The sequence below is a fragment of the Lepidochelys kempii genome, chromosome 8 (assembly GCF_965140285.1).
Source record: "Lepidochelys kempii isolate rLepKem1 chromosome 8, rLepKem1.hap1, whole genome shotgun sequence".
NCBI lineage: Eukaryota > Metazoa > Chordata > Testudines > Cheloniidae > Lepidochelys > Lepidochelys kempii.
Window position 1 is genome coordinate 88,139,817 of NC_136387.1, and position 144,179 is coordinate 88,283,995.

At 43.6% G+C, this 144,179-nt stretch overlaps 2 protein-coding genes and 1 long non-coding RNA gene across 18 annotated transcripts; 2 read left to right on the forward strand and 1 right to left on the reverse strand.

The window, feature by feature from the left end:
• Positions 1-11,035: 11,035 nt before the first annotated feature.
• On the forward strand, positions 11,036-74,265 carry GNG12 (G protein subunit gamma 12). Of its 14 annotated transcripts, XM_073357390.2 has the most exons (7): positions 11,036-11,208; positions 17,235-17,362; positions 35,035-35,093; positions 38,181-38,309; positions 39,124-39,207; positions 71,861-71,978; positions 73,154-74,265. In XM_073357390.2, exons 6-7 carry the CDS (start codon positions 71,883-71,885, stop codon positions 73,277-73,279), a joined length of 222 nt encoding a protein of 73 aa, XP_073213491.1. In that variant the 5' UTR covers positions 11,036-11,208; positions 17,235-17,362; positions 35,035-35,093; positions 38,181-38,309; positions 39,124-39,207; positions 71,861-71,882; the 3' UTR covers positions 73,280-74,265. The 14 variants fall into 14 exon arrangements, with proteins under 14 accessions (XP_073213491.1, XP_073213495.1, XP_073213483.1 ...); XM_073357382.2 differs by lacking the exon at positions 39,124-39,207 and having other exon boundaries at positions 11,039-11,262; XM_073357381.2 differs by lacking the exon at positions 39,124-39,207 and having other exon boundaries at positions 11,039-11,208.
• An 11,063-nt stretch (positions 74,266-85,328) lies between these two features.
• Positions 85,329-92,085, reverse strand: GADD45A (growth arrest and DNA damage inducible alpha). 3 transcript variants are annotated; one of them, XM_073357400.2, is made up of 4 exons: positions 91,936-92,085; positions 91,491-91,592; positions 89,338-89,557; positions 85,329-87,920 (listed from the first exon to the last, which is right to left on the reverse strand). In XM_073357400.2, exons 2-4 carry the CDS (start codon positions 91,589-91,591, stop codon positions 87,807-87,809), a joined length of 435 nt encoding a protein of 144 aa, XP_073213501.1. In that variant the 5' UTR covers position 91,592; positions 91,936-92,085; the 3' UTR covers positions 85,329-87,806. The 3 variants fall into 3 exon arrangements, with proteins under 3 accessions (XP_073213501.1, XP_073213499.1, XP_073213500.1); XM_073357398.2 differs by lacking the exon at positions 91,936-92,085 and adding an exon at positions 91,765-91,917; XM_073357399.2 differs by lacking the exon at positions 91,936-92,085 and adding an exon at positions 91,769-91,868.
• Positions 92,086-92,109: 24 nt separating this feature from the next.
• Positions 92,110-93,857, forward strand: LOC140916184 (uncharacterized). Its single transcript, XR_012160449.1, has 2 exons — positions 92,110-92,359; positions 93,670-93,857. It is a non-coding gene; the product is annotated as an uncharacterized LOC140916184 (long non-coding RNA).
• Positions 93,858-144,179: the final 50,322 nt, after the last annotated feature.

The window sequence follows — 144,179 nt, forward strand, 5'->3', positions numbered from 1 at the left end:
CAGAATAGTCACTAGTCTGGTGGTTAGGCACTCATCCGTGGGACCTACGTGTGAATCCCCAATCTGGAGCATGGACTTTACTCCCCTTCCAGGTGAGTGCCCTAACCACCAGCTTTTGGGCAGGGCACCACCATTTCTTTGTGAATCTAGCCTTTCACTTCCAAATTTCCTTTTGCTTTTATTTATTTATTTTTCAAGTTAAAGATGCCCAAAGCTGAAACAAAGAATCTTATATTGAGTAGAATGAAACACCTTGTTTGACCTGATTACAAAATAACCTTTTCAGACATAAAGTAACTTTTCAGTTGCTGGAATATTCTCCTACACCCACCCCCCAAAAAATTATTTTCAGGTTGACCCAAAATGATTTTTTTTATTTCTTTGGAATTGACAGAGAACTAAAAAAAAAAAAATAATAATAATAAAAATCAACTCTTAGCATCATATTAGAATTGTGTGATCTTTGTATTTCTATTTTTCAGGCTGAGAATACACTTATTAAATAAAAACATAAGAATGGCCATACTGGGTCAGACCAAAGCATCTAGCCCAGTATCCTGTCTTCCAATTCCAGGTTCCCTAGAGGGAATGAACAGAACAGGTAATCATCAAGTGATCCATTCCCTGTCACTCATTCCCAGCTTCTGGCAAACAGAAGGCTAGGGACACCATCCCTGCCCATCCTGGCTAATAGCCATTGATGGACCTTTCCTCCATGAATTCATCTAGTTCTTTTTTGAACCCTGTTATAGTCTGGGTCTTCACGACATCCTCTGGCAAAGAGTTCCACAGATTGACAGTGCTTTCTGTGTAGAAATACTTCCTTTTGTTTGTTTTAAACCTGCTGCCTATTAATTTCATTTGGTGATCCCTAAGTTCTTGTGTTATGAGGAGTAAATAATGCTTCCTTATTTACTTTCTCCACACCAGTCATGATTTTATTAGGGTGACCAAATAGCAAGGGTGAAAAATGGGGACGGGGATGAGGGGTAATAGGCATCTATATAAGACAAAGCCCCAAATATTGGGACTGTCCCTATAAAATTGGGACATTTGGTCACCCTAGATTTTATAGACCTCAATCATATCCCCCTATAGTAGTCTCTTTCCCAAGCTGAAAAGTCCCAGTCTTATTAATCTCTCCTTGTATGGAAGCAGTTCCGTACCCCTAATAATTTTTGTTGCCCTTTTCTGGACCTTTTCCAATTTCAATATATTTTTTTGAGATCAGGCAACCACATCTGCATGTAGTATTCAAGATGTGGGCATACCATGGATTTATATAGAGGCAATATAATATTTTCTGTCTTATCTATCCCTTTCTTTATGATTCCCAACATTCTGTTCGCTTTTTTGACTGCCGCTGCACACTGAGTTGATGTTTTCAGAGAATTATCCACAATGACTCCAAGATCTTTCTTGAGTGGTAACAGCTAATTTAGACCCCATCATTTTATAAGTATAGTTGGGATTATATTTTGATGAGGTTTTGATATTTGCACAAGTGGTAAATAGAAAGAATCACTCAGAGATAAAATTGATGCTATTACAGTACTTTTTAGGAGTTAATGCTAAAGCCTTAGTCTTTATTAATATTACAGTGGTGCCCAAAGACCATGATTAGGATCCTATTGAGCTATGTACTGTACAAACAGTTAGTTGCTGTCTTAGTCTTCTTTTCAAACATCTGCTTTTGATTTCGTTTTACCTTTCCAAAAACCATTAACTACCTATTTAGATCTTTTGTCAGACCAAATGCCTGTGATTCACAAGGTACAGCACAGACCTGGAATTCTACTCTCCCCTTCTTTCTCATGCACAGTGGAACTGTACAATGTCTTCTGTACCCAAAGTCCTCTAGATTTGAGGATTTGGCCCCAACTTGCATCTGGCATGTTTTTAGAATGTAAATATGTTTTCAGTCTCAGAATAAAAATGCATTATTATTTAAATAGCACAATTTAGTTTTGATTAAAAAAATTCAAGACTGCCATTTTCTGGAAATTGTATTTATTAGCTTTGAAAAACATTCAGGGAAGACAAAAAGACATTCACAGTCTACCAATAAAAACTATTAACCACAGTCTAAACCGGACATAAGTAAAACAATTGATCAGTTTCATTATTTTTACATGAACATGAAGACATGACGAAACTACATTTTACCTTTCACGTTTCCCATAAAAACTTCCATGGCAACATTTATAATGCAAGGATACGAAATGGAAACATTTTATGCAGAATGTAAAATAGGAGTGTAATTTGGCTTACATATAACCACAAATGTAGAGAGACTCTATGATATCCCTGAAGGAGAGAAACAGACCTACACAGTACAGAATCACACTCTAAGCAAAGGTTTGTCTGCTTATGGACAGAATAACAGATTTAATGTAAGATCTTGTACTGAGACTCCCTCATATTCGGGCTTATGTATTTGTATTACATAATAAAGCCATAATCTGCCCCCAATGTGCTAGGTGCTGTAAAAACACATTGTAAGAATTTACAGTGTAAAAAGATGAGTAAGGATGGGTGAAAGGAAAGATTAATATCCCCATTTTGCAGATAGAGAGCTGAGGTACAGAGATGAAGTGACCACCCTCCTCTCTCAACCTTTTGCAATGGGATTGCTAACAAATGTAATTACCAGTGTTCATGTTTGCAGGATTAGGGGCTGTGTGCTGACCCTGAACTGACTGAGTATGTGACATCCTGACCCACTCGTGTCAACAGCAAAATTCCCATTGGCCTCACCGTCACTTTATTTTCAGATATTCTCTTCAAATTATATTATGTTGAGAGACTTAGTGATGCAGAATGCATGTCCTAATAAATCAGTCCATAAATATAAATGGATAATTGGGTATCTGTTTTGTACACTAGAGGGCAATGCTCCTTTCAACCCAAGTGACTAGTTGCTTGAGCAGTTTTTGTGGGAAATTTGGGGGGGTGGGTGAGAATTCTTCAGAATGTTTTTCAGATTTTTGATGGAACTCCTCAGCTAAAAACAAGTGTGTCAATGTTTGAAAACTATTTTTTGGCTTAAAAAAAAGTTCAGTTTGTATAAAACCAAACCCTGAAAAATGTTACTGAAAATATTTCACTTTCTGTTTTTTCATTAAAATCTGAGAATTCTGACCCAAATGAAAATTTGTATTGAAATTTTCATGGAAGTTGAAAAGCTATTTTTTGTTTGTTTTTTGTTTTTGATGAAAAAACTTCAACCAGCTCCACTAGATACCCAGTCAGGCTCTGATTTCACAATACTTGAAATCTGCTTAATTTTAAGCATGGGGAATCATCCCTCAGAAGGCAGGACTAATGTTATGGCCATTTAAATGTGACTCAAGCTATTAATGCAAAGAGACAATCAAATCTTTACATTCCTCCCCACTGCCCTCTTTCCATAGTTTATAATAATCACTTAAAATTGAAACTATTTCCACGCACACATCTATCTTTCTCTCCTCCCCTTCCTGTCCCTCCTCCCCCCGCATCTTGGTACTTTCCATATGATAAACATTGCCTCCTGTATTTTAAAGGAGTAAAAAGTAATATGGCTGGCATTTAGCAATAACTACTTTTAACTGTTCAAAAGATCCTTGTTTGTACATTTGCTAAACTAACCTCCCATTGGTGGAACAAGACCTTAAAGATATGGGGAATGAAATGCACTGATGTTGGTCAAGCTGTGGGTGCTCACAACCTGTGAAAGTTAGGCCAACAGTATCTGGCATTAACCTTCCAAGGGCCCTGTCTAGACTAGGCAAACAGGCTGGGGGTAGAGGGCCCAAAAGCTAAAACCTAAGTAGAGAGGGGCCTGAAAGGGATTGTCTGGAGCATAGAATAGCAGCACTCAAAACATCTTAAAGTGGCAACTAGGGTTGCCAATTTTGGTTGGATGTATTCCTGGAGATTTTGTCACATGACATAATCTTTAATTAAAGATGAATCTTTAATTCCTGGAGACTCCAGGCCAATCGTGGAGGGTTGGCAACCCTAACCTAGACTTAATTGGTATCACAAAGATGAACTAGAAGAGGCATCAGAGTACTAGGCCTAAGAACCCCCATAAGGTAAGTTTACCCTAGTACCCCACTATGAGACTGCTCAGTAGGGGGTTGAGTTAGAAATTACAGGGTTTGTCTTTACTTGTTATTGGCTGAGACACTACCAAGCGTACTGGTATCCTGTCTTTTCTGCTAGCCCTAGCAAATCCTTTCATTTGGGGGGTGTGTAGGAGTGCTCATTGGGAATCCACCAGCTTCCAGAGCCCTAGGGTCTAGTAGTTGAAATGTCAAAAGAGAGACTTTGCACATATGTGGTTACATGCTAAGGTCTACTCTAGGGCTCCACCCAATGGATGGCTGGAGTGTCCATCACAGAATAAATAGAATGCCACCCTTATAAAATGGCAATGTCACCGCGGGGCTAGAGAAAGGGACTGGTAGGCAAGAGATCTGGTTTCTACTCACAGCTGTCACAGATCTCCAGTGTGACCTTGGGCAAGAAACCTCATTGCTCTGGGCCTCAGTGTACCCATCTACAAAATGGGGATAATATTCACATTTCTAAAGTGCTTTGATTTTCTTGGATAAAAATCTCTAAGTGCCTGGTATTAGTATTATCAAATATGGTTGCTTACCTAGACTTTTTCTCAATGACTTATAACATTTTTATGTGAGCTTGGTGCTTGTGAAAGTGATAGGTTGGCAGCCCTACAGAATGAAGTTCTCTGTCCCTGGAAGAATCTCAGCATGGGCCATATGAACTATGTAGTGTGCTTCAACTTGGGCTTGGTGGAATCATCCTAAGGGTAATAAAAGGTCAGTCTCCATGTCCAGCCAATTTTTGTCCTCTCTAAAGAGACTGTTAACAAGCTTCCAGCTGTAGTGACACCTCATTACTAGAAAATGGACTGGACTGAAACAAGCAACATCCACTACTGACTTCAAGTTAAATCCTGCTTGCCTTACTTATGTGAGTAGTCCCACAGGCCTCAAGGCAAGCAGAATCTGTGCCCTGATTTGTTTAAACAATGAACTAGTGAAAATGATTTTCCCAAAGCATTACTGTAGGTCAGTGGTTTTCAAACTGTGGGTTGGGACCCCAAAGTGGGTCGCAACTCTATTTTAATGGGGTCGCCAGGGCTGGCATTAGACTTGCTGGGGCTCAGGGCTGAAGCCAAGGTATGAGCCCTGCCACCCAGGGCTAAAGCCCTCAAGCTTTGGCACCCCACCATGGTGGCAGGGGTTGGGCTTTGGTTTTGGCCACCCTGCCCTAGATGGTGGGGGTCAGGCTTCATCCCCCTTTCCGGGGTTGTGTAGTCATTTTTGTTGTCAGAAGGGGGTCACGACGCAATGAAGTTTAAGAAACCCTGCTATAGACAATCTTATGAATGGCCAGTAAAACACTTTCTTTTATAGAACTCAAGTGTTCTGGCGTATAAATTAGTAAACTATAACATATAATAGAGATGGCAATAAATAAAATGTAGAAACCTAACCAGCAAACCTACTATAACTATTCCCTGATGGATGAATCAACATAAGTTATAAAGAGCTGACTATGCTGAGAAGAGTTATAATTCAGCTGAATTAGTGTCATGGAGATGTCAAATGTAATTGCGGGAGGTTGGGGGGGGGGACCGGAAGGTGGTGGTGGTTGTTTTTTTTAATTTTAATTATTTAAAGAATATGTCCTGGACACTGAATTAGAAATGAATGTGATGGCAGAGTAACCAAAAGAAAACAGCAGTAACTATAACTAGTAACTTGGGCTGATATTTTTTTTATCCAATTAAGTCTACATTGTATTCGTACTGTACATTTTGTCTTATAGAATGCAACTGCCTACTGAATTGCTTCAATATTTGCTGTCAGTGTATCTAAAAGCACAAGTTAAGACAGTGCAGACCAAACTTGACAAATATTTGACACATAGACAATAAAGCCTTGTCTCCACTAGGGTTTTGATTTTGATCTTTGTTTTTAAATCTCCCATTGGTGCAGTTTTCAGGGTGGAGGTAACAGTAGGAGTGTTAGTGTTGAAAGCACAGGCAATTTTACCATCATGACATACAGATCTGCTCTGAGCAGGGTTAGATGGCATGATAGTAAAAATGCTTGTGTTCTCTCTATGCTGGCAATATTATCCACGGAGCTGCACTAGTGGTAGTGCAATGGTGAGAGATTTCCTGAGAAATGCTTATGTAGACATGGCATTAAGGGCTTGATCCTGCAAATCCTTCATGCATAGAACTCCCTGCGGCTTTAACTGGAGTTCTGGGCAAAGAGCCCACAGGACCGGGCTCTAAGCAGGAAATTGCCACAATTACCTGGTGACAGCTGTTAAACTGATATTACTGATAACTGATCTTGGTCAAGAGGCTCAGAAGAAAAGATCACCTCAGGCCAAGATTCAGCATTCAGGTTTGAGGTAGTCTCCTAATCTAAGGGCTTGTCTACACAGGCAATTTACAGCGCTGCAACTTTCTCGCTATGGGGTGTGAAAAAACACCCCCCTGAGCACAGCAAGTTTCAGTGCTGTAAAGCGCCAGTGTAGACAGTGCTCCAGTGCTGGGAGCTACGCCCCTCGTGGAGGTGGGCTTTCTTTAGAGTGCTGGAAGAGCTCTCTCCCAGTGCTGCATCGCAACCACACAAGCCACGTTAAAGCATGGCAGCGCTTTAGTGTTGCCAATGTAGACTAGCCCTAACTCTCCAAATCATCAATTTTCAGTGTCGGCTGAGTCATTCCATCAAAGGCCGTCACTGCACTTTGACACTTGATCCTATGTTGTTTCAAAACAAATATTCCCAAGAGTGATTTTTCATGAAGACAGTGCCGTCTGGTGGCCAGATGTGTTTATTCCTGATAGCCCTAATCCAGAGAGAAATCTGGGGCCTCTGGGATTCTATTCTTTTCAGAACAGAATAATATTGGAGTGCCTTCCAGGAGTGCAACATGTCTAGCATCTGCTACATGTGGTTCATTCTCTCCCTCTCAAATTCTCCCCGGAAGGAGAATTGTGGGTTTTGTTTTGATAGGGCTTTCTTTTGTTTTGTTTTTTTAATGTACACAGTGCTGTGTGTTTGTTAGACAAGGCAAGTCAATGAAGCTTGCCTTGCATTTGGAGCTGAAAGTGGTGAAGTTTATGATGGTCCTTACTTCCTGTGGGAGTTGACTCCACAGTTGTGGACCAGTCCCCAAGAAAACTGTCCCTCGCACAGTTGAGCTTTTAGGTGCTAACTCCGTGGGTGCTGCGAGGCTGGAGCTCCCATGGGGAAAAATTAGTGGGTGCTCTACACCCACCAGCAGCCAAGCTCCCCCCACCCCCACCCCCTCCTCCTTCCCTGAGCACACCGTGTCCCCGCTCTTCCCCCTTCCAGTGCTTCCCACCTGCTGCCTAACAGCTGTTTGGCAGCGCTTAGGACTTTCCAGGAGGGAGGGGGAGGAGGCAGTAAAGAGATGAGGTGGGGACTTGGGGGAAGGGGGTGGAATTGGGGCAGGGTGAGGGCGGGGCCAGGGGTGGGGCCGGAGGGGTGGGGGTCAAGCACCCACGGGGCAGAAGGGAAGTTGGCACCTACCTTATGATAGAAATTTCGATTGTGCCTGAAAAGTGGAGTTGTCAGCCACAGTCTTCATCCCAGAGCTTTAGGCAATCTTTTAGTTATATTGGGCCTAGGCATTCAGCACCTTGAAGATAAAGCCCAAGATCTTGAATTTGATTCACTGTTCTATGGGAAGTGTGGAAAGGAGAGGATTTGATGTAGTGGCTGAGGAAACATGCTGCAGCATTCTAGCTGGAGTTTCCTAAGAGCTGATGACTTCATGCCCAAATGCACTGCACTGCTTGTGACACACAGGCCCACTTGTGGTTCACTACTTCATGTTAGCAACTCTTGTCAGGCCTGACATTCTCATTACAGCTCACGCACTGGTGTCATGATATTTAGTTAAAAGGTGACATGTAATATAATATGTCTATCTAATGAAATCTAATAACACACTGGCCCTTAATGTCACTGTAAAATGTTTGTAACACCTCCGTAGGTGAAATCATGGATACTCTCTGATGATATGTCCAGGAGACTATAAATAGACAAAGGTGACAAACAGGTTTCTTCTATATAAAGGGGAAAGAAAGTATGGTGGCAGATACCCTGTCTAGGAAAGAGGGTTCTGACCTACTGCCTCAAAGTCAGTGGATGGCTCCCAGGCTGGGAGCTACAGTGGCAAAGCATTGTGGGACACTCAGGGTTACAGGGTAAAAAGTAACACAACTTCTCACTGGTCTGGATTTCACCCCGAATTCTGTGATACTGCTGTAGTCCAGACTGGACATGACAAAAGTATGTATAACCAAGGTCAGGATGAGATGGTGTCTCCTACCTAGCTGAAAATGATAGCATCTATGAGTAATGCTTTCTATTACATGAGAGCTTAGCATCAGTGAGGAATCCAAGAACACTCCTAAATTACAAACTGAACTGACAAATTGTAGGGTGTGTACCTTCAACTTAAGTGTACTGCACCATCGCTGCAAACTCCTCAAAGTGCTTTCTTCTGCCCACCACAACTGAAGAGACTATTGATGGATTCATTCTCAGGCAGGTTAGGGACACATTCTGCATTAATTTCATATTAGCCTTTTGGCTAAAATATCTGTTTCACAACTGATATGTTCTCTAGTGGCAGAATCTGTCCTGCACATGATGTTGTTTAGTAACTACAGGAGCCATTTGAGAAGCTTTTTCTCCTTCACAGCTTGTCTGCTCTTTCATCTTACCCATACTGCCAAATTCCTCTCAGTGAAGCTGCATGGGTGCAAATCAGGGCAGAATTTGGCCTATTATGCTGAATTTGTGACATCACAATACATTCTGTATGTGGCAATTTCAACTTTAACATTAGGGATGGTGACATCCCTGCAGGATCTAGCAAAAGGCTTAGTTAGGCTATGAGAGAGAAAAGCCCTCTTTTAAAACATAAATATCTTTACTAATAGCAAAGTGTAAACAGGAAAATCAAACTATACATGTTTGGGTGTTCTTTCAAACTTTTTTTCAATTTTGATATAGTATTAAGGAAGGTCCACCTTTAAATACAAAGTTGAATGTGATGTGTTATAACATGTGCCTGCTTCTGGCTTGCAAGTGATAACTTTTTGTAAAACTTTAATCAGACGCTCTACTTTGCTTCTGGAAACAAATGTATTTTTGAGTAACTCATAGCATCAAAGTAGCTAATCACAAGTAAAAGCAAGTTTTACCAGTTTGGGCATAGACAAGTCCTTGCACATTTCAGGCCTAATCTTTAAGGTGCTGAGCACTTCCTGTAGGGTGCTGAATTCCATCAACTTTCCTTTAAATTAGTGGGAGTCAGGAAAGCTGAGCGTCTCCTCAGAATTAGGACCCTCAGGGCAGAGACAAAGCTTAATTTGGGCTGTGGTTAGTGATTTGGTCGAAAGCTAAATTAAAAGCAGCAACTGGATATTTTCCCTTCTGTATTGCTCAACCCTAAATTTGTTTGAACATATGGGGAAAAATAATCCTTGTTCTAACTTCTTTGAAAACAATTGAGTTACAGCTCCACTTAATTTGGCTCATTGAGTGACAGAATTTAGGAAAAGTGCGCGCGCTCTTGCTCTCTCTCTGACACACACACACTGGTGGGCAGTGTGACACCCTGGCACCAGGGTGGTGTGATGGCATGGAGGGGGGTAGAGTGACACCCTGGCATAGGGGTGGAGTGGGGGGTGTGTGGAGTGACACTTTGACCACAGCATTCATATCAACAATGTTCAAGGCACAAAGACCTCCAGGAAGTTGTCATTTAGCAGTCCTCAGCAATGTGTGTCATGGTTTGGGGCTGCCCACATTGACATAGTGGACTGTCTCTGAAATGTTGCTGAAATTCCGCTGCAGCACAAATTCCATGTCCAGTATGAAACTGGCTCAGAAGGCTCCATTGCCTTAGTGGTAAATCAAATCTGGGTTGACGTTGAGTGGGGTCTCAGAAAAGATAATTGTCATTTTCTCTATGGACCACGAAGCTCGCCACTCGTCCTCTATTGGAAATCCCTTGTCCGGTAAACTTATCCACAATGGGCAACATCAGGGCAGATGACCATTTGGTTGATTAAACAAGTCTTTATTTAACAGTAGATGTGGCATATCATGCAATTTTGTCACGAGCTTTGCTATGCTTTCCTCTTTGTGAACATTGGGTGGAGCAATATTGCAGAGACCTGGTGACCATGGTAGAGGAGTCATGCCCCTGGCACTGGGGCAGTGTGAGGGTATGGGGGGGTGGGATGAGTGCTGGCAGTGGGGTGGTATGATGGCGTTGGGTGGGATGCTTTTATGCCTTGGCATTGGGGCAGTGTGAGAGCATGGTGGTGGGGGTGGTATGACCCCCTGGCACTGGGGCAGGTGCGGGGTGTTGTGGGAGCGGTGGGATGCCCTGGCACAAGAGTGGTCTGAGGGCGTGGGGAAGTGGCATGAATCCTGGCACTGAGGCAGTGTGAGGGTGCAGGGGGGGTGGTGGGAGGGCATAGTGGAGGGTGGTGGGATGCCCTGGCATTGGGGTGGTGTGAGAGCATGTTGTGGGTGGGAGTGGAGTGATGCTACAGCACTGGGGCAGTATGGGGGTGTGATGGGGGGCAGTGTGAGGGTGCAGTGTGACACCCTGTCAGGGGGGCAGTGTGGGTATGCCCTGGCAGGGGGGTACAAGACTATGGGGGGGTGGGGAAGGGATGACGCCATGGGGCGAGCCCTGACACTGAGGCGATGTGAAGGAGTGGGGGAAGAAGGAGCAGGGGAAGGGGCCGTGTGAGGCCGGGGGGTATGACGCCGTGGTGGGTGGGGGATTCCCTGGCACGGGGGCGGTGTGAGGCCGGGGGTGCGCTATGATGGGAAGCGATGGGATCCCTGGTACTGGGGCGGCGTGAGGCGGGGGGGCAGCGCAGCAGGCAGAGCCCCGCCCGCTTGGGCGAGGGGCACAGAGAGGGCGTCTCCCCGCCTGCCTCGGGCGCCGCCGGCAAACCCTGGGTCCTGTGGCGGGCGGGAGAGCTCCGGGCCCGGCCAGCCCCGCCGCCTCCCCCGCCCGGGGCCAGGCGGAGCCAGCCGCGGGAGGAGGAGCGGGTGAGAGGTCGGCCAGCTCCGGTCGCCCACAGAGGCTGAGTCCCGGGCGGAGAGGGCGGCGGTGAGTGCGGCGGCCCAGCAGGGGGTGGCAGGGAAAGGGCTTGGCTCGGCTCGGGTAAGCCCCGCAGGCGCTGGGGGGAAATCGCGGCTGGCGGCGACCCGCAGAGCAGTGGCCAGCGCCGTGCCCGTGCGGCCGCTCTCAGCGCCGGCCCTCCCCGGCGTATCTGGCTCGGCGGGTGAGGTGACTCCTGAGACCCCACCCCCCCGGCATGCCTGGCTCTGCGGGTGTGGTGCCCGAGACCCCCCCCCCCAGTTCCCCCCACCGCCCCGGCATGCCTGGCTCTGCGGGTGTGGTGCCCGAGACCCCCCCCCCAGTTCCCCCCACCGCCCCGGCATGCCTGGCTCTGCGGGTGTGGTCCCCGAGACCCCCCCCCCCCAGTTCTCCCCACCGCCCCGGCATGCCTGGCTCTGCGGGTGTGGTCCCCGAGACCCCCCCCCCAGTTCTCCCCACCGCCCCGGCATGCCTGGCTCTGCGGGTGTGGTGCCCGAGACCCCCCCCCAGTTCCCCCCACCGCCCCGGCATGCCTGGCTCTGCGGGTGTGGTGCCCGAGACCTCCCCCACCCCCCTGGCATGCCTGGCTCTGCGGGTGTGGTGCCCGAGACCCCCCCCAGTTCCCCCCACCGCCCCGGCATGCCTGGCTCTGCGGGTGTGGTGCCCGAGACCTCCCCCACCCCCCTGGCATGCCTGGCTCTGCGGGTGTGGTGCCCGAGACCCCCCCCCAGTTCCCCCCACCGCCCCGGCATGCCTGGCTCTGCGGGTGTGGTGCCCGAGACCCCCCCCCCAGTTCCCTCCACCCCCCTGGCATGCCTGGCTCTGCGGGTGTGGTGCCCGAGGACCCCCCCCCAGTTCCCCCCACCGCCCCGGCATGCCTGGCTCTGCGGGTGTGGTGCCCGAGACCCCCCCCCCCCAGTTCCCTCCACCCCCCTGGCATGCCTGGCTCTGCGGGTGTGGTGCCCGAGGACCCCCCCCCCCAGTTCCCCCCACCGCCCCGGCATGCCTGGCTCTGCGGGTGTGGTGCCCGAGGACCCCCCCCCCCCAGTTCCCCCCACCGCCCCGGCATGCCTGGCTCTGCGGGTGTGGTGCCCGAGACCCCCCCGGCATGCCTGGCTCTGCAGGTGTGGTGCCCGAAACACCCCCCCCCCCCCCGGCATGCCTGGCTCTGCAGGTGTGGTGCCCGAAACACCCCCCCCCCCCGGCATGCCTGGCTCTGCGGGTGTGGTGCCCGAGACCCCCATCTCCCTCCCTGCCCCGCCCCTGCTGAGGCTGGCCCTGGAGGAAGGTGCCTCCTGAAACACCCCCGTCCTCCCCCACGCCTGCGCGCCGTGGCGTGGCTGGCGGTGGGAGAGTGAGGGGTGATATTCACATGCTCCTCCAGTGTGGTTAGCACACAGGGCAAATGGTTATTGAACTTCTCTCCCTGCATGGAGAGTGTGCCTGCTTATATGAGTGCCAGAGTTGGAAGTGATGGCAGGGTATTGGGAGTGACTTATTACAGGAACTTCCCAGCAGGTGTGGAAATAGCGCCTACCCTGGCTGGCTAGCCTAGTTTTCCACTTGCTGCTGTCCCTTCAGCCACTTCCTTAGAGTTGAATCAACCCCCACGCAAACACCTTCTGCCCCATCTTTGTGATACTGCTAAATTTATGGGGTAATAGTCCTTGATACTGTTACAGGCAGGAAAAGGAAATACCTTGGTCCTGGATGGGAACAATTATGACAGAACTTAAAACCTATGGTAGAACACATGGTCTGGGGATTGTCTGGTGATAGTTGTCACTTTATTACTTCATATTTACTATATTTCCCCCCAAAACTAGTGGCAAAACTAGTCTTAAGGAAAATGTGGTAACAGAAAGAAAGAAGGGAGTTAATTAAGGTGTCCTGTCATGTTTAGTGTTTGTCTGTTTGCCATGTTTGGCTTGTTTGCTGCTGGGAAGAAATATGCAACTTGTTGAAAATTCCATCTGGATCTAAACTCTGTTATCTATCTTCTCATCCTTATTACCTGTTTATCCTCTATTCCCCAAGCTGCTTTTGGGGACAGAATATTTACATTCACTAGTGTAATGACAGTTGTTTCAGAGGCTGGTATACTGTCTACAGATAATCTTTTAGCTGATGTCAAAAAGTGTATTTGTTTTAAGAAAGAGTTTGGCTCTGCTTTTAAAGTGTATTAAACCTTCAAAATATTGCACATCCTCTTATGCTTGTGTGTAGCAATCTCTGGTGTTTCAGCTGCAGAAGTGAATGGATAAATCAGATAATGACCAATCTAAATCAGCAAACATTTTAGTTAGCAAGTTTGTGCTTTTTTTAACTTCCCCAAATTTCAATTTTGCATTAAAGCCAACATATATTTAGACTGATTTTATTTAATTTCAGTTAGTTACATATTCCTACTAAAAACCCCACTCATTTATTAAAAAATACACTGAGTATGTAGCTATAAAAGTTCTGCTTAAACAAAAACATATTTGGAATAAGTATCTTGTCCATCCATTGTGAATACTGATTAATTTTTATTCAGTATGTCTTTATAGTGTATGTTAGTGATCTGAGCATGAGGCTGGAGTCAGAAATTGCTGTGCTCTAATCCTAGCATTGACGCTGATTTGCTGTATGGCCATGGACAAATCACTTACAGCTGTGTCTCATTTTCCACATCTGTAAAGTGGGAATCACAAAATTCCACAAAGGAAAGTTGTGTTGATTAAGGCCCCAGTCCTGCAACTATTTGTGTGGGCAGACAAGAACTTCATTGGGGCACTGTGCTGGTCTAGTAGTCTGTCTTCATGCGACAAGTTGCAGATTAGGTCTAATTAGTGCATTTAGGTAGAAACATGTTATATTATTAATCAAAATGTGCCTCACCAACACTTGTGACTTGTCTTATATATAAATTGACGTTAGTCATTCTTAAACTGCAATATCTTATGCCAGGCTAATATTCACGATGTTTTTAATGAGAGAAAGTCTTTAAGATCCATTTAAATGATGTTTTTATTGTATTTTTTAGCATTATGTATAAAATAATATTTAAAGTGATTTGTCACATTTTCCCCAATATTGCAATTAATTTAGAGCTAATCATAATAGGTTATTAGTTTGTATTTATGTTAATTGTAGATTAGCTTGAAAATAAAACTCCATGAGTAAGTGACCAGTACTGTATAGTAGTAGTATTGTCTGCTGGTCCAACACAAACTAAATGAGGTTAAAGGATTAGTATACAGTTAATGACTACTAAATCTCCTATTTCATCTCGCCATTGTATATTTTAGAGTAATTTGGGAGCTTTTTAGTCAAGTGCTAAATGTCAGAATACATTTCATGAATTGCTTTCCCTTAGAAATTTAGTGCAATAAAGCAATCTTATCTGCATAATTATAAAGCTAATCAAGTTACATACATTTAGTAATGAAACACTTTGAAATTGTTCTGAGACTTCTAACTTCATCTCTTTTTTGGATATATTGCTGTCTCAGAAGTATACACACTTTAATTCTATTTTTAATCTTTTAGCACAGATACTGAGTTATAATAAACATACATTTTCAGCTACTTGTTTCATTTTAAATAATATGTATAATTCAAATATGTAATTATGTAGTAACTAATTCTGTGGCTACTAAAGGTCTGAATTCTTGGGCCCTGATCCTGCAAAAGCTCAGGACCTTGGAGCCTAACTCATAAACAATGTGTCTATGGCTCTAAGAGTACAACCTGTGGAATATCTTAAATGCTGGCTTCACAGCAGGCTTACGTGTTCTTGGGATATTGGGTCTGTCTTGGAAGATATTGAACATCATAAGTTTTACAGAAGGTAGTAGCTCAGTTGCTGTACAGACAAAGCTCCCCAGCTCCTGATTCTTGGTCTGTTGGTTAGGCCCTGCAGCAGAAGCAAACCAATAGGAATTATTCCAGCAGCCTGGTTCTAATGAACTGACCTACCCTATCCCATAATACAAGAACAAAGACAGACTAAATGAAATTGACAAATTTTAAAATGAATAAAACGTCCTTTTTATGCAATATAAAATTAACTTGTGAAACTGGCTGCCACAGAAATAAGTAACTTGGCAAGATTCATAAAAGGATTGAAGCCATCTAGAAATGAAATTAGCATCTGCATTTATAAAATAAAGGATAAAAATGACAAGGGCTATCAACCCTCTTGCTTTGGTGCAAGGACCAATGGCCTGCACCTGCTTAAATTGAAATCCGTAATAAAATTTATTAACTTCAGTGAGAGCAAGGAGCAGGATCTTTTCTCAAATCCTGAGTTGGGCTGAGGACTTGCAATTCCCAGTGGTACCAAACCGGCAGATTGTTTGGCATCTCTCTGGATTCAGTCCAGTTTTATCACTGCTGGACTCGGGCAGCTTTTTTCCCTCAATGTGGTGATATTGCTCCTGCCGACAACACCCTGTTCAACTTGTCACAGCAAAACTTTTGTCTTTTTTGGGGATGGGGGGTGGGGGTGTTTGTGTTTTAACTTTCTGAAAGACACAAGTTTTGTTGCTCAGTTACCAGTGTAGACATAGCCTTAGTAACATTACATCAATAGGTGATGATACTGTGTCCATGGGACAGAAAACCACATATTGCTGCATGTTCCTGGCAGGAAAAATCAGTTTAAAAAGGGGGCTGTGGAGGGCTGCTGCTAGTCAGAACACAATTGTGCTACTTTGGTAGTGTATACTAGTATCAGATATATGCGTAGGTCAAGAATTTTGTCCCTGCTATTTAGATGTCAGCTAGGCTTGTTCTGTTTATACCATCTTTCTTTCCATCCCTTTTCCATATTTTTTTTAAAACTTGCAGTACAAACATTTCAGTTTGACATGATTTAGTTTCAGGTTTAGTCATAAACTTGTTCTAGGCATTATTTTTTCACTCTGCTTCATGTACAACCGTTCTATCATACAACATCTCGTAAAAGTTGACAGTTAAAGTGAAGGGTGAGATCCTTGGATGTTTGGAGAATGTAAAACTGAATTTTATCTTGGTGGGTAATGTATATAGAAAACCCATTCTTTCATATGGGCTAGTATTTAAACGTTGACTTTACAGCTGCAGAGACTGGTATTTTCAGTTCCCTGCCCAATCGTCGTCTTGCATTTTGTGACCCACCCTTGTTAAACAGGGAATTGTAACACGTTAAATGAAGTCCTGCTGGATCTTGCATTCTTAATAGATAGTTATCTGTGAATGCTCATGCAGGTAGGTGTTCTTAGGAAAACACAGTGTCTGGAACAACTTTTCTCACTTGCATGGGTGGAGATTGGGCAGTTTGTATTGAGGCTCAAAGGCAACTGTAAATTTCATTTAACTATTTGAGATTAAATACTCACATGTAAGGCAAAATAACAAAGGTGAGTTATACTATTCCTAGTGTTGATATAGGATACAAACAATAAACCTTAATTAGCCTTTCATTGCTAGAAACTGTAGGGAGGTGCGGGGGGAGCCACAATTATTATGGTTCTAAAGGGATTGATTTCCTCCGAGCCAGATTCTGATACCTTCACTCCTGCTGAGTAGCACCTTGCTCTGCAAGTAGTCTGATTGAATTGAATGGGACTGCTTGCAGAGTAAATTACTACTCAACATGAGTGAGGGTGTTCAAATCAGGTGTGAATGAGGAAATGTTAAACATACTGTAGGTCTTGGCTAAGTGGCAGCTTAGGGGATGTGGAGTCGTAACTGTCTGCAAGTATTTGAAGTATGTCAATACCAAGGAGGGAAAAGAATTGTTGATTATGATTCAAGGGGCTATAATTAGGAAAAATTGGGTAACAGTAAAAAGGGAAATTGTAGGCTGAATATCAGGTGGAATTTTATGACCATGAGACTTGTTGCTATGTAGAATAGTCATCCAGCGGAAGTGGTAGAAACCCTGCTTTTACAATTAAATTGAACAAAACCAGAAGAAAATGTATTGTACAATGCATAAGTGTTCCCATGGGGAAGTATAAAAGTTATATAATCTAGTCTTACTCAATGACTCTTTCTGTTTGATCCAGGTTGGCATTCATCTTTGTGCTTTAATAAAATGGCTGGAGCTAATTGCTTATAAATGAACACTATTCCACCATCCTCCATCAATTACGTCAATTACATATTCATCTGAGAAGCCAGAACTGCTTTTCTGGTAGGGTATCTTATATTATGAGTATTTTTTGTGTGTGGTTAAGGCCCAGAACGGTACACCTCAATGTATCTCCATTTCCTTTCCTGCAAATGAGACCTCCCTAACTCAAAGGAGCGTAGTGCGGCTTGGTTTGCTGATATTCATAGTGCATTGAGGTTCCTGAGTGGAAGTCTCTCTGAAAGTGTAAAGTATCTTCTCTATTTCTTCCTGGAGGTAATTTTCTTTCCTTTTTTTAAAGTAACACTGTCAATATCTATAGACTTAAAGATGTAGCAATTTAAAAACATTCACTCCAATCAGAACCTCCTGATGTCTTACATATAATTGTATTTCTTTTAAAAAGTTTAAAAATTCTTTGGGTCTACAGCAACTAACAGAGCCCCAATGTTGTGCCCAGTGTTCCCTGCATGAAAAAATAGAAGGCTTATGTTATCTTTCATCAAAAGATCTCAACGTGCACTAAATTTGTGAGGTGTATACGTTTTATTTTGTCCAATTTGAAGGTGGAGAAGCTGAGAGGTGGAGAAGTTTGGATTTGACCACAAGGTCACCCAGTGAGTCAGTTGCAAAGCCAAGGTTAGAATCCAAAATTACTCTGTTCTTTGCCAAAATAGGCGATGCTCCCTTCCTACACAGCACGCCACTACTACATATGTAGATTTAAAGGGTTGGATCATTTAAAAATGGTGGTTGGCCTGCAACATCTAGATAAATAGTAGGTGGGAGGTGAGCAATGGTGCAGGGATTGGTTTCCAAAGTACTGTGTATCGTAGCTAATAGCTGAGTCAGGGGGAGAACGTGACTTGGTGGATAGTTGGTAGGCACTGGTGTGAACAAGTTAAATGGAGGCACTATTACTTGACACTTAGTGTTTACAGGATCTTATCCTAAGGTGGAACAAACTATCATTTATTTATTTCCCGTTCATGACATCTTGCTTTGCAATCCTAGGCAGGAGACCATCAATCGAATTAGATGTTAGAAATTTTCTCTTTTTTCTTTTTTGCCAAATGCCTATTTGTTTTTAAATTGTTTGTACATAGCAGACAGGAATTCAGTCATTTTAATCAATTGTAAATTTTTTTATTTATAAATTAAATGCTCTGTAGGAAGCCTCCAGAAAAGTTTTCTGTAAACTGCCTATCCCTAATAGGATATGTTTAGATTTCTGTTCTGTGTAGTTACGTTTTCATGCTTAAATTTTCTTAACAGTTGGTTGAATATACAGTTACATGCTATTTGAACTGTCTGTGTTTATGAATTTAAATCCTTAAAACTGGCTCATTGCTTTAAGTCATTAATCATTTCAATAAGTAATTAAGCTTTTCAGGAAGAAAATTTCCATTCTTTTTTTTTTTTTTTTAAGTCAAGTTTACATAAACAGGAATTCACAATTTGTTAGACTTCAGTGTCTCAGTGGAATAAATGAAATTCTGTTGTAGAGCAGTCCATATCAGTTCATAGATGGAAATGTTGACCATATTATTTCATCTGGAATGTATAGTAAGTCTAGAAAAGATACGGCAATTCATCTGTGGCTGCCATAGTTCATTTCTGCTTTGAGTTTACTAAAACACAACAGAAATAATGGTGCAATCCTGCAACCTTTACTCAAGTTAATAAGCCTTACATGAGCAGTCCCGTTGGCCTCACTTGGCCTACTCTCTTATGTAAATGGTGCAGAAGAGTAAATAATTTGTGTTGCATTGCAGCTGCTTTGTTCTCCTTTTTCTCTTAAGAAAAGGGAAGACTATAGAGGGATCTGCCCAAAGTGGCATATACCGTGTTAATAGCATAAGCCTGCTGAGCTGGATTTATCTACCTAAAAGAAAAAAATGACTGAGATAATGGACTATTGAGTTTACAGAGGCATAGTTAAAATAGATTGATGTGGCAGTAGTTTAGCATAAATTGGAAAACTTTGGATGCAGAATTTTTCAAGAATCTTTGACTTGTCTTTCACAAAATAACTCTGCTTTCATATTTAAAGTATTGCACTTGTATAAACTAGCAAAAATACTTAAATGGGTTTTAGTAAGTATGTAATTTTAAAACATAAATATTAGGGCTGTGAAGCGATTGCAATGAAAAAGATTAAGTGTGCGATGTTAATGGAATGCCATTTATTTAAATATTTTTGGGTGTTTTCTACTTTTTTAAATATATTGATTTCAGTTACAACACAAAAAGAAAAGGAGTACTTGTGGCACCTTAGAGACTAACCAGTTTATTTGAGCATAAGCTTTCATGAGCTATAGTCTCTAAGGTGCCACAAGTACTCCTTTTCTTTTTGCGAATACAGACTAACACGGCTGTTACTCTGAAACCTGTCAGTTACAACACAGAATACAAGTGTATAGTGCTCACTTTATATATTTTTTATTACAAATATTTGCACTGTAAAAAATAAAAGATAGTATTTTCAATTCACCTCATATCTTTTGTTGATCATTTTTACAGTGCAAATACTGCACTGAATTTTATGAAATCAGTAAAGGAACAAATGATATAAAGGAAGGCTAATGCTGAAGACACAATGTGCTTTATTCATTTATTTTGACAATTATAGTTATTTATAATACTTTAGGGCAGTGGTTCTCAAACTAGGGCCACCATTTGTTCAGGGAAAGCCCCTGGTGGGCTGGGCCGGTTTGTTTACCTGCCGCGTCTGCAGGTTCAGCTCATTGCGGCTCCCACTGGCCGCGGTTCGCCGCTCCAGGCCCATGGGGACTGCAGGGAGCGGCGAGGGCCAAGGGATGTGCTGGCTGCCCTTCCTGCAGCCCCCATTGCCCTGGAGAGGCGAACCACGGCCAGTGGGAGCTGCGATCGGCTGAACCTGCGGACGCGGCAGGTAAACAGCCCAGCCTGCCAGGGGCTTTCCCTGAACAAGCAGCGGCCCTAGTTTGAGAACCACTGCTTTAGGGTACATCTACACAGAAAAATAAATAAAACACTGCAGCAAGTCTCAGAGCCCTAGCATAAATATCTACACTGCTATTTTTAGCCCTGTGACCCTGAGTCAGTTGATGTGAACTCTGAGGGGTAGTTCTGACTGCAGCTAGACACCTGCGGCTGGCCTGTGCCAGCTGGCTCATGCTTGTGAGGCTCGGGCTCAGGGGCTGTTTAATTAAGTCCTAGAGCCCAGCCTGAACATCTACACCACAATTCAAGAGCCCCTGAGCCTGAGCCTGAATGTCTACACCACAACTAAACAGCTTGTTAGCCTGAGTCCCATGAGCCGAAGCAGCTGGCCTGGGCCAGCTGCGGGTTTTTAATTGCAGTGTGGACCTATCCTGAGACTTGGCGCTACAGATATTTTTGCAGCGTAGACATACCTCTAGCATGCCATTTTTAAATGGTAGTGCAGGATAGTCTTAAAGAGAATAAAGATTTAGCAAAATAAGAATTCACTTAACCTCTTTATTATAGGGCTTGAAAATTTAACCTTCAGGCCAGTACACATTAGGTAAGTCTAGCCAGGGTGAAAAATACTTACGCTGCTATACACCCTGGAACTAATACATCAGTCAACTCTCTATTTAAAATATTAAAAAAGAAAACACTTGCTCTGTCCCTCTTGCTTTTGTTATGCCTGCTTTCCTTTCCTGTCTTGATGGCACTTTTTTTTTTCTTTAAGTTGGCCTCTTCCTTAAAACTGCCAACAAGGTTGACATGAGCTTGTCTTCGCTAGAAAATTTGGCTGTACCAGGATACAATGTACAACTGATTTTGCTGTCAGTGTAGATGAGGACAAGTAGTGTTTAACACCTGACTCACAATCAAGAGACAATTTTAAGCATTGTTTGCCCCCATCATGAATGAATGCAAAGTTAAGTTTACCATTGCAGTGTTGCCTGCTCTACTGACTTTATCTGAGTCTTGTGATATTTAGTGTTTTTCTTAAAGCTACAGCTGCTTCAACTAAGGGTATGTCTACACTGGCAGAGTTACATCGCTGGCAGTTACAGCGCTGCTCAGGGAGCGCTGAAGGGGAACCGCTCTTGTGTGTTCACACTGTCAGCTGCCTGCGCAATAGCGTGTTCACACTTGCGGCACTTGTAGTGGTATTTGGAGCAGTGTACTTTGGGCAGCTATCCCACAGAGCATCTCTTCCTCTTCTGCCGCTAAAAGTTGTGGGAAGGCGGAGGGTGTCGCGGGGCATCCTGGGCCCTGTCCCAGTGCCTGTGATGCATTGCTTTGCATCCCAGCAATCCCTGTGCTTCCGTCCACATTTGGCACCATCCTTCAACGGTTTGTGTATTGCGCGCTCTGCCTCTTTGGTCTGCAGGAATGGATCCCAATAATGCTGCTCGCTCTCACTAACACATCATGAGTGGCAGTGGAATTATTCCTTAAACTTCAAAGGTAAGAGGAGTTCAACATTGATCTCTCCACATGTAGTAGCTATGACACGAGATTGCTTGTGGCATTCATGGAGGAGCTGATCACAGTGGAACGCCGCTTTTGGGCTCTGGAAACAAGCACTGAGTGGTGGGATCACATCGTGATGCACGTCTGTGATGACGAGCAGTGGCTGCAGAACTTTCAGATGAGGAAAGCCACATTCCTGGGACTGTGTGATGAGCAAAATTTAGCAGAACACCTAACAGCATGAGGACTAAACTGAGGGGTGGGGGGCTATTGTCCAGGGACAAAGCTCAGGTGAGCAGCCAAGGGTAGTTGGACTCATACCAAGATGTTCTCCCTGAGTCCTCTGAACAGAGTCCTGTTTTGTAGCTTCTGACTAGCAGGTGTTGAATAAATTGATTCGAAACCCTTCCCTATGTGCAAACCTGGCTGCTGAAAAAAGAGAAGATGCTTATATTCCTATTTTCCTCCCTTCCACTTACTCCAGAAGTTCCTGGGTACAACATGGGTGGAGGGAAATAAAGAGAAATCTCTTCTTCCTCTCTGACTCCATTTTTAAGTCCTCCTTGCCAGTGAGTAGATCCAGTGTCTGTCTCTGCTATTGCTCATAGCCTTCTTAAGAAGCAGCAGCATGAAATTCACTGCTCTGGGTGAAGGAGTCTTTTGTTCCCATTTTCCTTTCCTCCTTCTAAGTTTTTGTTTTTGTTTTAAACCAGTGCCCCCTCCATTTATTTGCATTGAGACCCTGGAGTCTGGTGTCTCTTGTTATGGGAAGGTGGTTTCTGCCATTAGGATGATCCAGTTGGCTGTCAGTCTGGGCATGAGGCATGTCATTCTGATGCCAAGTTAATGTGGTTTAAAATAACCCCGATCAGCCCTTTAAACCTGATTCTGAAGTACCATATTGATGGGATGTGTGGCAGCAATTTGACTAATATAGACATGCAAGTAACAGAACAAGATAAATACTGGATTATATGATGTTTGCCACCACTTACAGTATTAAATGTCTGTGTGGTGAGCCAGGTCACCTGAGGGTATCTTGCCCATGTACCACTAAATCTGGGGACACGGTAAGACTGTGGGGCCCAAAAATAGAAGGGAGGAGGCTGGGACATTACAGGGCCAACAGAAGTCCATGCCTGCCCTCTGGGATCTGCATTGCCTCATTGCCCTAGAAGTTGCCCTAGATGATGTGCTGTTCAGGGGTCAGCCCCCTGTTGTGACCTGATAGTTTTTACTTGATTGGAAACAAGTCCTAGACACTGGAGTGCCTTTTTGTGAAGCAAACAGCTACAAATTCTGGAGAAGTGGATCCGTCTGGGACAGTTTTTAAAATGGCTAAGCTTTTGGGAGGTCCCTGAGTTGCTGGCTGTGACAGCTGATGGAGCCATGCAGGCTCCTGGGAACAGGTTTGTGCAGTGTCAGGTAGAAGCTCCATGCCTGGGGTTCCCAGTGGTGCCCTGCTTCCCCCAAGTGTGGTGAGTCCACTGGCTTCAGATCCTGCATTCCATGGTAGTGATACTGAGTCTCAGCCTCAGGCTGCTCCACTCCCTGCTCCTCTGAGGATGGATCTGATTGATGTGCCCACTACTTCTCCTATGCCTGGTTCCCTTTTGAACAATGGGGATGCTATTGCAGAAGCCTGATATTCTTCTGTGTTCGTGGAGTCCAAAGGAGATGAAGAAGATGATGATGTCTCTGACTTCTTGCTGGTCCCTGATGTCCTCACAAGTCAGCTGGACAGGAAGGGTGGTACAGCATGCAGGAGGTGAATTACTTTTGAGATGACACTAAAGGCAAAAGGGGAATTGAAGTTGAGGCCTGTTTCCCTGATCTGCAGTGCTTTGTTCATTTGGCCTCTCTTGTTTTGAGGGATACCTTATTTGATAGCAGGAAACGTTTCCATTTCAAGAAGTTGGTAGGCAAAGTCAGAAAGCATGCTGGGGACTGTTCAGGGCCTTAAAGCTCCCCTATGGCTCATGTATCTCTAGGTCGTCCCACTCTGACTTGTTTCCCTCTGTGCTCTATCTTTATCCTTCTAACTTCTGTGGTGCTGCTCAGCCCTGGCTCTCTGAAATATTAATGGGTACCAGGGTGGTTGTTGAAGGGCACAAGTTCTTGAGCTTCTCTGATAAAACCTGGACAGTCTTTTTTGCAAGAGATTTGTTTGGATCCTGTTGACCAGGAAGCTGTCTGAATGAAGAGGAAGGGGAAGCTTGTATGAGCCATGTCAGTGCTAGGATGATGTCAGTGCTAGGGTGGCTGTACTTTTCTCCCAGAGAGCAGCTTTCCTTTGTGAAAGAGATTATGTAAAGTCAGATCCTCCAGATGGAGGTGTGTATTGGTGCTGTGTTGGTTAGTTTTTTACTGTCTGTGGCCCTACTCTTGGGTAGGACCACGTTTCCTTTTTGCAGATACCCAGTTCCTGCTTGGCTCTGGTCCTGGATGCTATTATTGTCTGCAGGGGCGGGGATGATGACTTCATTTGTACTGTATATTGTTTTAGACAGGAGCCGTCTGGAGCCACACCCTTCGCTGGCCAAGGAGCTGTATTGTCTCTTGTAGAACTTTGGGTTAGTGGATGACTGGAGGTTCTCTCACACCACGCTAAGGCAGTATTTTGGCTCAAAGGCCACCCCAACCAAATCTCTGGGGCTAGACTGGATTGCTTTTATGCTGTAAAGTCCAGTATGATTGTTTGTTCAGTTCTGCTTGTCTCCCACTCACTTGGCTGATCATCATTGTCTCTGTCAGTGTTTCTCTGCCCTGTCCTGCCTATGCTTCCCGCTGGTGTTTTTATCACCAACTTGTTTCAGAACCTGAATTTCACCCAGGCGTTAACTGTTTTTTTGGGAACATTGGCAGCAGCAGAAGTCCTTAAGACAGTGGCAGAACATGAGAGGTCCAAATTCAATTGTTTTGCCAATGCTACACTCAGGCTGCTGTGAGGGCCTTGCGTCATGGTGAGTGCCCTGGGATGGGACACTGTGGATCTTCGTGACAGCCTTGAGGCTTTCATTTTTTATGAATTGACACTAGGAGTTCATGGGAGAGGTCCGAAACAAGCCATTGTTTCTCTTGGAAGTACAGCAAGACTTCTTGGCAGAGTGAAAAGGACCAGTCATCAACTACATAACTGAGTGGCACAGGGCACATTTTCTTCCTTTTCTGTTTACCATTTCTGAAAATATATTAAAGAAGACCAGGGAGAAAACCCCTAACCAATCAAAAGGACCAAAATTTGAGCCTTCAGAGCACTTCCTGGAGGAGAACATTTCAGGGAGCTCTGGTTTGGGCCTATTGCCCTCATTTCTTTGGTTTGGAGAGGAAGACTGTGGACTGTCAGCAGATTCACTGTCTCCAGCTGCCCAGGCATATCTGACATCTGATTCTGTGGAAGTCCAGAAAGTATCTGTGTCTTTCTGTGGTGCTTTGTACTCACTTGAGTCCTGTGACATGTTGGCAATGGTGGAGCTGTACCACAGGTTGCCCTGTCTCGCTAGTGAGGAACAACAATGTCTGGAGCCCTTCTGTCCTTGCAGGAGCTCTGTTGTGGTCCAGCAGCTCTCTACAGGCAGAGCCTCGGGAAAAGAAAAGCTGTCGTCTAAATTTTATAAATATTTCTAGGATCTTATTGGTCCTGATATTTTCCTGGGTGGTTTCTGGAGTGCTGCCTGGGGATGGAGCTGTCCCTCAGTTATCACAGGGCAATAATTACCCTGCTGCCCAAGAAATGGGACCTTTATGATGTGTGGAACTGGAGACCTATTTTTCTTCTCTGTCCCAATTACAAGATCCTATTCTATCCTATTTGGATGCAGTGTTTCATTTTTTTCCTCAATTGTTCCCATTTGATTAGTCTCTTTGGGTTTGTGTGATAGCTTTTCAATGGTTGGGAACTGCTTTTCTCCAGACTTGAGTTTATTCTGGGAGTGCAATACCCAGCCTGGGTTTTTTTACTGTGTGGTGGTGTTACTGTATCAGGTCAAACTGGTCATTCTGAACTTTCCCAAGGACAAAGTGACAGGGATAAAGGGATGTGATGTACTGGAGTTGTTCTGCATGCTGATCGTTGCCTGCCTCTGGGTTTGTTACCTTTTTATACGCTCACTTTGAAGTCTGGATATGTTTTGATTGACCAGATGTATTAATAATGTCTTGAGCAAACTTGATTCTGGTATCGCTATAGTGATCCATGTGTAATGTTTGTTCAGGGTGGGTTTATTGCTATTTATTCCTTTCTTTATGTATATGTAATGTATTTAATGACATTTTGAATATATTTAAATGTTTTTTTACAGTGAATAAAGGTGTTATTCACATCTCTCCTATCCTTCCCGTGCCCCAGACCTAAAGACCTTCCTGAATCCTGACAAACATTTTTTGGAAACTGATATATGGAGATTAAACTGATACATCTGCACAAAACATTTTGGTTTCAGTGAAAACCTATTTTGCTGAAATGACAATGTTCTGACTGGCTCTAAGTTCTGAATAGGCACAGAACCTGCCAGAGGTCTTTCTCACTGCTGCAGTCTATGTGCAGATTTTGGAAAAAAGCACGGCATTGGTTCACACTCACTTAACATTTGGAAGGTTTTGTTCTTTGCCAGAAGTGCTAGGAACTTAATTAAAAAAACAATATAAGCTTTCATTTTTTATGAATTGACACTAGGAGTTCATGGGAGAGGTCCGAAACAAGCCATTGTTTCTCTTGGAAGTGCAGCAAGACTTCTTGGCAGAGCGAAAATGACCAGTCATCAACTACATAACTGAGTGGCACAGGGCACATGTTCTTCCTTTTCTTTTAAACATTTCTGAAAACATATTAAAGAAGACCGGGGGAAAAACCCCTATCCAATCAAAAGGACATAAATGTAGTGGTTGGAATGTGTCCTTCAACCCATGTAAATTTGTTGTATCAACTATCTGATGCCACATCACAGTGAGAACTAGGGTGGCTGCATGAGCTAGAAAGGCAGAGCAGAAATGCCAAAATCTTCTCATACTGATTTCTAATGTTATGTAACACGTTATCTATGTACCATTTACTTTTGTTGGTCACTCCTATCAGTTAATCGTGCTAAGAAACATATCCATTAGTACCAGGTTGATGTTGCCCAAGGGTGCAGAAATAATGGCAAAGGAGCAGAACAAGTGGTTACTTGGAGATCATAGCAAATGGGCTCCATTCATGAGATATAAATACTGTCCTTTTGTACTCTGTGCACATGGACTAACAAAATAAAAAAGCAAACTATATGGAATGGCTCTGTGAGAGAGACTTCAGTGTGTAAAGTCTCGTATTACTTCAGCCTTTGCTACACAGTTTCTCAGTGTTCTCTAGTATTTTCTGTAACAACAGCTGAACTGTGTGATGAATTCTAAGTTATGGCACAATGAGAAGTAAAGATGGCTCCAAACTCCATATCTGAACATCTTTGAATTTTGGGAAATTTCAGATCCATGTCAAAACTTTGAAGCTTAGATTCCTCTTTAACTGGAATTTTTAAGAACCACAGGCCTATTCAGGTACTTTACCTGAATGGGCCTGTGGTTCTTAAAAGGAATCTAAGCTTCAAAGTTTTGACATGGACCTGAAATTTCCCAAAATTCAAAGGTGTTCAGATCTGGAGTTGGCGCCATCTTTAATTCTCATTGTGCCATAACTTAGAATTCATCACACAGTTCAGCTGTTGTTACAGAAAATACTAGAGAACACTGAGAAACTGTGTGGCAAAAATATATATTAATTATACACATTATTGAGTTTTAAGCAAATAATCAGAGCCTTTCTTAACTATGCATTCTCTACAATCTGCATAAAAATGAGCACTCAAAATCCACTCACTTATTAGCTTAGTAGCATACTTCCAAGGTGAGTGCCGTCTACTTCTGCAAAAAAATCTATATTATTTATTATATAGGTATTTAAATACTTGTCCAAAATATATGAGAGACTCTGCAGGAAGAAAAAGAGTGGTGTTTCAGATTTTTGTGGAGGGCAGTGGAAAGTATGAGACAAGCATTATACTGGTTGCTAGTCTAATGGAAATACTTGATACCTAAATTGCTTTTTTGAATGTTCACAGCAGTGTACAGACTTTTACTAGTCTTTACAATATTCCAGTGAGATAGGAAAGTAAATACCTTCATTTTATAGATGAAGAAATTGGGAAATAGAAGTATTACATGAATTGATTATGTTTATACAGTAAATCAGGGACGGACCATGATTTGTTTGAGCTCCTGGGTCCCAAGCCTGTGCTCATTCCTGTAGATTATGTTCTCACCTTCTTACTATCTCTGATAAAGAAGAGTAATGTGGGTGGGTTTTTTGTTTTGTTTTTTTTAAAAGTTTTTGAGGTTTTTTATGTATCCAGTATTATTAAAATGTTAAACAGGCAAGCTGCTTTTTTGGCAGTGCGACAGAGAGCCGAAGTTTAAAAATTGCTTGATCATTTTCAAGCACTGAAATCAGCCTTTCATAAACGTTTTTAGGTAAATTCTATTTCTAACCAAAAAAATAAAAAAAAGGCTTTGGTTTATTTCACAGTTAAATGAACAACTAGAAAATTAATCAACATTTTTAAAACTAGGAGCTCTACTTTACAATTGTTTTGAAAGGCCTTGGATTTCCATTGCTTGCAAATGGTAAAGTCGATTCTCTGACTATATGCAGCATTGACAGATTTCAGCCACCTTTTGGGATTGGCACTGAAATGGCAGCCCCCAGTGAGTAGAAAAGCAGCCCCCATGCTAAAGAAGCATTGGGTATTTATAATAGCTGTTTGGAACATGTTTTTAAAAATACCTTCATGACTTACTAAATATTTATTTAAGTATCTGTTGTGTTATGACTAAATCATTATAGATTTCCCATTAGTTGTCACTGCTTTGGAAGTGTTTTAAGCTAAACTGGAAAGAGGCACTCTTATTCTGGAATAAGAGAATCCACATATGGAGTTATTCTGGAATAGATATTTTATATTAAATTCACACCTCCTTTATTCGAGATTTAGCTTTCATGTGTAGACATGCCCTTACTATCCATGTTGATGTCTCTCTGTAATTTTGCCTCAAGTGGTTTTTATGCAGCTGTACTGTAATTTGTATATTTGCTTTTTAAAATTACTCTGGGCTACAATCATTCCCTCTGTTCCTGCAAATGAAGGGAACCTCAGTCAGATGGATCTGTTATGAAGGACAGAAAAGGGGAGAGAAATTTCAGGATTCTTCTTGAAATTGTTCCGTTGACAGCAGGACTTGCCTATGGATCTCCATAGATACACTGAGCTCCTCAGAGCTTATGCACAGCTACTCTGCTGGCTCATCCTCCTATAACCCATGTTGCCATCAGGTAACTTTCTCCACCAGCTGCTCAGTAGCAGCCCCAAGAGGCCCAGAAAGAGTTAACATGGTTTGAAGCAACATGTACTCCTATTCATATAGTCACAGGATCAGCAGAAGCAGAGGATGTGGAAAGTGGGTGTTTCCTTTCGCTGCCCTCCCCCAAATTCTGGAGTACCAAGTCTCAGAACTGTAGAGGAGAGCTTCTACTATGCCAGTGGAAGAGATGGGGTGGTGGTGTCAATCTTACAGCACCATTGCCTCATTTCCTGCCCACTATATGTGGGCTTATTCTAAAAGCTTCACAAGCAAATCTTGATGGGGGTGCGGGGGAGCTTTATTAGGGGAGTTCTGCCCTGCTTTCTACATCACAGTTGTACTAGTAGTGGTTTTTAATAACTGGTTGATTTGATAGGAACTTTGAATTATTACATTTTTGGAGTGGAAAATGGCCATTAATATATGGCATAGTTTATTTGTATGTTCATTTAAACTGAAAATTCCCTAGCGTGCTCATTATTCAAAATATATATGGCAACTTGTGTAGCTAAACTCTCTCAGTTCATACTACCTGTTATGTGATTTGGATACACCAGATTAATTCCTGAAGTATCTGTTTCTTTGTCATTACATTAGTGATGTCCCTTGTTTTTCCTCAGATGTCAGAAAGCAGGTTATATATAGATATAGTTATAGATATATATAGTGCTTTTTTTATATCCTTAATGTTTTAAAAGACTGTTCAGTATCTGTGACTGTGTAGACAGAAACATGTATGTATAACCTTTCTTTTTTCCTTACAGGTTTTACTATTTTACATAATATAAAATTAGACATTGCACAGACATCTAGGGTAAAAGCATCATAAAAGCTTTGTTTTATGCAACACAGCTATTGCGTGTATTTCAGGGAAGAATAAAAGTGGCACTATTTTTTATGCCTTTGCTTGCTAAAGATTTGAAGCAGAAGCCCAGGAGAGAGAGAGTACAAGTGACTTGCTGCAATTCAGCAATCTTTGTGGGGGTGGGGGGTTGGATTTTTGTTTTTTTTTTTTTACTGCAAACAGTAATTTTGAATTTTACCAGTCAGTTTTTTCCTTCAATACTCAATTAATGGCATTTTTTGTTGTTCTTTGTTAATTATATTGGGCTATATTATACCCCCACTCCCAGGGAGATGGAGCCCCTTGGGTGGGAACACCAAGAGCCCAGGAATCTCAGCAAGGTTTTGTGCACACACAGCTTTGGGTGATTATTCCCTCTTCAGGAAGAAGGTTTTGGGGGCTACGAGGTGGAAGTATTCCAAACATCACAGATCTAGGGTCTCTGCCCAGAGGTTCAGCCCCTCTGCATTTTTCCAGGCTCCCTTTTAGGGGATTTTCTGACTCATTTTACTCTTCTTAGCTGTTCTGCTCACTTCATCAGAGAGAATGAGTAGCAGGACCATTAGTTTTTACAGTTGAGTATGTAAGGCTGTGTCTACACTACAGACCTTACAGCAGCATACCGGTTGTAAGGTCTGCTGTGTAGCCGCTCTATGCCAACAGGAGAGAGCTCACCCACTGGCATAATTAAGCCACCCCCAACGAGCAGTGGTAGCTATGTCGATGGGAGATGCTGTCCATACCAGCACTTTTGTCAACGAAACCTTTGTCAGTCAGGGGTGTGTTTTTGTTTTTTCCTCCACGCCCTGACCGACAAAAGTTTTGCTCACAGAAGTGCTAGTGTAGACAAAGCCTAAATCTTTAAAAGTTTGCTTTAAAATGTATCTTGCTCTCACAAGTATACACAATTAAGTGTCAGTTTATTGAGTAAAAAGGATTCAAGCAAGAGAAACAGTTGGTCTATTACATTCTAAATCTAAACCTTTTCATCTTTAACATGTGAGCATTATATTTAACATTTTTTAAATGCCAGCAGGAGGGAGTTATGTATCTGTTTTTAATTTAACAGTCAGTACTTATGCATCATTCTACTTCTGATGTGCTGGAAACTCGTTTTCTTTCACTTCTTTCGTTTTCTTTACTTCTTTCAGTTCTGGTAATGAATAATCTGTTGCTCATCTACATTTTCAATGTAATAGTCACCAAGTGTGTATAGTATACATCCTGTGTTTTTTGATGGAGGGCATCTACTTTAGGCTATAAAGGGTTATCTATGTTTTTTTTACACTTTGTTTTTTACACTTTGTACACGCTTAAGTGAAGACGCTTCTACGCCAACAGGAGATCTCCTATTGGTGTATTCAATTCACCTCCATGAGAGGCAGTAGCTATGTCTATGGGAGAAGCTTTCCCGATGACATAGTGCTGACTACACCAGGGGTTAGGTCGGCAAAACTATGTGCTCAGGGCTGTGGATTTTTCACACTTCTGAATGACGTAGTTATAGCGATCCAAGCATGTCATGCAGAGCTGGCCTAAGAAGAGTATAACATATCAGTACTGATCATAAATACAGGTATAAAATTATATACATAAATTGCAATATATGGCTGGTACTGAAAGATATCTTGAAGCACATTATAATTAACTGTGGGGAAAATAACATTTATTTTTTTACAGAATAATTTCAATAAATGTTACTGAAAAAGTACTAATTATGCCTGGCCCTGAATGCATAACTTCTGGGATCAAATCAATACGGGCTTTAAGAATCAATGAAAATGTTATTTGTAACCTGTTTTTGTACCTCGTTAGTAAAAGTTACATTACTTTTTGTATTTGACCACTCTCTCTTATCCAAAGTATTATCGACAAGGTATGAAAGTGCCACATTAGTCTTCACTTAATTTGACACCCAGGTTTGTTTACCCAAATAAAGAAAAGATCTACTCACTCCTGTGATGGTGCACAGCTTTTTCTTTTATTTTCAATTGAGGCCTCAGCTAAATTATGCTTCTGAACCATACCTGATCCCATTACCTTTCTTTCATGCACAACAACTTTATTAAATCACAATCTCCCAGGGGCTGTGATTAAGTCTTAGTTTTAAGTTTAAATCAGTAAATCTTCAATGAAGCAAACATTTGAGATTGATGTTAAATACAATATCAGGTAATTATACCTGAAATTCACCGTTCTTGCAGTGGTGAACATTGGTTGCAATGAGAGCCAATGAATCTTAGATCTCCCAGACTCTGAGAGCTCTTTTCTGGGATCATGGGACTTTAGAGGAATCCGGGACTGTAAGGGCATGTCTATACTGCAATAAAACACCTGTGGCTGGCCTCTGTCAGCGGGCTTAGGGGCCTCTGGCTGCAACGCTATAAAATTACAGTTCAGATGTCTGGACTTGGGCTGGAGCTTGAGCTCTGGGAGCCTCCCCCCTCACAGGGTCCCACTACCCAGGCTTGGCTGGAGTCCAGACATCAACACTGCAGTTTTATAGCCCCGCAGCCCCATGAGCTCGCTATATGGGCCAGCTGCAGGTGTCTTATTACAGTATAGACATACCCTAAGACTTTGTCTAAAGTCCAGCGTTTCTCAAATATGGCTGCATGTGGCCACTAGGGGCTTTTTGTGTGGCTACAGATTCCTGGGCAATCATGGGGATGGGTGCAAAGCAGTGGTAACAAACATACAAATATTACTTTTCACAGAAAAAGACTTGCTAGCTAGCAAGTCTTTAAAAAAAAAAAGCATAAGCAACAACAACAAAAAAAGCCAAGAACGTGCAAAGCACACTTGTTTCTGTTCTGTTTAGGTCCAGTAAAGAATAGAGACCACTGTACGTTATTTTTATTGAGTCTGCAATAAAAACCTACATAAATAAATTATGATTTGGACTTGTATATGTGCATATTTATTTGTTTTTTTTTCCCCTAAAGTTAATTAAGTATTTTAGGAAAAATGGTCAGAATGGCCACCAGCAAGAGTTGGTGGCTGCACTCTGAGGCCACCAAAATTTTTCTTTTGTGATCCCCTGGTCTAGGCTAGGATTTAAGGGAACACTGTCAGCAGGTGTTAGCCAGCACCTTCTAATGAACACATTTGAAAGTCTCTAGCATAGACAAAGCATTGCATACTCTTAATATGGGTTAAAATGGCATTAAAGCTTAGGTTCCCTACTTCAACCTGACCGGTTTAGCATGTGTTACAGGCAGCCTGACTTGTTTACACTAGGCAGCTAGAATGTGATCGCTAACACCGTCTAACAATGTACCTTTAAATCCTAGGCTAGGCAAAGCCAGTAAACCTTCCACCTTCACTAGGAGCTCAGCTTTGGGAGCAGTGAGCTTCGGAAAGGGAAAATTTTTATGCAACTAAAAATTATGATTTCCTTAAAACGTTGATAGAGGGTTACGACGACTACTACTACTCTGAAAAAAAAAGCAAAAAAAAAAAGCAATAGCGAGTGCAGCAACTTGCCAAAAACATGACACCAAAAGCAAAGGGGGAAAAATTATACCCATGATCCTTAGTTATGATGTGAGAAAACAAATATATAAAACACTCTAAAAAGGTTTCTCTCCCAGTTATTTAAATCCTGGTTTTCTCACTGATGATGCCTGAAACCAAACTTTCCCTCTTCCCTGGGATGCCTGAAACCGACCTTTCCCTCTTCCATTGACTGTGCACAGAGGTTTATTGGCTCTGCTCTGATAGTGCAGAAAAATTATTTCTAGACTTCTAGCTAGAAGTGTTTCTACTCTGTTATAGCATACACTTTTATTGTGCACTTATGCATTTTTTTTATTTAAAAGTAATCTCTCCCAAAATGAAAAATGAATATAATTTTTTGTTCTAAACATTAAACCATATCAAAATCTTTTAGCCAAAAGCTTAAATTTTTTGCTGATTTTTATCATATTTAAAGTGAGACAGAATATGTAAAATATCAATAATTGTGGTAGGGGAGTGAGCAGCTTGATTGTTGCTAAAGGCCTGATGCTGGGAGGGGCCGAGCCTCTCTTTACAGTCAGGCTCAATAGTCAATAAACAGGAGCAGGAACAGGGATGAAATCCTGACCACACTGTAGTGAATGGGCGTTTGGCTATTGACTTCAGTGCGGGCCAGGGTTTCCGACACTGAGGTTATGTGTACAACATAGAAACTATGCTTGCATAGCTGTGTTGGTTTATGCCCTAATATAGATGCAATGTACACCCACAGAAGGCCTATTCCTACCAGTGTAGGAACACCCCTGCCTCAAACAATGTTAGCTACCTTGACAGAAGGTCAACAGATCTGTCTCTACACTGTTTTGTGAGCATAGGTGTCAGACAGGGGTGTGACTTTTTTCACAACCCTGACTGATGTAGCTATGCCAATATAACTTTTAAAAGTAGACAAGCTCCAGCTGACTTTTCAAAGAGGCATGGGTTCAGATCGTTTTTCAGAATGATCGAAGTACTATTATTTTTTATTATTGCTTTAGTGTCTCCTATATGCCAGGCTCTTCCCAGACACAAGGTGCTGTTCCTGCCCCATAGAGCTCTCGGTTGGAAAAGACAAAGGAAGTGTGAAGAGTTGGGAGATGGATAAAATATACAAAGGATTATTTGTCAAGTAGATACCAAGTATGCTCACTGACCCCCTATCTAGCCATTATCTGCTGGCTAGATAAATCTGTTCTGGTTTCTTGTAGTTTAACCGTCGAAGGTGGTCTGGAGGGGAGACGTAAAACTGTTCCTCTTGGCGGCTCCTCTGGGAACTTCCCGATTTTTTTTTTTTATTTTTTTCACCCATCTTTGGGAAAACTTCCTGTGCTGTGGCCATAGCCGCTGCTGGGTTTATGCTTTGGGAGGTGAAAGCAGTGTGTGGGGATATTTTTTTTTTTAATTTTTATTTTGCTTGGTTTTTTTGTTTGTTTGTTTGTTTTTGCCTGTATATAAGGAAACTTTCAAAATATTGTAGTCTTCTTGTAATAAGAAATGTCAGCGTTCGATTCTAATCTTTGGCTTTCTTATACTGTGGGTATAGCTGTATTTTAATTTTACTGTGTTATAGATTTACTACACTAATTAAACCTGAACAAGCTGGGACAAGTGGAAAGACTGCTTGTCTAGGTAAGTGTTCAGCACACACCCTTTTCTGTCTTTGATTGCAAAATATAAAAAGGCATGATATTCAATTTCGCAAACCAAGTTGCCTTAATTTTACTCTGGAGTAAAATCAATAAAATCAGCATTTATATTTGGCTCTGAATTTGAACATTCTTGTTGCTCTGGAATAGTTTGCATATCCTACTTGGCTGGGAGGCAGTAGTAGCGACTGAATCTCTTTTTATTATGAAGAACCTACTAAACAAATTAAATGTATTGGATGGTCATTTTTCCTCGTATTTTCTATGCTTTTATCTTCTCTATTTTCTCCATTTTCTTCTGTTCCTTTCTCATCTGTCTTTTCCCTTGCTTCAACCTTTTTCAGTTTCCTTCCTTAGTTATTCCCTCATATCTTCCCCCTGCAAAATATCCTCTCACACATCCACTCTCAATCTTTTTTCTCCCTTTTGCTCTTCCACAATCGTCCCTAATGCCCAGCAACTGTCCAGTGCTTACAAGGTGCAGGAGAGGTGGTGCAGGGGAGGTGAACAGAAGCATGGATGGCACTTCCAAGTCTAGGTCAGTAACTGCCTGCATATAGTAGCATGACAGCTAAGCTTCCTGTAGACTTGCCACTTGCAGCAGCGCTCAGAGTCTCAGACTCTGCTCGCATCTGATTGTACAGCCCTGTCTGTGCTATGGAAAATTTCTAAAAACTTTCCACGATAATTAACACTTGTTTAGCTTCACTGGTGTTAGCATATTAGGAGACTTCGTATAGATGTCAAGTATCAGGTGGTAGCTGTGTTAGTCTGTATCCACAAAAACAATGAGGACACTTCAGAAGTGGGGTTTTTACCCACGAAATCTTATGCTCAAATAAATCTGTTAGTCTTTAAGGTGCCACCGGACTCCTTGTTGTTTTTTTGGTATAGATGGGCTGCTGGCATCTTTAACATAGTATCATAACTCTTTTCAGAGCAGCTCTAATCAGCACTTGTTTGTTAATAATAATTAATAATAAAAGAATCAGCAGCAACTGGTATCCCATCCATACTAAGACTTCCAGAGATGCTAACACTAGTGGCGCTGAACAGATATCTGCAATGATGGGAAACTTTAAGAAGATTTCCTATGTCTGAGGAAACCCAATGCTGGCTCATAATGTTGCTGATTGTGAGATTTAATTGAGTGGGGATATGATCATTCGGTAAATCTGTGGATGGTCCCTGAGGTGCACAAATGCTTCCTAGTTCACTATCAGTTCCAAATAATTATTATCAGTTCCAAAAATTCAGTATCCGACAAGTCTACTGGTGTTTACAAAAATCAAGACTAAACAATGTCTTCTGTAAAACTGACAGGGACTTTGTCAGTTTTCAGGGATACTTGGTTGCCCATTTATTTATAAAACCCTGAAACTGTGTGGTGTTAATTCACATAAGTACAGGGTGGGTGTGATCATGGTGGACAAGAGTCAGTTTGTTTGATTTTCCTGCGCGGAAATGGGTAGGCAGAAGTTGGCAAATGATTTTTATGGGCATTTATATCAGGATACTATCTTGTGTGAAATCAAGCACTCAGATAATACTGTGATGGAGGCCATATAAAAACCTGGATACATTACACGTTATGGACCATACCTCCAAAACCAATAGTGGTGGCTGTTTTGGGGAGGCGGATGAGAGAGCAAGAGAGCACTCGCAGAAGCAGGCATGTCAGACATCTGATCAATGCCATTTCACCTTGAATAAAAATGTAGTGACCTGGACTATACTTTATTTTTCTGTGTGCTGCTCTGATGGTGTGGATTGCACTCTCAGCAAATTTGCGGATGATACTAAACTGGGAGGAGTGGTAGATACGCTGGAGGGCAGGGATAGGATACAGAGGGATCTAGACAAATTGGAGGATTGGGCCAAAAGAAATTTGATGAGGTTCAATAAGGATAAGTGCAGGGTCCTGCACTTAGGACGGAAGAACCCAATGCACAGCTACAGACTAGGGACCGAATGGCTCGGCAGCAGTTCTGCGGAAAAGGACCTGGGATGACAGTGGATGAGAAGCTGGATATGAGTCAGCAGTGTGCCCTTGTCGCCAAGAAGGCCAATGGCATTTTGGGATGTATAAGTAGGGGCATAGCGAGCAGATCGAGGGACGTGATGGTTCCCCTCTATTCGACATTGGTGAGGCCTCATCTGGAGTACTGTGTCCAGTTTTGGGCCCCACACTACAAGAAGGATGTGGATAAATTGGAGAGAGTCCAGCGAAGGGCAACAAAAATGATTAGGGGTCTGGAACACATGACTTATGAGGAGAGGCTGAGGGAACTGGGATTGTTTAGTCTGCAGAAGAGAAGAATGAGGGGGGATTTGATAGCTGCTTTCAGCTACCTGAGAGGTGGTTCCAGAGAGGATGGTTCTAGACTATTCTCAGTGGTAGAAGAGGACAGGACAAGGAGAAATGGTCTCAAGTTGCAGTGGGGGAGGTTTAGGTTGGATATTAGGAAAAACTTTTTCACTAGGAGGGTGAAATGCGCTACCTAGGGATGTGGTAGAATCTCCTTTCTTAGAAGTTTTTAAGGTCAGGCTTGACAAAGCCCTGGCTGGGATGATTTAATTGGGGATTGGTCCTGCTTTGAGCAGGGGGTTGGACTAGATGACCTCCTGAGGTCCCTTCCAACCCTGATATTCTATGATTCTATGATGCATGAATTTCAGGAAACAACGTCCCTGCTCCAGTGTTTTTAATTGTAATTTCCGAGCGTCATCTGCTGCTTTGGATGGGGTTCTCCTCCCAAGCTGACACATGATGCTCCTTCTGGCTTGTTCATTCAGTTTACTGGCAGTCAGTCAGTTGCAGATGACTTCTTGATTTGTATCTGCTAAAATAAATTGATTTTGTTTAACAGTCTTGAAATACCACACACCTTTCTATATGGGTTTCTCTTTCTTGTCTCAGAACCAATAAAATGGTCAAAAATAAAAGCTCTGATAAATTCATAAAACCTTGACTTTGCATTTATGTTGTGCCTTCCAAACAAGGACCTCGAGTACTCTACAAATAGCCTCCCGTCAACCCTTTCAAGTGGATGTTATCCCTGTTTTACAGGTTAAAGAATTTGCCCAAGGTAACACCCCACTGTGTGGCGGAGCTGGAAACCGAACACAGATCTCCTGACTCCTACTCCTGACTCCTGTGTTTTGACCACAGGACCATCTCTGCCCTACATGCTGTAAGGTAAGCTATTTTTGATAGACTAATTTATAAAGAAAAGTTGTTTATAGTTACTTTTAGATGATTGGAAAACTTTCCAATTGTAGGCCGACAGCACCATCTGGAGGGTAATTGGTATGTCCCTTAGAGAGAGATTTAGAGAAATCTCACTACAGTTTGAGGAGTACGAATTGTTTTTTTAAATGACATTTTGTTGATATTACCTGAATGAGATAATTTTGAGTGGTTTCAAAGTAACTAGGTCTAGGGTCAACTTTCACTTTGATACTTTTATTTACTGGTAATGGTCTGAGTTTTGGGAATGTGATCAGTAAAAATAGAGGGGGAAAAAGACCTAATATTCTCCACTGTTCGCATCTCTACCAATCAGTTGTGCTTGACAGAATTGCACATGCCATGTGACATGGTAAAGGAGAGCTTGACCTTAAAAAGCCTAAATCACAGAAGTAGCTCCATTAGTCAGTGGGACTACTTGCATAAGAACTACTCTTGGGAGTAAGGCTTTGAAGAATCCAGTCCTTAACTGAGTATCCAGTATGATGAATCCAGTTGAGAAAATTGGAAGTAAATGCCTTATGCTTTCATTCACTTCCTTACACCTTAGTAGGGTTTTTTATGCTATTCAGGAATACAGCCAAACTAAAAGACACTGGTAAAAATGGTGTTTGTTTTTTTTAAAATGTACTCACTCTGAATAATCTCTTGAAAGCAATAATCTGAAATCTGTTTCCTTATAAAAAGGGATCTCTTTCACTGTGCACATGCACTGAACTGATGAATGACTTTGGAAAACTCACTGTACCTCTGTGTTCCTCAGATTTTTCAATCTATAACATGGGGAGAATGATACTTTTCCTTCATAAGTGTTTTGAGATCCGCAAATGAAAAGTGCGATACAAGAGTTAAGTGTTGTTGTACTATTTATTATGGAAGTGATTGTGAAATGTATTAATGTACATCAGAATCTAAGCAAGACATAAACGGAGTATTCCAGTCCCATGCTTAAACCACTAACTTCAACTCTCTCTCTTGTAGAAAACCATCTCTTGGTGCATTTATTTCAGTTTCACATTGCATACTGAAATATACAGTCTTTTATACTGACTCCACTGCAAGCCCTAGCATAGGCGGTGTGTTGGGGTGGGATCATAGCATGCAGTGTGGTAGATTCTAGGCAGCACTGGGGCCCTTAAGACAACCAGGGAGGCTTCTGAAACTTAGGCCCCAAGGGCTGTCTTAAATTACTCTCTAGGACCTCTGTCCCCCAAAACAATTCAGGATCAGGAGGGCAGAAGGCCACCTTAACTATTTCCTTCCCCTGGGCTGCATGTTCTGGCACAGCACAGAATCTCACCCTTAAGATCCATTGTGCTAGGAGCTGTACATTCATATAACAAACAATCCTGTCTCAAATAGCTCATAATCTCAGTGATTGTAAGGCATCTTTTTTTTTTTTATCCATGTTTTATTTTAGCATCATGTCCTGTATTTCTCGATGAGGACAAAACTTTAAGATTTCTTCTCAACACACAGTTTTTCTTACACTAATCTCTTTAATGTAACTCAAAATTAAAAATATAAAACAAAGGACTACAAATTCCAGAGTATCAATTTTGTTGATGGTCTGATACATCTGACTTATTTGCTGTCCACTAGGTGTCACTCTTGTTCTAATATTAGAAGGGCAATGAAAACGCTTGCGTTCACAAGAAAGTGAAAGAAGTAGAGGCCTATGAAAGAGATAAATTAAGTAAGTCTTAGGATTTTCTGTCTGTATTCATAATTAGAAATGAGGCTAGCTATGTGACAGCTGAGCAAGCCTGAATCGGATGTTCAACTTTGAAATAACAGAAGTTTCTTTGAGAGGATGCAAGAGGTCTGTTAGCTGGGGAGTCATCATTATCAAAGGTTTCAGAGTAGCAGCTGTGTTAGTCTGTATTCGCAAAAAGGAAAGGAGTACTTGTGGCACCTTAGAGACTAACCAATTTATTTGAGCATAAGTTTTTGTGAGCTACAGTTCACTTCATTGGATGCATAAGGATCACTCTCCTTACAATGTGTATGATAAACACCCATTTTTTCATGGTCTGTGTGTATATAAATCTCCTCACTGTATTTTCTACTTTATGCATCCGATGAAGTGAGCTGTAGCTCACGAAAGCTTTTGCTCAAATAAATTGGTTAGTCTCTAAGGTGCCACAAGTACTCCTTATCATTATCAAACGTGCATAGCCTACGAAGGACTGTTACACTAATGACAGTGACTACAGTGGATGGTGTCACACCAGGTGTGTGGTGAAGTTGCCAGATAGGAGTCAATCCTGTGAATTCATGAATCTCTGGGGTGGCCCTGTGGGTGGCACCAGGAAGTGTCAGAGCATGCACCACTTCATGTGTTGATGGAGAGTGTGAAAGCATAGTATGCTGGGGTATTTTTGTCCATCCTGGAAACATGGCTGAAGAGCAAGCAATGCTGCTTTTGGATATAATGAGGGCTTGAAGGAAGGCTGGATATTTGCAAAACTGACATTTCACACAAAGTCAAACTACTTTATGCTCAGGATTTAGTGCTGACAGCACATATGGAATACCTCTAGCTGCTCCAAGTGTGCTTGTAGGAACTGTGACACTGGAAGACCAGATTTCAGCTTATGCCAGGGCTCACTGAACATTGACAAATATATAGCTGGAAACCAGTCTGGCTCAGCTGTGTGTGAGTACTGTTAAAATAGATTTTAGAATTATAAGTATGTGTTTAGTCTTTATGAAATGCTTGTAGGATGCTGTATGTAGTTATCTTACTTATATTTGTATCCCAGGTTATAAGGTAACATTTAAGTGTTTGCAACTGTAAAAATGTTTGCTCAGACTGTAAACCCCCACAGTCAAGGGAGAAACATTAGTGAGATGCTAGTTTACCACATGAGGTGTCCTCTTCTCCCACAACAAAATAAGGTCAAACAGACAAGCCATTGTGGAACATCAGTGGACAAAAGACTTTATTGATTGCTTCCCCCACATCCATGAAAAGGATATGTGTGCACAAGCCCTCATCCCATCCTTGCTTGAAAGCTGGGTGAAGGGAATAAAGATCCCTGTCTAGGAGGAAATGTGATCACTATACTGCTTGTAATTCGGAGACAGCAAATTTTTTAAGCATAAGCAAGGGATCCCCAAGCTTTTTGGCTTGGTTAGCCCCAGGGGACATACAGAGCTTGCATATTATACCAGCTAGTATAACTTTTTGGAACCTAAGACTGTACCTTATGTATATACGTTTACCTGCTTTATCCATTTAAATAATTCTCTTACTACTTTTTCTTAATAAATCATTAGTATTATAGGATTGGCTACAAGAGTTATCTTTGGTTTGAGATCTGAGGTACAATTGACCTGGAATAACCTGAATATTTCTGGACTAGGAGTAACCTGAACATTGTTGTGATTTTTGGTGTAAGGGGCCATCTATCACAACAGCAGGCTTGCCTGGGTGGCAAGATAGACCAGAGTGCCCAGGAGGATTGTCTATGACTCCATGTCAAGGGTGTTATAGTGCTTTAGGAGTTCACACTTATTACTGGGTTGATGAAATCTAATTATAGAACTTAAAACCAGTTTGGGGTTTGCATCTTGTTCCTTGACAGTCTGCCTTGAGATTGGCATCATGCTTGTGAGCTACTCGAGATAGCTTGACAAGGTCCAGGGTTCTGACCCATATTGCAATACTGGTAATACACAGGTTTGATAGATCCTGGGCTTTGTTTCAGTGCAAAGACATTTTTGCACCCATTTCTCTCATGTGCATGTATGGCATCTGCAGAGCAACAGTGTGTAGATGCAGTTGTTGGTCCATAAGCCATTTCAAGGCCTCCTCTGTTACACTGTGGATATCATCCAATTCACCTTTCAATTCATATTTGGGTCACTGCATTATGATGTATTTGATGGTTTGGATGTTCTCATCACAGTTGCACGAAGGGGATTTTCCATTTTTGTTTCAAGTAGCCTCATCTTCCATGGTTTGTTCAGATGCGGTTCAGTGTGGTCCAAAGTCTGTGTGGCAGGTCAAAACTAGGATGGTGGCTTGCTGGGTAAGTAATAATGTACTTGTTTGAAATGGTTGATGAGGTCTGGACACTTTGCCATCCCTGGCCAGATCTAGAGACATGAGGTGGTCATGTGTGGTCCATAGTGATTTTCATGATTTCAGGTGTTTTTGGGGTATGTTATCCATAACCAGTTGAATTGGAAGTTCTGGGTAGTCTTTGGCACGTTTAAGTTCTCGTGCTGTGGCTATATCTCGGCTGATAGCTGGATGTTCAATGTTTGCTAACACAGAATGTCACAGTACAGGTGTTGATTTTAAAGTTCCCATAATGATTTGCATGATCTGATTCAGCTGCCCATCCACAAGTTGGGTATGGCAACTTCTTGTCTACACTTGTGCACGGTACTCTGCAACTCTGCTAAGACCAATGTTCATAGCACTGCGGCAGTTGATTCCCAGCTTATTCCCACTAACTTCTGAATAATATTGATGCAAGTCTTACCTTTAGAGGCTACTTTCTCGACGTGGTCATGAAAGGTCAGTGAGCAGTCCAGAATGACACAGAGATATGTTAGTTTTGGTTCATAACCTTTCCACCACAAAACTCAACAGTTAGTATTTTGTGTGATTGTATTGTCAAAGGGGAAAATAGAAACTACTGATTTGCTTGGATTTGATCTCATCTTCCATTTTTGGAAGTACTCCTCCATGATCTTAAGGTCAGATGTTAAGGTCACTTCAAGCTCTTTAAAGCTATGGGCCTAAGTTGCAAGTGCCAAATCATCAGCATATGCAAATTTCTGAGCTATCATTTCAGGCATATCGGTCATACATACATTGAAGAGTGTCGGATCATGAACAGAGCCTTTTGGTAGCCCAACATTCAAAGTGCATGGTTTGCTGATTTGACCTATATGCGCATCCTTCCATAGCTAAGCATGGTGTTCAGCAGCCTGTGAATTTGCACATGGGATCACTTTGGACAGTTTTGGTAGCACACCATCCTTTCAAACTGTGTCATATGTCTCTGACAGATCGATTCAAGTGGTACCGGTCTTGAATTTTCATTGGAATCCAGCCTCCATGTCTGCAGTGAGGTCCAGATTTAAATGCGTATGCTAATTGTGGTATCTTCAATAAATGCAGCATATTGCCTATTCCCCTTTAAAAAAAATAAAAATCCCATGTGCTGCTTATAAGTATAACACAGGACCTGGTTGCAACAATTTCGGTGCAGTCAAAAACCAGCTTGCTCCTTGGGTAGGCTGGCATCCACAGTGGTCCCAATTCTTTTCAGAATTATACACTCCATCAGCTTGTAGGTGGTGGTTGTCAAGAGGGAGATTGGCCTATTAACTAGAAGAATGACAGGTTTCAGAGTAGCAGCCGTGTTAGTCTGTATCCGCAAAAAGAAAAGGAGGATTTGTGGCACCTTAGAGACTAACAAATTTGTTCGAGCATAAGCTTTCGTGAGCTACAGCTCACTTCATCGGATGCATTTGATGAAGTGAGCTGTAGCTCACGAAAGCTTATGCTCAAATAAATTTGTTAGTCTCTAAGGTGCCACAAGTCCTCCTTTTCTTTTAACTAGAAGAGTGATCTGCAGGTTTTCCAGGCTTTAGGATTGCAATGACCTTGGCTTCTCTCCACACAGGGAATTTCATTGGTCTCCAGGATGTTGGTGAAAAGCTACATCATCCATTTCCATGTGTGTGGATGTAGGTTATATAGGAACTCAGGATAGATACCATCTTTTCCCACTGCTATTCCCAATTCTATAGCTGCAATGGCTGTGTCAATTTTCTTACTTGTGGATGATCCAGACCATTGGGACGACAGAGCACATGTGGACATCACCTGCTGAAATTGATGCTGGACTTGTTTACTATGTTTGTCCACTGCACCCATAAGTGAGACGTGCAGGAGGCAGTGAGACTTATTCGTCAAAGAACGTCCTGTTGGTTGTGACGGTTTGAACTCTGCTTGCAGCCTAGGTGGATGAACTAGTTGATGGTCTCCACAGAACTCGACCACACTTGAGTTGGGGGATGGTGGGTCTGAGGGCCCAGCTCCGAGATTCTGGGAAGCAGCTGTTAAACTGAAGGAGTTGCTTTTAAATTGGCTAAGTCTACAAGAAAGAAGCAGATAGTCAGATGAAGGGGGAAATACTGAATTTGGGGTTGTCATCAGAGAATTTTCCAATTTTAAGACTATGCATAGGGCATTGGACTGTCTTTAATAAGGCTGAGATGGATAATTTTGACATTTGTGACTAAACTGGGTATGATAAACTTTGTGACCAGTAAAGTGACCTGACCAGATACAGTAACTCTTCACTTAATGTTGTAGTTATGTTACTGAAATATGCTACTTTAAGCGAAACGATGTTAAGTGAATCCAGTTTCCCCATAAGAATTAATGTAAATAAGGGAGGCTAGTTTTCCAGGGAAATTTTTTTTTCCGCCAGACAAAAGACTGTGTGTGTGTGTGTGTGTGTTCCCTCCCCACTCTGAACTCTGGGGTACAGCTGTGGGGACCCGCATGAAAGACCCCTTAAGCTTATTTCTATCAGCTGAGGTTAAAAACTTCCCCAAGGCACAAATCCTTTCCTTGTCCTTGGACGGTATTGCTGCCACCACCACTAAGTGATTTAGACAAAGATTCAGGAAAAGGACCACTTGGAGTTCCTATTTCCCCAAAATATCCCTCCAAGCCCCTTCACCCCCTTTCCTGGGAAGGCTTGAGAATAATATACGTATCAACCAACTGCCTTTAATAAAAGTACAGACCAGACCCTTTATTTTTAGGACACTAAAATCAATCAGGTTCTTAAAAGAAGAACTTTATTATAAAGAAAAAAGTAAAAGAATCACATCTGCAAAATCAGGATGGAAGGTAACTTTACAGGGTAAATAAAAAAGATTTAAAGCACAGAGGATTCCCCTCTAGTTTAGCTTCAAAGTTACAAAAAACAGGAATAAAACTCCCTCTTATCATAGGGAAAATTCACAAGCTAAAACAAAAGATAATCTAACGCATTCCCTTGCCTTTACTTATAATTTTTGTAATATTAGATGCTCATTTCAGGTAGGTTTTTAGGAGATTTTTTTCCCTGCCTGGTCCCTCTCTTGTCCAGAGAGAGAGCAAAACAAAGAGAGCACAAACAAAACCTCCCCCCGCCCACCAGTTTTGAAAGTATCGTCTTTTCTTATTGGTTCTCTTGGTCAGGTGCCAACCAGGTTATTTGAACTTCTTAACCCCTTACAGGTAAAGTGTAAGTTTTAAACAAACAATTTAATACTGTACACAGCAGTGATGATTGTGAAGCTTGGTTGAGGTGGTGAAGTCCGAGGGTGGGATATTTCCTGGGGAATGCCTTCCTTCTAAATGATGAACTAGCACTCGGCTGAACCCTCAAGGGTTAACACATTGTTGTTACTGTGGCCTCACACTCTACAAAGCAGCACGAATGGAGGTAGGGTGACCAGATGCCCCGATTTTATAGGGCTGCTCTTTCTGCAAGCAGTGGACAAAGCAGGCGGCTGCCAAACAAGGTTATAAGGGAGCATTGTGCAACTTTAAACAAGCATGTTCTCTAATTGATCAGTAACATAACAACGTTAACCAGGATGACTTTAAGTGAGGAGTTACTGTATATGAAATGCAAAATCAGCACACCAGTCAGTGTAGAGCTGGGGGTGAGCAGTAGGGTTTTGATAGCATAGGCAGGTGCCATCCCCTTAGCTCTGCTGTCTTTGTTGTGTCCTGGTGCTGCTTCAGCTGTGGCAATTACTTTTCTCCCCCTCACTTGTGCTGCTAGGTGTCGTTGTATCCTGGGACTAATTACTCCACCTCTCTCCTTGTTCCTATACATTAGATTATGAAACATCTCATATTGCAGTGCCTGGGTAGCTAGACTATTTTGTTAAGGAAGCAGACAGCAGTGAGGAACCTGCCCTCCAGAACCCCAGCCATCCAAAGCAGTAAAGATGAGACTGGCTCAGCTAGCTAGCAGTAAGGTGTTTGCACTGTGGATCTCCAGCCCTGGAGCACATCAAAGGAAAGAGCTAATCATCTGACTGGCATTATAGAGCATGCATCCCTACTCCTGTGACGGCTGGCATCTTGGCCGACACACCAGGGAGCAAACTGGAGACCTCCAGAACTAAAATCATGAACTGCTATAGCTTGAACCAAAAAGCTAAGGCTCTCTAACTGCATCTGTAAATTGACTTGTATCATCTGCAGACTGCATTCAGTACAGCAGTGGATTACACTCATACTCTTGTCAGCAGTGTTCCTCTTCTCCTTAAGGAAGCTGATGTTAAACAAAAAATCAAAGCAATACCATGGAAAAGGGGGTGTGTGATTATATCACATCAGGAAAAAATCACATTTTCCATAACCTTCGTGACTGCCTGAGACTTTACATAGCGCAAAATAACTTGAACTCTTGTAGTATTTTAATTCTTGTCAATGTTTAAGTGAAACAGAAAAAAGAGCAGTCATTTTCATACATCAAAATGCCATTCACAAATGCAGAAAATACAGTGTATTATAGAAGATAATGTATCACACTTTTACTCTCCTTTGTGTTGTAGGTATTTAATAGCTTTGCAATATGCATCATAGAATATCAGGGTTGGAAGGGACCTCAGGAGGTCATCTAGTCCAACCCCCTGCTCAAAGCAGGACCAGTCCCCAGTTTTTGCCCCAGATCCCTAAATGGCCTTCTCGAGGATTGAATTCACAACTGTGGGTTTAGCAGGCTAATGCTCAAACCACTGAGCTATTCCTCCCTCCAAATCATATTTAGTAACATTTTATTTTTGCAGAAATCCTTTAAATAAGTCCTTTTCAATTAGGTCATCAACTTGACCCCACACTTTTGTGTTTAAATCCTCAGTGACTTTGAAATTTTAAATAGATCATAAACATATAAAACCCTTTTTTTCTCATCACTGGAGTTTCTGGTGAATGCTTTTATTTAGTGGGTCTCTTTTTGGGCATGATCCTGCAAACCTGAACATGTTTAACTTTGTGCATATTAGTAGTACCACTGACTTCCCTGGGAGTACTTGTGCATAAAGTTAGGTACATGCATATGTTTTTTCAGTCTTGGGGCCTGCAAACTCAGGTCTATGACCTCATCTGGCAAGGATTAACTCTGTTTTTATGTATTGGACATCATTGAGCCCAGTGTTGGTGTTAAACAAATAACAAACTTATTCAGAGTTTAGGACCCTTAAGGAGGGATCTGCAGAAGGACTATCACTTCAGGAAGAGCCTCACTGGATCACCACAGACTGCCTGTATGGAAGCTTATCCGTAAAGATATGTTTGGGCTTCAGAAGTTCAAGGAGTCTAAACATAGTCCTCTGGGCAAATTCCAATGCAGGGAACTAGGCAATTCAGTAGGATGGCAATGTCAGGAATTCTTACAAGGTCCTTCAATGGGTAATTCCCTCAGGGACCTGAAAATAGTCAAACTGCATTGTGAAATTTCAGTTACAGAGACATTTAAATACCTACACACAGCACAGGTTTTATAGTCTGACAAGTTTTGTTGGGTGCTCAATCGCTTTTGTTGGGTGCTCAACTCAATCATTTATTTATTTTAGGTGCCTAACGATGGACTTTGGTGCCAAACTTTAGGCTCTCAAGTTTGAAAATTTTGGCCGAGGCCAATTTTTTTTTTTAAATTACACGACTCATTTCAAAATAGCAAACCTGGTCTCGAACAACCAGAACCCCCAGAGCTAAATTAACTAACCAGCACTCAAGTAACACTTCTCCTTCCCTCACAACAAACCCCATACCTTTTAAGCCCCCAAATGCCTGATAAAATAGTTGTCTTGAAGCATGCCTTCCAGGGAATAAACTTGAGCTGTTTCAGACCCAGAGGCTCAGATGAATTCCAAAGTCCAGGTCCTTTCACAAAAAACACATTGTCAGAAGCCTGTCATAAATATAAAGGGAAGGGTAACCACCTTTCTGTATACAGTGCTAAAAAATCCCTCCTGGCCAGAGGCAACATTCTGTTACCTGTAAAGGGATAAGAAGCTCAGCTAACCTGGCTGGCACCTGACCCAAAGGACCAATAAGGGGACAAGATACTTTCAAATCTTGGTGGGGGAGGGGGAAGGCTTTTTGTTTTGTGCTCTTTGTTATGTGGTTGTTCTCTCTTGGGACTGAGAGAGGCCAGACAGAAATCCATCTTCCTCAACCCATCCTAATCCAAGTCGCCAATATTGCAACCAGTATAGGTAAGCCAGGCAAGGCGGATTAGTTTATCGTTTGTTTTATGTGAATTTTCCCTGTGTTAAGAGGGAGGTTTATTCCTGTTTTCTGTAACTTTAAGGTTTTGCCCAGAGGGGGATCCTCTGTGTTTTGAAACTGAATACCTGTAAAGTATTTTCCATCCTGATTTTACAGAGTTGATTTTTCTTTTCTTTTTTTTTTTTTAAATAAAATCCTTCTTTTAAGAACCTGACTGATTTTTCCATTGTTCCAAGATCCAGGGATTTGGGTCTTTGATGATTTTGGAACCAATTGTTTAGGATATTATTCTCTAGCCTCCCCAGGAAAGGGAGTGTGTAGGGCTTTGGGGGAAGACATCTCCAAGTGATCTCTTTCCCTGTTCTTTGTTTAAAACGCTTGGTGGTGGCAGCATACTGTTCAAGGACAAGGCAAAGTTTGTACCTTGGGGAAGTTTTTAACCTAAGCTGGTAAGAATAAGCTGAGAGGGTCTTTCATGCGGGTCCCCACATCTGTACCCTAGAGTTCAGAGTGGGGAAGGAACCCTGACAAAGCCCTTCCCATTTTAATCAAGATACCAGCTCAAGTGCCTCCAACAATTGTAACTGTGGCAGAATGTCAAGAGAAGCAGGTGGCATTATAGTTCAAAACCAACATCTGAAAGGAGCTGATGTATTGTGAAATATACCTTATAAAAAATGACACCTCCTTACTCAGCAGATCTGCTTTCCCTCAGTATTCAGAAGAAAAACTGATGACTTAAGTGACAGTAAGTTCACTGCTTTTTACTCCTGTTAGCTCTGAAGAGTCAAAGCAGCTAAGGAGAGACTGAGCTGGATTCTGTTCCTCCTTATGTATCACCTACCAAATTGTCTACAAATTTCCATGTAAGGGTAGTGCGGTTCAAACATGTCACTGGGAGCATAATTAGAAGATAAGGTCATTGCACAGGTATCCCTAAGGGCATAACTTAAAAATGATGGGGTGGTACATATGTAACTTGCCCTGCAGAACCTTTGTTGCTGGTGGTGATAACCATCTGAACCCATACTGGGGAGTTTGCAGAGCTGGCAGTTTGAAAAAATGTTCACTTGTAAAGTGAACACATTTAATATGAAATCAGAGACCATAAACATGGAACTCTACAATGTCATTTTTATAGTCCGTTTTCAGATCAGAAATAGAATGTAATTACCACTTAAAAGCTAATAAAGAACTGATGCAGAATTCAGAGTATTGGTGTAATATGCTGCTGGTACACTAGGCGGCAGACAGGCAGCTGTGTTCTGATCTAACTTTGGTTTCTGAATAGTTGTTAGGTGCAGCACTATGTAAAGCATAACAGTAGTCTAATCTTGCGGTGACAAAGGCAGAGCAGGTGGTAGTGAAATCCACATTCAACATTAAAGGTGTCTGATTGGATGTGGAGTTCCAAAGTTGTGTTACAGACAGAGAAATGCCATCAAAGAGACAAGAGAAACTTTTGAACATCACATCCAATCAATTCCAAAATTGTCATGTTACAGACAAACAGAAATGCTGTCAAGTTGAGTGTAATGCCAGTCGTCTTCAGATGGGTATTGTGAGAGTTAATTTAATCATGTTTGCAAAGCACTATGAAATTCTCAGAAGATATTAGTTAAATGCAAAGATTATTATAACTTAGTAGTAGTATAATAAATGTATGCAGTGTAGGAACCACTAAATATGTCCAAAATATTAGAGGCCATGTTGAGGCCTATTTAAAAATTGGGTTCTTAAATTCTAACATAAAGGTTTGTTTTCATTTGTTTTAATCTTAGTTGTATGGATGTTGAAAATGTGCTGTGAAAGGTCACTAAATGCATTAAAGAACTGTGGGAAACATCACCTGCTTTGTTGACTTTATTTTCAGGTGAATCGCCTTGATACAGGTGAATCACTTATGGAAAATCCTACGTAAGTGTGGGGAAAATGTGGCAAAGTGATATTTACATTTAGCTGCCTTGATCATGCAAAAATGTCAACGCATGTAGCCATATTCAGGCCTAATATTTTTCTACAGAACGGTAAAGAATCATTTCTCTTCTGTTTATGCTTTCATTAGCTCAGAGTGGCTACAGCAGTGAGAACATGCCAGATGATCTGATCACATCATGCTGAGTAATTTAAGACCTAAAATGGCATGTGGATTACCTTATATGGCAAGGCTCAGAGGATGGTTTTAGGTGGGTTTTTGGTTTAAGTTAAAGGTAATCTTCTAGGCTGTAGTTTCTCTCTGGAAAGTTAGATAAGGTACATTAAAGATCCATCAGTGTATTAGTAAATTAATCCTGTTAGAGATATACTAAAGGTTCACATGCTTATCTCAGTAGCAGGAAAAAATGGACTGTACACATTTTATAAGATGAAGAATTAACAGAAATATGTACTCTGAGAAAGTATGAACAAAGGGAATATATAATACGTTACTGCAGCTCTGTAGTTAAAATAGAACTTAAATCCATGTGTCCATGGTAAATATCCTTTTGAAAGGCTTTTAGTTCAGCTGTTTAATTTACTTTTGACCCCAACAAAGTGGTTAAGCAGGATTGTTTTCTGTGTTACAAAAAGAAAAAAAAGTCTGGCAAGGAAACTCATTTGCCTCATCTACCTCAGCATTTCTCCCTCTGGTGGTGAGGGCCTGGAGTAAATCAGTCCTACTCCGGAGGTTTTTAATTCTTCACTTTGGTTTATTTTTCAGTATTTACAAGGTGGGCCTCAGGGTAGGCCTGAATAGTTCTTTTAAGCAAAAAACAAACTCATAACACACAAGAAAGATGTACGTGTCCCTGCCCTCTTCCCAGGGTATTGCCTTATTGTGCTGGCTTCTGGTCACCAATCCTTTCCCCAACACAAGTTAACTTGATTGTTTCCTCTATCGAGAGAACAGACTTCCACCTAGGAGCAGCCTTTTCTCCCTGCTGCAGCTTGTTTTCTCATCCCTCCTTCTCTCTCACCAGAAGAGACATTTTTAAAGGTAGTGGCCATTAAATTGAACTCAGGTGTGTTGAATTAACCTGAGGTGATCTCATTTCAGCTCATGGGGAAAAGGGTCTTCACCATTCAAGACCTGATATACCAACCTTCCAACACTCTTGTAGCTGTCAGTTCTGACTTTGTCACACAGAGCAAGTGAAGTATATTGTAATTCCATAGTGTTGTGTTTTCCATTGGTTTTCATTATTGTGATTTAAAGAGAAACTTATTTATGGTGGATTAGTATTTATGATGATTGCATATAGTATTGAATGGGTGCATATGTATAAATAAAATGTAAAGTTAATTAAAATATGCTCCCCTTCATTGACATGAACCGCATGATGATGGCATTTTTTGCATGAAGAAGGAGGCTGTAGGCTCCATGGTTTGTTCCCCGTGTCCTGGCACCACCAGGATTCCACAAGACTGAGGCTCTGTTGTTCAGAAGGTGGTGAACTGGGGGAGCAGCCACTCTTTGGGTCTTGCTCCCTGTAGAAGTGCATAGATCTGAGTTAATACTACTCCAATATCACTAACTCCTGTTTTATGCCTACACCTTTCTCAGTGCGGAGGGATTCCCTACACTTGGGTAGAGGAGCCAACAGCAGCATGGCCAAGGTCGTACACTGTCATGGGGAGCCCTGCAGTACCATAGAGGGCTCAGCACACCATGTGGGCATCTTCTTTTGCCCACTGTTCCTGTGATCTGCACAATTTGAAGGCAGTATCCCCTTCCACTGTGCAGCCCCCCCAAGCCTCAGTGTATTCAGGGGTGTATTCAAAGGACACCTTCATCCCAGAGCTTCCTGGCAATTCTGCTGCCCCTGTGGTGTTTCTATGGGAGTGCAGGGTATGGCCTTTAGTTTTACTTCGAGTTGGTATCACTTTTTATATTAAAACATTACTTAGAAACTTGGGACTGCACGTAGACTGTGACTTGGATCCCTGTTATAGTTGGCCTCATACTGTGGATTGACACAGTGCATGGTGATAAAGTCACTGTTAATTGGTGTGTTAAAATTACACATGTTAAGTACTGTAATGTTCACTGTGGTTCTCTGTTCAGTCTGGTTTATTGCTGGATCCACATTTTTAAGTCGGTCAATTTAAAAGCAGTTCTCCGTCAAAAGAAATAGTGGCAAAATACTCAATATTTTATTCTTCATCTTTATTTAGGTCTTTGTTAGATTAGAATTTCTGATGTATTCTTTTAAAAGTAGAGCATCAGCTGAATTTATGCAACTGTAGTGAACAGCAAATTATCTACAAAGGAATGCTAAGATGGAATTCCCTTGTGTACTTTTACAGGAGTGAGTTAATTACACTTCACTCAGCAGGTTGTTCATAAGTCCTAGATCTAAGAGTCAGTAAAAAAAGATAGATTGGCCTTTAACTACCCCAGCTGGAACTCAGCTTTAAGACTGAGCCATATACCTGCTGAGTCTGTTGTTTTAAACACTTATAGTACTGTATCTTCGACGTTTAACAAAGTCTGCAAAAAGAAGCAGGATGACATATTGAAAATAATGTATGCATTCTAGTTGGGGGAAAAAGTTTTAACTTTGTGTATGAGTTTTTCTGTTTTTTGCTTGTAAAAGGGAGAATATGCAGAACACACTAAATGCACATTGAAGGACACATTTTTTGCCCTGTTTGTTAAACCTTTCCTTACCAGTGTAATGCTCTCCTGGTAAAGGTCATTGTAGAAACAAAACTAAAACCTCTTCATTTTTCTATGGAAAAAACAGGCATTTTCCCCAGAGGCTGAATTAAGCCTGCCTGTTGGCAGATCTGGTGTGCTCTGGGTTTTTATTTATTCTCTTGCTAAATGAAGAGCTTTAGCACAGTGGATACCTATATAGCTTTGAAATATGTAGACGAGCACAGGCGATTTTGCTAGTTTCTAGTGCTGATTAATTTTCCTGCACAAACTTTGTTTCTTTTCTGATTTTAGGTAATTTATTTTATTTTTCAAAAGTTCTCATGTTTTTAAGGGAAGAACTTCTTTATGACGGATTGATGCAGATAACAGCTGCGGTGCAAATATGTGACCGTTGTGATGTTGCTTTCTGAACTCATCCATTGATTTGGTTTGTACTCAAACACTGAGTGTGGCTCCATACAAAATCTGTGTGACCAGTACTTCTGTACAGATGTTTCCTGGTGTCCAGCTGTGACCTAAACATCCAACTGTATGCTCAAAAGGGCTTAATATTTCTGTAAATTATGAGCCCTAGGGCAGGTTCTTTTGGAGCAGGGCACTTTTTAAAAAAGGCATTTTCCCAGTGGGTAGTTGATTCCATCATTCAACCGTAAAGCGGGAGTGTGGAGGCAATAAGAGAAAACAACTGAGCCAGGGAAAGGGACAGCAGAGTGAAAAAGGACAAAAGGTGATAGAGAGCACACAACAAAATAGAAGATGCTGCTCTGGGGGAGTAGCTGGAGGATGAAGGTTGTTCACGATCCCGTGGCTCAGAAGTAATGGGAGCATCAATTCAACAGAGTGGTTTGAGGGTTCAGATTGTGGTTATAGGGTAATCACAGTTTAAAGAGGCCACGGTGAATTATTTCATTGCCGATTGGTTTGATGTTGATTGCCCCCCAAAAAGAAATGATCATCATCAAATTGCAAGATGAATTGTCTCCAAAGCCCTTTCAGATATCTGAAATGTGCTCTGTCTTTGACACATCTGACAGAAAAGGTTACAGATAAACCTGATTATCTTATTCCTATTTGTAGCTTGTAAGTAAGGCCTGATCAACGCTAAAAAGTTAGGTTGACCCAGCTACATTTCTCAGGGGTGTGAAAAATCCACACCCCCGAGCGACATAGGTAAGCTGATCTAACCCCTGGTGGTGACTGCAAGAGGTCAATAGAAGAATTCTTCAATCAACCTAGCTACCGCCTCTCAGGTGGATTACAGTCCTTCGCTGATGGTAGAACCCCTCCCATTGCAGTAGTGTGTGTCTACACTGAAGTGCTACAGTGGCGCGGACAAACCCTAAGACAGTTGAGTGTTATGGTAGTGTTGAGCCAGGTTTTTTGGGGGGAGCATGAAGGGGAGGGATGCTTGCACTCCACATCACCTCCTCCTGGAATCCTTTCTTCTGCATCCTGTCTCATCACATACGTTCAAGCTTCTCTTCCACAAGGCTCTACGTAATCTTGTCCCTACCTAAATCTCTGCTCTCTCTTCCTCTTATCCCCATCTCACTCCCTATGCTCTTCCTAAACCTCTCCCCACTTCTCCCTGTGTCCCAGCTTCATGCCTTCTCTCTTGCAGCCCCATGAGTGCAACAGTCTCTTTGTTCCCTGCCACCAAGAGTCCTCGCTCTCCTTCAAATTCCTCTTTAAATTCCACTTCTTCGGGAAATCCTTCATCTCATCATTAGTAAATACCAGACCCTCCCTCTCGTCAATTGTTGTCCTTAACCTATGGCTAAGTAGGTGGCGACCTGGATTACTGCTCCTGACTGGCTAAAACTTGCGCACGTCGTATCATTGTTGTTAACCCCACTCACTTCTTTATCTCATCTGCTTCTTATGCCTAATATTTTAGGCTATGTCTACACTACGGCCTATGTCAGCAAAAACTTTTGCCACTCGGGGTGTGAATGTTCCACCCCCATAAGCTTGTGTGCACAGTGTTATGTCGGCGGGGGGAGCTTCTCTCGCTGTCATAGCTTATGCCGCTCGTGGAAATGGGTTTTTTTATGCTGACGGGAGAGCTCTCTCCCATTGGTATAAAACATCTTCACCAGATGTGCTGCAGCAGTGCAGCTGTATCAGTACAGCTGTGCTGCTACAGCGATATCTGTATAGACATGGCCTTAGATTGCAAGCTCTTTGGGGCAGGGGCTGTCATTTGCTATATGTTTGCACATCATCTAGCACTGTGGGGCTTTATGAGGCTGACATCTAGGTGCGAACACAATATTACGTTAAATAATAACTGTCTCATGTAGATTGTGTACCGTGAGGCCTTCGGGGTAGGGAATGTGCCCCACCTATGTTCTGTAAAGTTCTCTCTAATTTTACAGTTGCATGTAGACGTTTTATAATACAGTGATGCCAAAGTTTTCTTGATGAGTAGAAAACAATATGTCCATTTCAACAATGCCAGAGTTTAAGCAAGCTTTTGAGAATCTGTTTAACACACCCATTATTTCCAATTACACCACATGCAACTCAAACCACTACCAAGTGCAATACTTAAAATGGGGATCAACTTCCTCTCCCAAATGTAAGGCGAATCTAAGTGTAGCAGGAAATGACAGATGAATGGGTATCCTACTGAGAAAATTACTAGGAAGACTTGGAATCTCCTGATGTTTTTGTCCTTGTACTGTCATGCTCTACCTGCTGATGGGAGTATATAAACTGCATATTTACTGGTAATTGGAAGGATGACCTATTTCTACCTCTTTGAGGAGCTTTTTAAAGAATCATCTGCTTAATAGCCTATTAAGAAAATCCTTCTCCTAAACTTTGAGCACAAATAAATATATAAATTCTTCAGAGTTTATTCAAAATGTATATAAAGTTGCAAACAGCTCATCACCATAGTCTGAAGTAGAATGCAAATACTGCCACTGAGGATTTTTGTGACTGTTTGTGTTGCGTAGATTCCTCTAGACTCTGAAGGAAAAGAAGATTATTGGGTAGTAGTCTGGTTGTTTAAAATTAGGACTTTATGTAGGCAGCCAGCCCGTCTTTAAAATCACATAGCTAGTCTGTATTCTGTTTAAAAAATCTGCAGAAGAGATCTACTCAGTTTTGGGAGGACTGTGTAAAGTCGTGCTTGCTGCTGCTTATGTTTGTTTGAAGATGAGGGAAGAAATAGTATAGGTTCAGGACCAAACTTGGCAATTTAATTTCCAAAGGGCATGAATGTCTTGAATGTCTGAATTACCAACAAGCCTAACTATTTAAGAAAATGGACACTGGAACTTATTAATAAGGTCATTATTAGAATTTCCTTTTGTCCAGTACTTTTTAAGGTCAAATTTTACAATGTAAATCCAGAGTAACTCAATCAATTTAAATGGGAGAAAATGTTTTTCAATGAAGCTAATCTGTATTTACATCAGTGAAACTGAGAGAAAAATTTAGCTCTTAAACTTCTTAGTAACCGCTCTTTGACCTATTTTTCTTTTGGCCAAGGAAGATTTAATGCAAAAGGTAGGGAAATCGTCAAGTGTGTATTCCATTTTAAGAAGAAAAGGGAATCTCAGATTTTCCTTTTTTTCCCCCGCAACTTTTTTTATTATTTATTTTTGTATTGTTATAGTATCTTTGAGCACTAGTTATGGATCAATATACCACTGTGCTATGCACTGTACAAACATAGGACAAAATTTTGTAGTATATTAAGTAAAAATTGAGAGGCATGGAACCAAAGTTCGGATTGTATTTGTTGGAGTGGATCCAGGCTCTCTGGGAAAGGACTTCACACCACTTAGCAAATACCTCTTCGTTACTCCAAACATTTTTTTTAAAAATTACAATCAGTTTGCTCTGTTGATAACCAGTAAATCTTTGAATCAGGATATAATGTATTTAATATCAAATTCAGTGGCTGTATTGGTTGTCATATCTAACAGCATGTGTTGCAGGTTAGCAACTGGAAGTTTTGTCTTTTAAACAAAAAACAGCATGTTCAAACAAGCACATTTTATTCTTGAAACAAGGGACCACGTTTTTGCGAGGCATTTGCACAGTGCCTAGGACAATGGGGCTGTGGCCCGTGACTGGGACTCCTAGGTGCTACTGTAATACAATTAATAAATAACTGAACTAGAGAATACAACTCTCAATCTGGCTAGATTGTTTAAAATGTTTTTTAAAAAATCTGCGAGAAGTCCAGTTAGGACCTGAGTTCTCAAACTCAGGCAGTCTCAGGCAATGTAGTTGGACCACATTTGAATAGAGGCACACTCCCCTGCCCTTTTACAATCACATAATATCCTTGTGGCAACCACAGCGATTGTTTGTGTAAATGCAGTAAGTTTAACTTGTGCCCAGCAGTCTTTCACTACACTCCTTACCTTAGGCCTTAGTTCCTCCTGTGCCACTGACACATTGCTTCACTGATTACAGTCACTTGCTAGTTGTGGTACTTCCCAAGTGATGCCAGCACACTCAATATCCTATCTCATTGTCTTCTGCCAGTTCTTCCTTGACCTTCCTTGCTTTCTTTCCTCTCTCGGTACCCAGTTGAGTGCTTGTTTAGCATGTCTTCCATCTGGCATACATGTCCCAACCACCTGAGCCTTCCTTCTGTGATGATTTTTTCGAACATCCGGCTCTGTTAGCCCCCTTACTCTTCCATTTGTTATGTTGTCTTTCAATTAAATGTGTAGTCTCTTCCTCAGCCATCTGTGATGGGCAGCTTCTAATCTCTTTTTGTTAGTGATTGTCATTGGCCAAGTCCTTGCTCCATACAGTAGCATGCTCAGTACAATGCATTGTGTAATCTGACCGTTAGTTTGGTGTGGAGACCTCTGTTTGACCAGATATTGTTCCACCTCCAAAAGTCATGCTTGCTTTTTCCGACTCTCATATGCCTATTCTTTATTACAGCCACTTTTGAATGTCATCACGCTCTCCAGATAGCAGAACTCTTCTACCTGTTCAATTTCTGTTCCATCCACATACACCTTTGCATCTGTTGTCCTACCTTCATAAATCGGTTTCTTTTACATTTATTTTCAGTCCAATTTTTGCTGCTTCCTGTTCAATCTCTGATGTAAGGGCAATCATTCTGTTCCATTTCAGACTTAGTAAAGTAATGTCATCAGCAAAGTCAAGGTTATCTAACTCATCTCCATTAATCCAGGTTACAGCATCCATGATACCTTTTGTTGCCTGCTTCATCACCCAGTCTACTGCTAATCCAAAGAGGATTGGTGATATGTGATATATCTTGACTTTAGCAAAGCTTCTGATACGGTCTCCCACAGTATTCTTGCCAGCAAGTTAAAAAAGTATGGATTGGATGAATGGACTATAAGGTGGATAGAAAGCTGGCTAGATTGTTGGGCTCAACGGCTAGTGATCAATGGCTCGATGTGTAGTTGACAGCCGGTATCAAGCGGAGTGGTTTTGTTCAACATCTTTATCAATGATCTGGATGATGGGATTAATTGCACCCTCAGCAAGTTCACAGATGACACTAAACTGGGGGGAGAGGTAGAGACGCTGGAGGGGAGGGATAGGGTCCAGAGTGACCTAGACAAATTGGAGGATTGGGCCAAAAGAAATTTGATGAGGTTCAACAAGGACAAGTGCAGAGTCTTACACTTAGGAAGGAAGAATCCCATGTACCACTACAGGCTGGGGACCAAGTGGCTAAGCAGCAGTTCTGCAGAAAAGGACCTGGGGATTACAGTGGACGAGAAACTGGATATGAGTCAGCAGTGTGCCCTCATTGCCAAGAAGGCCAATGGCATATTGGGCTGTATTAGTAGGAGCAGTGCCAGCAGATCAAGGGAAGTGATTATTCCCCTCTATTCTTCACTGGTGAGGCCACACCTGGAGTATTGTGTCCAGTTTTGGTCCCCCCACTACAGAAGGGATGTGGACAAATTGGAGAGAGTCCAGCAGAGGGCAACAAAAATGATTAGGGGGCTGGGGCACGTGACTTATGAGGAGAGGCTGAGGGAACTGGGGTTATTTACTCTGTAGAAGACAAGAGTGAGGGTGGATTTGATAGCAACTTCAACTACCTGAAGGGGAGTTCCAAAGAAGATGGAGCTCGGCTGTTCTCAGTGGTGTCAGATGACAGAACAAGGAGCAGTGGTCTCAAGTTGCAGTGGGGGAGGTCTAGGTTGGATATTAGGAAACACTATTTCACTGGGAGAGTGGTGAAGCACTGGAATGGGTTACCTAGGGAGGTGGTGGAATCTCCATCCTTAGTGGTTTTTAAGGCCCGGCTTGACAAAGCTTTGGCTGGGATGATTTAGTTGGTGTTGGTCCTGCTTTGAGCAGGGGATTGGACAAGATGACCTCCTGAGGTCTCTTTCAACCCTAATATTCTATGATTCTATAACTCATGCCCTTGTCTAACTTGTTATAATATTGAACTACTCTCCCAAGCCTGTATCCAGTCTTACAGTACAGTTTCCGATTTTATGTGTGCATGCATATTTTTGCTAACCAGTCAGCAATCGCATTCTTCACTTCCTTCAGAACTCTTGGGTGTACACCAACTGGTTCTGGTGACTCTTTGCTCTTTAATTTATCTGTTTGCTCCAGAGATTTATTTTTAACACCTCAATCTCTGAGAGATCTAAGATTGTAGAGGAACAGACATTATTTTCAGGTTGAGAAATTATTCCATTCAGTTCAAAACATCCACGTCTGATGTGTATCTTGGGTTTTTGATTTGCAGACATAGTAGCACATAAAAATGCATTTTCTGCAATAATTACCCTGGTATTGGCCTGTATGACTAATAATATCAATTGAACTTTTTCAAATGCATTGACATTGCCTGAAGTGTGAAATAAATTTATCCAAATAAATATGTTCTTTGTTAATGTGCAGAGGAAACTTTTCCTACTTTCTCTTACTGTATGACTTTTACATTTTCTGATAAAAACTAAAACCTAGAGAAAAATGGCCTTTTAATATTCCTTATCATACTTTTTTGCTGAGTTAATTTTCAGCGTTGGTCTCTTTTTATTCTATTATCTTCTATGGGTATTATTTCTCTTATTAATAGTATTAACATAAGAGAATATCTTGAATGGGAGTTGATGGCTTTAAAATTGTCTTACTAATTGATTTCCCTGCAGTTAAAGTATTATTTTGAAATTGCACTTGACTACTTCTTGCAGAAAACAGACTTACTTTCCAGCACAGAAGCTGAGTCATATCTCTCTAGTGCTTCTTTTCTTTCTCTGATTGTCTCACAGTAAGATGAAACAATCTATTTAATGAAGGGGAACACAGCCCCATAGCAAAAATTTCCATCAAAAATTAATAATGTAAACTCTCCACCCACATAAAAGGAAAACTGATAGAATAGCTGTACCTTTTTGTTCTGCTATGGTTAAGGTTCTGTTAGTATTTCCATGATAAAGTTCTAGTTTCAGGGGCTTCGTCTAATATAAAAATTCACTGTCAAATTTTACTTGTAACATTTCTAGTGAAGGAGGACTTAACTTGTGTAAATTAAAATAAAAGCTTGTTGCGCTCTTTATAACTATAGAACCAGTAGAAGTGAACAGTTTAAGATTCCTTTTATATTTATAGAAGAAAAATTGCTTTAATTTATAAATAAAAGTTTGATCCTGTGGTTCTTAGGCAAAACTCTTCTTTGAACTCTTTGGGAACTTTGACTCAGTAAAGAATGTAGGTTTAGGCCCTGAATGTATTAGTGGATTTGTGTAGTATAAGTTCTGATTGCTTTTTATATGAGGGAAAGAGAGATGTGTGGGTTTTTGAGTAAGACCTTAAAGGAGTCTTTTCTCTCTTTCTTTAAAATTCCATTTTATTTTTAAATGATGTTTTTAAACTTAAACATGCTGCTGTAAAAACCCAGGCAGTTTGTTATTGTACATGAGTTGTGGCTTTCTAACTCCTTAAGCCAACTCCTCTTTTTTTTAAATAGTTGTGCATCACTGACCAGTAATGTTCCAGTCTCCTGGCTCAGTTCACTGGACAGTGGTGTAGCTATGTCATCTGAGTAGTTTTACTGGCAGAGCTGTAAACATGTCAGCTCAGGTGCTGCCTGGAGATAGTGTCATAAGAACTTTGGCTTGGCCATTGTAGTAAGTTTCTGGTACGCAATCCTTTAAAGATCATATTGCTCACACATGTCTGGTACAAAACAGCCAGTGCTCTCATGGGACTGGTTTCCCTTTTGTAGTTGCACAACAGGAAATCTGAACTGTTATGAGTTCTTTAGACTGCTAACTACAGTTTATTTTGTGATTGTGTGGAACTAAAATGTCTTAACTTAGGCATCAGTAAGTGTAAGATTTTAAACTAGACTAAGCTGTTTTTCAGTGTTAAATTATTTCTTCCCATTTTAAAAACTCTTCTTCCATATTTGTGATCGACTATATAATACATTCCTGGATGACCAATGTCACTTAAAAATATCCCTTATTGAGCTGGCTATCTCTATCTTGTATTTGAAAAATAGCCTGTTTGCTGTGTAGGCCTTTAAATCTGGTGATTCAGCAGATGGTTAATTCACCGCATAATAAACCAAAACAGAAAGTCTCTTGACTTTTTAATTCCCAGCAATTTTCAGTTAGGATGTATTTTCCAAAAATAAAAAGTGTACCTGAAACCACTTCACCACCACCACCAAAACCAGACGTCTTGCTCAAATAATAGCATGCCATTTCCCAGCCAAAAATGAAGAAATATCTGTCTTGTGAATATTTTTCATATGCGAACTGTCACTGTGTTCAGACAAATGAATTGATCTCAGTAGAATTTTCTCCTCAAGTCCTTTGCAAATGAAGTTGCTAACACTGCCATACTGTGCATTTTAATAGTTGGGTAACGCAGTTTCCCTCAGTGCACACACTGTACACTACTACCAGGAATGTCTCCCAGTTTGTGCTGGTATTTTAATTTAATATGGTATAGATGGTAGACCAGACTGGAAGGTGATTAGTATCTGTGTCAGATTTTTTGTGTGTCAAAATGTTGATACACATGATATGTCAGCCGTCTGTGAACCCTTGACTGTCTTCCACACAGCCAAATTACACAAAGACTTCTCACTCCCCAAAACAGACACTCTTCCCAGAGCAGTTTAAACACTGCTTATACCAGATTAAGCAGTTAGCAATGCTAGGGCTTATTTTTCCTTTAAATTTAAGAAGATAAACTTTTGTTCCTGCAAATGTGGGACTTGGGCAGACTGAGTGAGTTGTAACTTACAGGTGCTGTATGAGCTGCGCCAGACATTTCTGCCAGTATACTACAGTCCTGACCTGTAGCACCTCAGCTACTCCAGTCCTGCACCTCTTTTGAGCATTGTCTGCCAATTGTGACCAAAGACTTTTTTTCATGTGTGACTTAAATCAGGAGTTTAATATAGGTCCACAGAGCTTGAAAGGCTAGGGAATTAGTGCTTTGCACTACCTACCTTTTCCTTTATCCCGTCCTATTCCTCCCCTCCCACCCTGTCCAGAAATCACACTGATTTTCAGCTCTTTTGGAAATGAGGAAAGAATCAATATCTACCAAATGAAAAGACAAAATCAGTTTGGGGGTTGGGGTGAGGATGAGGATCTATTTTCAGGTTTCTAAGAAGGCATACTATTGCAGAGTCAAAAATATACTAATGAAGAAAATGCTTTTGACCACTTTTCTTTATTTTTGGAAGTATGTACTAATTTCCTCAGTTTTGTTCTGAACTTTGAGCAATATACGGATTTATCTAAATTGTTATCCCCAGAGGGCCACATTGACAACTTTACAGGAGCATGATAGGCACTGCTGATTTGCAAAAAATTGTAGTCACACTCCTCATATGTGGGAAAGTATCACCTGGGAAGATAGCAAGACCCAGCAGGTATTTTTCCATCCCAAATGGAGCATTGTATGCTGTAGTTTCTGTGGACCACACCTCTGTATTCAGGATAAAATGGTCACAATGCATTGTTACTTGACCAGATTTTCATCTGCAGATAAATGATACTTCTTCAGAATTTCAGGACAGACTGTCTGTTACTATGTGTATGGGCAGTGCATGATATGAGCATAATAGGACTAGATCTCAGTTGGGGATTCTAGATGGCTATTGTATTACAAAAAACAACACATTTAAGCCCTTGAAAACCAACTGTTCCAAAGGAAGCACTATCAGCATTTGGGTTTTTGTCTTGGAAAGATTTTGTGTTGAGGACAGTCAGCGCTGAATAGGTTCTGTAAAATGGAGTGTTGTAAATTTGACAAAAGTCTAGGTTCAGGTCACTGATACAGTAAACTTTGGAGATGAGGGAGCTACTTGTACTGCAACTAATCGGTTAATAAGTTTTTTTCCAATCACAGAATTTGGATGACTTCCTTCTGGTAGTGATCTGTGTTTGAAAGGGCTGGCAGTGTGTGCTGTCTACTCTGCCTTCCCAACATACAATTGTGAGAGATGCCTTTTCTTTCCAAATTGCAACCATCTTTGCTCCAGCTCTGCTAAGGAAAGCTGAAATACAGAAACCCTTGATGGAAATACTCTGTGAATTGGATAGTATGCAACCCAAAGCCAGTTCAATTCTGAAAATGCTGCTTGCAGTGTCTGCACTAGAGACTATCCTAATCTTTGAACTGTCATGATGATTTATAGACGAACTCCTTCAGTCATGTTTGCTGAAAGTCAGCCGTTTAGAGTGGTAGCTTCGTTTAAATTTATTCTGTGTCATTCTTCTCTAGTCTCCTTGTCCCTGATGGAAATAAGACAAGGAGAAAAGTGTTACTGTTTCTAGAAAAGTGGGGCAGTGCTGCGAAAGCAGGTTATTATTTAAATGGCCAGATTCATCTAGATCTGTGAGATTTATGAATGTGTTTATTTTTTGACATGCATGATCCAGAAAATAAGTTTTAAATGATACTTGGAAATCTGTTATTTAGTGTCCCTTCTGCTTGCTTTTCAATAGGAGGCACTGTCTGTCATTTTCTAATTGAGTCCTTCCACATTGTGCATTTGGCTTTCTTCCAGCTGGAAAAGCTTTTGCATTGTGTGTAGCTTGTTGAAGGTTGACAGCATTCATTATAAAGCTGTTTCACTTTTCTATGTTCTGCTTATGTGCAGCATACTTCTACTCCCATTGAAGTCGATGAGAGTTCTGCTACTGACTTCAGTGAGAATGGCAGCAGGCTTTTGATTATCTTTGCATTGTCTCCTGATTCATCGTTGTGATTATACAGTAAAAGCTGTGTTATCCGGCACCTCCAAACGGAAAGCTCTATAAACCGGCATTTCTGAATGCCTGGTTAAGAAAGAACCCTGGTGGCTCCAGTCAGCACCACTGACCAGTCCATTAAAATTCCGGTTGACGCAGGGTCGGCCGGCTCCCTACCTCCCTACGGCAGGCTCCGTATGCTGCCCCCGCCCTGAGAGCTGACAGTTGTGGCCAATGGGAGACTCAAGTGAGTCACTGTATGTAATCCTTCTGTCAAGTTAACAAGAGGAGATAGCGAGACCAAGTTTTGAAAAGTCAATTGAAATAGTGATCCCAAGGGAGAAGGGAATCCTGCAAACTCCAAGCCCTTTTGTACAGTAATGAGCCTGATCTTCTGAGATGTCAAGTATCCTTAACCTCCTTTGAGTCAATGGAAGTTGAGGGTATTCAGTACTCTGCAGGATCCATTCCAATGTGAGTAACTGTGGGAAGTAGGAATCTATCATCGATATTTGTTAGAGCATTCCTCATTTGAGTGGCTAATTCTATACTTAACTTCTCCAAGCCAGCAGCGTAAGAAGCAACACCTGTTTTATATATATATATACACAACTCCCCCAAAGGTGCAGAAAATTAATTCTAAATATCCAAGCCGAATACAAAATTGGGAGAGTGGTCTGCCAGATGTGTATGACACAGATAATGTAAGATTCCACTTTGTTCAATCCTCTGAAGTGCACTGCTCCTGATTCATGTGCATTTGGGAGAGTGCTGACTAAGCAGACCCATCAGTGTGATAGCAAGGGCAATGCCATTACACTGCAAGTGGGAATGCAATGAGATAGCCACTTCACATGGCCCATAAAAACAGAGGGACTGGACAAGTTATAAAGAGGTGCCCTGGTCAGAAACCAGGCTGCTTAACCTTGAACCTGATTCAACCAGCGTTTATGGCATTATTGAGTCAAACTGGTAATGGACAGTAGCTTGATTATAAAGACAGCTGTTACCCACAGATATCTTAGTGCTTATCGGTGATACAGCACTTCAGGTGGGCTGTAGTAAAATGCACTTTTCTAAAGTATATTTAAATGTGATGCATCCTAATGCTCTTAAGTGTCCTCTCCAGCACACACCCAGAACCCCCTTGTCACAGGGTAGCTGGCTCTCTGATGGGGGTCAGGCCTCCAGTTACCTGTGACAGGCTCCACTAAGGAGAACGAGCCAATCCAGATCCACCTTTGAATAGTTAGTTGCTGAGGTGGGTGGCAGCAGTTGTTAAGCTAAGAAACACCTGGGCCTAATAAAGGGCTGTGAGAGCTCAGTTAGGAGGTCCCAGAACACAAGAAGCTCTTGAGGAGAGGGATGACTTGGGAGAGCTGGTTAGGTCACCATGAAAGGGAACCTAGGAAAGGTACTCCTAGAGAGGGAAGAGATTCTGAAGGGTAAAGTTGAGTGCCAAGCCGTAAAGAGAACTGGCTCCAGTGCAAGGAACTGACCAGATGTTGGCAGGTGGTCCAGATGGCAGAAGAACTACACACCATTCCAGAGAAGAGCAGCCGTGGTTTGATTTCTGGGGAGGCTGAGAGTCCAGAGAGGGAACCCTTCCCCAAGTGATGACAATTAGACTGCTGGTGTGCAGAGGCCACTGCCTGTCATGCTGACCAATGTTGTCTCTGTTTCTCTTCGTAATCCCTGTCTGTCTGTATCCATCCATCTGTTGTCTTGTGTTTTATACTTCTTAGAGTATGTCTAAGACTGCAAACAGGACAGCACGTGTATACATGCTCAAGACAGCTTTGATTGACAGAGCTCACGAAAGATAGCAGAGTAGCTGCTGCAGCATCGGCTAGCTGACAGAGCACATACCTGGGGTCTGGGCATAATTGCAGTGTGGTGGCTAGCATGTGCTGCTACCCATGCCCATGCAGCTACTCTGCTATTTTTAATGAGCTAGGTTGATCAAAGCTAGCTTGGGTATGCCTACATGTGCTGCAGCCATGCCTCCTGATTGCAGTGCAGACATACCCTTAGATCAGTGGTCCCCAAACTGTGGGGTGTGTCCCCCTAAGGTGTTGCGGAGGAATGTTCGGGGGGGGGATGCGTGATGGGGCCCAGGCCAGCCCCGACAGGGTCAGAGAGGGAGCACTCCCAGCCCCCCTCTGCCCCCAGACCACCTCCGATCCCAGCCAGAGCTCCACTCCACCCCCTGCCCTGCCCCCAACCCATCTCTGCCCTCATTCCCTCTCCACCTCTAGCCCCAGCTCTGCCTCCAGACACAGTTCTGTCTCCAGCTCCGCCTTCAGCCAATTGTGCAGTAATGGAGGGGAGGCAGATTCCATTGCTGGTAAGGAGTTGGGGATGCAACAGGGAGAGTTTGGGCATCACTGCCTTACATTGTAAGTGCTTTGGGGGGGGCCGACTGTCTTTTTGTTCTGTGTTTGAACAGTGCCTTGCAGAGTCAGGCCCTGATCCGTGCCTGGAGCTCCCGGGTGCCATGATAATACAAATAATTACTAAGGGAAATGAAGGCAATATCTGAAAAGTCACGCAGGAAGTCCATGGCAGAGTAGAATAGAGATCTTATGGTTTCCAGTTCAGTGCCTTAGCCACAAGACCTTCTTTACACTTGTATAGATTGTTTGTTTGTTTCTTCTTTACTCGTGATTGTATTTTACTAAACAAGAAGCTATCAAAATATGTGTAAATGAAGATTAGTTACTTTTGATATTTTCTTTGTACTCATGGCACGAACATAACACACACTCTTTGCTCCTTCTTTGTCTCTGGGACCCCTCAGTGTAATTACATCTTTATTATACATGTTCAGCTAATTCTTTATAGTAGAATCTGCTAAATTAGAATGCCACTATAGGTTTCAGAGTAACAGCCGTGTTAGTCTGTATTCGCAAAAAGAAAAGGAGGACTTGTGGCACCTTAGAGATGAACCAATTTATTTGAGCATGAGCTTTCGTGAGCTACAGCTCACTTCATTGGATGCAGTGAGCTGTAGCTCACGAAAGCTTATGCTCAAATAAATTGGTTCGTCTCTAAGGTGCCACAAGTCCTCCTTTTCTTAATGCCACTATAGATGGTCTTTAGTTCTGATTATATGGAATTCACAGTTAATAGAAAATACCGGATAATTATTCATGTCTCTGTCTGGGGAGAGCAGTGACATTAATGAAGAGGCCAAGGGAGTTGGGAGGAGACTGTTTGTGCTGGGACAGGATCTGAGCCTGTTGCTTGTCCAGCTTTCACTGTAAGGAGTCTTGAGTTCATATTTGGCAAGAAGCTAGCAGGGAGAGTTTTGAAATACTGTAACTTCGTATACTTTCTGCACATATCACAGCTATTGTTAATGTATCTAATTCTTGATATGTCTTAGCTCCTTTGCAATGCAGAACTGTTTGATCAAATCTAGAAAAGTATTGGAATACGGTTCAAATTCAGAGAGGGAGAGAATGCTCTATACTATTCTGTGCAAAGAGGGCTTTTAAAAAAAGCAAGGTGCTGCTGAACAGGCTGAAAACTACAGTATGTGGGGAAAACGGGGGGGGGGGGGAGAGGATGCTTTTTGTTAGGACAAAATAATGCCATGCTTGTTTGGCTAGACACATGCAAGAATCAAGAGAGGAAAAAATGGAGTGGTGTGGATAGCTGGACAAAGGTGAGAAATATGAAACTTCCTCTGAAACACTATATTCAGGGTCTTCGAGAGGTGATTTTTTTTATATGTTTGAGTTGAGTCCATGTAGCATAAGTGAATTTAAACACAGCACAGCAGTAGTTGATTATTCACTTCGTCTCTAAGGTGCCACAAGTACTCCTGTTCTTTTTGTGGAGAATAAGACTCACTGCTGAGTTTGTATACAAATCCTATTAGAGACGTGCCAGTATTTTCATAGAAGTTTGACATAGTTTAAATTACAACCTGGCAAAGTGGCTTTGTCCTAACCAGATTTTTTTTGCTTATCTAGATATAGAAGCACCATAAAGGCATATTCAAAATATTGCAGTAGCACTGCTGAAACAAATACCTTTTTGTTGATTTTGTTCTATTAACTATGCTCCTCTACCTTATGTTTCCCTGTCCAACCCCCTCCAAACTGCCATCTGCAATAACCCGCAGGCTAAGGTCTTCGCTAGGCAGAAGTAATACCATTCGGCTATAAAATCCAGAGCTAAACCTGCGCCTCTCTTAATTCTGGCTTTTTTACTTGTCATCCCTGCCATGTGAGGGACTAAACAAAGGAGCTTATTTAATGCCACTTGTGATCAAGCAGATATCTTCACAGTGTGACAGAAAGCCAACACTTGTCTCCTCCAGCAGTCACATAGCAAAGAGCTACTGCTAGGCCAGGAGGCTGACCTACAGTATAAAACCTGCTAAAGAGACACCCCCGCCCCCCCCACACCCCGCCACACGAGTGACTACTTGCAGCGGCCATGGAACACCACCACTCTCTCATGTGCAAACCTTTGGAGAGAGACCACTCTTACAAGTGACCACATTTGCTTGCTCCCATGAGTGGTCACTCTTGGCAGGTTTTACTGTATTTGTTTTTCTGTTTTCTAGAAGTATTTGAGGAGGGTAAAGTTTACTAGTTTAATCTCTTTGCTGCTGCATAAGGAATTAGTGGAATTCGAATATTATTTCGAATTTGATGCTGCAAACTGCTCAAGTTGCCCCTTCTATCCTCATGCTGCTCTCTGATCAGTGCTTGTTTCAGCAGAAATAATGCTTGTTTCTGAAGTGTAGGCTGTACTTTCTGCAGAGATGAGAAACTTAGATTACATAGGACAAATGGCACGAATGTTGCTGCCCTAAAAATAAATAATAATTATACTTAGCTCTTATGTAGGACACTTACTAGGTGGAGAGTCACATGAGAGTGGCATGGTCTAGTGGTTAGAGCAGAGAACTAGGTGTCAGGGCTCATGTGGCCTTACTTTTTGGGAGTGCTGCACAAGCTAGCTCCAACTGAAGTGCAGAGGAACTATGTTCAGCACCCAGAGAATTAGGCCAAGGGGATCTTTTCCCCAGCTCTTTCCATAATTCGCTTTGAGGCTTTGGGCAAGTCACCCTAGGCCAAAATTTTCAAAGGGGGCTGCAGTTGCTCATCGAGGATAATTTTTTGAACGTAAGGGCCAGGATTGTCTGTCTTCACTATGAGTTCCGGTATAGCCCTTTCTACCTTTAGGTTCAACATTTTCTGCTCAAAAAATTAAACTTCAGCCTCAGTAGTGATTAAATCCATCATGAAGTAGGCAAATTCCTTGGACCCATCTTTCTTGATCTTTTTAAGAGTACCCTTATGCATCCTAGATGTTTCTATTCATGTGTCGTTTAATTGGCTGCATTGTTTTGTGGTTGGTCTGGACTGATGATATGCTTTATTTGCATTTGCCTTAAAAAAAATAAAAAAATAAAATAAAATAAAAGTCTAAATGTAACAGCAGCTAGCTGTGATTGGATATAATGGTTTGTGACTATGACCCTAGCCTATGATGAGGGTCAGGAAACAAAGATCCATCTCTTGCTAGCATGCCAGGTTTTGCACCTTGGTTACAGTATTATTGTAATAAGGAAATGATGGTAAATCAAAGGCACAGAGGTCTTTTAGAAAGAAGACTTTGCAAAGATTATGCTTCAGTAGGACTTATGGCGGGGGGCAGAAACAATAGTTGAGCAGTGAAGTCCTCTGCAATCCTGTAGTCCTCCATGCATGTGTAACAAACTGAAAGTGGCTTGATCACATTATGTCTTTAGAACTTGCTTATTATACAACTTACAGAGGCCACCCTGTGATTTGATAGATATTGAGGTGTGCATGGTGTAGAAGTTGGCAGAGTAATGTATCCTCAGCAGACAGCCATTATGAAATACACGTCTGTGGCCATGATCGTGGAATCTTTTAAGAGTCTTTGTTGTAACGAGACCAACATTATGCCTGCCAGATGAAAACACCAGTCTGAGCAAACAGTTATGCTTAATTATTTACTTTTGCTGCAATTTTGATTTAGACAGCAGTTTTCTTTCTTTTTTTCTCCTTCATTATCATTGAGTTGGATCTGGCAGAGTGACAGCTTTGCTCTCATGCTTGTCACAGTGTGGCTTTACACAGGGTTCTCATTAGCTACTTCTTAGGATTTGGTTGTCTGTGATTCTGAGAGCAAATCTGGTGTTTCTGTGCATGACTCAGTGAGATGCTCTGATTTACTGGCAGTGGTTTAGTCACCGGCTTGAACTGCCTGTGATCAAAACCTGCACTCTGATCACTCACATGCCTTCACAGAGGCTAACTTTACACACTACAGAGTCAACGTCCGAAAGCTTTGATCAAATTTCAGGCATGTGCTGCTGAGATCAACTGAACACAATGGGTAGTGTCCAAGTGCAGCACTGTTAAAACTGTGTGGCGTGAGTGCTGCTTTGAATTCTCATCCTGAGAAGAAAAGTATGATCAATATCAAAGTTGCTCACTCTTTTTACCAGAAACACATTTTGAACCAGCCATGCAGGGTGTGTGTGTTGGGAGGGGGGTTGGGTTGTGGAGTGGGAGTATTTCTCTAGACTTTGGCAGCTGTTATGTCTGATTCCTGTGAGAAGCTGGAAGATTGTCCTTAAGTCACTACAAAATCCAAACATAACCTTATCGGGGTGTGTGGCAAAGTGGTGGTGGGGGAGAGCAGGAGGTGCACACATGACATTCTCTCTGCTAATGAGCAAGTGGGCCATGTCTCTGCCCCTTTCCTTCTCTGCTGACCCGCAGATGTGCCTGGGGAAAGGATGCTGTGCCATGTAAGGACTCTTGTAAAATACTCCTCCAGAGGCCAGCAGGAGAGAAATGGCATCTATCTCAGACACTGTGTCTCCTGGCACAGTCTAGATTCCACAACTTCCCCTTGCTCGGGGTTGTGCTAGGGGGCAAATTCATCCCCTGATAATCAGTAATAATACCCTAGCTTTGGAGAGGTATATGTGGCTCTAAAGCTAGCATCTGGCTCAGTATACAACTTTCTCTAACCTTCTGTGCAGAGATCTCTGTTTTTAAAATGAGCATAGGAATACTTTTATGACTGTCTTCAACTTTAAAAGAATAAGTAGATTAATAAAAAGCTGCTGGGAGGGAAAGTACAAGTGGCGAAACTATTAGTGGAGGCTGTATTCATATTATTGGGCTTGGAATTAGGGAGAAAAAAGATACATAAAAGTTTAAACAGTGTTATGCGCTTTTTTTCTTGCTAGTATTTTCTCTCTACAATATCTGATCTGTTGACATTTCACATAAAAGAACTAAAAATCCTTTTTCAGCCTATGACATTGCCTCTATGCAGGCAATTTTTTAGAAAAATAACCAATTGTTTTTCTTAACAGAGTTTGAGCGGTTTCATTGAAAATGACTAGCAAAACAACTAGCACAACAAACAATATAGCTCAGGCACGAAGAACTGTACAGCAGTTAAGAATAGAAGCTTCTATCGAAAGAATAAAGGTGAGAAACATTCTTACTGGTCTTTCTCTCTTTTTGTATGAACCATGTGAATTATGGCAGATATATTTTAGTAAACTCACGATATATATGTAGAGTTTTTTGTATTATGCATTACACATCACAGGGGTTATCTTTGAATGTAGTCGTTTCACTCATACCTGTGGTACTGAATTTTACAGATTTCCATATTGTTGCTATAGAAGAAATTGTACCAACAGTATAAAAGGTACTTTATGGATATGTGAGAAGACTACTGTGCGTTTATAATCTAAATCTGTAATACATAGCGAGTGGAAGATGAGATGTGATGTAAAGCAGTTTTTTCCAATTTACCATGTTGGTTTTGGATGTTTAAATTTTACTTCATATATCTTTGCAGGTAGGTCAAGGGTTTATAGCCCTCTTGAAAGAGGAGGAGAGTTGAGACAAGGTGCACCTAAATTATGATGGACAAGGAGCCCAAACTCCTCCCTTTTTCTCCCTGTCCCACCCAGTGGTTAAGGAATTTGATTAAGCTAAAATCTCACCTACTAAGATTTGGCTTTTTGTTGTTCTAACCATACCATTCCTTACCTTCGTTCTCCATTTTATTAATACTTTTATTAATACCAACAGTCCAAAGGTCAGCAGACTGGTTAATTCAACTGACATAGGTGCTTTTCTTACAGTCAGCTAGAGATTAGGAACATGCAATGTCTTGCAAGGAAATGACTGAATCAATTTCCTAGAAACTGTAAGTTAGCTGATGACACTTCAGTGATTATTAACAATGTCTAAAGATATAAAATCTTCTTACTAGAAGTCTGCTCTATTATTCTGAACCTGCTGTTCAAATCTCAGAAAAATGTAAAGTTACTCATGCCTATCTTCCCAAACTAACCCCAAAGTACCTTTAAAGACACCACATCCTGGGTTATCCTTGTTTTTGCTTACTTTTTTCCCATTCTACCAACCTCTCCAAGGCCAGTCCAAAAAGCAAAGCCCAGAAACCTTTGCATTATGCTTGGTGGCCTTAGCTCTGGACCTGAAGATTTTATGGATTTCTCAAACTCTGTTCTTCCATATGCAGAACTAATTCACTGTAGCTATGGATGCATCCCACAGCCCATTCCATCCTATTGCAAATGATTTGGGAGTATTTACCATTTTGTGTGTCTTTTTTTTTTTTTTGCCAGGTGTCAAAAGCATCAGCAGATCTCAGGTGCTATTGTGAAGAACATGCCAGGAAAGATCCTTTACTAATGGGCATACCTGCTTCTGAAAACCCTTTCAAGGATAAAAAAACATGCATTATATTATAGTAGAGCAGTGAGTACCTCCATAGCTTTCCCAAGCGAAACAAACTACAAGCAAATTCTTAGAGAAATAACTGATATCAACGGTGTAAAACAGCAATGTATTTACTATGTGTGTAAATGAATTTTTAAGCTTAAGATTTTTTTCTTTATAGCATCCTTACTGGGAACGAAGATTATAAACTAAATTATCTTATTTCTTGTAAAATGGAATGTGGTCTGTGGCATGCAGCTGGTAATTCTCTTGTGTTGGTTTTTATGTAAGGCCAGGTATACACTACACACCTATGTCGATATAACTATGTTGCTCAAGGTGTGAAAAATCCATGCCTCCTGAGTGATGTAGTTATACCCACCTAAACCCCTGTGTAGACAACTATGTCGGCAGGAGAGCTTCTCCCGTCAACATAGTTACTGCCTCTCTGGGAGGTAGATTAACTACGCTGATGGGAGAAGCTCTCCCATTGGTGTGGGAGCATCTTCACTAAAGTGATCCACTGCAGCGCTGTATGTGAAGACTAGCCCTAAGGAGATAAGGTTGGATGAGGTGAAGGTCTTTTTTTAAAACGTGTAATATCTGCATTTCAGTTTAAGGTATTAGGCTACACAATCAAGACCAAAGTTGCCTGATCTTCACCTACAGATCAACAAGGTAGACCCGTAATTTGGCTCTTAATCAAGATTAATTTACTGTAACTTTTTAAAAATAGTGTATTTGTATTCAATTAGTATATTGGTTTTGTGTGTGTGTGTGTGTGTATATGTGTTTGTGTATATACACATTCCAAAGTGCATTCTCTGACAAGACTCCTTGCAAACTACTGCTGCAATTATTGATAAACTCCATAGGTTCATGCCTTTACCTTCAGTTATGTCTTAATTCTTTTAAAAAGTGAAAAATCTGTTTTTGTGTCAAGAATCAATACATTTCTGATGATGTATGTAATTTTTCATTTTTGAGACGGTCTAATAAAGGAGAATTTTAATCCTTTCATTCGGCCCCTCTGAATTTTCTCCTCAAATTATGATCATCGTAGCTCCTTTGATAGGGCTACAGTAAGACTCCAACATTTTGGAATTAGCATTTCTCTTGCCCCACTGCTAAGGTGAGGGGGAGGATTCTATCACTCCAAGCCACATACGTCACCTGTGCAAGTCTCATTTAGGTTTTGTGCAGTGATCCAGGATTTGGTTCTTTTAATAATTGAGTTCACCTTTTTTTATGGAAAAAGAAGCCAAATCCTATCTGGATTACGATCAAGCAAATGTAATTGGAAGGCCTTTCCATAACATCACTGATGTACAAATAGCCGAATAAAGTTTTACATATGTCTTATGTATTGATGGCATAAGTGAGTGGAAAGAAAACAATATTGACTTCTAGTAGGTTACCAATGTGCTGTTTTGTGTGTGTGTGTGTGTTTCTCTATAGCCAGCTATACAATGCCTGAAATTGTGATCTTCTGTAACGATATTTACAGAAATCAACCACTTTTAATTTACTGTTTTATGTTGCATGTGTCTAATTCTGTATTAAATTATATATACACTGTTGATAATATATTGAGAAATTATATGTTTTTAACAAATCTCCTTTCAAAAATCTAAATTTGAGACTTCCTGTAAGAAAAAATAAATGCACGGATTGTTCTGTGCTGACATTCAAATTATTTTTATAATTAGAATATTTTTCTAATAACAATTTCAAAACTATCTAGATTTTTCACTGATTTTATTTACCATATTTCAGTTTATCATTTTATAATGTGTCTTGTTAAAAACAGTAATTAACTTAGGTATATACTTTCATAACTGAGCTGTTAGAAGCAATCATTCTGTATTTCCTCAGTTCTGTAATATCTTGGTTTTTTCAAAGTATCTTTTTACAACCCAGATATTGCCCTTCTATTGATCTATTATGGCCCGTGTTGTCAGCACTTTCGGCTAAATGTTTGAACTGTTTAGAAGCCAAATGAATGTATGAAAATGTAATAGATACAAATATGGTGATGCAAAGGTTATTTTGATACCTGGCTCTTTCTCTTTGACCATTTCTAAGCTATTGGTTTATGATCCTTCTTACGCATAGCATTTCATGTCAGAAGTATTCAGCTAAATTTGAACTTTACTAACTTGTTTTATAACTACTTACGTTGCATTAATTTGAGTAATGAGTTTAACTGAAGACTTTTTTACATAGATTTTCTTTTGACCTGAATCCATGAATCCATTTTGTTCAGTTACTACTTCCATATCAAATCTACCCAGTATTTTTACAACTGGAGTCATAAGTGCCATGATTGTGTTTTTCAAGTTACTGAATCAAAACATGTAAATGATACATTTTAAAGTATTATCACAAACATGTTGCCATAAAACATACGCTACCAGAAATATTTTCATAAACAGCTGGGGCCTGACTCAGTTCCCATTGAAGTCCATGAGAATTTTGCCATTAACTTCAGTGGGAGTATGATGAGACTTGGGGTGACTAGCATAACCTGTTGAAAATGTCTTCATAAATATTAGGATTTTAAATGTTCATAGTGCCACAATATATGCCTGTTTTTAAAGAATGAGTCAATAGTGATCTATTCAGCCCTGTTTAATCTGAAGTGTATTTTTCTACTTTTTTTATACACTTTTGACATCTTTACAACACCAGGACAAAATTTATAGCAGCAGCTGTTTAATTCTTTCTTATACCTATGCATTTAAATAGCAAAAGAGTTTTATTAGAACATAATTGCCCCTTTACCCACATATGTATGATTAGAAATAGAGCAAATAGTGTGCCAACTTCTTTCAAATGCTTTCTAACTTTTAGCCTAAAACACATGGAAACTACAATAAAACAGTGAAATACAACTAACTGCTTCTGATTACTTTTGTATAGGTTTTTAAATAAACTCTGTGTATTGTATTTTAAACACAGTATGTAGTGTCATCTGAAGCTTCAAATTGCTCCTTACATTTTTGTATTACTCTTTAAGTACACAAAATGCACTATAAAGTAGACCTTTTTGTTCAGTGAACTTGTGAAGAGAATGAGTCGTGCAGATTGTGAAGAACTGTGAAGACATATGGACTTTCTAGTTAGTGATATGAAATAATGAAAACCAAACCCACCCACCCCCATCGCCCCCAGATTCATAGCTGTAGGTTTCAGGAATGATTTTCGGCCGGGCTAGCTAAGCATAACAACTGTGCCACAATACTGCAACTTACTTGGTGCTTTGAGTGCAGATACCTCAAATGTAAAATCTTTGTGATGTAAAATGAACCTGATATTATTTCAGAAAATTTTAGGGCTCTTTTTCTTAAACTAAGAGGCCTGTTTGCTAGATTTTTTCCCCCCTCTGGGTTTATTAATTTGATTGTTTTAATACTGTGTTGTTTTGTATTGTCATTGTAATTTCAGATTCACATGAGTGTTGTCACAATGATTTGCCTTTGACTTACAAATGGTTTTATGGAATTCTTTTGTTTTCTCTAACATGCTTTTGCCATTCATCAGTGAGCCTCTTAAAGTTGTTCATTGTGGTCTTTCTATGAAAGAGGGCTTCTTATAGCAATGAGAGAAAAAACTGTTAACCAAGAAAATTTGATGGATGGCTAACATGTTCAATATTATGGATATGAAACACTTTATTAAAAATATCACTGCTTTGTATATTGTTTTGGTTTGTCATTGTAGTTTAGTTTGCTTTCCAATGCATATAACCTGTTGAGGAATTAGACAAATGTCAGCCATCCAGAGGGTCTGAAGGCTTTCAGCACAGTGGTGTCGAACACTGACAAAGACAATGTTCTTGGAAGAAAGACAGACTAGATATAAATTTTGGGGGAGTGCGGGGAGAGGAAGGAATGACTCACTTTGTAGGTCAAATTTGCTAAGCACCAGAGCTTAAATTGGGAGGGTGGCTGTGTATATGCAGTGTTACTACCAACTGTAATCTTATGCTCCAAATCGTAGCTTTCCTCTTTTTAAAAAAGTCTCTCACCCTGTGGTTACAAAAAACAAAAAAAAGTCAATGGTACAATTACTGTTAACTTCAGTGAGAGCAGGATCAGGCCCTTATCACAGTACACTCATTTTAAACTACTGGTGGCATGGCACTTGCAAATGCAACACCATTCCACATCATGGCCCATGTGGGAAGATCCCTGCATCTGCAGGGAGTCCCACTAACGTCAGTGGGACTTGTCGTGGGCCTGATTGTAGGACTGGAGCATATAATGCAACAGAAAATATTACTACATTTAAAGGGCAGGGTCTATTTACATTACCATTTTCACAAACTCACTTAGTAATTAATCTGCAGAGTTACAAAATGTACATTTGTTGATGCACTCTCTTCAATTAAAATTATTGGAAATCATATGTGGGGACACGAAAAGGGTGAAAACCTGGCTCCACTGATGTCAGTGGGGTCAGGATGTGTTTATTTTGGCTTTAACTGTGCTGCTCTGTGGTCATTTTGCATATGGACACATCTAATGCCTTTGTGAGTCATGGGAAAGTGAGAAATCTTGGCTGCCAAAGGGTTTCATCCGAGTCATAAAGCAATTCCAAGACACTTACTGAAGTAAGAGCCCTGAGCCTGCCATGAAAAGGTTTAGAATTTCTACTGCTCTCAGCCAAAAGTTTTGGTTTTAGAATTTTGATAAGTGCAAAGTACTTCACACACACTAAATCCAGTAGCACTCAGGTAGGAGAGATACATTCATTTCATGCATGGAGACGGAGTGTGGTTAAGTTCCTCATAAATAAAAGAAGACTTTAGGATTCTGCAAAAATGATCCAAAATATGTCTTACAACAGCTCTTCCTGCTTGCATGCTTATAGTTAGTAATAGAAAGTGTCTTGCCCATTGTCACATAGTAAGTCAAGGTTGGAGCCAGCAAATTGTATCAATGAATACTGACTCCCAGACCTGTGCTCTAAACACGAGATGTCATATAGAAACTATTAGGCCCACTTAAGTCTTTAAGTGCTTAAGTCTTTTTCCATGACATTATTTCACAATGATTGGGGGGTGGGAGAAATCTGTAATTATTAGTCTGAAACTTCCATCTTGTAATGAATTTGCCACTGTGTACCACTGTCCTGTATGGGGTGGGACCCAAACTATTCAGTTGTGTTATAGGGCATGTACGGCAAACAGATAAAAGAGATTATCTTTTTAGATCATGTCCTAGAGATCTGTGTTTCTGGAGTGGAAGGATGTGTGTTTTAACCCTATTCTCGCCACAAAATTCAGAGTAGCTAAATTGTGCTGCAAAGTGATAGCAATGATGTTGCAGGTAGCCACAGCTGTTTTACAATACCTTTCCAGAAAATAGCTTATATTTGTATACATGCTAAAATGCCTTCCAGTGAGAATGGCCACAAAGAACTTTCTGTTCTCCGAGGGATTGCACACATTCATTCCGCTCTTGTTGTACACCCAACGTGCACACATCGGACATTTTTTCCCCCTCTGGTGTGGCTCAAGCACTGCCTGCTGCTGCGCACCACTGCACGCTGGCATAAAGGGCCAAGCTGCCCCAGAGCGCGCTCACTTCCTTCTTGCCATCCATGTCGGTCGTTGGAATCGCTTGGCTTGCCTTGCCTTAGCAAGTGCTCTCAGTGTGTTCATTATAAATTAATTTAGATAGTTTCTAGATTTATAGTGATAGCTCTTAGTTAATAGTGTAGATAGCATAAGTTTTTCTTTTTTGGTCCCAATTGGAGTGTTTTTCTGTTACTCGGTACTGAGGGATAACTTGGTCACTGGGCTTCAAGCCCTGAAGTCTCTTGCCAGGAGGTACCAGAACAGTGGGGGCGGGGGACACAATGTCATGTCGTCGTCCCCCCCATTTTTCACTGGCTGTAAGGGTGAGCGATGGGAGGAGAGGGCAGAGAGGAGCAAGGGGGGGTGGGGTCTTGGGGGGAAAGAGGTGGTGCAGGGGCGGGGCCTTAGGGAAAAGGCCAGTGTGAGGGTGGGGGCTCAGGGAGAAGGGGCGGGCACAGGGGCTTGGGGTGGCATGGTGCATGGGACCATGGTTTGGGCACATGTGCCCCCCCCACTTTTAGGGTGCTTCTGCTTCTCCTGTATCTTCCATTAAGCCAATGCCCATAAGCAACCCACACTCAAGCTGCTTGAAGAGTTTAGGGGAAGCTCATATTCAGGATCACTGCCAGATCTGTGAAGACTTTAAGCCTCAGACAAGGAAAGATGGAGAAGCCAGGTTACAGTTTTTGCGCATGGAGGCAGCCATGAGACCTCTGTCAGAATCTGGTCGATCAGGCTCAGCACCGAGTGCATCCTATGTGGCCTGAGTCCCGACACTGTTCACCCTCCTTAGTGCTTAAGAAGAGGTATAAGACCTGTAAGCAGACCACCAAGAGGGGATGGTCACTGGTACCGAAGTCATCTAGGCATGGGCATAAGAGTAAAGTGCAGCTGAAACCTAAGCCCTCCTCTTCGACCTGGCACAGCTAACTCTGCACCTGAGGCAAGCACCGTCCTGTTTGGAGCGTGAGGGATTGCCTTCTACATCTACGGCACTGCACGACCCCGAGACCAGCACTGGCCAAGTGGACGATACAGGAGCGGCGGAAGCAGTGGTAGCTGGTGGCAGTGGTAGCCGATGACAGGACAAGGAGCAATGGTCTCAAGTTGCAGTGGGGGAGGTTTAGGTTGGATATTAGGAAAAACTTTTTCACTAGGAGGGTGGTGAAACACTGGAATGCGTTACCTAGGGAGGTGGTGGAATCTCCTTCCTTAGATATTTTTAAGGTCAGGCTTGATAAAGCCCTGGCTGGGATGGTTTAGTCGGGAATCGGTCCTGCTTTGAGCAAGGGGTTGGACTAGATGACCTCCTGAGGTCCCTTCCAACCCGGATAGTCTATGATATTCTAAGCACCCTAAAAGTGGAGGTACCACAGGTGCCCAAACCATGGTCCCACCCGCCATGCCATGCCGAGCCCCACCCTCACACTGGCCTTTCCCAAGGCCCCGCCCCTGCACCACATCTTCCTGAGGCCCCGCTCCTGTGCCATCTCTCCCCCCAAAGCCCCACCCCCCACTTACTCCTCTCCACCCCCTCCTCCCATCACTCGCCCTTACAGCCGGTAAAAAATGGGGGGCATTTGCTGCACCGAGAGAGCTGCTTAGCCTTTCAGTGCTGGTATACCCAGCGGTGCAGGAGACCACGCACTAAATACCAGCAGATGCAGGAGGGCAGCAGCGCTTGGTACCATGTCAATCTCTGTTCCTCAAACTGCACGTCCACCAGTACTGTTGAAAGGGAAGCTTGAAATGTTGGTGGTGCTACTTCCAACTCTGCACCAGACTCCAACATTGTAGAGAGCAGCCCATCCTCAGTCAGGGGCGGGAGAGTCGCCCTCTTCTGAATTGGAGATTTGGCTCTTATGTTTCCCCGCCCTGGAGCTGCTCTCACTACTCTCCACTAAGGCACTACTCCCCTGCTAGGGAACTTTCAGCAGGAGTAGTACCATCAAGTAGATGGTCAGTGGGTCACTGGACCCACTACCAGCCCAGTGGCCTTATTGGAACCCGTAGTTCCCCCCCACCCCCCAGTTTCTAGGTCATACATAAGACGTTCTTGTTTTGTGTCCTTAGAGAGGCATGGGGCACCTACTCACCAGGCACTACCTTTTCCAAGCCTGATACCGAGCAGCAAGAGGTAGTTAAGGAGGACCCTGCTGGACAGCTAGTGGAAGAAGAGCCACCTCAGCCTGTGTGGGCCTTTTCCTCCTCTCCTGATGAGGCAATCTCCTCAGGGGCCATTTAACCTCCACCAATGGACTATAAGGCCCACCAGGAGCTGTTAAGAGGGTGGCCTTAAGGCTGGTGGCAGAGGCTAAAGAATTCTTGCACAGCTTTGTTGACATTTTGGCCACAGCAAGGCCTTCAAGAGTGGCCTTACTTATTAACAAGGCAATTATGAAGGCTCTCTGGAAGACCCCTTTGTCCCTTCCCCCTACCTTAAAAAGGGCTGAACATAAATACTATGTAGCTTCCCAGGGGGTTGAAATTTATATATATGTCTGTGGGAGCTGCTTTCCTGAAGACACTATGAGTACAAGTCCACCCTTACCTGAACAACTTGCTAGTCAAAGGCTGGTCCAGGGCTCGTGTTGGCTCCGATGTACAGCTCATCCAGTCAACCTTCAAAACTCTAGGTCTACAGATCAGCTTAGACAAGTCTACCCTTTGTCCAGTGCGGAGGATAAAGTTTATAGGAACAGTGCTACTCTACTCAAGCTTTCCTTCCAGACACAAGATTTCAAATAGTTGGCACATTTTAAGGTCCACCCTCAGCTTTTGCTGACAATGGTGATGGACATGTCTCCCATGGAATGGGGAGCTCATCTGGGACCCCTCCAAACTCAAGGTTCTGAAGGGATCTCTCTTTGCATATCGATATCAGAGAGCTAAGGACTGTCTGCCTCTCCTGTCAGGCCTTCCTACCACATGTTAAGGGGAAAAGCCTGTTTGTTCTCACAGACAACACTCTGGTGATGTTTTACCTCACCAGACTGAAAGGCGCTCATTCTTCCCTGCTTTGTCAGGAAACAATTCATCTATGGAACTTTTGCATTGCCAATTCAATCAATCTCAAAGCCTCTTACCTTCCAGGGGTGCAGAACAAGCTGGTCGACTGCCTAAGCAGATCATTTATGAGCCACCATGAGTGGTCTCTGCTCCTGGATGTAGCCAGATAAGTTTTTCAACAGTGGGGACTCCCCAGATAGACCTATTTGCAAACAAACCCAACAGGAACTGTCAAAAATTTTGTACCCTCCAAGGCAACAGTCCCAGTTCCATCACAGAGGCTTTCCTGCTTCCCTGAATGAACAAGCTCTAGTATGCTTTTCCTCCAAGCCCACTCCTACACAGAGTGGCGCTAAAGATCAAGTGGGACCAGGCCCGAGTTACATTAAGAGTCCCAACATGACCTTGACAGCACTGGTTCTCAGTCTATTGGATCTGTCAGTGGCACCTCCAATTTCACTCCTGTCGCACTCAGACTTGATCTCCCAAGATCATGGTTGGCTGCTCCACCAAACCTGTGGGGCCCTTCATTTAATGGCCTAAAGGCTCTATGGCTAAATCCTAGGGAGGAGTTTTGCTTGAACCAAGTTCACCATGTCTTGTTAAATAGTAGAAAGCCCTTCACCAGAGCTGCTTCCATCTCAAAATGAAGGTGTTTTTCTTTCTGGTCTCCTCAGTCCAGGGTCTTGCCAATGCAGTTCTCTATCCTGGACTATCTATTGCACCTACAACAGCAGGGGTTAGTGATTTCTGCTATCCAGGTCAACCTGGCAGCCATATCAGCTTTCCATCCCCATGTGGATAACCATTCTATATTTTCTAATGATATGAGAATCAGATTTGTGAAGGGCTTTAACCTAATTTTGTTGAAGCTCATGGGGCCACCGTTTGAGCCTCTATGAATGTGCTCCTTACTACGCCTATCTCTGAAGGAGGATTTTCTGGTAGTTATCACTTTGTCCAGGAGGGTGGCCAAACTGCATGTTCTGACATCCAAAATGCTTTCTACAGTCTTTTTTAAGAATAAGGTGTACTTACGCCTTCATCTAAGATGTCTCTCTCTAAAGTGGTATCTAATTTTCATATTAACCAGTCAATTTACTTACGTGCATTTTATCCCAAACCACATGTGAACAGAGAGGAGCAACATCTGCTCACCTTAGACATTAGAAGAGTGTTGGCATTCTACAGAGACAGAACAGGACAGTTTTGTTTGTCAGACCGACTATTTGTGGCCTTAAAATCTATGCTATTTATTCAGAATGAAGGGTCTCCTGGTCTCTTTGCAAAGAATTTCATCTTGGATAATTTCCTGCATTCATGTTTGCTGCTGGGCACACTGATGGCACATTCCACAAGATTGCAAGCAGCCTTGAGGGAAGTCCTTGCACAAGTCCCTATCCAGGACATTTGTAGCACAGCAACCTGGTCTTCAGTTCACATCTTCGCATCCCATGATGCTATTACTCAGTACTCCAGAGACGATGCTAAATTTGGCCAAGTTGTACTACAGTCTGTGTGCATGGGAATTCCAGTCCCTCCTCCTACGTTACGGCTTGTGAGTCACCAGGAGTGGAATGTACATGTGCAATGACTCAGAGAAGAAAAAGCAGTTACTAACCTTTCGTAGCTGTTGTTCATTGAGATGTGTTGCACATGCCCATTCCATGACCCACTCCTCTGCATCAGAGTTGCCCGGCAAGAAGGAACTGAGGGAGCTCAGGGGCAACTGGGCCCTTTATGCCAGCGTGTAGCAGCAGAGGGTGCTTGAGCTGCCCCCGATGGATAGCACTTAGGGAAAAATTCCCAATGGCTGTGCATGCGGCATGCACACACCAAGAGTGGCATGGACATGTGCAGCACATCTCGAAGAATAACCATTATGGAAGGTTAGTAACCATTTTCTCCTTCTCCTCTGCTGAAACACAGCCTTGAGAAGAGTTGGAACAGGGCAACTACTCAGCATCAGCAACACTGTACAAGCTTCAGGCGGTGAAATGAATAATTGCTGCAATTAACATTACGTGGGAAATTTAGGAGATTTTTGTATGCAATTACAAAACAACTCACTTGCATGGTCAACCTATGGAACTCATTGTCAGGGGATGTTGTGGAGGCCAAAAGTATAACTGGATTCAAAAAAGAATTAGAAAAGTTCATGGAAGATAGATCCATCGATGACTATTAGCCAAAATGGTCAGGGACACCACCCCATGCATTGGGTTTCCCTAACCTTGTGACTGCCAGAAACTGAGACTGCATGACAGGGGATGGATCAGTTGATAGATTGCCCTGTTCTGTCCATTCCCCCTGAAGCATCTGGCACTGGCCACTGTTGGAAGTCAGGATACTGGGCTAGATGGAGCATTGGTCTAACCCAGTATGTCCATTCTTATGTTCTAACTCTGGGGAAAAACGACTGGACATGGAAGCTCTGCTCCCGTGCCCTTCAGATTTGTGATTGGGCAGATCTCACACAGCAATAACTTTTAAAATCTATGCTATTTTATTCTTCCTAGGCTTTTATACTGAACCAATTGCCATGTAGTCTGGGTACTGTTCATGTAGGACTCCAAATATGCTACAAGTCTATCCATGCCTGCTCATAGTGGTTTTCCAGAGTTAGGAGTGTCTGTATTCTAACACTGTCAGTCTGTGCTGTGCTTCTCTAATAATCTTTTATAACACTACCAACAAAAAAGACAGTGTTATACCAGGTGGATGCTCCTAACAATGCTGGACAAATTTCTGCTCACACCATTAGATTTGTTGTGTAGATGGGGCTTTAATGCCTGATCAAGGTAAAATGAAGCTACTGGCTCGGGACAGTTAGGGACTGTAGCTAATCCTCCAGATCCTGATTCCAACATTTGTTACACCATTTACCTTATTGACTTAGGAATTAGCAACAAAAGGAACAAAGCCTGGGACATGGAGGTGAAGAAAGATTAAAGATCCAGCAACCTCTAATTACATGTTTATAGTCACATATATTTAAGGGATGACTAAACTATTTCCTTAATATCTACATTTCTGCTTCTATATTACCTCCAGGACAACAGGAAGAGAGGGGATTTTTGAGATGGGCATGAGTTGGGAGGAAACCTCTAACACATTCAGTCTTCAGTGTGTATTTACTTTTGAAATGCTGATAGTAAATTTAAATGCCATGGTAAAGCAGCACATCAGAATTTAAAGAGACAATGTCAAGTTAAAAATGTTTTCCAAAAATTCCTTTCTTTTGTTACTAATGCTATCTTAGAATAATTTACTCTTCACCCTTTCTGCTGTAAACATATCAGCATCACTTGTGGTTAGAATCACAGTCACATTCTGGTGATCCTGCATTTATGTAATATGTGGGATGCAAACACTGCGGGGGAATGTTTAAATCTGAACTAAAGAATTGTTACTGGCTTTTTGTTTCAAATGACAAAACGTTTCTATTAATATCCAGTCTGGAAAAAAATTAGTAAATGGGGGCCATAAACATTTCCTTTTAACTTTATTATTTGTATCACTGTAGCCATTCGCACTAGTCATGGCCCACAACCCTGTTTTTCTAGGCGCTGGACAAACACGGAACAAAAAGATAGTCCCTGCTCCAAAAGGACTTACAATAAAAGTAGAAGATGAGACAACAGATGAGAAGCACAAGGAAACAATGAGAAAATATTCATTAGCAAGACAGATAGTTGTCTCAGAACACCTATGGTCTCCATATTGTGAAGTTTTTTGTAGGTATCAGAACAAAGGAGAGTTTTGAGGAGGGATTTGAAAGTAGATTATGAGGTAGCTTTGCAGATGTTTATAGGGAGCTTCTCTGAGACATGGAGAAAGTATACTCTTTGCAGCAGTAATCAGAAGGGATATAAATGGGGCAAGTTAACCCACAGAGGCCTTAATCCTTCAAAAATTTACACATGTATTTATCTTTAATCTTGGGAGGAGTCCCATTTCTGGGAGTAAAGTATGCGTGTAAGGACATTTGCCAGATCAGGGCTCAAGTTTGCAATTAGCTAAAAACAGCTGTCTTATAGTGCAAGATTCTCACACTCTGAGAAAGCAAGTGCTACAAACAGGTTCTAAAGTTACATGTCAGATGTCTCCTACCAAACACTGACCCTAATAGAATATGAACCAGCATATAACACTTTTGTATTTCGTAGTTTGGCCCTACAATTAGTCTGTTTCCTAGAACCATACTAAAATTGGCCATATTCTGCCCTGCCTTAAACAAGGTGCAAACTCAGTCTGGTCATTGGGAGAACCCAGAGGTGTAAATGAGGGCAGGATTTGGTTGGTCTCTGTGGATTGCCTGTCAGGCCCAGTTTTCTTGTCTGTCAGTCTTCTTTTACGTGCAGTTAATCTGGACACAAGGCTTGCTTCAGAAAGAATGCCATTTGCAGGGTTATACTGGCTGCCTATGTAACCTCCAGGCCATGTGTCTGAAGTATGTATCCTGCTGTCCAAACAGAGGTCAAGTGTAACTAGGCCTGAAACCAGGTAGAAGAAGCATATAGAGCATGAGGAGAGTCTTCCCAGCTAGGAATGCTAAAATGACAGTCCTTCCAGGGTTTCTGGGCCTACAGTGAAGTTGATGTATTGGCAATGACCCTGGCCAAAGATGGATTAGCCTCTAAATTCGTTCTTGGCCTGTAAGGCCTTCTTCATCGGGTCCTGTATAGCTGGGCTGTAAGGAATATGGGTGCATGTTGCTGATGGAGAGATTCTAATGGCTAACCCACCCACCCCTACTCCTCTTTTGTCTGTCTTTGATTGTGGTGGCTGCTCCATACCATCTAAGCATAGATTCCTTGTAACAGAACTGGTAGTGTTTGTCTGAATCTCCCCACCCCATTAACAGGTGTTGATCCAGCAGGGAAAGTCTTAAGTGGGTTTTACTGACTCATTAGTGCAGGTACCTTGTTACCCTTCTCAAATACAAAGGAGGTAGGAGTTGCTAAGCGGTTCATGGACTAAGACATGAATTGCTTTTCAGCGTAGGAACCTTGCTCTACAATTCTCAAAAGCACCTAACTCATTGACTTTCAATAGGACCAGGGCTCCTAAGTCACTTAGGTGCTTTTGAAGTGCTTGAATAATACGTAGCAGGCCCCACTCTCACCCATGTACTCTTATTTTTTTAAAACCATGACAGCGTTTAGGAATTAAACCCACATCCCACTTTCAGGCTTGGTCCTGTAACTTCTGAGTATATAAAACACCTATCTGCTAAAATGAACTGTAGCTGCAGAATCAGCCCTTAGCATTGCACAGTATTGAATCTGGCAAGAAAGTAAAAAGCTAACACGAGGATTTTTGAGGTTTTAAAATTTTTATTTCAGTAAAATAAACACCATCCAGTTTCAAACAAATTATATTAATGTAGCTGTTTTAATATTTTATTTTATTAAAACAAGTGGTGTAGTTGTATATCAGTTGCTTAAGGGTATTCTGGTTCTGAAGTTCATAGCATAAATAAAATCTTTGTCAATATCATAAAATAACTTAGTATATCTTAGAATAAAACCTTGAGCATCAACATCCCAAAATACAATACATTTTTTAAAAAGTTTTGATTAACCTTTTTGCTCTTTCGCGTTAAAGGCGTTTTAAACCAGAAACTACTAGTTGCACTTTTAAAACTTCAACGTGTTTGGTGCATTTTGAAATAACTCAACCATGCAGCTTCTTAAATCTTCCTGCCTGGTTTTTAGTTCCTTTGTGACACACTTGCTTACAACTCTTTCAGCACAGGTTCTTTTTTCATTTCCTTAACTTTTTGGCTACAAAGTCAACTTCCTTCAGTCCCACACATCATGTTCTTCAATCTCAGTCTACCCACTTGACATCAGTTGTTTGTAATCCTTTCATCAGGTATAGGGATTTACTTCCTGACCAACCACTAAAGTATTTCAAAATTTCAGTGCAATTTTGTTCAATTAGTTTTCATCCAAATACCATCATCGCTCAGGGAGATTAATCACTGGGACCCACTGATCCATGTAGCGACTTTCCCGGCAAAAGCAAATCAGCTGACTCAGTGCTGGATCCTTCCATTGAGATGCATGGGGATTCTGGAAAAAAAATAGTTGTTTCAAAATAAAACTGAATGGTCTTAACTCACTAGTGCAAAAAGATGGTGCTCCTAACTAATATCCAAATGCAAAGCTAAACTGGATCCTTGAACTCAGATTTTAGTTTGATACAAATAGTCTCCTCAAGTCCCTTAGCGGTTTTGTGAAATCATATGCTATATACATAACTGCATTGCAATAGGGATTCAACATCTAAAAGCTGAGTAAGGGGTTCAGAATTTGGCTGTGGTGGAGGTGTGGTCTAGTGGTCAGAGCATTTTAAATACATTCCTATTTTACGTACTGGCATTTTCTTGATGTCTTGAAATTTTGTTTCATTCTAGTGTTAATCATGCTGAAAACCACACACAAACATTAACGATCTGGCTTCTTATTTGAAAATGCAAGATTATATATGATGGACCATAACAAGAGTGTCAGGATATTGTAGAGAGGTTGTAGAAAATAGCTTTAACATTATACTGCACCTACACTATTGCATATAAACGTATAACAGCAAAGCAAACAAAACCACTTAAGATTCCTTTCATGTTTCTTCTGCAGTATGGGCATAATGGAAATACTTAACAAGTGTTTTGAGGACTATTTTTAGCATCGGGAAAAATATTAAAATAAAGAACTGCATGCATATAAACTTCCTCTACTTTTTAAGCTGAAAATTATTGACCCATTTCCTGCTCTGTCTCTGAAGAGCAGATGAATTTCAATTGAGTTGAATTATTTCCCTATTTTTCTCCAGAGAAATGTACACAACAATTTTTGACCATGGGCTAGAGTTAAGAAATTATTACTAGTGTTCAGACTTGCCAAAACCTTTAATGAAAATTTCTTCCCACTCTAAGAGCTCCCTCTAAAAGCAACTAACCTGTGCTATCTAATCTCTACTCTGAGCCAATTTGTAATAAGGAAAGACAAATAGAAGAGGCTGCTGTAGCAAGGTGACTCATGGGGATCTCTCTGCTGCTGGCAGGATCTTTAACATGTTTGAACATGCCCATATGGGGAAAATCTTTATGATCAAATCAGGAACAGCTCTGATGCAATGTCCTTAGTACAGGAAATAACTAAGTAGGGAAAAGGGCATGTCATTCCCCATAGTAAGTTAAAGATAGGCCTGATCCAAGTCCCAGATCTGAGTACTCCCAGATCTGGGGGTGGAGGGTGTAAATCCAAACCCAGATTTGAATATATAATGGCCAGAACCCCAGATCCCAAACTCCATGTGTTCAATATCTTATCCAAGGGCATATTTTAGGTTCTCTCTAAAGTAAACCCAACTGTAATCAGGTAAGAAACAGGACTCAGAGACCCAGCTTAAGCTGCAGCAAGGGAGCTCTGTGCCAGTGAGTCTTTTGTACTCCTGCTACTGGGGAGGGAGGATAGGATGGTCACTTACTGTGACAAGCACACAGTGCAGGTCTGCAGGCTGCTCAGCTCCCCCACTTGGCCCCAGAAGCAGCAGCTCAGCCAGCCGGCCTGGGTTGCTCACTCGCAGGATGTTAATGTCATTCTCACAGCAGAAAGCCTGGATCAGGGTGAAGTGGATTTGCAAAGCAACATCCCGATCATCCTCCTCATCTGCAGCTAGCAAACAAAGCACCACATTATCCGGATCCCTGCAAGGATGAAACAATACAGCCTAATTAGTCACAGCTAACACACAATTACATATTTAACAGAGACACATACCGATGAAACAAACAATGTCTCAGTTTATACACATGCAGAAGCTACTAGGTAGGCTGATGGTGTGTGTCTGAGCCATGAGTAATCAAATGCACACGTATGTTCACAAGGGGAGACCTGTGTACACACAGTACATACCTGCAGTACATACCGATGCGTCCCTATTTATCTGCTTTACATGCACACAGGTGTACTTCCCCCAAGCCCCACTGTACATGCACAGAAGTGTTCTTCCCCCAGCACTGTACATGTGCATAGGTGTACTTCCCCCAGCCCTGCTGTCCATGCACACAGGTGTACTCCCCCCCCGGCCCCTCTGTCCATGCACACAGGTGTACTCCTCCCAGCGCTGTCCATGCACACAGGTGTACTCCCCCCGGCCCCGCTGTCCATGCACACAGGTGTACTCCCCCCCGGCCCCTCTGTCCATGCACACAGGTGTACTCCCCCCCGGCCCCTCTGTCCATGCACACAGGTGTACTCCCCCCCAGCCCCTCTGTCCATGCACACAGGTGTACTCCCCCCCGGCCCCTCTGTCCATGCACACAGGTGTACTCCCCCCGGCCCCGCTGTCCATGCACACAGGTGTACTCCCCCCCGGCCCCGCTGTCCATGCACACAGGTGTACTCCCCCCGGCCGCGCTGTCCATGCACACAGGTGTACTCCCCCCCGGCCCCTCTGTCCATGCACACAGGTGTACTCCCCCCCGGCCCCGCTGTCCATGCACACAGGTGTACTCCTCCCAGCGCTGTCCATGCACACAGGTGTACTCCCCCCGGCCCCGCTGTCCATGCACACAGGTATACTGCCCCCGGCCCCGCTGTCCATGCACACAGGTATACTGCCCCCAGCGCTGTCCATGCACACAGGTGTACTCCCCCCCGGCCCCTCTGTCCATGCACACAGGTGTACTCCCCCCCGGCCCCGCTGTCCATGCACACAGGTGTACTCCCCCCCGGCCCCGCTGTCCATGCACACAGGTGTACTCCCCCCGGCCCCTCTGTCCATGCACAGGTGTACTCCCCCCCGGCCCCTCTGTCCATGCACACAGGTGTACTCCCCCCGGCCGCGCTGTCCATGCACACAGGTGTACTCCCCCCCGGCCCCTCTGTCCATGCACACAGGTGTACTCCCCCCAGCGCTGTCCATGCACACAGGTGTACCCCCCCCCGGCCCCGCTGTCCATGCACACAGGTGTACTCCTCCCAGCGCTGTCCATGCACACAGGTGTACTCCCCCCGGCCCCGCTGTCCATGCACACAGGTGTACCCCCCCCCGGCCCCGCTGTCCATGCACACAGGTGTACTCCTCCCAGCGCTGTCCATGCACACAGGTGTACTCCCCCCGGCCCCGCTGTCCATGCACACAGGTGTACTCCCCCCCGGCCCCTCTGTCCATGCACACAGGTGTACTCCCCCCCGGCCCCTCTGTCCATGCACACAGGTGTACCCCCCCCCGGCCCCGCTGTCCATGCACACAGGTGTACTCCTCCCAGCGCTGTCCATGCACACAGGTGTACTCCCCCCGGCCCCGCTGTCCATGCACACAGGTGTACCCCCCCCCGGCCCCGCTGTCCATGCACACAGGTGTACTCCTCCCAGCGCTGTCCATGCACACAGGTGTACTCCCCCCGGCCCCTCTGTCCATGCACACAGGTGTACCCCCCCGGCCCCGCTGTCCATGCACAGCGCTGCGCTCCCCGCACAGCGGGCGTGTGAGGAAGCGGTTAGCCCCCAGCACACCGCACAGACCGGCAGTGGCGGCAGGCTGCGCCCAGGGGCACCTCGCCCCCCGGGGGGAGGGCGGGCAGGGGATTACCAGACAGCAGAAGGCAGCCGGGGGCCTCGGGCCTCCCCACTTACACGTTGAGCAGCTTGGCCGCCTCGTAGACCCCGACGGTGACGCTCCTCTGAGTCAGGGCTTTGCTGAGAACTTCCTCCAGCGCGCTCCCCGCCGTCTCCATCCTGAGAGCAGCAAGAAGAAGCCGCGAGGCTCCTGTCAGCCCCCCGCGGCGGGGTCCTCGCTGCGCCCGCCCCGGCCCCGGCCCCGGCCCCGGCGATCGGCTGACAGGCAGCCCCGCAGCGCCCGCGCCCGCGCCCCCGCCCCCGCCGCGAGCAGCCCCCCGCGCCGCGGTACCTGCCCATCGCCTGCTGCTCTCCAGCCAGCTCCTCCAAAGTCATAGTGCAGCCGGAGCGCAGCGCGCCCCGCCCCGCCCCGCCCGACACACCGGCGGGGGCCCTGCCGCGACCCTCACGCCAACTTGCGCCGCCCCAGCTGCGACCCCGGCCCCCGCCGCGCCGCCCGCACCCGCCAGCAGCGCCGCAGCCTCTGAGGGACAAAGGCGGCCTCGGCCGGGGTTATCCTGCCAACATCCAGCCAACCGTCTCCTTCCTCATTTGCATGCGGCCGCCCCATTGGGCCATGCAAATATAGTTTCGCGGCCCACTTGCCCCCTTTGCCCGGGCCCCGCCGGCCAGAGGATGGGGCCGGCAAGCCGGGCGCGGGACGACAGCGGCGCCCCTCCTGCCGATTGGCGGGGCAAGCGGGTTGGGAGGCGGGGTCTGCGGGGGCAGGGCGCCGCCGGTCATCGCGGCAGCCTCTGTGGGGCTGGTTCAGCTGTTTTTCTGGTCGGTGCACATTTCTCCCCCCTTGGAGTGGGGGAGGGGGCTGCTGTGCCGAGCTGTTGCCAGGGCTTAGTGCTCGCGGGGCACCGGGACAATAGGAGTTGTTGGTAAGCAGGTTAGGAAAGCCAAGGGTAGCTGCCCGCGTGCAGCGCGCTGTCCCTTCCAGCTGATGTTCATTGAACTCCTGCATTGTGCTGCCTGGCTGTGCAAGGGGGCCGCATTTCAGCGGCGGGGTGTGTGACCTGCCACCCAGATGTCACACGGCATAGGCCGGGGAGGGACACGGTTTCTGTATCCACCTCTGCTGCTGCATGGACTTTGGCATGCATATGGCTCCATTTGGAGAGGTGCTAAGTACCCCCCCCCCCAGCTCCTCTTGACTTCCCTGTAGCTGTTGACTGGCAATAGGAGCTGGGGGTGCCCAGTGCACCTTTAAAGAAAAACATCTGGTTTCTGTGCCTCGGTTTCCCCATTTGAACACCTCCCAGGGATGTTGTGAGACTTGGTTCATTAATGCTGGTGAAAGCTGTATGAGAACCTCAGATAGAAGGTGCTTAGGAAACACAAAACAGCATTATTGGGAACCTGGTTATTGTCGCATACCCATTTTTAACATATGTTTGAAGAATGCCATTGTAAGTGTTACTATTAGTATTCATTAACATCAGAAGAGAGGTTACCAGTCGCATGTAATATAACACCATTCTTGTGAAGCGGCTGAACTAGAAAGTAGGGGCCAGATTCTCAGCTGATATAAATGGGCATAGCTCCATTTAAGTCAAAGTAACTATGCAGAAGCTGGCCCTTGACTCCTAAAAATCAGGACTTAAATAGGCTTAGTAAGCCAAAAATTGTCTATGCCCACAAATACACACTAAGGGCTCAATGCTGCAAGGTGCTGAATGCTCTGGCATTAATCCACAAAAGCACTTAATGTTTAAGCATGTGCTTTTCTGGTTCAGGGTCAGAATGCTGATCTCGCAGATCCAACACTTTGCTAGCCAGCATTATGGTTACAGTCAGGGAGAGCTGGGTTACTGGGAACTTTCCAGTTTATGGGACCTGTCTTGCCCTCCTGGTTAGGTTAGTTTCAGTTTCTGCTGAGTGAATACTGGAAGATATGGCTGCGTCATTGGCCTTGTGTGCTGCTTTGGAGTTTCTGCGGGTCATGTCTCAGCTGTGCACTCTGACATCATTTCCTGCCTGCTACAGAGTAGGTCTATTTCTGTCTCCTATCTTCAGTTTAGGTCATTTTCCTGCACCCCTCACTCCCAGTCCGTCTATTGTTGGACTCCAGGCATATTTTTAGATTCCTTCCCTCTGCCCTAGGGCCTCCATTTCTGGCCTCCAACCTGCTCCAGCTTTTTCTCTTCTAATTTCCGCCCCTCCCCCACAACAGCTCCTTTTTTACTTTCAGGTACCCCTTTCCCCTGGCAAGATCTCCCCCTTCTCTTTTGGTAACCCTGCGATAGAGGTGGGGAGAGAACGAGCAAGGAAAAGACATTGGAGGAAGGTAAGTGGGAGACTGAGAAGAAGCTTGAGGGAGAGCTGATACAAGAGAAGAGGAAAGCTGTGTAGGTAATGCTGGCTGGAGGAAGAGAGAAAGCATAGGGAGCAGGGAACAGAGAGAGAAGATGAAGCACCGAGAACTTAGGGAGACAGAAACTCAGAGAAGCAATAAGGAAATAAGGTTGGAGTAAATTAAAAAGGGAGCAAAGCCTGCAAGAGGTGGGACTGAGACTGTGGAAGCCCTGACTAAAGGAAGCACTGAGATGTAAGGACTGTTTTTTCCCCACTTCATCCTTTACGGTAATAGTCCTGGTTTCTCTTCTGGAAGAGGGGCACATGGCTAGCTCTGGAAGGGAGTGTCAGAGGTGCCTTTTAATGCCCAGGCAGAGCTCTGGCCTTTCCACCCACAATCTACCATGGCAACTGCCCTGGTTTTCCACTTCAAAAATCTGATTTCCCTAGTTAAGGATGGTAACTGAAGGAAAAACAATGGGCTGGAAATAAGTAAGTGCATATCAGACCAAATCACCCTAAGTATTCCCAGTCATGCACTGAAATGGATTTCCCAACTCTTCCTCAGGTCCGAGACCCACCCAAATCTGCTATCTCACATTTGTTACAGTAAGTTACTGACGTAAGATTATGCTGACTCATGCAGTGGAAATGACAGAAAACGTTTTCTCTAGGCCAGCGGTTCTCAACCCACTGGCTGCATGCAGCCCAATTATCACACAGCTGTGGCCCAGCTGTGTGCGAAAGGCTGCCAGGCCACACAGCATGGGTCTGGGCTACCGGCTGGTCCTGCATAGTGGGAGGTCTGGGGCTGCTGGTTGCCCTGCACAGTGGGAGTCTGGGATCCAGGGCTGCCGGCTGGCCCCGCACAGCACAGGTCCAGGGTCACTGCCCGGCTCCATAGGGTCCATGTCCGGGGCTGCTGGCTAGCCCCATGGGGTTGGAGTCCTGGGTTGGTGTCAGGGATGCCGACCATCCCCAGGGGGTTGGGGTCCGGGCTGCTGCCTGGCTGCCCTACCACGCAGCGGGGTCCAACAGGTCAGGGCTGCTGCATAGCCCCGCATGGCGGGGTTTGGGGTCCCTACTCCCCGGACCCCCACCCAAGGCTCCACTCCTGGCCCCATTCTGTGGAGAGGTCTCTTGGTCGGCGGCGCTGGGCATAGGGGTCAGTCGGGAGAGGTTCGGGGGAGGAGGGGTACGCTGTTTTTGGCTAACGCAAGAGAGTGCCCAAAAGTAAAGTCAGTGATATCTGTGTTGGCAGTCAGCTGAGGTCAGGGATGGATCAATTTAAAAAAATCCTGAAATATGAGGTTATATCACCATTAGAAGCGTGAAGTGCCTGAACTTGTACTTTCCTTGAGAGAGAAGCAGTGATAGCTCGTTGACTGAGATCACCCTTTAGATCAGGGGTGGGCAAACTTTTTGGCCCGAGGGCCACATCAGGGTGCAAAACTGTACGGAGGGCAGGGTAGGGAAGGCTGTGCCTCCGCAAACAGCCTGACCCCCGCCCCCATCCACCCTCTCCCACTTCCTGCCCCCTGACTGCCCCCCTCAGAACCCTCAAACCATCCAACCCCTCCACTCCCTGTCCCCTGACCGCCCCGAACCTCCGCCCCATCCAACAGCCCCCTGCTCCCTGTCCCCTGACTGCCCCCCGGGACCTCCTGCCCCTTATCCAACCCCCGTGCCCCTGCCCCCTTACCATGCCGCTCAGAGCAGCATGTCTGACAGCCACGCCGCCCGGCCAGAGCTAGACACACTGCCGCACTGCCTGCATGAGCAGGCAGCCCCGCCACCCAGAGAGCTGCCCACGCGGTAGCGTTGCTGGGGGGACAGCGGGGGAGGAGGCGGGGCTAGCCTCCCTGGCCGGGAGCTCAAGGGCTGGGCAGGATGGTCCCGTGGGCCGTAGTTTCCCCACCTCTGCTTTAGATCTTGTGCCACACAATGAGTCCTCCTGTGAAAAGAAGTGACTCTCATATCATTTTAAGGCCCACATTCAATCTTGTACTGGGGATAAATGTACATGCAAGCCAGGTCTAGCCCTGGGCCCTTGGCCAATTGCCAATACAGCTCTCGGTGACATTACATTCAGGTGCCTCTGATTTAGCATAGGTACAAAGTTTTCTATCATATCCATTGTATGAGTCAGAATTTATGTCAATAATTCACTGTGATAAAAGTGAGATAGAAACTATGGCTGGCACAGAGGTGAGTTGATGCTTAAAATGAGGGCATTGCATTTCACTGCATAACTGGGAGCAGCGTTTGGTCCAATGATTCACTCTTCCTTCTGCATCAGAATTTCTTAAGTGCAATATTGCTAACCCCAAGCATTCAAAAATCACAGGTCAGGCCCCCCCAAAATCATGACACTGGCATAAAAATAGTGAAATTTAAAAAAAATTGGGGGTTCTCTTTAATTTGCCGTCTTGTTTCTGGGCCTTTAAGGTACACTCAGGTCACAGGTTTCAAGTTGTTCTTCATAACCAGGAAGTCTAGGGACTTACTTTGCTTTTTTAATGAAAGTTGAGATACTCGGCTCATTATGGCATACAGCAAACAGGAAAACATAAAAAAAAGAGCTCTCCAACCTGGAGACTCTCATAAATAACCAACCTTCCATACAAACGGACTTTACTAAAATAAGACAGGAGATCTACATTACACACTTCACCTCTCTACAAAGGAAAAAGGACCATAAGCTGTCTAAAATCCTACCTGCCACATGGGGCCACAACAGTGATACCCCTAACTCACCCAGCAGTATCGTCAATCTATCCAGCTACACACTCAACCTGGCAGAAGAGTCTGTCCTATCTCGGGGACTCTCTTTTTGCCCCGCCACCCCCATAAACATGATAGTTCTGCGGTGATCTGGAAGCCTACTTTTCCCATCTCCGACTCAAAGAATACTTTCAAGATAACACTGAACAGCACACTGATACACAGATACCCTCCCACCAACAGCACAAGAAGAAGAACTCCACATGGACTCCTCCTGAGGGTCGAAATGACGGTCTGGACCTATACATAGAATGCTTCCACCGACGTGCACAGCCAGAAATTGTGGAAAAACAACATCGCCTCATAACCTAAGTTGTGCAGAACGCAATGCCATCCACAGCCTCAGAAACAACCCTGACATTATAATCAAAGAGGCTGATAAAGGAGGTGCTGTTGTCATCATGAACAGGTCTGACTACCAAAAGGAGGCTGCCAGACAACTCTCCAATACCAAATTCTACAGGCCACTTTCCTCAGATCCCACTGAGGAATACACTAAGAAACTGCACCGTCTACTCAGGACACTCCCTACACTAACACAGGAACAACATACTCTTAGAGTCCCGACTGGGGTTATTCTATCAACTACCCAACATCCACAAACCCGGAAATCCTGGATGCCCCATCATCTCGAGCATTGGCACTCTCACTGAAGGACTGTCCGGATATGTGGACTCTCTACTGAGACCTTACTCCACCAGTACTCCTAGCTATCTCCGTGACACCACTGATTTCCTGAGAAAACTACAATGCATTGGTGATCTTCCAGAAAATACCATCCTAGCCACCATGGATGCGGAGGCTCTCTACACAAACATCCCACACACAGATGGAATACAAGCTGTCAGGAATGGTATCCCTGATGATGTCACAGCACAACTGGTTGCTGAGCTCTGTGACTTTATCCTCATGCACAATTATTTCAAATTTGGTGACAATATATACGTCCAGACCAGTGGCACTGCTATGGGCACCCGGATGGCCCCACAATATGCCAACATTTTTATGGCTGACCTGGAACAACGCTTCCTCAGCTTTCATCCACTCACACCCCTTCTCTACCTATGCTACATTGATGACATCTTCATCATCTGGACCCATAAGAAGAAACCCTGGAAGAATTCCACCACGATTTCAACAGCTTCCACCCCACCATCAGCCTCAGCCTGGACCAATCTACACGGGAGGTCCAATTCCTAGACACCACGGTGCAAATAAGTGACGGTCATGTTAACACCACCCTATACCAAAAACCCACCAACTGCTATGCCTACCTTCATGCCTCCAGCTTCCATCCCAGACACAGCACACGATCCATTGTCTGCAGCCAAGCGCTGAGATACAACCGCATTTGCTCCAACCTCTCAGACAGAGACCAACACCTACAAGATCTTCACCAAGCATTCTCAAAACTATGATACCCACACGAGGAAATAAGGAAGTAGATCACAGAGCCAGACATGTACTCAGAAGGCTCCTGCTGTGAGACAAGCCCAAGAAAGAAACCAACAGAACTCCACTGGCCATCACATACAGTCCTCAGCAAAACCTCTCCAATGCATCATCAGTGATCTACAACCCATCCTAGACAACGATCCCAAACTTTCAAAGACCTTGGGAGACAGGCCAGTCCTCGCCCACAGACAACTCGCCAACCTGAAGCATATTCTCACCAGCAATGGCACACCGCACCATAGTAACTCTAACTCAGGAACCAATCCATGCAACAACCTCGATGCCAACTCTGCCCACATATCTACATCAGCAACACCATCACAGGACCTAACTGGATCAGCCACACCATCACCGGTTCATTCACCTGCACGTCCACAAATGTAATATACGCCATCATGTGCCAGCAATGCCCCTCTGCTATGTACCTCGGCCAAACTGGACAGTCCCTACGTACAAGGATAAACGGATACAAATCAGATATTAGGAATGGCAATATACAAAAACCTGTAGGAGAACACTTCAACCTCCCTGGACACACAATAGCAGATTTCAAGGTAGCCATCCTGCAGCAAAAAAACTTCAGGACCAGACTTCAAAGAGAAACTGCTGAGCTTCAGTTCATTTGCAAATTTGACACCATCAGCTCAGGATTAAACAAAGACTGTGAATGGCTATCCAACTGCAAAAGCAGTTTCTCCTCCCTTCGTGTTCACACCTCAACTGCTAGAAGAGGGCCTCATCCTCCCTGATTGAACTAACCTTGTTATCCCTAGCTTGATTCTTGCTTGAGTATTTATACCTGCCTCTGGAAATTTCTACTACATGTATCTGACAAAGTGGGTATTCACCCACGAAAGCTTATGCTCCAATACGTCTGTTAGTCTATAAAATGGCACAGGACTCTGCCACTTTTACAGATCCAGACTCACACGGCTACCCCTCCGATACTCGGCTCATTATCTGACTCCAGCAGCTGGGGCTTCAAGAACAAAGCACAAAATATTGCAGGATTTGCAATACAATCCGGAGAGCTGGCAACTCTGAAGCGAAAGATGCAGCCACAACTTAATAGGTTTATTTGTGTTTTTCTCCAAGAAGCTGGTAAAGAAATATCCCCTCTGCTTTTTAAATTTATTTTAAGTATTTTATAATTTTAATTGTGCAGCAATTCAAATTACTTATACTAAAAAATTGCTAAGAGTGAATAGAAGAAGGGGGCATGTGTGCAGCAGATACTGTATATCCTGATTTGCAGCCTATCCCTCAGCCTTTGTGGCTTTCTGTACATCTGGCCTTGTTAGGCATTTAAGCACTGGGGTTAATGTCCTCTTCATACATCGTCCTCCAAAGAATATAGGAGCTTTTGTCGGTGACTTTGTAGAACGCTTGGGTTTGTTTTTAGGAGCCTAAAGGTTTCTCATGTCTATAACTTTTATTATAACATGTTTTTTAATTATACACTTGTTAATTGTGTCATCTTCTGCCATCGCTAAATTCTGTCCTGCACGTTCTGTAAGTCATGCACGTGCCTGCTGTGATCTTTTCACCAAAGATTTTAACTGGGGGAAGCTTCCTGTACTAAACTGTGTGGTAAGTCAGATGGTTAGACAGAGAGTCTTGGGGCTGGTGGTCACCCTTAGATGTTCCTCCTAGAGAACATGCTTTCTGTCTTAGACAATTACTGGATTCAGAATACTTTACTCTCTGATGCACATAAATTTGGATCTGTTGGGCTCAGAAGGGCACAGGGTCCCTAAATATGGCACAAAGTCTTAATATAACAACACTATCTCTACAGTGGACACCCTGGCTACACTTTATATCTGCCCCTTGCTGATAAGATACCACTGATAACTGTGAAGTAAGGAGAGCCGCCAGTGCACCCTCAGCTCCCATTGGCTTCAGTGGGATTTGAGGCTGCTCAGCACATTCCAGAAGCTGCTTAGCACCTCTTAGGGTTGGGCCCTCCTCCTAGCAGCACCATGGCACTTTTTAAATGTATGGTTTAAATAAGCCCAAAAAAATAGTAATTCTCGCAGGTGGATCCCCGCTGTCAGATCTGACCTGAATGAGCCTACACAACAAGCTGCATAGAACCAAACTGATCTATGTTAGAACTGATGGGAGGTGAGCATTTCGTTCTAGTGAATCTAGTTACTTCAAATTTGAGACTTGGCCCTTCAGGCTATGCTTTTCTCCAAAAGTCAGATAGTTATTTGCAATCGCTGCAATATTAACAAAATAACTTTTCTAAAAGGTACTGTGAGAAGCCTTACATTTTGTTCAGTGTCTTGTGTCTTTAAGCCCTGTATGGCATCTTTAGTTGCCACACACACATTTTCTGGCACCGCCCCCAAATCCAGCCATTTTGATCAGACTTTACAAAACCTTTGACAGACCAGAGAGATTAATAAAAAATCACAGCCCAATCCTCAGCTGGTGTAAATCAGTGCAGCTCCACTGACCTCAGACCGCTTTCCCGGAGATAGACCCCAAACCTACAAAAAAGTAACAAAAGCTATTAACTGAAGCAGCAAAGACTGTGACTCGTAGGAAAACTACAACAAAATATGAAAAGAGGAAAGGGAATAGATCTCTTCTTAAATCAGACAGTCTGTAACTTGTTTGAAGAGCTAACACACAGGAAACAAGTGGCAGTGCCTTAGGGCTAAAGCTCCACTGTACTGTCTCTCAAAAAATATCAATCACTGAATAAATTCAACCTGAACACAATGCTGTACAAACCACCCATGTATCTGTGTATCACAAGTTCAAACCTACCCTACCTGTGTGTAACCGTGCCGCACTGAATACCTTTGAATATACAATAGTTAAACTCAGTAGCTATACACATACCTATCTATAACAATAGCACACCAAAACACACCGTCCCTTTCTGTTCTGCAATATTATGCCAAATATTTACATGGATATTTTACCTTTGGACTTATCAAGAAGTGCTCCTATAAAATGCAAATGAACAGCTAAACAAAAGGGTGCATATAATCTCAGACTTCCCCATTCAAAAGTGGCTTAAAACCAACTTTGTTTCTTCCCCCTCTCGTTCTGCGCAGAATATTGCTCAGCTTGGACAGAGAACTGGGGCTCAAGTTTGCATTTCACTCTCTACCTTAGCTAACCTGTTGGGGTTTTGTTTTTTTTTCCTGGCTTTGAGGAAGGTGCTGGATTTACCTTTGAATTATACTTGTATTTGTAATAGGTTGCCACACCTTTGCCACTTATTTCCCTACAGGAGAGACTGGGGTTCATTTTGCTGGTGATTACTGAGATGTAGAAGAAGCAGGTGATTGTTTTCCATTGAAATTCTTGCTCTGATGGAAAGGAGATGGTGGTCTGGGCAGTTGGGGTGAGGAGACTTCCCACCACCCTCTATGCTAGAGCAACTCTTTTATCTATTTTAACTAGTCCGTATTTGGAAGCTTAGTTTATACATAGCCCTTTTTTATTTGATACTTGCCTATCATAGAGGTGAAGGACTGGAAGGGACCTCGATAGGTTTTTTTCCACTGCACTGAGGCGGGAGTAAGTATTATCTAGATAAGTGATTCTCAAAGCCGGTCCACCGCTTGTTCAGGGAAAGCCCCTGGCGGGCCGGACCAGTTTGTTTACCTGCCGCATCCACAGGTTCAGCCGATCGCAGCTCCCACTGGCCGCGGTTCGCCGCTCCAGGCCAATGGGGGCTGCAGGAAGCAGTGTGGGCCAAGGGACGTGCTGGCCGCCCTTCCCGCAGCCCCCATTGGCCTGGAGCGGCGAACTGCAGCCAGTGGGAGCCGTGATTGGCCGAACCTGCAGACACGGCAGGTAAACAAATGAGTTGGGCCCGCCAGGAGCTTTCCCTGAACACGCGGTGGACCAGCTTTGAGAACCACTGATCTAGATCATCCCTGACAGTTGTTTGTCTAACTTTTTTGTAAAAACTTCCAATGACAGAGATTCCACAACCACCCTAGGAAATTTGTTCCAGTGCTTAACTATCCATAGAGTTAGGAAGTTTTTCCTAATGTTTAACCTAAATCTCCCTTGCTGCGGTTTAAGCTCATTACTTCTTGTCCTGTCATCAGTTGTTAAGGAGAACAATTTATCCCCCGTGTCTTTATTAATAATCTTTCACATACTTGAAGACTGTTATCATGTCCCCCCTGTCTTCTCTTCTCCAGACTAAACAAACTCAGTTTTTTTAATCTTTCTTTCTAGGTTATGTATTTTAAATCTTTACTCTTTTTTTGCTACTCTCCTCTGGACTTTCTCCAATTTGTCTGCATCAGTCCTGAAGTGTGGTGCCCGGAACTGGCCACAATACCTCCACTGAGGCTTATCAGTGCTACATAGGGCAGTAAAATTACTTCTCGTGTCTTGCTTACAACAGATGTGCTAATACAACCTAGAATGATGTTTGGTTTTTTTTGCAACAGTATTACATTGTTGACTCATATTTAGTTTGTGATCCAATATAGCCCCCAGATACTTTTCTGCAGTTCTCCTTTCTAGGCAGTCATTTCTCATTTTGTATTTGTGGACTTGATTTTTCCTTCCTAAGTGGAATACTTTGCCTTTGTCCATATTGAATTTCATCCTATTTATTTCAAACCATTTCTCCAGTTTGTAAAGATCATTTTGTCCTCTGACGTGCTTGCAACCCCTCCCAGCTTGCTATCATCTGAAAACTTTATATGTGTACGCTCTATTCCATTATCCAAATGATTTATGAAGATAGTGAATAGAACCAGGCCCAGGACAGATCTCTGCAGGACCCCACATGTTATGCCCTTCCAGCTTGACTGTGAACCACTGATAACTATCCTTCAGTTTTCTAACCAGTTGTGCACCCACCTTATAGTAGGTTCATCTAGGCTTTATTTCCCTAATTTGCTTATGAGAAAGTCATGTGAGACAGTATCAGAACCCTTACTAAAGTCGACATATATCAAATCTACCGCTTCTTCCCCCATCCACAAGTCTTGTTACGCTGTCAAAAAAGGATATTAGGTTGGTTTGACATGATTTGTTCTTGACAAATCATGTTGGCTATTACTTATTACCTTATTATCTTCTAGATGCTTACCTTCTGTGAAAACTTTATAACTTGACTCCTGAAGAAGATAATCCACCACCTTTAGCTAACACAGACTACTTCTACCAGTCTATTCTCTGGCTAGCTATTATGCTTTACTCCTGCACTTGGTAAACTGTACTGGCTTTCTGTAACATGGTAGACTGTGGTTTCAGATTCTACAGTTGACCTGTAAGGCTTTGTAAGGACAGTAGTCAGCCCAGTGCTTCTCTTTGAACTTTTGCTGCCATATGTTCCCATTCACCCTGTGAGACCTACAGGGGAGGGTTTATTATAATCAGAACTGTGTCAGAGATCATGCTTTCTCAGCTGCTGCCCCAAGAAGCAAGCCTCCCTTTTCCAGAAGACCTGTATTCTTTGTACATTATCTACAGAAACAGAGCTGGAGGGTCAGATCCTCCGCTGGTGTAAAATAGCATAGCTCCCTTGACTTCAACAGACCTATGCTTATTTACTTCAGCTAAGGATCTGGCCCTGAAAAATCTTTTAAAGACGCCTTGGCAATATGGTTTAATATAGTTTGTTGTTTGTTTTCAGATTTGCTTTTTGCTTGTTATAAATGGCAACTTGGATTTCAGAACAATTAAGTCAATCTAGTGCAATGCATGCCTGAAACCCTCTAAAATCATAGCTTGAAGCATGCAGCTAAATGAGGTAAAGGTTTATTCTGTATGCTGTACTTAGAACCATTTATTTGAGCATCTGTTAGTAAGAGCTGGGTATGAAACTACCTGCCATAGCACAATACAAAGGGGTTATTAAACACAAAATCAGTGGATCTTTAATTGCTTCTGACATGGGCAAGAAAACAGTTGTGGGCACATTTCACTAGCTTAGCTCAGCCTGCATTGTCCTTTTCTATTGTCCTTTTCTCATTTCTAAGGTGGCACTGAGTGTATCAGATGTGACATGACGTGACTTAACAATATGTATCACATATGGGGAAAGGGAAAAGCTTCTTTTGCAGCAGGTAGAGGGATGGCAGATGGTAAGACAACAGCAAAACAGGTGGAACCATTGTTTGATGATGATCTGAATTAAGTTCAGTTAATTTACTATATCTTTACATATCCCTAGCAACTAAAATCTCAGACTTCATTGCACGAGATCGAGATCAGGTTTATACTTTGCAGACAAACTGTCAGTGCAAGTCCATCTGTGACTGCTTGTAGAGCCAAATCTGTCTTAAAGTCAACTGCAAAACAAAATGCCTGTTTCTATCTTCTGGGTGTCAGTAACCCCCTGAAGCCAGGACATTAGACACCATGTGCAGTGATGTAAAAATGTGTCTTTTCTCAGGATTTTCATGCACAGGGCAATTCCCCTCCATTCTCCTTTTACTGATAAGCTGCAAAAAAGCTCTGACAATGACACAGATTCGTCCTTCTCCACTATAGCCCTACCCTGGCATTTTCAGAATCAGGGCCCCCTCTCATGCTGAGGTTGCTGGCTAGAACTTGGGGGAACTTTTGAGTTGATTTCCAAAACAGATTTACTTAAAGTGGTAAACCAGATGCACCCTTGCCCTCTGTCAAATGGACCACGGTCAGCCTAGTTGCTTACTCAATGATTTTTAATCCTGGGTCACATATTGGCCAGGATAATTCATTTCCCCTTGAAGAGTGTGGCATGTCTTTGTGTACTTAGATGCACTATTTGTTTTGCTGAAAAGACCTCTCCCCCTTCTCCTCTCTTGTATGGACTAAGATCCTTTCAGACCTGCTGATTTGTGAGCACGGTTGTAGGGAAAGGCGTAGCAATGCATCCCATCTACCTTTGCTCGTATGAAAATTCCCACTTAGTTTTAGATGTAGACACAGCATAAAGACAGACTGATATGGGGCTGCTAATACTGCCACAGCAAAAAGGTGTTTTCATCTTGTCCTTCTTTATATTCTTTGTATTATTACGGATGACTAGAGCTGCTCAAAAATTTTCCGATGGAACATTTCAGAAAATGCTGATTCCACAAAATCAAAACATTTTACAGGAACATATTGAGTTAACAGAAACTTTTGATGAAAAATTATCAGAATGTTTTGCTTTGATAAGGGAAAACCATTTTAGTTTGATAAGATCAAAGAGTTTTGTTTTGACTTTATTCTTTCGATTTTTCTCTTCTAGGCTATTCTAACTCAAAGTGAAGTGCTTTGACCTTATCGAAAGGAAATGTTTAGATAAGGCCATTTTGATATTTCGGAAACAAAATTTGTCTGAAATTTCATTGTGCAGGAAATTTGAAATTTTAGCTGTTTTGTTCTGATTTTGACCAATCTTGAAATGTCAGGATTTCCCACAGAACAGATATTCAGAGTTTCAACCAGCTTGATGCACTAGGTCACTGGGTTCTTTCACCCCTGTGAACACATGGAGGGCCTTTGAGGTACTGTCATTACCTAATTTAATCAATTTCCCTTTAAATGTCTTTCAGCTGGCTCAGTTATTCTGGGATTCCTCTGCTTTGTGACCAGCCTATAGATTTACTTTGCAAAAGTGGCTAAGGGAACGGGGGAAGGGTAGGCTCAGTGCTGTCTTAACATCAGCTGGTCAGGATGGAGTGTTTCAAAACTGGTTCTGGCTCAAGTCAGATAAAGCTGATGTGATCCTGACTGGCCTGATGTGCTCTCTGAGTCAGGCTCCCCCATTACTCCCACCACATTACATTAGAAGATTCAGAGCTTGCCAACAACCTAGAGATCCATATGGATTCAGTTGTTCCTTGACTCTCATCTGGCAGCTGTCACTAAATCTGCCTTTCATCACCTGCCAAAAAGTGCTGAAGGCGTTTCACTCTCACACAAACTCTGAGCTTTAATCCCTACTTTCATAATTTGCCAGGTTGATGCTTGTAAATCCCTCTGTATGGGTCTCCCTGATAGCTCTGTCAAGAAACTGCAATTAGCCTGAGATGCAGCTGCTCAAGTATTTCTCCACACATGCCCCTTGTAGAGGACCTTCTCTGTGCACGCTTGCGCACAGGCCAAGTCTTCAGGCGATGATTTGCTGAAGTCTGCCAGGATGAGGGTGGGTTTGCAGGGCTTCATGGCTCTGCATTTGACTCACTGCTGATATTAATGCTCCTTTAGTAGCCAAGTGAGGGCTCTTCTGTCTTCAGTCAATTTAATTCCCAGGAAAGGACTACACGAAAGTCTAAAGTCTTATGTGTACCCAGAGGTGCACGTACTGCACGGCCAGCAGGCGTGCAAGCTTCCTCACACTGCCCCACCAATGTGACTCAGCACCGACCTGGCAGGACCACTCCATTGAAAAGCTAATAGCAATAATTAGCCCTTTGCCAAGCATGAATAAATTAATCCTCATAATGCCCATGTCAGGTGGGTAAGTGAGTATTAACATCCCTGTTGTACAGATGAGAAATTGAGACACAGAGACAGATTGAGAGGCAGCTCTGAGCTGGGGTAACTTTTTTCCTTTTTCTAGCCCCTTCATGCTTGTAAATGAGACCAACTAATTCTCCCTTAGATTCAGACCCATTTGCTATTACGTAACTAACACATCACCTGTGAATTTGGCCCTCTCAGCCTAACAGAATCAAGGGCCTTGGCTACGCTGCAGTTTCGTCAACAAAAGTTATGGCACTTTAATTAAAGTGTTTTAATTAAACCGCTGTTGCATGTCCACACTATGCTCAGAGCGCATACACACTAGCAGCTCTTACATGGACACAGAGAGCAGTGTCCTGTGGGTAGCTATCCCACTGTGCAACTGGTCGCAGGGTGCTTTGGGAAGGGTTTACAGTGCCTCATGGAACAGGTACAGAGTCACATGATGCAGGTTTCTCAATCCCATCTATCCCTAGGCATCCTACTAGATTCCCAGCCACTTTTCACCTGAAGTGTATGGGGTGGGGGAGAGTGCGTGACAGTGAGTGTGTGTATGTGTTGTGGGGGAGAGACAGAAACAGGGTGTGCGTTGGGAAGTGTGTGCGTTGGGGAAGAGTGAGTCTCTTTTTCAGATAGCAGCCTGAACAACCAATCTGGGGGGAGGGAGGGAGGGCATAGGCAAATTAGTGGGTGCTTAGCACCCACCTGCTGTCTGGTTCCCCTCACTCCTGCCCAGCGGCCCACGCCCATCAACTCCTCCCCCTTCCTCCCAGTGCCTCCTGCACACCACAGAACAGCTGTTCCCTGGCGTGCAGGAGGCGCTGGGAGGGAGGAGAGGAGCGGGGAGGGGGTATGCTCGGGGGAGGGGGCAGGAAGGGACGGGGCGGGGGTGGGAAGAGGCAGGGTGGGGATGTGGCCTTGGGGGAAGGGGTGGAATGGGGGCGGGAAGAGATGGGACGGGGTGGGGGCTTGGAGGAAGGGGTGGAGTGGGGTCGAGGCCTGGGCTGAGTGGGGGTTGAGCACCCACTGGGAAAATTAGAAGCCGGCACCTGTGGGGAGGGGGACACCCCCCACATCAACCCCCAACTGAGCACAGCAGTCTCTTCTTCCCTCCTGCACCCCACCGCAGCAGCAGCAGCAGCCTGCTCTGCCTGCCTATGGTTCTGTGATTGCCTCCGAGTTCTCCCACAGCCTTCTCAGCTACCAGGAGCTGCATCCTGTGAGCTCCCCGTGCTGAGGAATGTCAAAGCTTCCTGGAGCTTTGAAAGAGGAGGGCGCATGCCTGCAAGGCAGCTGAGTTCAAAGAAGTGAGCACAGCGGTCACAGCAGACATTGTGGCATACGGGGGAGGCCAGTTATGTTGATATAATGAACGGCAGTGTCTACACCGGCACTTTGTTGACAAAACTTTTGTCCAAAAAGCCCTATGTCTCTCATTGAGGTGGTTTTATTTTGTTGCCAAAACCGAGGAGTTTTGTCACCACCAGTGGCATTGCAGTGTGTACACCTCCTCTGGTTTGCTGCCAAAAGCTGCCTTTTGCCGACAAAACTCTGCAGTGTAGACGAGCCCTAAGTTGGTATAACTCACATAGAATCATAGAATATCAGGGTTGGAAGGGACCTCAGGAGGTCATCTAGTCCAACCCCCTGCTCAAAGCAGGACCAATCCCCAATTAAATCATCCCAGCCAGGGCTTTGTCAAGCCTGACCTTAAAAACTTCTAAGGAAGGAGATTCTACCACCTCCCGAGGTAATGCATTCCAGTGTTTCACCACCCTCCTAGTGAAGAAGTTTTTCCTAATATCCAATCTAAACCTCCCCCACTGCAACTTGAGACCATTACTCCTTGTCCTGTCCTCTTCTACCACTGAGAATAGTCTAGAACCATCTTCTCTGGAACCACCTCTCAGGTAGTTGAAAGCAGCTATCAAATCCCCCCTCATTCTTCTCTTCTGCAGACTAAACAATCCCAGTTCCCTCAGCCTCTCCTCATCAGCCATGTGTTCCAGACCCCTAATCATTTTTGTTGCCCTTCGCTGGACTCTCTCCAATTTATCCACATCCTTCTTGTAGTGTGGGGCCCAAAACTGGACACAGTACTCCAGATGAGGCCTCACCAATGTCGAGACATGATACAGCTAGTCCAGAAGAAGATGTAAGTTACATCAGCTTAGGTCTTATCTCTAGGCGAAAGTTGCTAACTAGGGCGATGTTTACTTGACAAGCTGGAGGTGTGACTCCCCTGCTCCTGTACACAGACCCCTGCTAGCTCAGCAGTGCAGTTGCCGTTGCACAGACATTGGCAGCAGAGACACAGCTGAGCCGTGCTGAGCACAAACCCACCAATTTATACTGGGCACAGCTCAGCCATGCCTCTCCTGCCGTTACCGACGCTACCCCCGCTACCCTGCTATTGATACTTGCACTAGGTCAGTGAGAGCTGGGAACACCCCTCGCTCATAGTGTTAATGTAGCCTAAATCCAGTTTCGTTACGGTGTTGCAAAAGGCTGCTTGAACACTCTTGTTTTGGTTTAACGGAAATAAACCTGGTTTAAACCAAAATTAGAGTATTTGCACAGCTTTTCGCACTGCTTTGATTAAATCGATTTAAAACCACACCTTTGGTTAAACTGCTATAACTCTGTATGAAGTCTCGCCTTTTGATTCACCTCTGAATTTGGCCCAGAGAATTTGAAGGGACATCGTCATCTTGAAATCTAAGGAGTTTAAAGAGGAGATTCAGAGCAGTTTCAGGAATTACTCCAGTCCCTGCCGAAGTTTCTGGCTTCACAATCTCACTTTCTTATCTTTGTTTATGTTTTTCTCCTTTGTTGCTGTGTGAAAGGCCCATACAAAGAACAGGGGGAAACAGGGGACTGGCATGGGGAAACTCCTAAACTGACTATACACAATGTACTGTCAAATGCCTAATGTAAACAAACTGAAAATACAGAGACATTTTCCCCTTTAATCTTTCTGTTATTGGAAACTATAGAGCAGGGGTGGCCAAACTGCGGCTCGCAAGCCACATGTGGCTCTTTTACCGTTAAAGTGAGGCTCGCAGAGCCCCTCCCCCACTCTCCACCTACCAGACTGGTGTGCGGGGGAGCTAGGGACCTGTGCCTTGCAGCGGGGTGGTGGGGTAGGGGCTTCTGCCTGGCGGGCAGGGGGGTTTGAGGCGTTAGCACCGCAGGGTGCACCTGCCAGGGATTGGGGCTTCAGCAGGAGTGGAGCTGAAGCCTTGAGCCTCATCAGATGCCTCCCATGGGGCTCAAGCCCCGAGCCCTGGCAGGTGCATCCCAGCTCTTGAACTTCTGAAGATTGTCGTATGCGGCTTGGAGGTTCAATAAGTTTGGCTACCCCTGCTATAGATGTTACCAGTAATACTAGTACATGAAAAGTTTTCAGACAGCCAAGTGGTTTTAAGCTGACTATGTTCATAGAGTGACAAAGGGTAGTCAAGCGTACCCAGACGCATGGAGATTTTCTCTTTCTGATTACCTATGTCATGGAGATCCCCATCCCATCCCTATGCTACCCTCCACTTTTACACCATATCTTAACTTGAGATAACAGAGTTTTAGAATCACAGTCTGACTTCCTGCATAACACAGACCGTACAACCCCCTCAGTAGTTTATGTATCAAACCCATCACTTCAGTTTGAGCTATCGCACATCTTTTGGAAAGATATCCAGTCTCGATTTAAAGACTTCAAGTGACGGAGAATCCACCATGTCCCTAGATAATTTATTCCACTGGTTAATTACCCCCACCAGGGCTGGCCCTACATCAAATGGCACCCCAGGTGGGGAGCATCTTTGGCGCCCCTCCCATTTGTTAAACTTTTGAATACCTTATTTTTTTATTGCATTTGTAGCCCATTTCACAACTTTGATGCATGATTTGCACACATGATTTATCCCTGTCATATAAGACTGACTGGCGACGCCCTACCCTTTATATACCTGCAAGGGCATGACAGACAACAGTCTAAGAAGTTTGAGGAAAATGTAGTTCTCAGAAAGTCTGGAAGGTTCCATGAGATGCTACAAAGGTCCAGAACATTCTAGGAGGCTAGTGAAAAATGAATCCACATACAGAATACCTGAAACATTTTACTTCAAACACTCTATTTTCCCTTTTGTCACTAACAACAAAAGCTGGCGACCCCCCAAGCCCAGCACTTCAGTTGGTCACCTGCCCCTAAATCTGGGCCTGACCCCCAGCGTTACAAATGTATATCTTATTTGTAGTATGAATTTGTCTAGCTTCAGCTTCCAGTTTTTCTTTTATATAACCAGGGTTCAGTCTTTAGATCAGCAAGTTTTGGCTATACTGATGCATGGAAAAGTTTCAGTAAATGAGCACATTCTCTGACTGTTGACTTTGTAGGTGACATGCAAAGACCACAGGGCAAATGTGAGAGCTAGCATTAGAACTGCACAATTACTGGCCACACCACAATGTTCAGACGCTAGGGCCTAGGCCCGTGGTTCTCAATGAGGGGCCCAGGGCCCTCTGAGGGGGCCGCAAGTAGGCTTCAGGGGGCCCGCTAAGCAGGGCTGGTGTTAGACTCACTGGGGCCCAGAGTGGAAAGCCGAAGCCCCACCGCATGAGTCTGAAGCCCGAGGCCCTGAGCCCCGCCACCTGGGATTGAAGTCAAAGCCTTAGCAAATGTAGCTTCGTGGGGGCCCCCTGTTGCGTGAGGCCCCAGGCAATTGTCCTGTTTGCTACCTCCTCATGCCGGCCCTGACTTTTATATGCAGAAATAACAGTTGTTGTGGCACACGTGGGCCATGGAGTTTTTATAATATGTTGAGGGGGGCCTCAGAAAGAAAAAGTTTTGAGAACCCCTGGCCTAGGCCACGCTGTCTCTATGGTGATTTACTCTACTTGCCCTTTCAATCTCTGGCTTTAAAACCATTATGCTATTACAGCCACTAGGAACCAGACTGACACCACCAACTCATTTCACATAGGTCACCATAGCCAGCTAAGCCTTTCAATCTCTGCTGACCATAACCAGACTCAGCTTTGTGACACAGAGATGAGAGGTTTCCAATCCTCATCAACTAAGCCTTGTCAGGCCCATGTAAGATGGAGGAGGGTCCAGTGCATCTGTGACTGATTACACACTGTCCAACTGGGAAGGCACCTGGCCCTTATAAGGGGGAGACAGTAGCAAAGGAAGGATATCAATGGAGGGTGCTGCAAAGGAAGCTGTGGCAGAGCTGCAGGACAGAAAGGAGACCCTGAATAACCACAAGAGCAGCAGAGGGGGTTTGCCCGCTGACCTCTCTCAGACAGTGAGAAAGAGATGAAGAAGACTGAGGTCCAGTGAGGAAGGGCAGGAAGTGGCTGCTTAGTGAGGAGCAGACTTGGAAAGAAGAGCACTAGGACTGGCTGAAGATGCGAGAGCTAAGTATGAACTTTTGTGTTGTGGTCATGGACTTTGTTTTAGGACTTCAGGATTGTTTTTAACTTATCCTATTAAACCAGCCCCAGGCATGAGTGGCAGTAGCTCTGAGAGAGCCTGTATGGAGTTTATTAAGGAGCCCTGACAGAAGGGGAAACTGAAATTGGTCTCCTGAGAACCAGCAGGGGGTGCTAGAGGGCAGGTATACCCATTTACAAGCCCAAACAAAAATCCCCCATTCAAACCTCTCCTAACTTCAGGATTTTTTAAACCCTGATCCAGCTTTAATTGTAATCAAGTATTTGTTTAAGAGCCACCTCAATTGCAGAGTGTCGTGTTTAAATCCTATAGTCAGCCATTAATATGAGACTGGGTCAGTCTGACAACAAAGTTACTGACATTTAGTTAGAATTTATTCCAGTAAAATACCAAATAAAGCATTTTGCAAAATATGTGTATTTTGCCCTCTTGCTTATACTTGCAAAATGAAGCTCTTCACCCAGAGATACAGTTGTATGTCTGTCGTATTTTCAGAAACCCTTCGATTGTGGACAAAAACACTCAGACTATGGTGGTGGGTGCATTAGCAATACCTACAGAGAGAAATGGACACAAATTATAATTAAGAAATGTAACTGAGACTTGAAAAAACCCTCCTGATTTAGGAGCAGATAATTCTCCACAGGTCAAGCTAAAATATTACACCCCACCATGCATGTAAGAACACATTTCACCTCTCTTGGGCTTTTGGGAATGAGGCCAAAAATCAAATCCTGTAGGTGGGAAGTTGAGCTGTGCTCGTGTCAAATAAACAAGAATAAATCAAGCAGGGTCGACTTGCTTCCTCATAGTTAACAAATTAGGATTTGGTGGAACAACAACAAACTAAGCAAGCCTGCCCAGCTGTGTTTGAAGTTGTTTGAATCCATTATACAGGAGGAGTCTAGTTTTACTCTCAGTGATTCAGACAGCTCCACCACATGCAAATTATGTGACCCTTGCACTAAATGTGTTAACTAGTGAAATTAACTGGCTGGAGCCCACATTACAGGCACAGTGTCTCACTCTGCTCCCAGGATCTACCTGTTTCTGAATTTTCTAATTGGAAATGAGCTGAAGCAAAGAATAAGAACAATGTTAAGAATTTGTGCAGTATTACATGCTAACTGTGTCTTAAACCCTATATCATTGCTATGTTTCTGGAAGTACCCAACAGAAGCTCTTATTCAGCAAAGCACTTCAACACGTGCTTAGGTGCTTTCCTGAATCGGGGCCTCAATGGCGTGTTTAGTTTTAGAACCCGAAAAATACAATGCTAAATGAAGTAAGTGCATCACAGCATAAATATCAGCGAGGGAAAAGGGCTGAATCCTGCTGGGTTAAATGTATCCTGTGCGCTGCATATATTAGAGCAGGGAAAATACTGCAAAAGTTTGAGGGATTATTTGTTTGTCTTTTTAAACACATTCACTTTGATTGTGCCCCTTCTAAAATCACTTTCTCTGACTACTCGAGCAGTTGTAGTTTCTGGTAAGAGGCAACAGATCTTTGATTTGCAGAATAGTCACACGAAGCTTATTTTGAATTTGTAATTGAGAGCTTTCACACTGATTCTAAGGGCTAGATCGCAAGCTGGACTACACACCTGTGCAGGGGAGTAAGAACCCTCCTAACACCTGTGCACTGGCTATATGGGGGTTGGCTTCAGGCATGCAGTGGTAAATGGGGAGAATATGCTCACTGATGCCTCTCAGACCAAGTGGCGTTGGCCAGTGCAGCTGAGCCAGCACAAGAGGTGTTGTAACTTGCTGCTGTTAGAGGCCAGCAGCAAATGTCTGCCCCACCGTACCCCAATACACACTCCTGCACAAGGAAGATGCAGAGCAGGCTGGAATTCTGCCTTCAGAGCATGTCTCTAAGCAACAGTTCCCCTCTGTGCTGGCCCCCTGAGTAGCTCCATATACCACATCCCTTGCTCAGAACAGTGCCTAACATCACAACCTAGCCCTTAAAGTTAAGCTCTTCCAGTCAGGGGGTAGGATGGATACACTGGGACCTATGTGCTCAATCGGGTTGTTAAACATTGAGCACTCACAGCAAGCGTTCTATGAAGAAAAATTGTTTGAGAGCATTCAGTAAATCTCAAATAGCAAATAAATTTGAGAGTCATGACAATTTGCTCACAGAAAAAGAGGAAACTCTTTGTTATCCACCCATCTGGAGGGTAGAGACACATCCAGTTACTGAGAGAAGTTTTTTAATACTAGAAAAGTACTTTTTTGTATATGAATGTCTGATCTGAAACTGGGGCTGAGGGGAAAGGTAACTTTTAGTTCTTTACTCAGCGAAAAGTGACACTTCATTTATTCCAGAGTTGAATGTCCTTTATTTTAAAAAAAAATTAAAGCCGCATTTCTTTTCTTCCTACAAAAGAGGACACAGAGGCTGCCTGCATTCCGGCTGCTCCACATTTACTCAATCCCTTGCTGACGTGCACGTTTGGCCCAGTTTCCATCTTATGGTCCAATCTCTGCTCTGCCCTGTTGTCATTTGCATTGCCTCCTTCCTGCTGTGGAAATCTGTCACCAGCTGCCTGCTGTTGTTGACTTTATTAGAATCTTTAGTCTGCTTCACTGAGCTTTCCTCTCTGTCATGTTGTTGCTATGTAAAGGCCCTGGATTTGGTTCCTTGGTCAACAATGTACAGAAGTATGTTGTCTGCACCAGTTAGCCGGCTCTGTGGCAGGCAAACATAGCAAAACTTTCAGGTTTGCCTCAGACTCTGGATTGTAATTTTAATTTCCCATTAAATCTGTGAGAAAACCTATGGTGATTCACACTGAAAAGTGAACAGTAGCCAGCAGATTCCACAGACCCCTTACAATCTCCACAGTTATTTCATTTTCCAAATAGCGCAAGTTCCTGCGAGCTTCCTGAATTAACACACTAAGTATCAGTAGTGAAGTAATTAGCAGTGTTGCTGATATAACAACACTGCATGGGCCATCTACACAGAACTAATAAAAACCACCCAAAATCCTGTTACAGATGCTGCTTGAGCTGAAGGAGCAACTCAATTAACTAGTAATGGTAAGCTGTTGTCTGCTAGTAGACCAGCCAGTAAAGGGGTGTGAGACACCCTGCCAACGTGCTACTCTTGCACTGACTCTGCCTTTGTTTGGAGAAGACTTCCCCATCCAGCACCTTTCACAAGTGCTACATTCACTAGAAGGGCTTGTCTACACTGGCACTTTACAATACTGAAACTTGCAGCGCTCAGGGGGGTGTTTTTTCACACCCCCGAGTGAGAAAGTTGCAGCAATGTAAAGTGCCAGTATACGCAGTAAGAAAAGGAGGACTTGTGGCACCTTAGAGACTAACAAATTTATTTGAGCATGAGCTTTCATGAGCTACAGCTCACATAGGCAGGGCGAGGGAGGCCCGGGGACTGGAGCACCCATGCTGTGTATGAGCTGGGGCTCAGGATCTGCCCTCTTCAAGAGACTATTTACAGTGTTAGTCACTGAATTGCCCTCTGACACTATATCCCCAAGTTCAAAAATCGTTCTACAGCCTTCCCTTCTGGTCTCTGGTGCAATCTGCATATAATAGCATTGTGGAGTGGCTATCATTGCCATGAAAGCAGCTAGAGTCCAGCAAGCTTTCAACTTGTATGTCTCATTTTGACGAGAACACATTACTCAGAAAAACAGCTGCAGAGGCAGCTGTTGTGATGCTCCCCAGGGGTACCCAGGGTTGGGAAGCACCTTGCTATTACTTGCCCTTAGCATGAAGGAGTCTTGTCTGTGCCTACTGTGGCTCAGCTCCCTAAAACCACCAGCCTATAGCAGCACAAGCCCTGCCTCCCAGGCCTCGCTCCCTCTTTCCAGGTAAGTGAATGGTACACACTAGCCCTCTGAGCATTCCCTGTAATGTCCAGCCTCTTATCCCCTGAGCACTCCCAGAAATACCGGGCTGCTGTTCCCAAATGAACTGTGTGCACACCAGCTTGTAAGAGTCAGCTCAGCAACAGCTCTTAGATATATTTATAGTGAAAACAAGAATACGTTTATTATTAAAGACTAGAGATTCAGGAGGGAGAGAGAGTAAGCATAGTGGAAACAAATGGCTACATATAAAACAAAATCACCATATACTTTCTACCTAAAAAAGTTTATTTCTCCCACAGTCTTCTTCAGTGTTTTCAACCGAGGTTGGCTTAGATGCCGTTTTCATGAATGTGAATGCTCCGTCCATTTACTTTCTACCAAGGTGTCTTCTGTGCCTTCTAGAAATATCCTAGACAGGATAACTGACTTGAGCAGTGTTTTTGTGTGCTCCTTCTCTGTTGACTTCACATCTTTGTTATGATGGAACCAGGCATTCATTGTGTTAGCTTACAAAGCTTAATTTACAACCGCAGAGGTACACATTTCTTCCCTCTTGCCTGGACGAAAACCTGGTTTTCACCTTTCCTGGTGACTAATACCTTGATACAGACTTTAAGAACATCTTTTCAGTGTGTGTATATATACGTAATTCCTTACACCGTATCTCTACATACATTTCACAATGCTATTAATGACCCGTGGGACACTGGCTGTCATTTGAGACTCTCATGACATTCTGTGGTGAACTAGAATGTACAAACCAGACTTATGAGATATCTGCCACCCCTTGCCATTTGGCAGTATGAGATTCCTGGCTCTCAGCTGTCCTCTACTCTCACTTGCAAAGGGCACTGAGGACAGAACTCTGCACAGAGAAGCAGGTCTGAACTTCTTCCTTTCTTTCAGAACTCAGACACCAGCAATGCTGCAAAATAACCAGGGCAAATATAGGTTTTTTTGTACAGCAACTCAAAGAGTAAAAGAGCCTTTAATGTTAAAGGCCAGGTTTTCTGCCAGTGGAAATCAGGGAGCAAGGCACTTAGTGGTAGAAAATCTGCACACAAGAGGGGTTGCATAAAGTGCCCACTCAACCAGGGGCCCAAAGTGGGCAGCACTGGCCATAGCGAGAGTGGCCACCATGCTCAGCAGAGATGTTGGCGTTAGTTATTATTTATCCAGCTTGTAGTAGTGCCCACAGTATGCTGTATGTGTTCCAAACCCAGAGACAGACGCAGCCCCTGCTCTGGAGAGCTTCCAGACAACGAAGGACGGTGGCGTTGTAACACCCAATCACGGTGATCAGGGCCGTGACTGGCACGTGTCTTGCTAAACGATAGGTTTGGTGGAAGGTCTTCATCTATGGGGGTTTTGAAGTTAACGCACAGACAATCCTCCCTTCAGGATCCTGCCTACTCCTTTCTCCCACGCTGATTCCTTTGTTGCTTCAGTTCCAGTGGCCTTACCCTTCTCTCCATGTCTATGAGCAGGTCACTCCTGAGAGAGACACAGGAAATAGATAAGGGCTACATCCGAATGCCATCGGATGCATCCGATGAAGTGAGCTGTAGCTCACGAAAGCTTATGCTCAAATAAATTGGTTAGTCTCTAAGGTGCCACGAGTCCTCCTTTTCTTTTTGCGAATACAGACTGACACGGCTGCTACTCTGAAACCAGGAAATAGATAAGCTAATGAACTTGCCAGTTGTCTCTTGCTAGAAGTGGGCCCTCCGCGGGATCCAGATGAGGTGAGGATAATGGCTTTGTGGGCGGCAAAACTGTGGTAGCCTCTGCCAATGATCCCCAGTTTGGGGGAACTGAGGTACTGAGTTAAGTGACTTGCCCAAGGTTACAGGGAGTCAATGACACAATGGTGGATCAGAACTCAGCAGTTCCTGGCTCCCAGTCCCATGCTCAGGTTGTTAGATCATTTTGCCTCTCTGAAGTTAAAGACTGAGCCTATTCTCATTTATACTGAAGCCCCTTCACATCCCATGGCGCAAGAATTTCACCCTTTATCTCTGAATTGCAGATTCCAGTTGTGCTATACCACATGGGTGACAAATACACATTGGTAGAAGGCTCACACATGACCCTCCATGTCATGATACCCTTATGGTACCCTACACACAGAGGAAACAACTTCACGTTGGCTCCCACGATACTGGCATAGGGGGAAGCATTGGGGACAGATGAGGGAGATACTTTATATGTGGATCTATTCACATATTAATCCAGTATCTAGGGACCCTACCAATGGGTTACAGCTCATCGGTGCGGAACGGTCATGGAGGGGCTGCCCATGGCCTGACTGAGGATTACATCCTTCCCTGCATTCTACAGAGTTTTTAGTACAAAGATCATTTATTTGGGCTTTTGTACACGGAGGGTGTATTTCAGCCAACTGCACACCATTCCTATCCTAAACATGAAAGTTAGATGTGTTCATCTCGGAGAGAATATGCTCCTAACCCTTGGAAATTTGTTTCCCACATTTTTACTTAGAGGCGTTTCTTGAGTCTTAATGAAAATAAAAAACAAAGTTCAGCTGAAGCAACTCCCTCTCCTCTGCTGGCTTGCCTGTGTCATTTTTATTGTTTTGGCCAGACATTCAGTGAATTCATAATGCAGCTGGGAAAATGCAACTCTCTCAATTTGTTTGGCTTCTGAGCCATATGGGTACACATGAGCCTAGGCATCTGGCCAACAGCTTTCCTAAAAGTCAGGGTCAAGGCAGTCAACAAGAAGTTGTTGTTTGCTGCATAGTGCTTTTTGCATCAAGTGAATTACAATTACCTACATGTCTTGCTAATTATTAGCATTACTTCCTGTAGATGCAGGAGAGATGTGCAGTAAAGGAAACTCACTAATATTGTTCTATGCTTTACCTATGTGCTGAGCAATGATAATAGTACGTCACTGATACTTAGTAGTCTAGCACAGATGCATAAGAGCCTCCATTTGAACACAGCTTGAAAAGGCTACTGAATCCAAGCTTCTGTTAATTAGGATCAGTCCTATGCTGAATCTGCAATGATTATTCCAATGAACTGGCTGACCAAACAGTTTACCAGAAGGGTATTTTAAAATGCCTCAGGTCTGAGGAAAAATATGATTTCTCAAACTGCACAGCAGTTAAAAACATGTTTTAGAAGTTAATGAAGCAAGAACAGGACTTGCTTGGCAGAAGTCAAGCCTTTTTTCCTGGAAGGTGCTGGCTAAGCTGGCTGCATAAAATCTAAACAAAATCCACAATTTCTGAAATACTGTCCATAGCTGCTGGGGTTTTGTTTGTGTAGCTGTAGGTGACAAGAAGTTAAACTGTAACTGCCAGTTAGTCACTGGCATTTTTTTAACCCTGTGACACTGGGAACAAGATTTCACAGCGCTAACCATCACTAAGAAGAGAATTACTGGGCTAGAATGAAATCCCGATGCCAGGAAAACAAGTTGGCTCAGAAGGAAATAGATTTTGATGACTGATAAGCTGTACAAATCAGTCCTTAAATTACTATGTTTAATGCAGCTCTGGAACTTGTTTCTGTACACAAAAGCCATTTAAAGCTGAAGTTTTTGCTATTTATTTTAGAATAAGGAAAATGAAAGAGAACAAATGTAAAACTTACATGTGTTTATCACCTCTGTAACAGGCTTCAGAAACTCTGGGTATGTCTACGCTGCAATTAAAAACATGCCTGCTGGCCCATGCCAGCAGACTCAGGCAATGGGGCTGTTTAACTGTGGAGTAGATGTTCAGGCTCAGTCTGGAGCCCAGGCTCTAGTACCCTGTGACGTGGGAGAGTCTCGGAACTTGGGCTGCAGTCTAAGCCAGAATGTCTACGCCACAATTAAACAGTCCAGCGAACTGGAGCCAGCTGGCACAGGCCAGCCATGAGTGTCTGTTTTCAGAGGATATGTCTGCACTGCAATTAAAGTGCCTCTTGGAGTTAGAACGGTGGAGGTGCCACAAACAGAGCAAGGATGTTACAGTTTTATTGCCATCTAGAGCATTGACCCAAACTGCAAAGTTTGGATCTAGAGCTGAACTTCCCCAAAGTTTGGGCATGTTTGGGTGCAGAGAGTTTAGCCTAGTTGATTTTAACCCATGTATCATACTGTCAAAGAGAAGTACCCATGTGCAGATGAGGTGGTAAATGGCTACTGCTATCCTCAGAGAAACAAAGTCTCATAGACATTAGAGATGGGACTCAGTAGGTTATCTAGTTTATCCCCTGTCAGTGAAGAGCGTATTCAGTTTTGGGGCTGAGTACTGAGCTCCTATACAGTGTGGATTAAAGAAAAGCAGCTTTACATGAAACTGGGAAAGAATCCACATCCTATAAGTGCTCAGGAATGAATAATTCTACTGATAGTCAGCCTCCTACAATGTGCCTCTGAAAAACCTCTTTAGTGATACTGTCTTATTTTCAGACTAAAACACACATCCTGCTGGATTATTAAATCTCAAGGAGAAAACACAAACGTTGCTAAAGTCCATGCTGGGAATGGAAAACAAAGTTACAGCAATGTTTTGTCTGAACTTTGAGTTGTGCAAAAAGGAGCACACAGCTGGTCCAAGAATGCTGGGCCAAGAACGCTTGTAAGTCTGGCTTGGTGCCTCACTTTGAAAAATAAGCAAATAACCTGCATACGAGTTAAAACCAGAGTTAAATGGAGAATACTGTACTCGCCACTGGTTCTATCCAGTGGCAAGAGGATCAGAGTTAAAGATCCTCGTGTTCCATTCACTGCTATTAGTTTTACTTGTGGCACCTCAGAGGCTCAGTTTTATCCACCTATGCATGTGTTGGGTTGTTTTTTTTTGTTTTTGTTTTTATTGTACTGCCCAGAGTGTTACATTAACAATGACAGCACTAAAAACAGGAAATATAAACTAGAATCGTTTTATTGTTTCATGATGGCCCTAATTTATTAGATTATGGTCATTTTTCTTCTCATCTAAATGGAAAAAATACCAGTCTATTTCTACATAGCCTCAGCAAGGGGAAGGTGGCTTGTTCCTTTTCATGGTAACTAGGTTTCGTTCCAATCAGGGAGTAAGGAGTGAAGGATCAGGTGAAGATTTTAGCACCTGTTAGCTTGAGGCAGCAGAACTCAGTGCCACTTAGTGAAGCCTGAAACCTGCTAGAACAGTGGTTTTCAAACTTTTTTTTCTGGTGACACAGTTGAAGAAAATTGCTGATGCCCGCAACCCAAAGGAGCTTGGGATGAGGGGTTTGGGGTGTTGGAGGGGGCTCTGGACTGGGGTGTGGGGTGAGGGCTGTGGGGTGGGGCTGGGAATGAGGGGTTCAGGGTGTGGGAGGGGGCTCTGGGCTGGGGCAGGAGGTTGGGGTGCAGGTTCTGGGCTGGGGCAGGGGGTTGGGGTCCAGGAAGGGGCTCTAGGTTTGGGGGGGGCTCAGGCTGGGGCAGGGGCACAGGTTGGGGCACAGGCTTACCTCGGGCAGCTCCTGGTCAATGGCGCAGCGGGGGTGCTAAGGCAGGCTTCCTGTCCTGGCACCAAGGACTGCACTGCACCCCAGAAGCAGCCAACAGCAGGTCCGGCTCCTAGGCGAAGGCACGCAAGTGGGTCTGCATGGCTTTTGCCCACAAGCACCGCCCCCCGCAGCTCCCATTGGTCCCAGTGCTCAGGACAGAGGCAGCGTATGGAGCTCCATGGCCCCCCTACCTAGGAGCTGGACTTGCTGCTGGCCACTTCTGGGGCACAGTGCAGTGTTAGAACAGGTAGGGACTAGCCTGCCTTAGCCGGGCAGCACCGCTGATTTGAGTAGTAAAGGCTGAAGAAGGGCAGAGAGGAAGGAAAGGAAATTGTCTCTTTCCTGCTGTCCTGTTAAATAATTTTATCCAATATGCAAGTGTCTGTGCTTTTGAGGCTTGGTTCAGGCAGCCTGACTGGTTTAGTGTTAGGTGGATGGCATGTGGCTAATTCTATAACAAATAGAAATGCCACCAACAATATGTGCAGTATTATTATTTATTATTATTTATGGTGCCAAGTGCTTTGCAGGAGACAGACGGGGCCTATCCTGAAGAGCATACGGTCTTGACTGCGACCCTCTTATTCACATTAGTGAGCAGTTATTCACATAAGGAGTTCCACTGATGTCAACGGGAGTCACAGTGTGGACCTAAAACTGTGTGCACGTCTCTTTTGCCAGCCTTCTTTCTTTAGGGCAGAAACAAGGCTGGCTTTAATATCTGGGGAGCTGTTACTGAAGTTACTTATGGTGTTGGGGAAACCCATTCCTTTGATTTCTTCTCCTCCCTGCAAATTCCCCTTCACAAATCGCCCCCTCAGTTACATCTCATGCTGTCTTCCCCCCACCCCAAATTAAATGTGGATTCATTTCACAAGTCAGAACATAATGGTTTTCCTTTATCTTTCCTTGCAGCATGGTTTGGACTTATGGGAGGATGGGTAGGGTTGCTACCTATACAGTTTTCACTCAGATAGTCTGGGTTTCGACTTGTGTGTCCGGGTGCTGTTTGACAAACCCTGATGTTCGGTTTTCTTTATCTGGGGGAAGAGGCGGAGCAGGAGGAGGGACCATGGGGAAGAGCAGGGGGTGGGGCCTTGAGGGCCTGGTCAACCACCAGTAGAAAGGTGGAACCCCTAGTGGTGGGTGGGTGATGTACATGTTTGGGTAGCCATGTAGTAGTGAAGATGGGATATAACGGGGGGATTTATCTATGGAGATGGAAAGCAAAGAAGAGATCTTGGAAAAAGCATCATCAAAATTTTCAAATGGCCTGGATGTATGAAGTAAGCAAGAAGTCAAAACTCACACCCGCATTATGGGCTTGAGTGACAGGGAGCATAATGGTGTTGTCAACAGTGTCAGAGAAGGTGGAAGTAAGGAGTGTAGTTTGGGCCATGTTCAGACTAAGCTGATGACAAGATATCAAGGAGCTGTCAGAGGGTCACTGTTGGACGTGAGATTGGATGGGAGGTGCCAGGTCAGGGTTGGAGAGGTAGATTTGTGAATCATCAGCATATTGGTGACCACTAAAGTCATATGAATAGATGAGATTGCCCAGAGAGCAGGTGTAAGGAGAGAAGAGCAGGGAGCTAAGCACAGAGCCTAGGGGTACCTCCTGCAAACAGTAGCAGTGGAGGCCCCATAAAGAGAGGCTGAAAGAACAGTCAGAGGTAGGAGAGGAGATAGCATGAAGACCCAGTGGGAATAAGATGCCTAAGAGAAGAGGACAGTTGACAGTATCAGAAGCACTAGAGAGATCAAGGAGCAGAAAAATGGAGTAGAGACCCTGAGAGCTGGCCAAAAAGAACTAATTAGAGACTTCTGCTTTGTTAAATGCACACAAGTAATAAGCTGTGGCCAAGAAAAAGTAAGCAGGAAGCAGCAGGTGATGTTCTGATTCTGACAAGGACATAGAAGGATAAGAGTGCAAGAATCATTTTTATTTTGAGAACAAAAATGTTCCTCACGTTTCATTCCGGTCTAGTCACATAGCTGGTTTGATCAGCTTCATTAAAGTGCTGTACACCCGGTTAGGATTCACCCAAGTGTGCAAAGGCCAAGATGTGAGAGAGCAGTTGGATTATTTTTCGCACAATGAAGCAAGCAAGTTCTTCTGTGCTTGTTTTTGACGTCTAGGGAAAGAGGAGGTCTATTTTTGTCCCCGCTGGATTTTGGGTAAGGGAGGGCACTGAGGTCTTGTTTGCTATCCTTTTTTACACAATGCCGAGAAAACTGCTCTGAATTGACAGTGGCATTTCTGTGTTGGAGATTAAGATGGAAAAGGGGATTAGTCATTAGTTAATGGGTAGGCAGGAAGTGAGTGGCTACAAACTGGGCATGCAGCTAGTCTATGCTAAAACAGCCTATTATTCTTGTTACCTGCTCTCCCACTCTTGCCACCCCTTGGTTGATGTAACCCATCCTTTAAGCCTCATCTGTTTAGGCCTGATGCAGCAAAGACATGCACGTACTTGGGTGCTGGAAGTAGTTTTCCATTGACTTTCATAGGACGGTTGATAAATTGTATAGTCAATTGTTTGACCACACATGGCTATAAAATATACTCAGGAGACTAAATAACCAATACTAGTTAGGTTTATTGCTTTAAGCCAACAATAGCGTAGTACAGGGAAAAGGTTCAATATGATACCAGTCTTTGGGAAGCTGTCTCGCGCAGTGTTATATTCACCTTATGCAGCAGGGGTGCTCCCAAAGTTGCATATTTCAGCTGGCATTATTTGTAGGATGATTTCACAAGTTACACATCTCTTTACATATCACTAAAATCCAACCCATCAGTTGTCCTAGTTCTTTAACTTGTTCTGTTCCTTTCCTTGTCTTTGTTTTGGATACTAGCATTCCAGGTACTGATCTGTGCAGGTACCGCCTAGGTTTGTACCAGGGTAGAACAATCCTATATCTTGTCCTTTTCCTTTAGGATGTTCCAGTACTGGCCTGTGAGAATAACTCCCTACCTGTTGCTATGGTAAAATACTTGTATGTCCTCATCCTGACAGTGTTCTTATCTACTTAACTGAAGTAAGCTTTTGCTGAATGCTAGGGGTTATGGATACTTAGCATAAATGAACAGGGTTTTATAAAAAGCATAGGCCAATTTAGGCTAGATAACTACTCCATGCTTAATATATATAAAAATCAGTATGTATATGTGTGTGTGATTTATACCAATATATAGATCTATAATATGCTAGCCCAGAATATAGTAGTCAACACAGTGTGTGTAAAGTTCAGCGTATGCACAAGTCTTGGCAGAATTGGAGCCTGATGTTGTAAGCTCTTTGGGGCAGAGACTGTAATTTACTATACATTTGTACAGTACCCAGCACAATGAGACCTCAGCTTCGTTAAGGCCTCTAGATGCTTCCACGATCAAAATAATTGATCCTTATTAGAAGCTGGATTCTGCTTCCTTTGAAGTCAAAGGAAAAACACTCCTTAAGTCAAATTCTGTGTCATTCAGCAGCCTCTAGTCTCTGAGTGGCTCCAGCAATGCCAACCAATCAATTAAGGCGAGTTTGCAGCTGCTTGGCATTGCCAGAGTGGTGCAAAGCAGCAAAAGCAGACCAGTGAATCTAGCCATTCTCTCATATAGGGGAAAGTGGTGCTTTGAAACTGATGGTATGTCCACTGTGCAAAAAACAACCCACGGAAGCAGGTCTCAGAGCCCAGGTCTACTGACTCAGGCTCAAGGGCCTCACACTGTGGGACCTTCCCAGTGGGGCTGGAGCCTGGGCTCTGAGACCTGCCTCTCTTGCTGGGTTTGAGTCTGGGCTCCAGCCCCACTAGGAATGTCTGCTCTGCTATTTTTAGCTCTGCAGCATGAGTCCCACAAGCCCGAGTCAGTTGACCTGGGCTCTGAGACTCAATACCATGAGTATTTTTGTAGGGTAGATGTACCCGAAGCATTGCAATATCAGCGCCTTTCCAACTGAAGCTCGGTGCCATTTCTTTCAGAGCACATATTAAAAAAAGGTGTGGTGACAGGATTTGGAACAGAAAATGTTTGAATCAGAGTGTAAAATACTCTGCCAATGCTTTTAGGGCCAATTCTTGGCCTACATTTTTAAAATATATTCTAATTTGATGGGAAGGGGGGAATCACTCAGACACATCCCCTCCCTCAGCTGCATCTTGTGGATGCGTCTTCACTTTACAGTCAGGGTCTTTGATTAAAGCCTCTGGACTTATTATACAATGGGATGTTTATTATCTTTAACTACATAATTAACTCGGTAAGGTGCTTCTTTGGCAGAACTGCTGTAAGTCCACTTCAGAATGTTTGCCATTCTTTATGTCCATTTCGGGCTCAGTTCTGCAGAGTGCTTTTTGTGCCACTCCAGAGTGCTTGTTACCTTAGAGCAGTGTGTAACACCTTGCAGGACTGAACACTTAGAATTTTAGTAGTCTCTTCTCCAAAAATGCTTTTCAGGTGACCTGATACTAAATTTGCTGGCTAACTGGGCCATTTTCGTGTTTCCATCTCCGTAATTGGGTACCATTTAGGGCTGCCAACTTTCTAATCCCACAAAACTGAACACCACTGCCCCACCCCTTCTCCAAGGCCCCACCTGGTGCTAACTCCCTCCCCGCTCCCTCCATGGCTCACACTCCCCCACCCTCACTCAGTTTCACCAGGCTGGGGAAAGGGGTTGGGGCGTGGGAGGGGATGAGGGTTCCAGCTGGCGGTGCAGGCTCTGGGGTGAGGCCAGGGACAAGGGGGGGTTTGGGGTGCAGGAGAGGGCTCTGGGCTGGGGCAGGGGTTTGGGATGTGGGGGGACTGGGGGTGCAGGCTCCAGTTGGGACCATAAATGAGGGATTCAGGGTATGGGAGAGGGCTCCAGGCTGGGGCAGGGGGTTGGGTTGTGGGGGTAGGGGGAGTGAGGGCTCCAGCTAGGGGTGTGGGCTCTGGGGTGGTGACAGGGATGAGGAGTTTGGTTTGCAGGAGGGGGCTCAGGGCTGGACAGGGAGTTGGGGTGTGAGGGGAGGTTGCGGGGTCCCAGCAGCACTTACTACAGCCCCACATGCTGCTCTTGTGCCCACAGTTGCTGCCCCCGCAGCTCCCATTGGTCGTGGTTCCCGGCCAATGGGAGCTGCTTAGCTGGCACTTGAGGCGTGGACAGCATGCAGAGCCTCCCTGGATGCCCATGAGCCTAGGGGCTGTAGGGATCCAGCGGCTCCTGCCAGGAGCTGCACAGAGCTAGGGCAGGCACCTCCTGACCTGGACCCTGAAACCTGAGCTAGGGCAGGCACGGAGTCTGCCTTGGCCCTGGGGCCCCGCTGCACTGCCGACCAGACTTTAACAACCTGGTCAGCAGGGGTGACTGGAACTGCTAGGGTTCCTTTTTGACTGGGCATTCCGGTCAAAAACTGGATGCCTGGCAACCTTAGATACCGTGTGCTGGACACAGTACAATAGCCCTAATGAACTTCTATAAATTACCAGTGCCGCTACCTAGAGAAACTCTAGATCTCGAGTTCAGCTCTGTAGCTTACGCAGCTGATGTTGTACAACAGCCGGACACCTATGAATTAATGATACTCTTCGCTATCTTGGAAAATTGGTGTCGTCGACTTGGAATTGCAATAAATGCCAAGACAATGAAGTGGTTGTAGCTTGGAAAAGGGACGATTAAGTGGTGAAATGCAGTAGTGGTGAAGTCACACAAGTAAAACCTTATGTGTACCTAACATAAGGCCCTGCAGGTCTAGAACCCAGGCCTGAAGAGCTGCTAGGAGCTGTACCAGCTTGTGCTCCACTGCCCACAAACCACTGTGACCACAAACCATGGGAAGTCCCACCTCCAGGGACTATGTACTCTAGGGGTCTGACAGGCAGCAGCCTTATGGCTCCTGATTGGCTCCCCACCTTATATAAACCCACGGGACATTCCGGGAAGTATCCAGGCATCTTCTGTAGCTGCCATGACCATTTCTGGTCCTGAACTCCTGGTTTCAACCTCTGCTTGATTTGTACTTCACCTCCTGACCTGGACCCTGAAACCTGAGTCTGACCCTTGGTATCAACCCTGGCCTGGAACCTGACTATTAACTCCTCTGCTACTCCCAGCCTCGGGTTTGACCCTGCTCAGACCCTTGGTCCCTACTTTCCTTGTTAGGATCCTGACCCCCTAGGAAGCTTTATCAGTGCCAATGGTTCCATCAAGGATGAAGTTAAAAGGAGATGTGCTTTAGAGCCAACAGCTGCCCAGAAAGTGGTGAAATTCCTGATTAATAAAAACATTGTTTGGTACCAAAGTGAAAATGTATCAAACCAGTGTACTAACAGTATTACTCTATGGTCTGCAAGCAACTGCCTTAAATGAAACACTGTAAAAGTGCCTTAGGATAAATGAGAATCAGGCCCAATACCTTTTTATCTCCTTCCTTCACAAAACCAAGAGATGTGTATCCAGCATTTCTCCACTTTTCCTGCTCCATGGATTTCCCAGATAAGAGACAAACTAGAAGCTTGTTAGACCTGACAACAGAGAACTTTGTCTATAACCAGATGTGGGTTGGAACTTTCATATTACTGCTTTATGACATTACTTTCCTAGTGTTTTTGTGGTGAGAACAACTTAGTGCATAACGATGAGGGGAACTAAAAACTCTCTCTACAGTTTATACTATGTGCACGCAGACTCTAGTGCAGACAGACCAGCAAACTCCTGATTTTTGGTGGTGGTGTGTGTTTTTTGTTTTTGTTTTTTTTCAGTGGGAGAGGGAGATCCATTTTCAGAGCCAAAATTTAGCGTCACATAAATACTTCTTTCCAGGCATTCTGGGTATGTCTACACTGTAATAGAAGCTGTGACTGTAGCCTAGGTAAATCATCAAGCACCCAGAGAGGAGAATGTTATTTTTAGCTCACTTCACAAGCCTGGGGTGAGTTTTCCACATGTAAACCATTTCCTCATAACAACTTCAGTACCTAGTAATTGGTCCTGGACCTGTCTGACTCAACTGATTGCAAAGCCGGAGTGCACTGTACATATTTATAATATAGCTAACTAATTTAGCCACTTCCTCTGGCTGAGCCATGCTGAACTGAGCTCCACTCTGTAAAAGGGAAGGTCACTGAATGGCATGGGTGGGACTAAGACGAGGTAGTGAAAGAGAGGATCTTGAGGTACCCTGCCAGGAAAAAAAAATTGGGGTATTTTTTTTCCTTCCGTAAATAGAATGGACCCATTTGAAATTAAACAATATAGTTCTCCAAACCAATCGGCTTTTGCAACACAGAGTGGAAACCTGTTCAATATATAACTAAGGTGCTCAGAAAGTCTGTTTTTGTACATGTAGGAAGTATTCATTTAAAAGGGCCCCATTGTGTCAGAATATATGTTTGGCTAGGAGTACAGCAACTGTATTCTTTCATTGTCTTATTAGGGTCGTTTCTTCAAAGATTAACTTGGGACTGTTTACCTTCTGTTATGCAGGAAGGTAATTCCCCCCCCCCCCACCCCTTCTAAAAAATAGCTCTTTGCTTAGCAAAATTGCTCTGCAGTTCTTTCCCTATGGTTTTTCTGGCTGAGTGCTAGTCATAATTAGCCAACATATGTATTTAATAATGGAGGCTAAAGGAACAAGAAGAGAAGTGGCCTGCCCTGGACAGCCTTTTCTTTTCAAAGTGCAGTTCTGAAGAGTGAATCTGTCAAAATGGCATGGTGAGTTCCATGTTAATTGATGTGGGCATGGTGGCAAAATGAGGACAGAAACTTGCATGGAATTAAGTAGCAGGCTGCAACTTTTTGCACAAGGATGGGACACTACCTGCTGATCACCCACACTCTCCTATGCCAAGCATTTAATGGGTTCCAGTGTCGGGGCTCCTTACCATATAACCCATAACATGGGGTAGGCTCTCTGCAGCTTTCACCCCAGGATTCAGTTCTCTTTGAACCCTAGCACCCTCCCCCCTGTGAAGGACGGAGGATGCAGCATGGTGAGGACCTCGGCCCATGAGGGCCACGAGGTCTGACCTTGGCCTGCAACGACCACAACGTCTCACCCTATCACATGAGCCCAAGGCCCATCACCAAATTCCCAGGTTTTTTGCTTCTGGGAACCCTTTCCAGTGTGGTTAAGAGAATAAAATGAATGAACGGGTTCCCCATGGCCCCTGTGCTGGGCTAAATCCTGAGAGCTGGGGAATGCTGGCCAATCAGCACTCCTCTCCCCTGCTGGCCAGTGGGTGCCAGAGACTCATGAGAGGAGTTACCTATTGTCCCTTGGCAAGTGCCTCTCTCCCTTGCTATTGGGGCTATCCCCCTTTCACCACTAACCCCATCAATTTCCCCCCACCTGTTGATGCAGGTGGGTGGCATTGGTACCTCTGTGATTCCTGATCCAATTACCACAGCTTGGCAAACTCCACCTGGAATCTGGAAGTCACGCTGGATTCTTTCCAGCTAGTGCTTCGTCACCAATAGAAATTCCTATACTAGAAAATCATTAATAATTCTGTTGATGATGCACAAACCCAAATACAATCCAGTCCTCTCTCCTAGAGCTGAATCGGTGCTGCACTGTGAACTAAGTAATAAATCCAGTAGTAACTTACTTTAGGGCCAGATTTTGCTCTGCGATATTTGTGTGCAATTTGAAGTGATTCACACTAAGCCAGAAAGGTAGTGAAGTGATTACAGCAGAGTCAAAGTGAATGATTGTTGCTTACAACTAGGGTGGAATGTGGACCTTAGTCAAAGAAGGGAGCAGAGTTGAATCTGACTCCATTGAACAAGAATGCACTATTGCTACTTGGTTGTTTTCCAGAGCAGAACCAGCCATTTAAGTGGGAGGGTCAGATCATAATGTGCAGTACACTTTGCACCACACTGCTGTCACATGCTGGACTGAAAGTAGGTGTAGCTGGTGCAGTGAAGGGAGACTTTCCAGTGCCATCAAGACAGGGGGCCCAGTCTATGCTGATTCTTGGCTGCTATAATATTGGGGCTATTGGCAACCACTGTAGCTTAGAGCAGCCTTTAGATCACATTTACCACCTCCCTAGCTGTATTGTGTACTCCTCGGCCATACTGATAGTTTGGGCTGGAATATTTTTTTTATGGTAAAAGAAAAAGAAGGCTAGAGTGTGACAAAGTAGAAATATCACCATCAGCTGGGATCTTGACACCAGTCAAGATAACTGGTCAGTGCTTGGCTCAGAGACCCTACTGATCCCACAAAGATAAATCAAAGGTGCCTCAGGGAGTGGAATCATTGATACAATGGGTGGCATTCTTCCTCAGAGTGAGTTCTGAACCAAAGTCCATGCATAGTTGTAAGGTAACCTCACTTGAAGGGTGACCTCCAGAAGTGCTGTAAACCCAAAGTCCTGACCATTCATCATTTCAGATTCCTTGATAAGATCCTTTACTGGTGTCCTGGCCAAACTACTATATTGGTAATTACATTCTGCCTACCTAAAATTATTTTGTGTAGTTTAACTTGGGTATGGTAGTTGCAGCAGTTCAGAAGTGAAGGAGGGGTGTTGCTGTCAGCTGTTAAACAGTCACCATGTTTTGCCCAAGACGTGATTGCATATTAGCCATGCCAATATATGCATGGCATTGTAATATGTGTTAAGATTCTTTTGGACAAAAGCCAGTATATAAGCATTACCATAGTGTGCAAGAGCCCTAGTCATGGGCCAGGACCTCGCTGTGATAGGCACTGTACAAACACAACAAAACAATAGTATCCGCCCCAAAGAACTTATCATCTAAGTAACATTGTTCTCAAAGGGGCCTCATCATGGCGTATACATTTACCCAATTCTGCATCTAAAGCCATGCTACACTGCCACTGATGTCACTCAGGGGGGTGAAAAAAACACACCACTGAGCGACATAAGTGTCACCAGCACAAGCAGTAGTGTGCCTAGCACTACATTGGCGGGAGAGCTTTTCCCACCCACATAGCTGCCGCTGCTCACTAGGGATGCTTTAATTATGTCACCAGGAGAGCTCTTTCCCATCGGCATCGAGCGGCTACACGCGAGATCTTACAGTAGCGTAGCAACATCAGTACAACTGTGCTGCTGGAAGGTCTCTAGTGTAGACACAGCCTTTGACTCTGCTTGCAATTGCCATTTGCACACACACTCACCATGTTTGTGTGATCTAAAATTTGAAGGCAGAGAACTTGATTCTCAGTTGCCCTGCCCCTTCTGTAGATACTTATGCCAGGCCAGAGTGCATGCAAAGTGGGTGTAACCATGGGGGGCGGGTGAAGCGTCTCTTTGGGGAGACTAGCCCCCTGCCCTGCCTCTTCCGGCTGAGGCCCCCCCCCTCTGGCTGAGAAGGGGACTGAGAGTGCGGCTGGGACTGCAGTGGAGCTCTCTGCCCTGGCTGGAGCTCTGAGCCCAGAGTCCCTCCCCCATTCCGCCTGCAGCCCCATCCATGGTTCCACCCCATCCAGCCCCATCCATGGTTCCACCCCTTCCCTCTGTCCCTGTTCCACCCACAGCCCTGTCCCAGTTCTGCCCCCACTCCGCCTCTTCCTCCCCCACTGTGGTCCCAAGACCGGGAAAGCTCTGTGCCCCTGCCGCAGCCAGCCCTGGGGCCACAGCAGGGGGAGACTTTTCAGATGGCCCCCAAATCTGCCACTGCGCCCGCCCCCCCCACACCACTTGGTGGCATGAGGTTTGGGGAGCCTTCGCCTCCCCTAACCTCCATTAGGGCCATGCTTTGGTGTAAATGGCTATACAAGCTGCATGGAAATGGAGAATAATGCTCAGTTTTTTGCCCGGAATTTTAACTGCTACTTTTGAATATCTGTCTCATAAAGCATGACTGTGAGTGGAGATGAGGGGCTCAATAGATTAATGGATTAAGAAACAAAGGGCCTAATTTCCCCAGGATTGTGCACCTTGTGTAAGCATTTACAGCACTGGTGCTGTTCATGAAGAGCTGTAACTGGTAGTGTTTTACATCCACTTGCATAGATGTAAAAGACTCTACAAGGTGCAAGGCAATGGAAAAATGAGGACTTGAATCTAACAAGTGAGCAGTTTTCATATGGAATTCTGTTTTATGTATTTCTCTAGTGCCATCTTGTGGCTGCTCCTTTTATTCAATCCTATTATACCCCCCCGTGCCTCTAGTTTGTCTTTTTGACTGAAGAACTTATGTTCAATGTTGCATCTATATTTTAAAGACCATGAGAACTCTATCTTTAGTACCTTATGATGATGTCCCGTGTATGTTTGTTTTGAATTGCTTTTGATAGATATCCAGAAGAAAGGTTTCAGAGTAGCAGCTGTGTTAGTCTGTATTTGCAAAAAGAAAAGGAGTACTTGTGGCACCTTAGAGACTAACCAATTTATTTAAGCATAAGCTTTTGTGAGCTACAGCTCACTTCATCGAAATGCATTTCAATGATGTGAGCTGTAGCTCACAAAAGCTTGTGCTCAGATAAACTGGTTAGTCTCTAAGGTGCCACAAGTACTCCTTTTCTTTTATCCAGAAGAAAGTGGCCATTAAAGCTGGGTAGGAAATGGGTTTCCCATTTTGTAAACATGTCTAGATTTAAAAAGAAAAGAGAAGTCCCATCCTGAACTGGGTCAAAAATTTATAAACAAACAAACAAAAAAAGGGTTTGGGTCAATTGAGACATTTCATTTTTGATAACTTTGAAACATTTCATTAGATTTTGAACATTAAAAAAAATTACTAAATTTCTAAATGAAAAGTAATTTTGAAAATGTCAACATGAAATGTTTTGACAACTTCCAAAGGTTTTGTAAAAAAAAAAAATATGTTGAGAAATTTGTTGAAACCAGTAATTTCCTGTGATGTTTCAGCTTCAATGATCAACGTTTTCTGATTGAAAAAAAGTTTATCAAAAATCTCAGCCCACTCTATTGGCCATCTTACAACATGGCTCTTCTCTGAAAAGTGACTCTGTGTGTCATTGTGAGGTTGCATGTACTACATCACCTCTCCAGGATTTCAGGACAAATGTGCTCAGGTTTCAAGTAAAAAGATGAGTGGAGAGCTGAAGGAGTGGTTTATCTGCTCACCATGCAGGCAGCCTGGAATCTGAGTCAAGCTGAGTTCTTTCCACATCACCACCAGTAGAAAAGACAATGGCTTTACAGGACTAACAGGAGTAAAAAGTAGCGAGCTAAAGTACTCACTGGTTACAGACAGAGCAGATCTGTTGAGTAAGAACGTGTTTGTGTGGGAAATTTCCCCCAGAATTCTAACCGATTTAAAAACTGGTTGGAGCCACAGACCAGGCAGCCTGGATTGTTTTGACTAAATCAGTTTCAAATGTAAATTGGTACACTTTAAGGTGTAAATTTTGACTTATAAAGCCTAGATCTTGTATGCCTCGGATCATAGCAATGTAGGGCTAGAAGGGAGCACGAGAGCTCATCTAGTCCTTCCCCCGCCCATGCTGCAGCAGGATTCCATATACCTAGACTATCCCGGACAGGTGCTTGTTTAACCTGTTCTTAAAAACCTCCACAACCTTCTTAGGTAACTCGTTCCAGTGCTTATAGGTACAAAGAGTTTCCTCTCTAAGAGTGTGTCTACATTGGAGCTGGAAGGTGTAAATACCAGCTTGAGGAGACATACCTACACTAGCCTTGATCGAGCTAGCCTGCTAAAAACAGCAGTGTAGCTCCAGCAGTGCTAGCCACCCCAAGTATCTACCTATGGTCTCAGACAGGACTGTACTTGGGATGGCGAGCCTTTCCCATCCCTCATGCTGTTGTGGCTACACTGCTATGTTTAGCATGCTAGCTCAATCAGAGCTAATACAGGTATGTCTCCTTGAGCTGGAATTGACACCTTCCAGCTCCCATGTAGACACAGACTGTCTCTCCCTTTACCATCCTGTCAGAATTGTAGTGAGTGGGTCTGCTCAAGCTGGAACTTCCTCAGTATTGGGGAAACTGTGTGCTTGCATGCGCGGGGGAGGGAATGCTACCAGAGCCCTGCCAAATAGCCTGAACCATGGTATGCTGAAAAGCCCATCTAGTCTCTCTGACTTTTCAAGAAGGGAAAGATTTATGAAGGTTGTGAGCGGTGAGAAGCAAGGGAGGGGGACATAGTTCAGTGTCTATTTTTTTGCTGGCTGTTGTTGGTTAGGGGAAACCGAGAGAATTGTGAACTACAAGAATAGTGGCCAAGAGTTTAAAAAGTGATTTTTGGGTGCCTCTATCTTTCAGTGCCCAACCAGAGACACCAGGTAGATGCCTGACTTTCAGAGGGTGGCTGCTCAGCATTTTCTGAAAATCAGCTAGTACCTAGGGCAGCTAGTGCCTCGGGTAGGCGTTCTATCTTTTATCTGTTTTTTACACATTGTTCAGTTCAATACTGTTTTGACTTGCAGGTGAAAGTGTGTGTGGGGAAAGCAAGCAACCCCCATCTTAAGAGACCACCCATGAGGGATGGTATTGACTCAGACGACAGCCTCCTTCTGATACACTTATGGAGCTTCAATTACCTCTAATAGGAGTTGCATCAAGGAGGTATGTGTTTGTATCCACTGAGTAAACCATTTATGGACTTACTGAACAAAGGGCGTGAAGAGCTTTATAAATTAACAGTGCTGATGTAGAAAGAACTCTAAATTACCCTCTAATGAAAACTCTGAGTTAAGAATAAACCTGAAGCTCTTAACAAGAGAGGAGGCAATTAAGAAGATAATGGTGAGCCTCCGCTGGCTTTGTCATTATGTCTGAGAGGATCAGGTCTGACCAGTAATGATTCTGCAGTGTCAGGGTTTAAGTTTGGGGAACTGGCACGTATCTGTCTGCATTTGTCAGCCAAACAATGTGGCAAGACTAGAAACCGGGCTAGAGTCAGAGCACATTAAAGCTGTGCATTATCTGCTTATCAGCAGGAACTTGACCTATAATAACACAAAAAAGCAAGGAATAGCCAGACCGGAAGAGGGGGTCTGAAAACATATGGTATGGAAGTTTGGCCATTTGGTTGTTCAGCACCAAGTCCTTGTTGAATTGTCCATTGTTGGCTTATGAAAGTCAAAATCTACATTTCTTGGACCTGTGCCTTAGAACAATGATTAATAAAGTTTGTTTAAAAGCAGGAGAAAAGAATCAAGATGCAACATGTTTAGGGACAGAAAACCATAGCCATGAAAACATGTCCTCCTTGCCATCCTACTTCCCATTCCCACTCTACCACTAGGATGCTTACGGATCAGTATTCCTTTCTGAGTAATGTAGTTCACTGAGGTCATGATTCAGCAGAGCATTCAAGTTCTATTGAAATCGGTGTGATACGCGAACATGTCTAAATGAACGTGCTTAAACGCTTTGCTGAATTGAGACTGGATTTTCTTCCCTCTTTGGAGGGATTATTCTTATTCCCTTAAAGTGTATTTTCTTTCTGAGAAGTTGCTATGGCCTCAAGGGCTCTGTTCTTTTATCTTTCAGTATTTGAGTGTTGTGGGATAGAGAAACTCAAAAGGCCTAAGAGGTTTTGCAGGATGTGCTCCTCAGCCAAGCCCATGTCTGAGATTCTCAGTGACAAGCTTCTCATTATGACTGATCAGTAGTGGGTCATCTGACTGTATTTGAGCAACATACCTGCTGATTCCATTCTTGCTTGTTATGTGTGGCCAATGTGATATAGATGAAAGAAGATCAGCACAGGTTATAATTTAGCTAAAAAATCCCATTTACAAAATATCCGCAGACAGTGATGTAGCAAAAATGTCATAGTCATTATTAATTTATTATGGTAGCATCTACACTGCAGCTGGGAACATATCTCGCCACCTGGGTAGACAGACTTGCACTAGCTCTTCTCTAGCTAATGCACTAAAAATAGCAACATGGATGTTGCAGCACGGACAGCAGCTCGGGCTTGCCGCCCAAGCCTGCCCAACACCCTGGGTCCGAGATGAGGTGGGTAGCCCGAGCTACTGCCCATGCCGCAACATCCACACTGCTATTGTTAGTGTGCTAGCTTGATCAGAGCTAGTGTGAGTCTGTCTACCCAGGCCGGGAGGCATGTTCCCAGCTGCAGTGTAGAGATACCCTGTAAAGCCGTCATGGACCAGGACTCCACTGTGCTAGGTACCAACACAGCGCAAGGACTGTCCCTGCCCCAGCGAGCTTAGACTCCAGCTGTTAATTCCACCATACGTAGCTTGACTCCTGGGTTTAACCTGTGCTGGGGAGATGCCCCGCCAACACGCATTAACGTTACAGCTTAGCCATAAATCAGCAAGAACATTTGTTCCAAAAAATTTTCAAATTCGAAGAGGATTTTTCCAAACAATCAAGCAATTTTTTAATGTTAGATTAAGTCTAAAGACTGGGCTTTGATCTGAAAAAGGCTTCAAGTGGTCAGATTGCATCCTCCGCTACATAGCTTCAAAAGGCCTGAGAACCAAATGGCGGCAGCCACTCTGTTTCAGGCTTAGTCAATAGAACTTCAATATACCTAAAGTGTTTCAGATTTTAAAATGAAATAGAAATGAATTACATGGGTGTGGGGGGAAGAATCTTTAAGAGGATTTTGTTTGGTTCTATAGTTCTTTATAACTGAGTTCACTTGGCTATGGACCATTTTGTTCACACAAATTTTATCATCATATAGATAAAGGCGCAGCTTCTGCTGTGCTCCCTTTATTCTTGAAGGGCTCTGCACAGAATCTGACCCATAGATTTCTTTAGGGCCTGATTCTGATTTCACACTTCTGTAACTTTACTGACTTCAGTGAAGTTATTCCTGATATTCACCAACCTAAGAGATCAAAATCAGGCCCACAATGTACCTGTGTGTGTGCATACACACAAACACACACACGAGGCCAGTGGCAAATATTTTCCCTTGAAGGTCCCTGTTAGGTTCTATCACAACATTTCACACCCCCACCACACACACCCCAGCATTTAAGGCCATCTTGTCAGATGTTCCATTCACTTTTTGTTGGGCTTTTGGCATGTGTCCAAAGATTAAGCAAACATTTCCCCAAATGTTATAAAACACTCCAGTGCTTAAATTAAGGGGTAAAATTTCACACCGACCCATGGAGATAAGAGGTTGATGTCCCCACATGTGAACTGTTACAGCATGGCTCGTGTCTTGTCATATTTTATTGCATAATTGAAGACCATTTTGTTTTACCAACATATCCACCAGGACGAACATTCTGTTTCAGCAGTGATGTTGATTAGGTGGTGATTATCCTAGCAGTCCTTACATTTGTGTCAGCATTTCCAGAGCATACTAGTAAGACCTGACTGTACCACTAAGCCCCAAGAGCAGCACTGCCCCAGGGGAAGTTCCAGGCACTGTAGTGCCTTCCTAAACTGCCTGGCATATAGAGGTAGCACGCCTACTACATCAGCCATTTCTCCTTTCCCTGTAGCCTGTCAGCATTGATGGCCAGTGTGGAAGGTGACAGGGCCATGATGGCTCTGCTTCCTCCAGACCCTTCCCTGCACCTACAGAGCATTAGCAGTGATCAATCCCTTCATCCAGGAGAAAACAGGGAAAGCAAGAGAAGGAAAATATCTTTTGCATTGACTATTATACAAATATTGGCTTTGTTGGTCCAATACAAGATATTACCTCATCCACCTTATCTCTCAAATATTGGCTTGTAAGACTGAGTCTTACCTTACTGAGTATACATAGTTTTGGAAGGGGCAAAACAGAGTGATACCTTGACAAAGCTCACATGAAAAAATCAGCTAGAAGACACTGGAGGTAAGTTTTCTAAAGGCTCCTTACCAGACATCCAGGCATATACTTGTGCACCTGCAGAATTGTCTCTGCACATATTCATGCCCAAACTATGCAGGGATTTGTACCTCCAACACACTTTAAATAGTCTAGCAGCTGCACAGGTGTGTTAGAATTTGCACTTACAGAATCCACTAGTGGCAGTAGATTGCATAGGTGCAAAATTTTAAAACACAGAGGGGTTAGTTTATTGAAAGTGAGTGCACAGGTGTTGGCATCTGTGAAGTGCAAGTGCAAAGTCAGAGGCTGGCTCTGAAACTGTCACCCTTTGTATCACCCTGGCAAAGTTTGTTAGACTCTAGTAGCTGATGATTCACATTTAGCAACTATGACGGTAAGACGTTTTGTTGCCAGCCCCAAGTGTTCAAAAATCATGAGTGAAGGCTCCAAAAATCTTTGTTTTGTTTGTTTCATAAAAATCAAGAGGTGGGTTTGTTTTTTTTGTTTTTTTGGGTTTTTTTAAACCACGTTAGGGGTCTTTTATCTGCCTTCTGGCAGTTGAGCCCATAGAGTTCACATTTTCATGCTTCTTTTCACAATGAGTAATCATAGAATCATAGAATATCAGAGTTGGAAGGGACCTCATCTAGTCCAACCCCTTGCTCAAAGCAGGACCAATCCCCAATTAAATCATCCCAGCCAGGGCTTTGTCAAGCCTGACCTTAAAAACTTCTAAGGAAGGAGATTCTACCACCTCCCTAGGTAACGCATTCCAGTGTTTCACCACCCTCCTAGTGAAAAAGTTTTTCCTAATATCCAACCTAAACCTCCCCCACTGCAACTTGAGACCATTACTCCTTGTTCTGTCCTCTTCTACCACTGAGAATAGTCTAGAACCATCCTCTCTGGAACCACCTCTCAGGTAGTTGAAAGCAGCTATCAAATCCCCCCTCATTCTTCTCTTCTGCAGACTAAACAATCCCAGTTCCCTCAGCCTCTCCTCATCAGCCATGTGTTCCAGACCCCTAATCATTTTTGTTGCCCTTCGCTGGACTCTCTCCAATTTATCCACACCCTTCTTGAAGTGTGGGGCCCAAAACTGGACACAGTACTCCAGATGAGGCCTCACCAATGTCGAATAGAGGGGAACAATCACGTCCCTCAATCTGCTCGCTATGCCCCTACTTATACATCCCAAAATGCCAAAGGCCTTCTTGGCAACAAGGGCACACAGCTGACTCATATCCAGCTTCTCGTCCACTGTCACCCCTAGGTCCTTTTCCGCAGAACTGCTGCCTAGCCATTCGGTCCCTAGTCTGTAGCTGTGCATTGGGTTCTTCCGTCCTAAGTGCAGGACCCTGCACTTATCCTTATTGAACCTCATCAGATTTCTTTTGGCCCAATCCTCCAATTTGTCTAGGTCCTTCTGTATCCTATCCCTCCCCTCCAGCGTATCTACCACTCCTCCCAGTTTAGTATCATCCGCAAACTTGCTGAGAGTGCAATCCACACCATCCTCCAGATCATTTATGAAGATATTGAACAAAACCGGCCCCAGGACCGACCCCTGGGGCACTCCACTTGATACCGGCTGCCAACTAGACATGGAGCCATTGATCGCTACCTATTGAGCCCGACAATCTAGCCAACTTTCTACCCACCTTATAGTGCATTAATCCAGCCCATACTACTTTAACTTGCTGACAAGAATACTGTGGGAGACCGTGTCAAAAGCTTTGCTAAAGTCAAGAAACAATACATCCACTGCTTTCCCTTCATCCACAGACCAGTAATCTCATCATAGAAGGCGATTAGATTAGTCAGGCATGACCTTCCCTTGGTGAATCCATGCTGACTGTTCCTGATCACTTTCCTCTCATGTAAGTGCTTCAGAATTGATTGTTTGAGGACCTGCTCCATGATTTTTCCGGGGACTGAGGTGAGGCTGACTGGCCTGTAGTTCCCAGGATCCTCCTTCTTCCCTTTTTTAAAGATTGGCACTACATTAGCCTTTTTCCAGTCATCCGGGACTTCCCCCGTTCGCCACGAGTTTTCAAAGATAATGGCTAATGGCTCTGCAATCACAGCCGCCAATTCCTTTAGCACTCTCGGATGCAACTCGTCCGGCCCCATGGACTTGTGCACGTCCAGCTTTTCTAAATAGTCCCTAACCACCTCTTTCTCCATAGAGGGCTGGCCATCTACTCCCCATGTTGTGATGCCCAGCGCAGCAGTCTGGGAGCTGTCCTTGTTAGTGAAGACAGAGGCAAAAAAAGCATTGAGCACATTAGCTTTTTCCACATCCTCTGTCACTAGGTTGCCTCCCTCATTCAGTAAGGGGCCCACACTTTCCTTGGCTTTCTTCTTGTTGCCAACATACCTGAAGAAACCCTTCTTGTTACTCTTAACATCTCTTGCTAGCTGCAGCTCCAGGTGCGATTTGGCCCTCCTGATTTCATTCCTACATGCCCGAGCAATATTTTTATACGCTTCCCTGGTCATATGTCCAACCTTCCACTTCTTGTAAGCTTCTTTTTTATGTTTAAGATCCGCTAGGATTTCACCGTTAAGCCAAGCTGGTTGCCTGCCATATTTACTATTCTTTCGACTCATCGGGATGGTTTGTCCCTGTAACCTCAACAGGGATTCCTTGAAATACAGCCAGCTCTCCTGGACTCCTTTCCCCTTCATGTTAGTCCCCTAGGGGATCCTACCCATCCGTTCCCTGAGGGAGTCGAAGTCTGCTTTCCTGAAGTCCAGGGTCCGTATCCTGTTGCTTACCTTTCTTCCCTGTGTCAGGATCCTGAACTCAACCAACTCATGGTCACTGCCTCCCAGATTCCCATCCACTTTTGCTTCCCCCACTAATTCTTCCTGGTTTGTGAGCAGCAGGTCAAGAAAAGCTCCCCCCCTAGTTGGCTCCTCCAGCACTTGCACCAGGAAATTGTCCCCTACGCTTTCCAAAAACTTCCTGGATTGTCTATGCACCGCTGTATTGCTCTCCCAGCCGATATCAGGAAAATTAAAGTCACCCATGAGAACCAGGGCGTGCGATCTAGTAGCTTCTGCGAGTTGCTGGAAGAAAGCCTCATCCCCCAGGTCCGGTGGTCTATAGCAGACTCCCACCACTACATCACTCTTGTTGCTCACACTTCTAAACTTAATCCAGAGACACTCAGGTTTTTCTGCAGTTTCGTACCGGAGCTCTGAGCTAAATGTACTTTTTTAAAAAAAGGTGCAGCTGAGATTCTCACATAATCACTTAAGTCCAGGAGCTGGGACTTTAAGAGAAACATAAAATATCACAAGACTCGTAATAAAATCCTAATAGTTGGCAACATTAAAAATGGCTTTACTGGTGCCTTCTTTGCAGTATGTATATGGCTTAGCTTTGCAGTCCTACAATGCAATCTCAACAGTTCAAAAGATAGGGGCATCCTATAACAGGCTGGTGATATGCCAGGGCAGTAAATAGATGTTTATGGTGTAGCTTTTGTTAGAAGTCACGCTTGAAATTCTGTACTCTATGGCCTACTCAATTGCCTTCATCCATCTGTTTGAAGTGGGAGCATTCTTTATTTAAAGCTTGTGGCCACCTGCTGTCCAAAACAGCAGATTAAACTAGGGTGCGTTGGTTTGTGTGTTCAGCTATTAACTGTTGCAGCCATGTCATACCAGCTTGTGTTGTGATCCTGTCAGCTCCCACAGGCTAAATAGTAGGGCCGTCTCAGACCTTGCGCACATTCAGCTCTTACATGGCCTTCAATCCCTATCATAGTATGATATTTTTAAAAATTGTGAAATATGTAAACACAAATTCTGCCTCAGTAACAATGGGGTTCCATGGATGTTTCTGAGGCAATATATGGCTCAGGAAGTGAAAACTGTTTGTAACTTCAGAGATCTCGATAAGTGGCCACAAATCCAGCAGCCTTTCCTTCCATTTAGTGGGGAGATCTAGGCAAAGTGGTCCTGACTGTTTGTTTGCTGACGCAAGTCAGACTCATTTGCATGTGGACGAAAAGGTGGCTTGGGCTCAAACCTGAGTCAGAATCTGAATTTAGGGTATGTCTACACTGCAATGTTATCCCAGAGTTTGAACTCAAGCTCAACCCTAACCTCCCTTCTGTCTAAACACAAATCACACTAACCCATGGCTCAGACCCAGAGTCCTAGAATCCCATGGGGGTGAAGGGCCCTAACCAGAGTCAAGCCGAGACCCCAGGGTTCTAGCTCTGTTGCTTTGTTGTATAGACACAGCTCCACTGGCCTCATGGTCTGAGAGTTTGCAAAAAGCATCCCATGGGCCAACTTTCTTTGTCCTCTGGACAGTCAAGTTTGTCAGACATTCAAGTTTTCTCACCTTGCACCATGAACAAAGGCCTAGAGTGGCCATGTTTAGGAAGGTGCTAGGAAGTCTGGGATATAGGTGGTTGAGAAGTGGTGCTGATCATGTTATACTTCCATCTCTGCCCCTGCTCACCAGCACTGCCTTTGCTGTGTTCTGAGGTTCCAGCACCTAACCCCGCTCTTAATGATGTCACGGGGAACCTCACTACTGCTGCTGCTTCATCTGCCTTGTCTTTCACTGCCACATTTGTCCTCAGCCAGGTCAAAGGCTCAGCACCCTATACCAGCCTGTCAGTGATTTCAGCTTTAGTGATCACAGAGAAGAAACAGACTCTCAATTGAGTCTGATCAGCTCTGTCTTTAAACACTTCAGGGGAAGGATCAAGCATCCTCTAGGATCCTATATTAGAGTCTACACCACCAGATCGGAACATCTGTCCCCCCCACTCTGCCTCATCTCATCTCACCTCTCTCTTTCAGATGGTGTTGGCATACTACCCCGTGCTTAGTGACTGGGAGCACAGTTCTGCTGCCCTTTAGTCATACAATTAGGATAACAACATTTCATTACTCTGGCATCCAAGATTTAAGATAATTTTAAACCACAACAGCCAAAAATGATCACTTTGGCAAAGCAGGTCTGCCTGCTGGTCATCTAGGTGAAGTAGATATGTCTATCCAAATACTAACAAATTTGTTTGGGCATAAGCTTTCGTGGGCTAAAACCCACTTCATCAGATGCCCACAAAAGCTTATGCCCAAATAAATTTGTTAGTCTCTAAGGTGCCACAAGTACTCCTCGTTCTTTTTGTTGATACAGGCTAGCACGGCTACCACTCTGAAACCTATCCAAATACTGTCTGCTTCTGAGGTCTTCTACCACAGTTTATCAATAGATGGCGGGAGAGAGCTCATTCAGACCACTAGCTCACATTTTTTTTAAACCTTCAATAGAAATGTGTAGCAGAAATATAATTTTCTATTAAGTCTTATAGAATAGTTAGAAAATAGAACGTTATAGTTTTTTAAATTAAATTTTTATAAGACTTTTCTAGGAGTATATTTTCTGACACAGATAGGTAAAATAGCAAATAATCAAACACTCAATTTGCAAACACTTAGATAATAAGGTGATAAGTAGCAGCATGGATTTGTCAAGAACAAATCGTGTCAAACCAATCTTATAACGTTCTTTGACAAGATAACAAACCTTGTGGGTAGGGGGAAGCAATAGATGTGGTATATCTTGACTTTAGTAAAGCTTTTGATATTGTCTCGCATGACCTTCTCATAAACAAACTAGGAAATACAACCTATATGGAACTACTATAAGGGGCTGCATAACTGGTTGTAAAACCGTTCCCAGAGAGTAATCACAGTTATCAGTGGTCACAGTCAAGATGGAAGGGTATATTGAGTGTTGTACTGCAGGGATCAGTTCTGGTTTTGGTTCTAGTCAATATCTTCATAAATGATTTGGATAATGGTATAGAGAGTGCATTTTATAAAGTTTGTGGACAGTACCAAACTGGGAGGGGTTGCAAGTGCTGTGGAGGATAGGATTAAAATTCAAAATCTGGAGAAATGGTCTGAAGAAAATAGGATGAAAATCAAAAAGGACAAATGCAACGTACTCCACTTAGGAAGGAACAATTAGTTACGCACATACAAAATGGGAAATGACTGCCTAGAAGGAGTTCTGCAGAAAGGGATCTGGGACTTATAGTGGATCACAAACTAAATATGAGTCAACACTGTTGCAAAAAAAGCAAACATCATTCTGGGATGTAGTAGCAGGAGTACTGTAAGCAAGACACAGGAAATAATTATTCCGCTCTGCTCTGATCTGATTAGGCCTCAACTGGAGTATTGTGTCCA

Bases quoted from the DNA above. Each gene is read 5' to 3' on its own strand.
- GNG12 (XM_073357390.2), top strand. From the start codon at position 71,883: ATGACTAGCAAAACAACTAGCACAACAAACAATATAGCTCAGGCACGA. The intron at 71,979-73,153 runs GTGAGAAACATT...TTTTTTTGCCAG, and splicing joins CTTCTATCGAAAGAATAAAG to GTGTCAAAAGCATCAGCAGA.
- GADD45A (XM_073357398.2), bottom strand. From the start codon at position 91,808: ATGACTTTGGAGGAGCTGGCTGGAGAGCAGCAGGCGATGGGCAG. The intron at 89,558-91,490 runs GTAAGTGGGGAG...TCATCCTTGCAG, and splicing joins GCGGCCAAGCTGCTCAACGT to GGATCCGGATAATGTGGTGC. The intron at 87,921-89,337 runs GTAAGTGACCAT...TTTTTTTTCCAG, and splicing joins TGCACTGTGTGCTTGTCACA to AATCCCCATGCATCTCAATG.